General features: G+C 38.0%; 3 protein-coding genes and 2 long non-coding RNA genes across 12 annotated transcripts; 2 read left to right on the top strand and 3 right to left on the bottom strand.

The window, feature by feature from the left end:
* Nucleotides 1–2,079: 2,079 nt before the first annotated feature.
* Nucleotides 2,080–2,439, bottom strand: LOC5563686 (40S ribosomal protein S21). Its single transcript, XM_001647899.2, has one exon. The coding sequence runs from the start codon at nucleotides 2,349–2,351 to the stop codon at nucleotides 2,100–2,102; it is 252 nt and encodes an 83-aa protein (XP_001647949.1). The 5' UTR covers nucleotides 2,352–2,439; the 3' UTR covers nucleotides 2,080–2,099.
* Nucleotides 2,440–64,825: 62,386 nt separating this feature from the next.
* LOC5563667 (ATPase WRNIP1) lies at nucleotides 64,826–74,333 on the top strand. The gene is made up of 3 exons (XM_001647900.2): nucleotides 64,826–65,953; nucleotides 73,516–73,687; nucleotides 73,744–74,333. Exons 1-3 carry the CDS (start codon nucleotides 64,968–64,970, stop codon nucleotides 74,266–74,268), a joined length of 1,683 nt encoding a protein of 560 aa, XP_001647950.1. The 5' UTR covers nucleotides 64,826–64,967; the 3' UTR covers nucleotides 74,269–74,333.
* On the bottom strand, nucleotides 74,330–75,711 carry LOC110679410. Its single transcript, XR_002502465.1, has 5 exons — nucleotides 75,442–75,711; nucleotides 75,189–75,248; nucleotides 74,837–74,892; nucleotides 74,589–74,649; nucleotides 74,330–74,407 (listed from the first exon to the last, which is right to left on the bottom strand). It is a non-coding gene; the product is annotated as an uncharacterized LOC110679410 (long non-coding RNA).
* Nucleotides 75,712–83,016: 7,305 nt separating this feature from the next.
* Nucleotides 83,017–84,024, bottom strand: LOC110679409. The gene is made up of 3 exons (XR_002502464.1): nucleotides 83,820–84,024; nucleotides 83,582–83,752; nucleotides 83,017–83,515 (listed from the first exon to the last, which is right to left on the bottom strand). It is a non-coding gene; the product is annotated as an uncharacterized LOC110679409 (long non-coding RNA).
* Nucleotides 84,025–88,537: 4,513 nt separating this feature from the next.
* LOC5563687 (sarcolemmal membrane-associated protein) lies at nucleotides 88,538–143,848 on the top strand. 8 transcript variants are annotated; one of them, XM_021853918.1, is made up of 11 exons: nucleotides 88,538–88,647; nucleotides 89,304–89,774; nucleotides 134,534–134,875; nucleotides 134,941–135,096; nucleotides 135,170–135,519; nucleotides 136,278–136,590; nucleotides 136,667–136,813; nucleotides 136,881–137,021; nucleotides 137,076–137,205; nucleotides 140,895–141,361; nucleotides 141,414–143,848. In XM_021853918.1, exons 3-11 carry the CDS (start codon nucleotides 134,537–134,539, stop codon nucleotides 142,377–142,379), a joined length of 3,009 nt encoding a protein of 1,002 aa, XP_021709610.1. In that variant the 5' UTR covers nucleotides 88,538–88,647; nucleotides 89,304–89,774; nucleotides 134,534–134,536; the 3' UTR covers nucleotides 142,380–143,848. The 8 variants fall into 8 exon arrangements, with proteins under 8 accessions (XP_021709610.1, XP_021709608.1, XP_021709607.1 ...); XM_021853916.1 differs by having other exon boundaries at nucleotides 88,593–88,826; XM_021853915.1 differs by having other exon boundaries at nucleotides 88,593–88,847; nucleotides 89,307–89,774.
* Nucleotides 143,849–144,179: the final 331 nt, after the last annotated feature.

The following is a 144,179-nucleotide window of genomic DNA, read 5'->3' as shown; positions in this document are numbered from 1 at the left end:
CCACACTGAATTACAACAAACCACATTGGAATCTAAATATCCAAATTAGAAGCCTATGGTCCATAGTCAATTAAAACAATCCACACTAGAAATCTGTAATCCACACTTAAATCCCAGGATCCACCCTGGAATCCCATAACCGACACTGCGATCTACATTTCAATCCCAAGATCCACACTGGAATTAGAGGATCCATTATCCACACTGAAATGCTACGATCCACACTTTAATCCTAGGATCCACACTGGAATCAAAGAATCTACATTAAAATACCAATATCCACACCGGAGACTCAAGATCCTAGGATCCACACTGGATTCCCAACATCTACACTGGAATCCCAGGATCGGCACTGAAATTCTGCTATCCATACTACATTTCCAGGGAAACCCTACAATGCATTGAAATCAAAGGATGCACACTGAAATACCAGCATTCGAATTGGAATTCCAGGATCCTTTCGGAAATCTAAGAAATCACTCTGGACTGGAGTCCCAGAATTTTTCTATACTTGAATGATTTCTATATTTGAAACAAGTACTAGCGCCCAAGGCTCATGGCTATAAATTGTATTTTGTTCTCTAGAAGTTTTCAGCATGTGGGAAAAATGTTAGACATATTTATTTATTTCATTTACTTGACGGAAACATTGATCAACCATATAACGAATGTTCCATAATTTTCAAAATATTGTTACTTAATAATTTCATTATCTCTGAAGACGAACAGAAAGGCAAAATTCGTATAACTTATTTCTTTTTAAAACAATTTTAAAATTAGAAACTGCTTAACCTTCCTTAGCCGGGGCCTTCCTTAGCCGAGTGGTTAGAATCCGCGGCTACAAAGCAAAGCCAGGTGTCTGGGTTCGATTCCCAGTCGGTCCAGGATCTTTTCGTAATGGAAATTTCCTTGATCTCCCTGGGTATAGAGTATCATCGTACTTATCACACGATATACTGATGCAAAAATGGCAACTTTGGCAAAGAAAGCTCTCAGTTAAAGAACTGTGGAAGTGATCTTAGAACACTACGCTGAGCAGCCAGCTCTGTACCAGTGGGGACGTTAATGCCAAGAAGAAGAAGAAACTGCGCAACCCATTGAGGAGTAGACAATTTTTCGATGAAATTCTCTATTCTCGACAACGAATTCGTTTTTGGATAATCTTTTTAGTGAGTATAGCATTCTCTTGTAGAAATCAATTACAGACCTCATGACCTCATAGAAGGTCGAAAGACAAAAGATCGAAGGGACCAATTAGAGTTTCCAATCCCGGGAACATTTCCCGGGAAATGAGATTATATTCTGTTAATGGTAAATAGCCAGTACGTCAAATGACTGTTGTGCCAAAATGCCCATTATACCAAATGACCTTATGCCAAACACGTATCTTCCTTTCTTTGGATTAATTTCATAAAGTCAATTAGCCAAGACTTTCGGAAAAGTCTTATAGTTCAACGATACTATTATCTCACGGGATTTGAACTGAGTATACCCCATTAGGCATAAAGACGTTAGGCATAATATGTTAGGCATGATGGATGCTAAGCATGAAGATGTTAAACATAACAGATGTTGGGCATAATGGACATTTGGCATAAAATGCCATTTGACATGTTTTTGATTGGATAATATTTCGAGCCCTTTGATATAACGCTGAAGGAGGTGAGTATTTAAGTGTCCTTGAGATGTTACAGGTCATAAAAAACCTGCAATATGCATACACAAACCATTCCAGAGAGGTGGCTAGGCCTCAAAAATGATAATTTTCAGTGATAATAAAGTAAAGAATGAAGATGTCGCCAGATATACAAGTAGACAATGACAACAATTATCATTACAAAATGCAGTTCAACTTATTTTCGTAAATTATCAGTTTCATATTAGCTTTACAAACAAAATGTAACTTGTTTTTGTAAGTAAAGTACATTTATATGTTTAATATTTCTCTGGAAATTTCGTGTATAACTATAATCACACAATCAACATGATTGGTAATATCATCTTCAAACGCAATTTTCTGATGATACTATTGGCGTACATTTTCTCTCAAAGCTAGTTCATCAATTTAATGTTGTAAGAACACTAAGGATACATTGAAATTAATAGTTCTTAGTCAAAAGCCCATCCTTCTTGGCAAGGCGAACGATGCAATCGTCCGACTCTCCCATACGACGGATCTCACCGCAGATGGCGTACACCTTGGAGGTTTCCAGCATACGTCCAGTCGCCGGGTTCACATCGACGATGTTGATCTGGATGGAGGCATGATCCTTGGCGTGGATGATTCGGTTGCTGGACGAGCACTTCCTTGGGCAGTACAAGTCAACGAATTCTCCGGCGTCGTTCTCCATTTTTGGTGATTTTTAGGTCAGAGCAAATCGTCGGACAACAAACTTGACACAATGGCGGATCAGAAAGAGAGAACGGGTCGGGTCGTTTCCTTCTCAACCAATATTTTTTTTTGTTGATTTTCTTTTTATTACAAGCAAGCAAAAAGTTTGATATAAACTCGAATTTTTGTAAATGAATCAGTCAGATATTTTCAAGCTTTCATTTCAGGTAAAATTTGCTGGTGTCAAATTAGTTTTGCAAACGTACCAACTTCTTATCGAAGAAGAACCAAAAAAGTTGGACAGATCTGCCTTCGAACTTTTCGTTATCCCACTATAAAATCTACATAATCATTCAAAAAGCTTTTTAAAAGGAAAATTGCTGATGGAAATATTTACAGTTACAATGCCATTAACAGTTATAACATCAGCAGTATATGAAAAAAGGAAAAACTTAAGATCATTTTAGCTGCTTATACTGCCAATGATAAATTGATCGTAAAACTGAAGAACAGCCAAAGATTTACAGAATGAAGAATATCTGATGAAAAAAATCAGCTGTAACTACATTATTTAGTGAAATGGTAAGACTCAAAGAACAGTATATTTATCATATAAAGAAGATACTTATGCTCTAGAACATCTGCAGCTCTAACGCCAACAATACACTAACTATAAAGAACATCCATCAATATAAAGAAAAGGAAATCTCTGATGAAGGCAGTAGTACCAATTTATATGTGTACAATCACAAAAAAAAGTAGGCAGCAGGTTATGTACAGTACATTTTTTCTATTTTATCTTCTTGGTATTACATCCCATTTCGGACAGATCAAATTTCCCAACTCAATGGTTGGTAAATGGCTGGGCATGGCGTACCATTGGTACCTCGCGTACCTGAAGGAATAAAATAGACCCCTTTGTGCGGTCCTTAGCCTCTTGCCCAGCAACTCCTATCCCTACCTCCTCGCGGTACTGGCCGGGGTACGAGTAACCTTAGGGAAGATCGGGTAACCAACCCCCGGTGGGAACTTTGGTCGTATGCTGACAGGGAAGGGGGGGTTTGCTTTTGCTTTTGCTTCTGCAAACCTTGAGCGTCTGTACTCCATGTTAGGAGCGGCTCACAACAGCGTCTGTTCCCCATGTCAGGGGCGGCTGATCATCGTCCGAGTGCCAGAGAAGGACTCTAAGCTAAACTGCGCACTATGGTCCTCCGAACATTTAGGGGGAATGGTCCTCCGGAAATCTAGGGGGTTGGTGTCAGGCCCTGCAAGCCAGCCGTAAAAAAATCAAGCAACGAATAATCAACGAGAGAATACGAACCGGGACAATCGGCGAAGACCACAGCGACGTAAAGGGACTAGCGATTGGAAGCTCGGTACGTGGAACTGTAAATCTCTCAACTTCATCGGGAGCACACGCATACTCGCCGACGTGCTGAAGGACCGTGGATTCGGCATCGTAGCGTTGCAGGAAGTGTGTTGGAAGGGATCAATGGTGCGAACGTTTAGAGGTAACCATACCATCTACCAGAGCTGCAGCAATACACATGAGCTGGGAACAGCTTTTATAGTGATGGGTGATATGCACAGGCGCGTGATCGGGTGGTGGCCGATCAATGAGAGAATGTGCAAGTTGAGGATCAAAGGCCGGTTCTTCAACTTCAGCATAATAAACGTGCACAGCCCTCACTCCGGAAGCACTGATGATGATAAAGACGCTTTTTACGCGCAGCTTGAACGCGAGTACGACAGTTGCCCAAGCCACGACGTCAAAATCATCATAGGAGATCTAAACGCTCAGGTTGGCCAAGAGGAGGAATACAGATCGACGATTGGAAAGTTCAGCGCCCACCGGCTGACGAACGAAAACGGCCTACGACTAATTGATTTTGCCGCCTCCAAGAATATGGCCATTCGTAGCACCTATTTCCAGCACAGCCTTCCGTACCGATACACCTGGAGATCACCACAGCAGACAGAATCACAAATCGACCACGTTCTGATTGATGGTCGGCACTTCTCCGACATAATCGACGTCAGGACCTATCGTGGCGCTAACATCGACTCTGACCACTATCTGGTGATGGTCAAACTGCGCCCAAAACTCTCCGTCGTTAACAACGTACGGTACCGACGGCCGCCCCGGTATGACCTAGAGCGGCTCAAGCAACCGGATGTCGCAGCGGCATACGCGCAGCAACTCGAGGCTGCATTACCGGAAGAGGGTGAGCTGGACGAAGCCCCTCTTGAGGACTGCTGGAGAATAGTAAAAGCAGCCATCAACGATGCAGCTGAGAGCAACGTCGGGTACGTGGGACGGAGTCGACGGAACGATTGGTTCGACGAGGAGTGCCAGGAGGTTTTGAAGGAGAAGAATGCAGCGCGGGCGGTCATGCTGCAGCAAGGGACCCGGCAGAACGTGGAACGCTATAAACAGAAACGGCAACAGCAGACCCGCCTCTTTCGGGAGAAAAAAACGCCGCCTGGAGGAGACGGAGTGCGAGGAGATGGAACAGCTGTGCCGGTCTCAGGAAACGCGTAGGTTCTATCAGAAGCTCAACGCATCCCGCAACGGCTTCGTGCCGCGAGCCGAGATGTGCAGGGATAAGGATGGGAGCATTCTGACGGACGAGCGTGAGGTGATCGAAAGGTGGAAGCAGCACTTCGACGAGCACCTGAATGGTGCTGAGAGTACAGGCAATGAAGGACGGGACAACGGAGGAAATGCCTTCGTCAGTACTGTGGAAGATGGAAACCAACCTGCCCCCACTTTGAGGGAGGTTAAGGATGCCATTCACCAGCTCAAGAACAATAAAGCTGCTGGTAAGGATGGTATCGGAGCTGAACTCATAAAGATGGGTCCGGAAAGGCTGGCCATTTGTCTGCACCGGCTGATAGGCACAATCTGGGAAACAGAACAGCTACCGGAGGAGTGGAAGGAAGGGGTAATCTGCCCCATCTACAAGAAAGGCGACAAGTTAGACTCCCAGCCAACAAATTTGTTCGCACAGCAGAGTTTCAACTCAATAATGTGAACGCATATTCGGAAATAATAGATTGTTAAAAATGCATAGATTCCTTCTATGTGAACAAATGTGGAGGCCATATACGTACATTCCTGAAAATTCAGTGCGGTATATACAACTTCAGACGAGTGCGTTTGATGCTTTGTATAACTTCGCATATAATAGTGTTTTGCATGTTATGTAACTTTGTTTTTACAAACAAACAAAACACAAAAAAGGTAAACCATGTAGGTGTAAGCCTCCATGCAATGATCTTCAGATCACTAATCATTCAAGCTACCACTGTGCCGTTGAGTCATTATTGAATGACACAGAAATTTGGCAAATATAAATCCAACAATATAGTTCATCTGCACTGCCACTTATGTGCAAGGGAATTTGCCATAGGTATATTTCATAATTACATCAGTTATCTCCAAGTATTACACAGTTGAAACATGTTATGGAGCAATCGATTTGTTCTTCATTTGACGGTGACTCAATAAAACGATCATTTATTCGGTAAAAATAAATGGTTGAAAATACATGAATACCCATGATTCGCATAAATATGGAGGCCATGTACAGAGCCGTAGCGTTGCCTCATGGCGCCCTTGGCGAACCATCATTTGAGCGCCCCCTATTCAAATTCAAAGTCAAAACTTATCTCTATTTTTTCATGAAACAAGTTTACGATAAAATTATTTAGCAGCATCAATATTAACTCAAGAAAGAGCTTATGAAGGCTCAGTAATGGTTCTAGATATTCTTAAAGGGTTCCGGGTCATTTCTCCGAACGCCATTTGGCCGAATGCCGTTTGGGCCGAAATTAACTCAAGAGCGGTCGCGCATTCAGCCGTCGCCAGCACCACCACGCTCGAGCTGTGTATGGAAAGCGAGCTTTTTTCAGAACACGCATGCGACCGGTCTTGAGTTAAATACAATAGTGAACTACAGTCAGCATGCATTTATAATGAATTTCAAAGAACTGATGCAGCTTATTTTCGAAAGAAGGATAAATCATCGTTGTTATTCAAATAATTAGCTCTTTAGTGAAACGCATACTGCTGAAAGAAGAACATTCTACATGTAAGCAATTATTCACTTCTCTGCTAGCAGTAATAGCTGCCAGCAGAGGTTTTTACATCGCGTTTGTAGTTAGCTTTTGACAGTAATTAAAACGGTTTATGACTTTTGCGCACTTCTGCTGGATCGGGTTGTTTAGTTCTTTCGAATCATACTAAATGAAATATTTCATAGTTCTAGCGACCACAAGTTTTGGCTTCTTCTTTTCACAACGGAGAAAGAGTGAGCTTCTTTTACGTAAGTGTTCTTTGAGTCACTATACGCAAGCAATAGTGCAGAGTTCAGTTCACACGTTGCTATCTTAAACTTAGAGGAGAATGACATCTCACCTAATTTAACACCCATGCTGAAAAACACCATTCCTAAAAATACAATCTATGAGCAAAAGAAGGAAAAATCTTTTATGAAAATTTAAGCTAGTGTAATGCAAATAATAGTTTTTATTAGTTTAACTACAAAGAACTGCCAATGATTTAAAGAAGGTAAACTTCCCAATAGAAATGTAAGCTAAAATATTGCCGATAGTGATGAAACCAGTATAACTCTAAAGAATAGCCTATGTTTGAAAGAAGGAAAAAAATCTGATGAAATCATTAAAGACGCTTGAAACCCTAGCACACCGTTGGTAACCCAGATGCAAATTGACCATCGGATTAGAGTCTTTTTCTGAATTAACGGGTCAATTTTATCGCTCTCTTGGGGCACTTCCCAAGTAACATTTTTAGTTTTTTCACATACTACAAGCTGTTGTTACCACCTTATCTTAAAACTCATTTTAGAACTTATTAGTTTTAATAACCTTAATAAAACTTTAATAAAACTCCGTTAAACCCCAAGAGGCCCACACTACAGGAGGTTGTTAAAACTATAACTTAAAACCGTTTCTAAACTTCTTAGTTTTGTATAGTATGAATACATCTACCCTTGTAGTGTACGTTAAAACATACATAAGAGCTATTGTATAGTCTTGTTGAGCTCAACTAGCGGTATTAAATCTTTTGCGCTATCCTAAAACACGGAATAAAACCGATGTTAAGAGCTGACGATCGAACAAATATCGGCCAACTAGTTGTTTATCAATTAAAACTTTTTTTTATAATATTGAGACCATCATGATGTCTGCCAACTCATAATATCAAATTAAAATAATCATTTTTGCGTGGCAGAAATTATTTTGCAATCGCGTGAAACTCACGCCAAAGAAAATTTACTGGTGGAATGACAAAAAAAAATGATTTACGGCAACGCGCCATAATTACAACATCATAATTGCCTGTCTAATATTATATTACATTACATTTTTAGAATCATTTCATGCTCTTCTCAATCTTGAATTGAAATTTCCCACGCATATTGAAATTATGAACCTGAAACGGCGTCAATAAAAATGGATTCCATCCAGTTAAATCTTACTAGTCTTGTTTGAGATGGTTTAAGATCAATTGGTGATTATTCCGTACAATCATTCATAAGAGGTTTTGATCTTAAGAACCCTTGCACAAAATCCTCCTCTAGCTATTATATTCTTAAATCAGATTATTTTTTCTGCAGTAAAACAAATAGGTTTTTTGGGAGCCTTGGCATAAACATAATGCACTCAGGAAAGCTAGTGCTGTCAAAAAGGTAAACATTGTGGAAGATTTGATTTTGTGATGTAGTTTAATTTAGTTCATTCGTTCCGTTGTGCATCTAATTACGTTTTTACTGGCATGAATTGGTCCGATAAAGCCCGTGGTTGATCTTTTGTGACGCAGAAAACGGTAAGTGATAAAAGGCTGAAAATGAAAGCTTTTTTCGAGTAGCTCAGCTGTTGTGTGCTGCATAAATTTCCCACGAGAACGGGAAGTTCAGGCAAGCATGAGAAAAATATACTACACACGGTAGTCAAATAATTCTACGAGCAGAATGTTTATTATTATGCCGTTTTATTTTCGTATTTTATGATTCTTTACATTTGTGTTTCATAATTCTCAACATGATTATTATTATCGACATAATGATAATAATGACCATACGCAGACCATAACATGCATCAGACATTTTAGTTTTAAGAAGACTTTAACATGAATTAGTGCAGTCTTAGGAGTTTTATCGATGTCTTTCTAAGATAAACAAGCTGAGGTTTTAAGTATAGGTTTTAATGGACACTATACAGCTTCTTCTACATACAATTTATTATCATCAAATTTAGCTAGCAAAAAAGTTTTAACAGAAGCACTTATAGATATCTACAAAGCAATTTAAAGTGTTTTTTACTGTAAAGATCGTTTAGCACTTTCCATCCATTATTAAATCTGTTGGGATTTAATGCATCACTAATAAAACCTCAATAAATAACATCTAAGATCAAAGAGCATTGAAATTGTTACTTGGGTTATATAGTGACAAACATGACATCCCGTCACATCATGCAAATCAATAAATTAATTAGTTATTGGGCCACATTCAGCGTTGAGGCAATTTGATTTTTTTATTCGTAATTCGGCCAAACGGCATTCAGCCAAACGACCCCTTCGGCCAGATGGCATTCGGCCAAATGGCGTTCGGCCAAACGGCAGTCGGCCAAACGGCAGTCGGCCAAACGGCATTCGGCCAAATGGCGGACACCTTCTTAAAGAATGAAATTCTCAGCAAAAGATATTTTGGATCTCGTAATAGTTCAATTTAGGATTTCGTTAGAAATTTTTTTGAAATATCAATCAGAATTCCATAAGAAATAGTTTGGCCAGTATTCTGTCAGAATGACACCAAGTATTATGTTGAAATCCATAAATATATCGAAGATTTTGTGTGCTAACTAGGGTGACTAGAATATGGTATTTCAGCAGCTTTATTCTTTGCATCATGGAAAGTTCTTAAAAGCGACTGCATGCAAAAACCATTCACTGCAAAAATAAACTAGTTTCCCTATGTCACGGAATGTGTAAAACTCCTATTTATAATTCTGTGAAGCATCTATTAAGCATTCTGAAGCAGTCCTTTCAAATAGTTTGTAATAATATTGCTAAAGATAATATAAGAACTGTGTCAAGATTTTACAACAACAGTACCTATGTACAAACATTTCCCGAGTAACACACATGTTATAATTGTGTATTATCAACTTATATATGATTAGTTTTGGTCATATATCAGTTGATAATACACAATTATAACATGTGTGTTGCTGGGGTTTTTTCCCAGAATTCCCTTCTAAGATTTGAATAGAATCGGATTCAAGATTCTTTGAGTATATGTTTTAGAAATTTTATTAGAATCCAGTTTATGCTGCAGTAAAATGTGATCGCGAACTTCTCTGAAGAGCTACAGCTTTCCTTCAAATTTATTACAATTGTAATTTTACTTAGTAAATAGTTCAATAGGGTCCTAAAGCCCTGTCCCAATTTTAGTGCCAAACGCTTAAGTTTAGGCCAAAAACACATGTTTACTCAATTTTCTAATGTTTTCCGTTGGTTTAAGCCCAAAAAACATTTTTTTAGATTTTGTCACATCCTTTGGCTTAAACTCAAATTTTGGGTGTATTTTGTTTTCCGTGTCCCTTACGAAATGTCAGATAGGAACAACCCCAGTGGTCGAACTAAAACCCCTGTGGTGTTTTTGTCGACTAAGCGAACGTCAAACATGATCAAAAGTGTCAAGGTTCATTTATGGACCAAATTTTTAAATTAAAGTTTAAACATGATCTAGCCATTATTTGAGCGGGAAAAATTACAAAACTAGTTACAGTAACATGCTTTTTCGTGTTATTAAATAAAAACAAGATTTTATTAAAAATTTTAGGACCCAATAGACATGGGAGAGGAGGCATATTTTTAACGCTTATAACATTGTAAAATAATTTAAAAAAACCTGAAATGCTATTAGCATATATTGTTAAAACAACAATAATATCTTCAATTTTCCATCGTAAAGTCAACGAAAACCCTTTGAAAATGGAACATTTATTAGATATGTTTCTTCCAAAATTTTGACAAGTGCATCACGCATTTCGGCGCCCCCTGGAGACTGGCGCCCTTGGCGGGTGCCAACCTGGCCAACCGCACGCTACGGCACTGGCCATGTACATACATTGACCATAATACAATTCCAGACAAGTTTATTTGACATTTACTATAATTTTGTGTTGCAGTTTATATAACTTAATTTTTACAAACATAGAAAATGGACACGAGTAGAAGATCGCGAGACAAGCTGCAGATTTCTGACCGTCGGTTATCTAATAAAAGCAATAAACGTTGTTACAATTTGCCAGTGAAACGGTTGGGTGATAGTTTCTCTTCCTATGTGATTTAAAATTTTCATCGAACAAATGTAAGTATGCAGCTGTGACAGCTCTGTAAGACTGGGGAACAAATTGGGTCCGATTTGTGACCTCAGTCGCCCCTCCTCAAAGAGAAGTGAAGTGTTGAAAAATGCTTATATAAAGTGATGTTATTGTGTTTCTATAAAACTTTGATTTCTTGTTGTTGATCTACTTTGTTGGTTTTATTCATTTTTTTGATTTCTGCCTGGTTTTGTGATGCACCCGGCGATGTGTAAACTTCCCTGTATGATATAATATTTACAACTGATGAACTCATATCCAATCTCACATTGAAGATTATAATAGAAGCAAATCAAGTAAAATACAAATCGTAAAAAATGACAATTTGAAGTTGCATATTTTGTCAAATGAAATTTGTATTTGATAAGATGCAAATTCAAATCAGATCATATCACTTACTGCATAAACAACTTCAATCAATTCAATTTTGCATCGTATCCGATTCCAACGTATACTGTACATTTATACAATTTGAAATTAACATTCTTGTATGATCTCTGGTTTGCTGGGCTGTGAGAACTTTCGAGCGATCACCATTCTAAATGCGGCCTACAAAGTATTATCCCAGATCATCTTCCGTCGTTTGTCACCCGTAGTAAACGAGTTCGTGGGAAGTTATCAAGCCGGCTTCGTTGACGGCCGATCGACAACGGACCAGATCTTTACTGTACGGCAAATCCTCCAAAAATGTCGTGAATACCAGGTCCCAACGCATCACCTTTTCATCGATTTCAAGGCGGCATACGACAGTATCGACCGCGTAGAGCTATGGAAAATCATGGACGAGAACAGCTTTCCCGGGAAGCTCACGAGACTGATAAGAGCGACGATGGAAGGTGTGCAAAATTGTGTGAAGGTTTCAGGCGAACACTCCAGTTCGTTTGGATCCCACCGGGGACTTCGACAAGGTGATGGACTTTCGTGCCTGTTGTTCAATATTGCGCTTGAAGGTGTTATGCGGAGAGCCGGGCTTAACAGCCGGGGTACGATTTTTACGAGATCCAGTCAATTTGTTTGCTTCGCGGATGATATGGACATCGTCGGCCGAACATTTGAAAAGGTGGCAGACCTGTACACCCGCCTGAAACGCGAGGCAGCAAAAGTTGGACTGGTGGTGAATGCGGCCAAGACAAAGTACATGCTAGCTGGTGGGGCCGAGCGCGACAGGGCTCGCCTAGGTAGTAGTGTTACGATAGACGGGGATACGTTCGAGGTGGTCGACGAGTTCGTCTACCTTGGATCCTTGCTGACGGCTGACAATAACGTTAGCCGTGAAATACGGAGGCGCATCATCAGTGGAAGTCGGGCCTACTATGGCCTCCAGAAGAAGCTGCGGTCAAAAAAGATTCACGCCCGCACTAAATGTACCATGTACAAAACGCTTATAAGGCCGGTAGTCCTCTACGGGCATGAAACGTGGACGATGCTCGAGGAGGACCTGCAAGCACTTGGAGTCTTCGAACGTCGGGTGCTTAAGACGATCTTTGGCGGTGTGCAGGAGAACGGTGTGTGGCGGCGAAGGATGAACCACGAGCTCGCCCAACTCTACGGCGAACCCAGTATCCAGAAGGTGGCCAAAGCTGGAAGGATACGATGGGCAGGGCATGTTGCAAGAATGCCGGACAGCAACCCTGCAAAGATGGTGTTCGCTTCGGATCCGGTTGGTACAAGAAGGCGTGGAGCGCAGCGAGCTAGGTGGGCGGATCAAGTGCGTATCGATTTGGCGAGCGTGGGGCAGAACCGAGGATGGAGAGATGCGGCCACGAACCGAGTATTGTGGCGTGAAATTGTTGATTCAGTGTTATCTGTGTAGATGTTAACTAAATAAATGAAATGTTGCAGAAGCGTTTTCACAGTTGACTGAGAGTTTTCTTTGCCAAAGTAGCCATTTTGAATTTGTTGGGGGAGATTCCCCAGTACCGGACACTTAAGTCACTAAATTTATAATTAAAAAAATATTGGTTTTATGTGAGCATGTTATTCATTTATAACAAATATTATTATTTTTGTAGCGTACAAAAACAAATTAGGTCCTGAGCAAAACGAGAGTTGAGCCCATTCATACACCTTGCTTTCTAGTCAATGACGTTTTACGAGGCTAAGGAAGACTCTATCTGCATGAATTTAATCGTGTTTGCTCTTTGAATGTGATCTTGAGTGGATTCACAACTATGACCGTCTGTAAGGCAACCTCTTTTGTCTTATTACAAGAATCAAATAAGTCAGCCAAACGCTAAAACGATTTTTCATTTTGAAAATTATGCACATCGTCCATTATACTTATGCCCAACGTTAATTATGCCAATCGTATAGATGCCTATTGTACTTATGACTAACGTCGTATACCAATTTGAACTCACCTCCTTTGAATACTAATTTAATGCCTTGACTTCTTCTTGGCAATATAGCCTGCTTCTTTGCTTAGTCTTCTAAGAACATTTCCTAAGACATCACGTAGGAGCTTATCATATCCAAAACTGCCATCAGAAATCAAATCCAGTCACCTTCAGCATGGCTTTGTTTAATAGCAATGACATTACCGCAAGTCAAATAAAGGTTGCAAGGATTGGTTCTTTCATTGAATTTAACGACCCCCCTCTAAATGAGTAGATAATCATACTTTTCCATGTTTCTGTTCTGGCCTCTGATTGAATCCAAGTCGCAAAGCAATTTTGATAGGAATTGGTGCGAAAACATGTTTGTTCCACTGTATGTAAAAGTTTGTGCAAGAGCTGTGACACCAACTAGAGTAAACATTCGAAGACAATATGTAAAACTTTATTAGCTGACAACTCTGTCTACATTGCATTGCACTTTCCGTAGGATGGTATGATAATGGAGTTGCCAACATGGATGCAATGGGAGCAGGATGCGTGCATTCGGTGGGGGTAACGAAAGACGATGAAAATTTTCTTCCTGGAGAAGCGAAGAGAAGTCGTACACCAAATATCATAAACGAAATTTCAATGGTAAAATAAGTTTTGTATAGAAAACTTCTCTTAAAGATCATGCAACAGCAAATCACACCTCTGGGTATTAGCAATTTTCCATCTTCTTCTTCTTCTTTCTGGCGTTACGTCCCAACTGGGACAAAGCCTGCGTCTCAGATTAGTGTTCTTATGAGCTCTTCCACAGTTATTAACTGAGAGCTTTCTTTGCCGATTGACCATTTTTGCATGTGTGGCAGGTACGAAGATACTCTATGCCCTGGGAATCGAGAAAATTTCCTTTACGAAAAGATCCTCGACCAGCGGGATTCAAACCCACGACCCTCAGCATGGTCATGCTGAATAGCTGCGCGTTTACCGCTACGGGTATCTGGGCCCCCTAACAATTTTCCATATCTGTTTCATTTGCTGCTTATATTCCTATATGATTAATTGTAAATTATTTTTGCATATTTCGTTAAAATTTTTAAGGATTCTTAGAATAAATCAAATCCAATCCTAGAATCTATATTTAATTTCAATAAAATAAACCAACACACTATACTAAAAGTTGCACGACCTTCTCATACGGCAATGATGTGTTAATTTATATGTGTTTCCACACGCCCCTAATTAAGTGAGTGTCTTTTCCGGAAAATGATCGTCTTTAACACTCAGACTCATTTCACCTACCGAAAAAAAAAACTCAATGCTGAGCAAGCACAACAGATGAGTGTTCGCCACCATAGGATTACCAATCCCTGTTACCATTCTGTGCACGTTTTTGTTTATAATGCTACTAACGAGAAAAGTTTTGTTCATCAGCAAATTAATAAACGATGTTTTCTTAAGCAGTTTTGTGGGATGTGTCAGCCGGGCGATATGTCTTGCTTGGGTGAATATCTCAGCCTGCTTGTGGTGTTTTTCATTTATTTTGAAAGATTTTGTTGCCATCAATTAAGGCGAACCCAATGCTCACTTCATTTCGCGGGTACCAAACATAAAATTAAGTTTATCGAAAATCACTTTCCAAAGTCGATCGTTGAAAAAATATTTACTCCTGGAAAGAAAAGTTTGGCCAACAAAGTGACTTGTTGAAATGGGAAAATCCACTGCTAACAGCAAAATAACATCTCTTGTTTATTCGCCATACAGTGGAATCTGACGAAACAATAAATTATCCACAATCACCGGTTTGTTTTCGCAAAAGATTTTTCTTCACAGCTCGTTGAGCGCATTTCATGCTTCAACAAAGCGGTGGCAGTCAATCGTGTTAGGTTCATCATGGGAAAGCCGCCCAGTAAAACAAAGAAGGGATGCAGGGGGGAAAGTGCCTCGCAAATGTTTGAGCAGAGGAATTTAACTTCGGAATAATATAGGGATTTATCCACTTTATATGCGCGCAACTGTTAGTTATTTCGAACCTCTCCACCGATCATTACGCCTTTTCCATTGGAACTTCAATGCACGAACTAGATCGGGAGTTCGTAAATTGAATCAGTTTGTAAAAAAGAACTTACCTATCGCGTTAAATCATATTATGATTTTAAAGTCGGATTCGCTATAATTTTAATACAACAATAATTTCGATACACTCCATATACAGGTGTTTCCTACCTATGATTGTTTTTATTACGGCCAGACTCTTAACATTTCATACAAGTAGACGGAATCATGTGAAGATGTCTAAGGATGATATAGGTGCACAAAAAAAAACGATGGACCTACTAGCGTAATAAGTTGTTTGGTGATAGTTTTTAGACCCTTAATTGAAGGGTAAATAAGATATTGAAGTAGACTGTCCGACAATTCCCCGAAAACCATTCCCTCGAATGATTTCTTCCTGAAGGATTTTCGCCCGAAAACTATATCCCCGAATTAACTGTTTCCTCGAATGTAATATTTTCCCGAAGGCTTTTTCCAAAGACGTTTTCATTTATTTTATTTTTTTCAATTATCAATGTAATAGACTATATTCAGCAAGTTTGATGATCGCTTCAAACGAATGAATTATTTGAATCGAAAAACGAAAGATGAGATATTTGGATTTGAAATCGAAGACAATTTTCATCGGCAGGTCTGCTTTAAAAAATATGGTCAAAAGTTAAGTTCAGTATAAAGATTTTACTTTGCTCAGAATCGTTATAAAAATGCATAAAATGTAGAAGGTAGGTTTTGAAAGAATATTCAAGAGATTAACAAATCTGATACTTAAGTGGTCTGATGCTTAGTTTGCCTGAATATAATTCATCTTAATAACATCTGGCTGAACGGGCAACGGCATAACTTTGAAATAAAGTTTGAAAGACGTGACCCAAATGAGATCTTCCCTGCATGAGAACTTAGAAAGAATAAATGGGTTACTAAGTTTATTTGGAATGTATCTGACAGTTCAGCACACCGTGTCCAGGCTATAATTCGATCATTAGTACCGCGTTAGTGTTTCTTAAAACATAAGCAGTTGTTTTTTTTTTAACTACAATTGATAACGTAAAACGGCTTGTTTTCAATTTTCCAAATATCCCTTCTTTAGAACATAGGTTCTAACAGGCAGATCTATGAAGCTCTTCTGTGTTAATATTGTTTTACTTGCAACTGCTACTGATTTCATCAGAAATTTGCCCTTGTTTTATTAGAAGTCTGTTCTTTATAGGCAAATATATAAAAAAAATTAACAGAGCTACTAAAACTATAATAAGATTTTTTCAGGTAATAATATGCTATTACTTCAAATGTCATTGTAAGATCGAATAGGGTCGATGTACCAATAACCGCATAGCTAAGAACAAAAATTCGTATAAAATCGAAAAATAACGCTAGCGTCATTATTTTTACATCATCTGAAAGCTTTTTATCTTGGTTTTGTGGGAAAAATATGAAAACTACGAAGACTCAAATGTTTGTATTTATTATCACGTGTGCCACTATAGGAATTCATGTGCCTATAGTAGCATTATTTCTAATTTCTGTTCCTATAGTAGCACTAGCATTACGGCGTTGGCAAAATACTTATCAAAACCGTATTTTTACAAAACTTTTATATTTTTCCTACAAAGTGTGGATCAAAAGCTTTCGTTTGATGTAAAAAAAGTTCTTAATTCATCAATTATTTTGTATAATAAAAAATAGTTTCTCTCAGTAGTGCTACTATAGGAACAATAGGTTTACTATAGGCGCAAGAGAGGTCAAATTTTAAGCAAAACTAATTATTTTGATCATTTTTTGAACAAAATCAAGCTACATACACATCAATACAACGGATTGGGATTTTAGGAGGAAAGATGGAACTCACGCCTTCAATTGCGATTTTACGTAAAAATGATGTTCTACAAAGTTGTTCCTATTATAGAAACAATTTTTTTTTGGTCGGAACGAAAATTAGGGTGGCCCTTTGTAAAAAAGATAACCATCAACACTTTTTTATTTCAAGGAATATTGATATAGTTTGTTCTACAAAGTTGAAGATCGCAAAATTTTAAGCTGGTTTGACAAAAAAAGTTTTTCCTAGCTCAAAAATGGACCGTTTTAAAGCATTTTTCGCTATTGATGTAGAGTGGCCCATCAAAAATAGGTTTTTGTGTTTAATTTTTTTTATTTCAGATTTCTCAGCCAAGTTGTCTCTCCTTCATCTTTAGAGCCGATTAAAACGCATATTTTGAGACCTGTACAATTTTGACGGTGAAAAGTTTAAACATTGTTTATGAAAAACAACGTTTTTTACATGTAGATGTAGCTGGGGCAAATAAAAAGATTTTTTTGCATGTCAATAATTATCTTTCGGCTTTAAATATGAATTCAAAACTATTTTGTTTCATATTCTTATAATACGTAGAAGTAGTCAAAGGAGTTCAGCAATAAATCTAAGGAGATAAGTCTTTTGAAAGTATCTTCTAAATTCACCGCCCGGCTAGCTCCTCCTAAATTTCCGAACATATCTGTTTGGGGATTTGCCAGGCTATTTGAGAAACATTCTGATTGGAAGTAACGAATGCTTAATTACAGCAAATCTGTTTACAAGTGATTTGTTCACCGAAACGGTATATTATTAGAGTACGATTTCTGATTATGACGCTGACTTTCCAGCCTAGATTAAGGAGAATAACTATGTGCATTATTTGATCATGTATAGATGTTTTGATTAATTAAGGCTATAGATTGGAGATAGCCATGCCAGAAAATTGAACCTTGTAGTATATTTGGGAGATGCTTTTAAAAATCTGTTATTTACGATTAATAACATATGAACCAGTCATATCATTAACAAACAGATCCGCAGAATAATGATACGATTTTATTCTTATTTTAGGCTGACAAACATTATCGTCATGCCAACAAAATTATTTTTGTTTCCTCAACTATACAAACATATAAAAAATGTATTTTTTTTGTTACCAACTCAAATCTTGTCAACTTTTCATCAGTTAAAAATTGTATCATTTTTTTTTGTTTTGCGTCCCTACTGGAACATATCATATTTCTCAGGTTATTGTTGTTAATAGCACTTTAACAATTTTAAACTGAGAGCTTTTTTGCCATATTTGTCATTTTGCATTCGTATATCGTATGAATTAGTATAAATGATATTTTATGTCCATGGATGTAAATGAAATTTTCATTAAGAAAAGACTCTTGTATCTATTTGTTTCCATTAGCTATATCTTTTATGTTTTCGTTCCAATTAGCTCTAAAAGTGATGAGAAGACAGTCTTACTAACAAACTTGAAAATTTCAATTTAATAATAATGCTCTAAAACGGTTAATTTTTGAGCTAGGAAAAAACTTTTTTTAGTCAAAGCTCAAAATTTTCCAATCTTCAACTTTGTAGAACAAACTATATCAATATTCCTTGAAATGAAAAACTTTTGATAATTATCTTTTTTTGCAAAGGGCCACCGTAATTTTCGTTCAGACCGAAAAAAATGTATCTATAATAGGAACAACTTTGTAGAGCATCATTTTTACGTAAAATCGCAATTGAAGGCGTGAGTTCCATCTTTCCTCCTAAAACCTCAATCCGTCCCACTGTGAAATGTACATAAGACAAATATACATATTCTCCAAAGATACCGCTTCCAATTAAACTGCCTATCATGTGCTCGTTTTTTTCATTGGGCTATTACAAAAAAAAAACAAAGTTGTTTTGAGTCAAATGCATTATTTTGAACATCTGTTACTTTAAACATATGGATTTTATAACAAATTAATCAATTGTCGTCTAATCTTACATCAGCTAGCATGTTAAATACTTTTTGGCAGCAGGATCATGAATAGCTTTCAGTATGTCAATTTCATTACGATTTTTCGGGGAAATGGTACATTCGGGAAAATTGTTTTCGGGAAAATAGTTCATTCGGGAAAACTTCATTCGAGGAAATTGCATTCGGGTAAATGGTTTTCGGGGAAATGTCGGACAATCATTTAAGTAAGCTGTACGGATGTTTTGTGGAATATGCACCTCTGCATCTACAAGCATAACCAATTGCCTTTTGATCTATTGATAACTTTATATGAAGATTTGGTCTTCACAATGGTTTCAATTCTATATATGTAGATTCTAAGTAGTTTAATTGTTTGAATCTTAAATACTATAATACTATATACCTATAGTAACGGTAAATGCGCTAATATGTCTGATTGTTTCACTTAATACCTTAAGACTATGTACAATTGTTTTTAGTAACTTTTTTTTACATTTTTCATACTTTCCTGAATTCTGAAGCTACCGCATTTGTGAAGCCTCGATTAAGTTGAACTACAATTCCAAACAATCGAATTTATTCAGCTCAAAAAACCATCCCCGCACAACTTCCTGGGTAAAGTTAATGCTCCATTAACACCATTTCCGTGCATCAGTTAATGCCAATGTGTCCATTTGGGCGAAAATTGTAATCATACCAATTAAGTTTTCTGTTTACCTTGAAATAAAAGAGATGTGATAATTTTTTTAATTAACCCATTAAATGTGATTAAAAACGAACCAAATGACACCGCTCGGATAATAAAGGTTGCATGAATTGAAGCTACAATATCCTCCATACACACGCACTCCTACGCACAGAAGCAATTGTAGGCGATACGAAGCTGAATCCGATCGATCCCTGAAGTCGAAAGTTGATCCTGCACATGGTTGATTTAATTATGGCGGTAAAAATTTAAATATCTGATCAGAGCGATGAGTTCGAGAATAAAATACTGTTGATTGAACAATAATTGTTCAATCAACAGTATTTTATTCTCAAACTCAAATTATTTGTTTAAAATGAAAAACGAAATAAAATATTTGGAAAATGTTCAACAGTCTTTATTACATATTTTATTGTTCGTACCTATGCCAGTATATATCACACAATCAACTTAAGATTCAGAAGTTCTAGCAATCAACAAATACTCAGCTTGGATTTATGGAGCTGTGAGCTCTTGCTTACATTTGGCCAATGTGTAGTCACGGACAAAAGAGTTTTTGTTCAAACGCCGGACAGTTCCTGTCCAACGCATATGGATGAGGGTGTCCCAAAAATGGACTTTGTCAGAAAAGGTGGGGGCTCAATCTCAAAATGATGGCCATAGATGTTAAAGATCGTACTTTTGTATGAGGGGAACTCTGAGAAATTGATTGATTGATTTGACTTTATTAACGAGATTTTTAGCCCTGGGCTAGTTCATCTCGGGACCAACGGCTTTACTTCCCTTCCGAAGGAAGTCGTCACTATAACTTTTTACGTCATAAGTGACTATGTTGGGGATGGGATTCGATCCCAGGTCCTCGGCGTGAGAGGCGAGTGTTCTAACCACTACACCAGGTCCGTCCCAAACTCTGAGAAATGACATTTGAGTGTTTTAAAAAGTCCAATTTTTATTTCAAAAATATTTATAGTTCTGCAAAATTTAGTGATACTCATAATATCTATATTACAATGGACCCCTCGGATTCCAAACAATCTGGTTCAATTTATTCAATATAGTATTTTACGACATTTTTGCTTATTTATTTGTTGTATATTTGAAAACTATGACTTGTTATAGGGTAACCAATGTATTTTCGACCCCTATATAATTTGGACCCCCTGGGCCGTTCTCCTACAAAATTCCAGGTTTAAATCAAAAGATCAACTCAATTCGCAAGTCATTTGGAAATATAGGACTTTTTGGCACTTGCATGGACCGTTATTACATAGAAAATATATTTATTTTACCTTAAATTAATAAAATTCAATCGGTTTCTCTATGAAACCGTTACAACACGTTACACACAGAAATTGAAGTCGTCAGGAATTTTTCGAATGTAAACAAAAACTTTTTTCCTAATTTCTGAACTAAAAGCGAAGATTTTCTTCGGTTCTCCATTTTCAATCGATGGGCTAGCATTTTATACAATCACTATCGTGGAATTTGTCGCCAATCGATAATAAATACCGGAGGTCCAAAATATGTCCTCTGAGGGTCTAAAATGTATTGGTTTGTCTAAAATAATAAAAAACAGTGCTTCACAAATAAATTATTTTCGACGTACATGACTGTGTGAGCATTTTTTCTCTTAGAGGAAGTTTTTCTTAACATTTCAAGGTTCATTGACTTGGTTACGCTATGCAATTAATTGATTGGGAAGAAAAGCCAAAACCACTTCCTTAGGGAATCTAAAATACGACCGTTACCCTACATCATTATTCTAAATCATCAAAAGTGGGTATCAAGTTTAACTCTAGTAAAATTCTATAGGAAATGGGACATTTTGTGAAGAAAAACTTTTCCGAAGACGTCATTATTTTATGCGTTTTAGGCTGACCATAATCTAAAACGGTAAATAAATAAATGGGTCAAACAAAAAAAACTTTTGGAATCAAAGTCAATACATGTGCACAGCTTGCTACAAACACAGATAACAGATATTCATGCTTGAACAAATATCTTCTGAAAAACTGTGTAAAGATTCAAAATAATATACGTTGAAATCACTAGCGCCACCATGCAACGTGTTACGTCAACCAGTGGTGAATATGTATATTAAGCCGAATTAGGCCGAATGCCGTTAGGCTGAAAGGATCGTTAACGTCATTAGGTCAGGATACCATAAATTACCGCAAAACGGGATAACTTTGATAGCTTTTTCGAAGAAAACTTCAATAATTATGATTTCTGTTTCAAAGAATTACAATTTATATTCTTAGAACATGTATTGACATCCTAGCTATCGATTACACTTGATAGATTGCCAAAAGATTTATTCTGAATAGATTTATTATTTTACATTTAATCAAAAGTAGGTTCGATTGCTGAACTTATCTAAAAAATTGGTTTTCTCAAATTTTTAAAGATTAGTTTTGAGTTCAGGCTAGATTTCATAATAAGGAGTGTATCGAAAAGTAATCGCAAATATTCAAAACAATATTCTCAAAAATATTGCGTTGAACCCACAAACAGTTTTTTGATCAGAAATATTTTACAATGTATTTAAAAATCATGATGTGGTGATATTGTTTCAAAAAAGTGGCATTTTGCATGATATTTTTTTCAAATTACTAACAGATGACGATGAAAATCTTGCACACCTCTGGAAAAAATGATATGTTAACAGTTTTGTTAATTTAAAAAAATGGTTTTTGTTCATACTAATGTATTCTGTGTCACAACACTCAAGACATAGTGTAAAAAAAATATTTAAAAATGCATTAACAAGCATTTGAGAGCAAATGTTCTTCTTCGTCTTCTTCTTCTTGGCAGCAAAACTTCCACAGTTATTAACTGAGAGCTTGCTTTGACAAAGTTACCATTTTCGCATTCGTATATCGTATGGCAGGAACGATGATACTGTATGCGCAGGGAAGTCAAGGAAGTTTCCATTATGAAAAGATCCTGGACCGACCGGGAATCGAACCCAGATACCTTCAGTATGGCTTTGCTTTGAAGCCGCGAACTTTAACCACTCGGCTCAGGAAGGCTCCATTTTTTAAGGACATTGTTTTTTGATTTTTTTTTTATTTTCTTTCTACACGTTAATATTACCATTGGATTAGAACGATTGGAACGAAATTTTATTTTTGAAAAGTTTCTTTGCATATTTATGAAATAACGTAAGCAATTTTGTGCAATATTTTTTTTCTATACTTTATAAACATTGTTGTATTTATATTAAGACTTTGTATTATTCAATATGTATAAGTTGTTTCAATACTTAATGACATGATGAAAATTTGCGTGAAACAATATATTTAAAATACAAACTATGCTCTGAGTTATACCGCTTTGAATGATTGCGACTACTTTTCGATACACTCCTTAAATACAATTATTCTGATGAACCTTGTTTTTTTAGGTATGAAAACTAATCAAATAAGATGTTTTGAAATATCGGCCAAAAATCGAAATTAATGTAAGTATGTATTATTTTTTTGTAGTTTTTTTTTATGCGAATTTAAACACAGTAGGCAAGTTTTTCACTTGCGCTTGAAAAAGTAAAACATTAATCGAAAGTAGGGAGACTTACGGCTTCGGCACCATTCGACTATTATCGGCAACCAATTTTCAAACGCCAAATACACAGTATTTTTGTATCAAAACACACCAATGAAAATATTCAAATGATTCTTTGCTCTATCAGCTTCCCGCTGACGAGATTTCCGAGACAGAACAAACAATTTTGCCAGAGATGTCATCAATTCAAATGAACACGCCTCAAAATGCGACTGATTTGGAGCTGCCGAACAGATTCGCCTGCAGCGCTTATGGGAAAGTTGCCGAAGAGAATGAGGCTGCCGACAATAGTCACACTGACAATAGATGTTCGCAGCGTTGTAAAAACGTTGCCAGAAAGATTTTAACAAGTCTGTCGGTGTGAATCGATAGAGGATTGAGCAGTGCACGATTGTAAACAAACAAACACGTAATTTGGCTGCTGATGTCCGAGAAAATTACAAAAGAAGCGTGGCATCGGCTTAGGCTGCCGAGAATACATAAGTTCCCCTATTTGTTCGACTTTGAATGAGAAACTATAACCTAACGGAAAAATAGATGCATAAGACAAAGATTCTCAAATGTAATTTAATACTGTTTACTTTTTCTGCTGTTTTGTAAGTTGGTGCAGTTTGAATTGAATTTTATGCCCACTTGTAATGATAGAAAACAAGAATGTGATAAATAATTTTTAAATATTTTGAAGATCGGTAGGTATGTGAACCTTATCTGATAATCATACAGTAATTTTCTTTTTAAAATGTAGTTTAAGCCCATAGTAATCCACAAAAATGAGCATACATGACCGTACAATCCGTGATTGGGTTTAGCTTACCATTTTCAATGAGCACAAATCGACACTCAAAATTTAAAAAAGTTCATAACGGCGCCGGCCACATCTTTACAGTCATCGGGGAAGGGAAAGAATGTTTTGTTAGACCACCATGTTTGTTAGACCTACGATCCAATCCGTGCTAGAGCACCTAGCAAGCTGTTTAGCTTCTGTCCCGACCTTTGTTCAAAGGTGCGCGGGTTTCCGAAACATCAAAAAAGGGCTTTGGCTTCTCCAGAGGTTTTGCAAGGTACAACAAACCGCAATTTTCATTGCGATTCCCCAATCTGCGTTTCTAAATGCAACGAAACGAATATTTAAAGAGTTGTTTTCCCTTCCCTAGTGAAACTCCTTTGCAACTGTGGCCAACGAGTTTTAATTGTACCTAAATTAGAAAAGTGTGTGATTATCGGTAAAACCGATGTAAGCACTAAGCAGTGATCATGTAGTTAATTGCTAATCATGTAGGGTCGGTGTTTTCTTAGTGGGCAGTCCCCTATAGTCGCACTAGTGGCTTTTTACGGTCGTTTTGCTATACATCTTTTCAAAAAAAAAAATTGACATGAGGGTCAGTAGCTATTTATCTAAATACCATTGATACACAACTTGATTTTGTTCAAAAAATGATCAAAATAATTAGTTTTGCTTAAAATTTGAGCTCCCTTGCGCCTATAGTAAACCTATTGTTCCTATAGTAGCACTACTGAGAGAAACTATTTTTTATTATACGAAATAATTGATGAATTAAGAACTTTTTTGACATCAAACGAAAGCTGTTGATCCACATTTTGTACGAAAAATATAAATGTTAAAAATAGTGCTACTATAGGCACATGTATTCCTATAGTGACACAAGCGATAATAAACACAAACATTTGAGTCTTCGTTGTTTTCATATTTTTCCCACAAAACCAAGATAAAAAGCTTTAAGGTGATGTAAAAATCATGACGCTAGCGTTATTTTTCGATTTTATACGATTTTTTGTTCTTAGCTATGTGGCTATTGGTACATCGACCCTAAGTGATCAAGTGCACATCCTCTCAACAGCGCCATCCACGGTGGTTGGTTTTTGGAGGCGCACCATAGTCGCCTTCAGTTGAGGTTCTTAGCTGTGATCCACCAGCATGATCCAGACCTCTTCGGGGGATCTCTGTGGCCACTATGGCCACTGGCGGCAAAAATATGTTTGCCATCTAATGTCATATTTAAGAGTTTTGTGATACAAATTTGATGTTATGTTTTCAATAAATAAGTTTTCGAGACTAACTTTTGAAAAGGGCTTGTAACGAAAAAAGGTGTTTTTTACAAATGTCGCAAATAGGCCATTTATGCAATTAATATTGTCAAAACCATCATAAATATTAGAATTAAATAAGCCTTGATGATATGAATCATAAAGTGATGTGCAATTATCCCCTGACATAATCTTCAGCTGATATTTAATGAAAATTGACAAAAATGTTGACAATAATCAATAAGCCCTAAATGAACAAAGTGCAAATATGTGCAGCTAAATTCATCACGATCCACAGTGCGTTGCTCCATAGACAAAAATCAAATTTCAAGTTATTTTATTCGCCGATAATAAGTATCCACAAGTGTTTATAGATAACATTGGCTATTGAAACGTGTATTTATAAAATTTATAAAGCACTAAAACGACTGCAACAAGCGTCGAAAGTGACAGATGTCGGAGTAGCAGAAAAACTTAATTTTGTCGCATGTTTTCAACATTACTTCCATTTAGTACGGAAGGTGTTGGAACCAATCCATTTAATCAAAATTTGAAAGAGAACATGTTTGAAGGTTGGTAAAGTATATTTGATGGGATAAGCACACCAAATTTAACTTTGAATATGAGAAATCAGCTCGATGAGTTGGCTATGAAATCAAACTTATGAAATACTAATATGTAACTTTGATTATCGATTCAAAAAAAGTTCCACCGAGTTCCACCCTAAATCACTCACAGACATGTTTCTCAGAGTGTTCTCTAAGAGGGCTGAAAGATACAGCTGCAACTCCCTGCAACTCTTCGAGATTTTCGACTTTTTTTCGGTATACTCCTTAACCAGCACAAGTATGAAAATGAGTTGTTTGTGATAAAAAATCCGAAAATCTCGCAACGCTATGTGGTCAAAGCAGAACCAGACATTACGCCAAAGCAAGTTTATGTTTAAAATAATATATTTTAAATGAAATTTCCAAGATTTTATTCAAATTGTAAGTTAAAAACTTGAAAAATTTTAAAATATGCGCATTTTTTTGCATAAAAGCGTATAAGTCACTTTTGCAGTTACGAATATGAAGAGACATATTTGCAAATAACTTCTTACATCATTATAGGCAATAATAGTACAAATTACAAGGTTGTTCTTGGAAAATAATGGAAATGGCGCTTAGGACAGTTTTGCGATTATGCGTATACTATATGTCATTTATGCAAATTGCAGCTCTTTTGACCAGAAAATTTTTTTCTTTCATACCAAGGTACTTAAATGGCTTGATCTTCCAGTTTTGATTTTTGTCCCGCATCTCCATACATTCAACGCACTGTGCGATCCTACATCCTACATTCTACATCCTAAAACACCCTTGGACAACTTGGGACAAAAAAGTATGGGATGTGCAAAGTTTAGATAAAAAATCGATTATGTTTTTTTCAGTGTAGCCCTCTCATTTACCTGAACAAAAGTACGAATTTTTATTTCATTTTATTTTTCTCAGATAGCTTTTTGATTAAGCTTTCGTACGCTGTATGTATATGTAAAAAATATTACGATTATGCGGTATATGTTATACAACGTAGACCATGTATTTGCACTTATTTCTTTATTTTTCTCAAAAACTTAAACTTTAGCGTACTGTATCAATGAAATTACAGAAGATTTTGCTCTACTATTCCAGGAATGTTAGTATGTAAGCAGAAAACTAGCGTAAGTCAAAAAAAAAATCTCTAGTACGGCCGTTATGAAGAAGTATAAAAGTAAAATTTTCAAATTGATTTGATTCAAATTGTGAAGTGTAGTGTTTTTTAATATTGAATTTTGATTGATTTTCCTATTAAAATTCTGTGCGCTCCCACGACTTTTGACACTTTTGGAAAAATGGAGTTTTGCATCAGGTCACGGCCTGATTGGCGCTTAAGCAAAACTTTGAGCAACGGAATCAATCAGCATTCGCGTCGAAATTAGGTTATATTAATATTTGAGTTTTGTTTGATCCACCAAGCGAAAAACGTTACAGTATGAAGTGTAGGGATTTTGAGCATTTACGGATTTTGGTCCCACACTGTACTTGCCCATAGTAATCCGAGAAAATATGTAAAAATAATCACGAAATTTTACAAAAATAGATTTTTTTTATTAAATCAACAATCGAACATTTTTCGACAAATCTCAGCGGGACGACCTCTACACGTCATTTCTTTTGAGAGTTCCCATTTTACAAAAGCTTGTTTGTAATATTCTTAGATACCTTTTGCAACATTTTCTAATTTCATACAAATTATGTGGGCGCCAATTAATCAAGCCTAATTTCTACGAATTACATATTTGGGGTTGAACAGAAAAACCACCAAAAATACCGTTGGAAAGCTCGAGAACATCACATTGGTTCTCTCATTTGGAGGTTTTTCCCAAGTTTTCTTACAAAGTGTAGAACTTCACACCCTAATTTGGATCTAATATAAGCGGATTTACGCATTTTCATCTCAGAAGCTACGGGCCTCCCATTGGCGAGGATTGGTGGCATTTCATTTTCCTGTGGTGGACATCAGCTGCATTGCCGGAGTTGGGTGCTTTTGGCGTCTCAACTCATTTGTAGGCACGATTGAATACTATTTTCTCAGTGAACGCTGAGCTAAGCTTCCCTGGTAGGAGAGGAAAGACTGTGCTGCGCACTATTTAGCACCTCTTTTTTCCCGCTGCTCAAATACACAATGGTTTTCAACAGCGCGCAATGGATCTTTTGGCGCTTACCGCAACAAAAAGCCTAGTCGTGCAGAGCTTTCACATGTTTTTTGTGCTTCAGGATTCATGGCCATAGCAGGGAGTGTGCGTTACCCATAAGGGCAGATGGGCAAATTTTTGTAATCAACTGATTTCTAAAAGAAAATAATAGAATGTTTGAATTTGTCAAACAATGGCATTCATATTCATAAAATAATTTCATCACGTTAAACCTCTTACACAGTTTTCACAGTCAACCAAAAAATCTGGCTTCAACCAAAAATTACCGACAGTCTTTGAAAGATCATGTAAGGAATTTTCCACTTTGCTACTTGAAGATTCACTCTCGTCGTCGTCGTCGTCGTCGTCGTCGTCGAGTCTAGTACACGACACTGAAGACGGCCTTACAGTTGAGGTCGAAATACGCGTATCTGTCAAAGGATACAAACTCTAGTGGAATTAAATGCTATAGTACTAAATTCGGTTTTTTCATCTACTTATAGGTATTCTACTAAACAGCTCGAAGATTTATTATCATCAAGGAAACTTTAGACTTTAACCAACCTGTTAACTGGCATTGTCACTCAGCCAATGAATTGAGGGTGCGGATAATGTAACGAAAACCTGGCTACGCCCATGACAGGATCTACGAACAGCAGACCTACACGACGGAATGCGGCTCAAGAACGGATGACGAACGGCCAGTTCCAACACATCGAGAACAAGGAAAGCCCTGCTGAGAGACCTCAAATACCATAAAGTAAAATGCTTTCACCGTATACCACTTTCCTAGCTAGTGAAGTGTTTTGTTTCTCCTTCTACGAGACTCACACCACCGGATGTATCAGGGATGGATGGAATGTGCGGTTGAGCCATGTGGGGCACTCGGTTCCGAAGAGTAAAAAAATGCTGTGACAAATTCCACATGCTCAAGCAGTGGAAATCGAGCCGAGGAAAGTGCCTGGTTTCAACTGGTCTCCATCGAGTATTGTTCTTTGCCTAGGGCACAAGCAACGATTTGATAGACGTTTGCGATTTATTGGTTAGCTACCTTCTAAGGTGATGCTAGTGAACGACAAATGGGAGATTGATTGATATGCTGAATGATAAATGTGGGAATTTTACAGAATCATTTCCATCGCAAAATTCATTTTCGTGAAATGCTCTAAACAATTAAATTGATCATCACTTCAGACCAACAGTTACTTTACTATTAGGGAAATACTAGTCCAGATGGCCGTATCACGTGTATGTGCCAATAAGGATTGTTCATTTTATAAAGTGGACTCTTCGTTTATGATATATCCTTTATAATTTAAAAAAAATTCATGCGCATATTTGAAGCATCAATATAAACGTAAATATCAGCAATGAATCTATTATTTTACAATTAGATTTCACTTTGAATTTACACGATAATGTAACACTCATGTATTCTTAGTTAAACATTTATTGTATGTTCATAATGTTTTACATTATGCTGTACCAATACATGTATTTGGTTTAATTTTACAATACTCTTCAGATTACACTACATTGGCTTTTAAATATGTTTATCTGTGAGAAATTCTCGCTGAAACCAGGCCAAACTTAGTGGCATAGTATAGAGAAAAGATATAGCTTTCATTTGAAGCTAAAAACTATTAGGCGGCCATTTTAAATTCGGACGCCATCTTGAATTTTGTAAAAAAAAAACTTTTTTTCGCCAGTAGCGCAGAACTCGTTTTGAATTCTGAAATAACCATCAGAAAGCTGAGAAAAAACTGACTAAGATAGGCTACAATAACTAGATGAACAATGGTATTTACCCTATGAAATGAAAGATTTTCTAAATCATGTTATAAGATTTTGGTATTCATACTTTCGTCTTCCGACATGTTGTCCCTAAATCGGGCTAACAAACTTGAATTTTTAGGGGGCTCCATACTGGTAATGCCATTTGAAAGCAAGTTTTATTTTTATTTTGATTGCCTAAGTTATTTAACTAATCTCAAAAGCTCATTTATTTTGAAAACCTTTAAAAATCTATCGTTTAAAAAAAAAATACTTATTCCTGTAACATCCACAACAATGTTCAATATTAATCGAACCATGTACAGTAAACTGACCAACCATGTACAAGGTGTCCACTTTATAAAATGAACAGTCCTTAGCTAATTGAGTACACCGTCTTCCATCTGGAAAGTAAACCAGCTGACAAATGAATGGGGAATTTCCTACAAGCATCTGCTCTAGCTATTACACAAAACTACTCCACTTCCCGTCACATTAGTTCAGGAAGTGCATTCCCGCCTGTTTACGTTTGCAAGCTACTTTTGGACGCCAATTTAATACATTTTAATAATCATAAAATTTAACGACATTGTTGGGATCGGGTGCACGGTTCAGCTTACCAACCCCAACAAGCGTCAGAGAGGTGTTCTACGTATGCTGTGAATCCTCACCCCTACAACCATGCATGTTGGAGTTAACCCTAGTAAAGTGGGAATGGTTTTGGAGTTGCATTCATTCCAAACGAAAGTGAGCATCCGCAAATCCGTCGAGGGTGGATAAGAGAGATCGAAACCTCGATTGTGACCTGTGGTTCTGTTCAGCGACTAAAGATTACCATCGGTTAAGTGATCAAAATTTGCATGCATGCTCTATAGTTTTTCATATTTCTGTAGGTATCACCGGATCATTGCAGCTTTCGAATCATCCATTTCCACTTGATATGATATTCGCGACTTTGCAGTTTTGCTTCTTCGGTTATGTGCATAGCATAACATAGCAAAAACTGACTGTACTGTACATGTCAATGGTTGCTACTCCGTGATTGATCGAAACTGTTAGGAATTGAACTTTGATTCAAATAAATAAGGGTTGGGACCTCCCGCTTACTCTCGAAGTGCACATTTTAGCAGATCTAATATTATTGATCTATAACAGCGCCGACCAAGTCCTTACAGTCAGTTGGGATGGGAAATGCATGTTATGGGGTAATGATTGTTGCTTCTAGAGACCGAGAATACCTCTGCATATCCACAATCACCACGGGAAGAGTGTTTATTAGTGAGGAAGGAAAAAGATCTGAAAGTCACCTTTGATTGGTGATGCGATCCATGGGAAAGGATGAAACATACTAAGATTACTTAAAACTATTTTTGAAATTTGTCTCGCGATGAAAAGGTATTGATAGAAATATAAAAATTGGCTAAAACATTTTTCAAATTTCTTAATGTAGTGCAGTTCAATGCAATTGTTATGAGTATCTTTAAGAAAACGTAATGCTGTAGAAAGTCGACACTCATAACGTCGAATTATTTAAAGGTTATAAGGGTTTAAGCCGACACTTGTAGTACCGAACCATTCATAGTTTGTTAAAAAAATACAAAAACGTAACGTAGCCTTGTTAAAAATGTTTTATCATAAGCATGAAACGAGCTCACCAGTTGGTAATCCATCCTCGACTGAAAATGAAAATCTTTTCGTACTCGCACAACGTGAACCGAATACGATTGATCAAGATCATCCATCGCTTGCTTCACAGGAACGAGCAATAGAATCAAAGGATCACACACACTACCCCACTGCCCAGCAAAACGCTCGCATACGGAAAAGACAACACCAAAAAACCACGATTTCTTGGGCTTCCCCGAGCACTGCCCAGCAAAACGAGGACTTAAGCACGGTGTCAAAATTTAAAACGTATTTCAGTGTCTAAAACCTAAAAATTGTTGCATTTTGCGAAATGTTGAAACGATCTTTCATTTGGATTATAGTGGAGTAAAAATGTAAATTTTGAAATCAAACATACAATTTTAACATAAATCTGAATTTAAATTGACGCTTATATTGAGCTGTTCGTTAATCCAATCCGCATGGTTATTAAATTAATTAACTCATTACGCATGGTAAAGATGGACAAATTATGGGTGAAATTATGAAAAAACTTACAAAAATTTTTACAATTACAAAAACAAATATGATTCTATGATGGTGTTGAGTAAAACTACAGCCCTGATAGTGATTATCGATGCTTTGCGATGGAAGCCCTGATGAGTCCACGTTGAAATTGCCACACTATGAAATTGATCTAACTTTTTAACCGTTGGGTAGGATTTAATGAAAATTTGGGTGGATTTAGTTCATAGTGCATTATTTACATCCTGCAAGTTTTAAAGTCCTGTGATCAAAACTCGCGGAAATGGAGTCGAAAGAACAGCTCGTGCGTGATAAAATCTTGCGCATTCATCACGAGAACAAGGATCTCTCGCATCGCTCTATCGTTAAAACGTTGGGAATCGCGAATTCTACGGTGTCGCGAGTGATTAAGCGGTTCGAGGAACGATTGACCACCGATCGGTAGCCCGGAAGTGAAGGAAAAAGTATTCCGTACAACACCAAAAATCACAACCACGTAATTGGGGCCTTCAACCGAAACCCGCATTTTGGTTAAATAATGATAGGTAATATTATGATTTATTAGTTCGTTAACCAAACCAACATGATAAATATATTGTGAGTTAAAGTTGTTTTGAAGAATTATCGGTTTTCTTAGAGAACACAAAGATTAGCATAAAATTATCTTTGCTACTTGCGCCGTCCTATTATTTTCGAGCATTGATATTATGCTCCTTCCGCGTGGATGACACTGCACTGTACTGTCGGTTTGTGGGACATTGGACATATCTGTAAAGATAACTAATTTGATTACTTTATGTCACGACTCGAAAACGAATCAACAGATCGGAATGATTTTTTACCAGTTTCATCTCCTCTTCCATCGTAGTCAATGTAAATAGACTAGTGTTATCCATCTGAGACCACCAGTCACTAAATAATAAGAGACTTTGATACCGTACAATTTCGACACCTTTAAAATAGATTTTGCACTAACTTCCACTAATCCGATGTAATTTCAATAATTTACCACTGCGATCATTTTATTTCTTATTTTTTTAAAGCATTTTTGGCATGTGTACCGATTTTCATTAGGTTTTCGTGATTTTTCGTTGGAACATTTTGTTTTTTATTATATTTGTAAAAACAGAGTAAAGATAAACTGAAATCTTTTCACTACACTTTTATTTACGGAAGGAATTATAAGAGTATGCTAAAGAGAGTAGTGTTTGATCTTTCGACCATGACGCTTGCTCCAGCCGGGGCGGGCGATGAGGGCAGGATCGCACATGTCGAACGTCGGTCGAGTAAAGTGAAAAAGTACCGCGTTCGATTAGTTATTTTTGATCCTTCGACCTTAACGCTTGCTCCTGGCAGTGCGTCAAGGGGCTGTCCATTAATTATGTAAGGGTTTATGGGGGGAGGGGGGGTTTGGGATTTCTTACGCGCCATACAATTTATTTTCAATTTTCATACAAAAAATCTTACCATGGGGGGAGGGGGGGTTGAAAAACCCTGAAAATTGTCTTACGTAATTAATGGATCGCCCCCAAGAAAACCCGAGCAGTCGTCAGTTGTTTTCCCTCTCGGGTCGCGCGCCTACTTTCTCTGAGTGCTTTTATATTGCCGAGCAAACGAGTGAAGCTGAAAGTGGATTGTTGCTGCTCAGTCAAAGATTACGAATCAATTGGTGAGCTCGTTTCATGGTACTATTTCTAATCTATAAAATATGTATGACTGCAAATTTAATCGTTACAAAGGTGGGACATTAATATGATTTTTCAACAGTGTTTTTGAGTGTCGACATAAACTCTGATTCATGAATTATTTGTGTTTAACAATTTTGTTTCAAAACACCCCTTTATTTTTGCCTTTATTTTTGTAATTAAAAAAAACTTCGAATGGTTCGACACTACAAGTGTAGACTTGCGAAAGGTTTACTTTATTTAACAAACTTTAGATGGTTCGCCACTGTCGCCAGTGTCGGCATAAGAATAAGAGTGTTCTATGATATTCCAGCCAATAGGGTCCTAAAATGTTTAATGAAATCTTGTTTTCATTTAATAATACGGAAGAGCATGTTACTGTAACTATTTTAGCATTTTTTCCCGCTCAAGTAACGGATATATCATATTAAAACTTTAATTTAAAAATTGGATCCATAAATGAACCTTGACACTTGAGATCATGTTTGACGTTCGCTTAGTCGACAAAAATACCACAAGGGTTCAACTTTTTAACACCGGGGTTGTTCCTTTCTGACATTTCGGAAGGGACACGGAAAACAAAATACACCCAAAATTTGAGTTTAAACCAAGGGGTGTGACAAAATAAAAAAATAAAATAAAAAATGGTTTTTGGACTTAAACCATCGGAAAACATTAAAAAATTGAGTAAGCATATGTTTTTGACCTAAACTTAAGCGTTTGGCACTAAAATTGAAGTAGGGCTTTAGGTCCCTATTGAGTTTTTTGTTTCTTTACAAATAAGTAAAATATAATAACACGTGCTTTCGTCATGACAACTGTAGAAATGTTACATTTTGGTATTTGTTCAACAAACTTTGAATGGTTCGTCACCTCAAGTAATTGCCTCTACATAGAAATTTTCCATATCATATTAAAATATGATATTCACATATAAGCATGTTTATATCTCACAAACACTTATTTATCATGGTCTAATCGCTCATCAAAGTGAATCCTGTGACTCAACGATCCTCCCCATTACCAAACATCCCTCCCAGTAAGCTTTGTGGAGATGCAGAGGCAAACACAGTCTCCAAATAGCAAAGGTTACACACTAACATTCCTTCCCCCAATCCCACCTGACTGCAAGGATGTGGCCGGCGTCGTTATTGACCCTGTATAAATAGAGGCCCTGAATTATGCATGTTTGCATGCAAATAATATGTGGTCGGCCGATATTGCACTCATTGAGCGATGCAACATCCCAAGTAGAACTCAGATGTATCACCACCCCACGTGTCTACCTGTCGCCATCCAACACCTCTTTCGTAAGACCGGCAATGTGTGCAAGATCGACGATGTAACGACGGAGCAACGTTGGCGCTACTACAAGGAGCAGATCAACTAAGAGCGGGAGAGCTGGAGCTGAACGATCCCTTCACGAACGAGAACTCACTTTATGAGTGGAAATCGAGGTCTACGAGCTGTCGGGAAACCCATCAAACGGCAGTGCGCCTTCTACACTTCGCCGGGATCGGACGTCTAACTTTTCTGTGCAGTGCAATTTAACTATTGAAGTGAATTAAATCTAATAAAGTAGTTTTAAGTATTTCGTGATAATAAAACGATTTTGATCAAGTGTTTGCCAATAAACTATACATATAGTGTTGTAAAACGCGTTGAAGTGTCTTAGAACTACGAATTATAAAACCACTCCGAAAGCTAACAGTGATAGCAACGCTCGCGCTAAGTGTCGTCGATGGAACGAGAGATTTCGTTTTCGATGTAAGTCTACTCCTCATCCTGACCGCTACATCTGGTCCTTCGAGCCGGATGGTCGTCGACGCGATTCCGACCACCCGGTGAAGCTACGGCAAATGGTTCCGACGCCATTCCTGCGAACCTAAGGCTATTCAACAAAGATATCGCCATCAAAGTTTCCCGCTCGTCGCCATCTTTCGACGCTTAGCTGATTGAGAATTATTGTTCAAGGCATTGAAAATTATTCTAGAAGGTGAGTGATATTCCAACCGCTCTACAAGTTTATCGCTCGTCTACCGGGTCTTCCTTTGCTTGCATGTAACCATTGTCCGACGGGACATTTCTGACCGTTTCCTGCACTGCGGTCTCCGACTGAGACATTCCGGTCGACTTTCCCGGAGTTTTGCAAATTTAAATCCGATCCTGCGCACAATTGAGGCAAGCCAGCGCCATTGCTGAACGTACACCAAAACGTACTTCTTCGAAGCAGCCCAATTAGCAGCCATTACTGATTGTGGTTCACCATCAACCCCACCCCATCCATCGCAAGGAATCAACTATTTCGAGCCGCCACAGCCACATCCACAGCCAAAGGACGTATCGCAGTTCGAGAAACGGAAATTTTATAAATACAAGGCACTTTATTGCCTTTGAGAAGGTAATTATCGCTCCATTTCGTTAGTTTCGCCTTTTCCGGGCTACCTGGTCTCAATTTGTAGATCCTGATTCGCCGCCATGTCCGGGCTCGAACGTAAGCTGCGCTACTTGAAGACGCGACGCCGCAGCATCCTGACGTCATGGGCCTCCATCGAGAAGTTCGTTGCATCATACCAAGAGGAGGCAGACGAACCCGAAGTGCCGATACGACTAGAAGCAATCATTACGCTGTGGACGGAGTTACAAGGTACAAGCCGATTTAGAAACCCAAGATGAAGCCCCTGATGCCCTTGAAATATACCTCAAAGAGAGGGTTGAGTTCGAAAATTCCTACTACAAGGTTAAGGGTTTTCTTTCTCAACGTTGCCCTGCCCCTACAAGCACGCCCACTTCTAACCCCCCTGCTCAAAGCCATTCGAATCACGTAAAGCTGCCCGATGTTAAGCTACCAGTATTCACTGGCAACTATGAAACGTGGCTTAACTTCCACGACCTGTTCGTGTCGCTCGTACACTCATCATCAGAGTTGTCGAGCATTCAAAAATTTTATTATCTTCGGTCGTCAATGGCCGGAGAAGCACTAAAGCTAATCCAAACGATACCGATTAGCGCGACTAATTACTCTGTCGCATGGAATCTCCTAGTCGAGCATTTCCAGAACCCCAAGGTTCTAAAGCGCAATTATGTTCAGGCATTGTTCGATTTTCCTGTGATTCGCAAGGAGTCACCAGATGAGCTTCACTCGTTAGTCAAGAAGTTCGAAGCGAATGTGAAGGTGCTTAAACAATTAGGAGAAAGCACTGAATATTGGGACATACTTTTGATCCACTTTCTCTCAAGCCGTCTCGACCCCATCACTCGGCGTGACTGGGAAGAATTTTCCGCCACTCGTGACAATGTTGTATTCAAGGACCTCACGGATTTCATTCAGCGTCGAGTCAGTGTCCTGCAGCAAATGTCTTCCAAACAAGCCTATCAGCCTCGTAAACCATCAAACCCTCGCATCGGTAGCCATGGAGCCTTCCAGGAGAATCGACGAAAGTGCCTCTTCTGCCCGGAAGAACATCCAATCTACATGTGCAGCATCTTCAGTCGCATGCCAATTGAAGAGAAGGAAAAACTCATCAAGCGACATCAACTGTGTCGCAACTGTTTTCGTAAGGGTCACATGGCTCGTGACTGCCCATCGGAAAATTGTTGCAGGAGGTGCAATTCTCGCCACCACACGCAACTGTGCACCACTAACACATCCACCCAAGGGAGATCAACAAATGCTGCTGTAACGACGAGCGACGTCCGAAATGCCACCCCTTCCACCACTGGCGCCACCCCATCTGATCCACCATCATCTTCTTCGGCATCGAGAGCGTCAACATCCACGATGAACGCTGCCCACTCGGGAGTTACTAGTTGTAATTCACAACAACCAGGACGATCAAAGGTGCTTCTCGCCACTGCGGTGGTAATCGTCGTCGACGACGCTGGAAGGGAGCATTTTGCACGCGCTCTACTGGATTCTGGGAGCGAATGTTGTTTTGCTACCTCTCAACTATCGCAAATGATGAACGTTAGACGAACAAGAGTAGATGTGCCGGTCGCTGGGATCGGGAAGTCTGCATTGAAGGTGAAACATCAATTCCGAGCTGTTATCAAATCTCGGAACTCAGATTATACGACTAGCGTCGACATGCTCATTTTGCCGAAGGTCACCATGGACCTCCCCTCCACGGATATTGATGTATCTCGCTGGGACATTCCGTCTAACATCACTCTCGCTGACCCTGCATTCTTTCAATCTAGCACTGTCGACATTGTACTGGGAGCAGAGATTTTCTTTGACCTGTTTGCCTTGTCAGGACGCATTTTTCTTGGAGAATCTCTTCCATCTCTGACCAACTCGGTCTTTGGATGGGTACCCAAGTAACCAACAAGCACTTAAACTAGCATCCATTCAGCACTATAGGTGTCCTCACAGCAACGCATTAAATGCTTATTAAACATATAGCTGCCATTAGTGCTTTGTCAATGCAGGGTTTGGCGAAATAACGTGCTGTTTTAATGCTACACCTTCAGGAACGTTGCACTCGATTGTCAAAAAAGTGTAACGCCTCCGAGAAGGAAGAACCAAAACAAAAATATTTTTCATCTCCTCACACTTCTTACCGTTGCTGACGCCGATACTTCTGAACTGTATTTTTTTGGCTACTCTGTCTTTAATTGCGATTCGAAACCATGACCCGTTGAGATATCGACATCCGATGGCAATGTATCACGCTGCAGGAGCTGCTGTATAAGATTTTATGCTGCGCAATGATATTATGGGCTACTTAAGGTACGTTTTATTTACATGAAATAATTTTGGTTGTGTACCTATTCGCAAACTATCTATGTCTCAATTTCCTTATACACCCTTGAGTCGAAATTGAAACTAAATAGTAATTTATCCTATCGGGTGTTGAATAATTTTGTTTCCCCGTAGCTGTAACATCGGCTTATTGCATATTTTTATCTTTGTGATATCTGTTATCCTATACATCTTCCTATTGCAATTAAAGAATGGTTAATTGTGCTGGCGTATTTCGTCATGACGATCATCTTTCTCCTTCACTCGATAGCATCGGTTCAATAAATTGTCAAAGCAGCCCACTCAAACGAAGAAGGCTAAGTAATGCCGTAAGAGAGGGGGAGAGACAAAGGATGTCTTTTCAATAACATATCATCTGTACTCCTCTTTCATGACATTAACACAGCAGTAGAGAAGCATTTCGATTGCTCTGTTTCGAAAACATCCCGTGCATTTTGAGTGCTTATTAATAGCCGAGAGGTTTTAAAAAGCACTGCTTCTGCCCATTAAAGGCAGCTAAGCAATCCAACTTCTTGATTAGGGCAAGGAGCAGTAAAAATGCTAAAAGCAATCTACTGCGCGGCTTATTTTAATGCTTATTGGTTACCTGGGTAGTGTCGGGAAGAACTGCCCAAAATTCGTCCCATACTTCTGTTCGTTGCAATGTCGCTACTGTTGCCGACCTCCATGACTTCATGGAACATTTTGGAAAGTTGAGGAAGATCCAACTGCCACTAGCTATTCCCCGGACGAAACAGCCTGCGAGGATTTCTTCCAGCGTACGGTTTCTCGTGATTCGTCGGGTCGATACATGGTACGTCTTCCGTTCAAGGAGGCAATGATTCAGCGACTAGGAGACAACCATAAATCAGCACTGCACCGTTTTCGTCTTCTAGAGAATCGTCTTTCTCGGGACGCTTCAATTGCTCAGCAATATCGGGACTTCATGACCGAATATCTCCGATTGGGCCACATGGCGCCGCTCAGTAGTGTTGAAGAAGAGATTGAACCAAAATACTACCTCCCACATCACCCAGTAATTCGAGACAGCAGCACGACCACAAAACTGCGCGTCGTATTCGATGCGTCCAGCAAAACAAGCAGTGGAATCTCTCTAAACGACGCTCTTCTCGTCGGTCCCATCGTGCAGGACGATTTGCGGTCGATCGTTATGCGTTCTCGCACCCACGAGATAGTTCTCATTGCGGACGCAGAGAAAATGTACCGCCAAGTGCGACACTCTTCCGAAGATTATGCATACTTGTGCATTTTTTGGCGAATGTCTCCAGAGCAACCTATACAGACATTTGTTCTGCAAACGGTCACGTACGGAACGGCATCAGCTCCCTATTTAGCCACTCGCGTACTCAAGCAGCTGGCAAGCGATGAGGCTGCGACCTATCCGATCGCAGCGAAAGTAGTAGAAAATGATTTCTACGTTGATGATCTTTTCACCGGAGCAGCGACAGTAGCAGAAACAATCGAGCTCAGAGAGCAACTCGATGGCATGCTTTCCAAAGGAGGATTTTCCATGCGAAAGTGGGCATCAAATTGTGAAGCCGTTCTGGAGGGCATTCCGCCCGAGAACCGGGCTCTACAACACTCGATCGACTTCGATAGAGATCAAACCATCAAAACACTCGGCTTGCACTGGGAGCCGGGCACAGATCTCCTCAAATATAAAAACGATCTTCATTTTCCACTCAACACCGTTCTCACGAAGCGCCTTACGTTGTCCTACATTGCTCAACTCTTTGACCCGTTGGGACTGGTTGGACCAGTCGTTGTAACAGCCAAGGCATACATGCAAACGCTCTGGACTCTCAGAGACGAAAATGGAAAGATATGGGAATGGGATCGGGAACTACCAGCTAGTTTGAGAGATCGATGGACCACTTACCACTCCGATCTTCCCACTCTCAACAACTTGAGAATAAACCGCTTTGTTCTTCTTTCCAAACCGCTAGAAATAGAGCTCCATATGTTTTCGGATGCATCTGACATCGGATACGGCACCTGCGCCTACCTGAGATCCACCGACAATCTCGGTCGAATCAAAGTTGCTCTGCTGACCTCAAAATCAAGAATTGCTCCTCTGAAACGCCAAAGTACTCCAAGGCTTGAGCTGTGTGGAGCGCTGCTCTCCGCCGAGTTATACCAGCGAATTTCAACATCTCTTAAACTCCCCTTTATTGTGGTTTTCTGGACTGATTCCATGACCGTAATTAATTGGCTAAATGCATCACCCTCTACGTGGAACACCTTTGTTGCCAACAGGGTATCCAAGATTCAGCATGCGACGCAGAAATGCACTTGGAACCATATCGCTGGACTCCAGAATCCGGCTGATGTCATATCCCGTGGCTGTCTGGCATCCGAGCTCATCAGCAACAAGCTTTGGTGGGGTGGCCCAGATTGGTTGGAGAAAGAGAAGGATTACTGGCCTGTTCCCGGACAGCAGTGTAGATCGACTGATCATAGCGACAGTGAGCGACGAAAAACAGCAGCAGTGTTTGCTTCTACAACTACCACACCTTCGTTCATCGATGAATACATTGCCAAATTCTCCAGCTACACGAAAATGGTCCGTACTACAGCGTACTGGCGCCGCTTTTTTGCGATATTGCGATCACCGAAAGAAGATCGAACTTTTACCTTCCTGACAATCGACGAACTCAAAACTGCCGAACATGCGCTCATCCGACTGCTGCAGCAACAGTGCTTTCCAGATGAGTGGAAGCGACTACAAAGTGGACAACACGTTGCCAAAAGCTCACGACTGAAATGGTTCCATCCTACGCTCTCCTCTAAGGAAAACATCATTCGAATCGGCGGTCGGCTGGGCCAATCCAAACAGCACGACGACTTCAAGCACCCTATCTTGCTACCTGGCACTCACCAACTATCCACGTTGCTTCTCTCGTCGTATCATCAAAAACTACTACACGCAGCCCCTCAGCTGATGGTCAACACAGTTCGATTAAAATATTGGCTCTTGGGGGGGCGGAGTGCGGCTAGGCAGGTAGTGCACAAATGCGTCACTTGTGTACGTGCTCGACCAAAGCTCATCGAACAATTTATGTCCGAGCTCCCAGCAGCTCGCGTGACGGCAGCTAGGCCATTCTCTCGTGTGGGCATAGATTTCTGGGGACCCATACAGCTACAACCAAGGCATAGGCGCGACGCACCCATTAAAGCATACGTAGCCGTCTTCGTGTGTTTTGCGACCAAAGCAGTTCATCTCGAACTGGTCGCTAATTTGACCACAGCCAAGTTCTTACAAGCCTTTCGGCGGTTCGTGGCTCGCCGAGGCCTCTGTGCCGATGTATATACGGACAACGGCAAGAATTTTGTGGGAGCAGCGAACGAACTCAAGAGGCTTTTACGAAGCAGGGAGCACAAAGACCAAGTTGCTCAAGAGTGTGCTGAAAACAGCATACGTTGGCATTTTAACCCTCCCAAAGGATCTCATTTCGGCGGGCTTTGGGAGGCGGCTATAAGATCAGCTCAAAAACATTTCGTGCGAGTATTGGGGTCAAGACTGATTGCGCATGATGATATGGAGACTCTTTTGGCTCAAATTGAGTGTTGCCTCAACTCCCGTCCTCTCACTCCGTTGAGTGAGGACCCTTCTGACCTAAATCCGTTGACTCCGGGTCATTTTCTTGTGGGCTCAGCTTTAAAGGCGGTACCGGATGCCAATGTCCTTTCGGTTCCGTATAACCGATTGACCCAATGGCAACAAACTCAAAAGGCCTTCCAGGACATTTGGAGCAGATGGCACCTGGAATATTTGGCAACTTTGCAACCGAGAGCCAAATGGTGCAACCCCCCAGTAGGAATCCAACGTAATCGATTGGTCATCGTCAAAGACTAGAATCTGCCGCCATTGCAGTGGCCAACAGGCAGAATACACGAACTTCACCCCGGAAAGGACGGCGTAGTCCGGGTAGTCACTCTACAAACTGCCCGTGGATTCGTCACCCGACCGGTGGTAAAACTTTGCCTTCTACCGGTTTCGATGTCACCCGGTGTCGATTCACCATCCAATGACGGCGAAGCATCAACCAATGCGGAGCAGACACAGCAATAATGTTATACAAGGCCCAAATTCCTTGGGTCCAAGGTAAGGACCTGTCCAATAATTTACGTTTCCCCTCCGGATCTACCGGGTCTTAAATTTTCCATGTACCACCTGACGTCCAAGGGCCGATCGTCCGATCGTGATTGTGATCTGCGAAGCGATGACGACGATATGATGATTTGTTCAGAAATGGTTATTTCTGAGGGAGGCAGGATGTTTGCATGCAAATAACACAGCGTAACAAAAATGAAATTATTGCGTGCTACATCTGGTGCCATTCTCAGAAATGTTCCAGCACGTCACAATTTTTAGCTACAGGTCGCCAAAGTTGTATAAAACACTGGGTTTATTGATGTTTACATGAAATTTAAAGTACAATTTATCAAACTATTTTGTAATCTAATCCACCAAACATGCAAAACAGAACTTGAACTTCTATTTTGGACATAATTTGATTGAAATTGCGCGATTAAATTTCGATTAAACCGATTTTTTCAACATGTTTGCAGTCTCCATATAAAATTCTTTGTTTCTTCTATATGGCAAAATACAACAATTGTCTAAACCATCAAAAAATAACTTTTCCGCATCGTAAGTATTACAAACTTTGATGATAAGTATTGTTATATACATAAAGTTTGAATTCTGTGGCAAAATAAGCCAATATATTACCTTACAAGCTGGCAAACTTGCATGCAAGTTGGCTGAAATAGTCATTTTTTGCATTTTCAACAGCCAATATCTCAAAAACTAGACGTGCTATGATATTTTTGAAAAAGGCAATGGATTCAGCAACCCTTAATTAAGTGAATAGCGGTATTTTGGTGCTGGAGACAAAAACGTGTTCCGCAGTGTAATATGTGGTCGGCCGATATTGCACTCATTGAGCGATGCAACATCCCAAGTAGAACTCAGATGTATCACCACCCCACGTGTCTACCTGTCGCCATCCAACACCTCTTTCGTAAGACCGGCAATGTGTGCAAGATCGACGATGTAACGACGGAGCAACGTTGGCGCTACTACAAGGAGCAGATCAACTAAAAGCGGGAGAGCTGGAGCTGAACGATCCCTTCACGAACGAGAACTCACTTTATGAGTGGAAATCGAGGTCTACGAGCTGTCGGGAAACCCATCAAACGGCAGTGCGCCTTCTACACTTCGCCGGGACCGGACGTCTAACTTTTCTGTGCAGTGCAATTTAACTATTGAAGTGAATTAAATCTAATAAAGTAGTTTTAAGTATTTCGTGATAATAAAACGATTTTGATCAAGTGTTTGCGTGTCGTTGAAGTGTCTTAGAACTACGAATTATAAAACCACTCCGAAAGCTAACAGTGATAGCAACGCTCGCGCTAAGTGTCGTCGATGGAACGAGAGATTTCGTTTTCGATGTAAGTCTACTCGTCATCCTGACCGCTACAATGCACACTAAAGAAGATTATGGCCAATCCCAGCCGAACTTCTAGTTGATTCTTTGTGCATTTTCACTGACTTTGGCTAATCACGGAATAGCAACCATTGAAGTGTCTAGTCAGTCTAAGCTAAGGAATAATTAGAGTATGCTTAAGAAAAAAAAACTACTAATTGAACCTTAACAATTTACTTTACTTTTGCAAAAGAAAAATAAAATACTAAAAAGCTCAAATATTTGCGGCAAAAATCTATTTGTTTAATGCGGTATATGCTTTTTCTCAAAAGTAAAGATATTTTTTTTTTCAAAATTCAAAATCTATCAGGTAACTACATCAATCATGAACTGATATACCACCTGCATGCAATTGTATTGGTTCCTAATTTAAAAACCCACGCTTTTAAAATTCGTTCCGTAGAAAGAGGGACTGGCTGTTTTTAATGCATCATTTGAAACTGTTTTTCCAACGATAAAAATCGTTTAATATTGAAAATATCATTTTAGTTCAGCTTGGAAATATTATAAACTTGCATTGTCAACAATAACATCCATAAAAATATAGTGTTTTCAATGAATAATGAGAATTTAACTCTTATACCACAATTAAAGGGAATACCGCAATAATGAGCAAATTACCCTACTCATAAAATACCCAAGCATCACACTTTGGTACAAGTAAGTCACAGCAACGACTGATGTTAAGCAATAGTTACAATAGGATACATTGCAACATGTAAAAACACTGCTGTGTAACCGTAAAAGCGCAAGTACATCTTAAATTAACATGCAATTTAGGATTTGTCATTTTACTTGATCGAAACTAACGCGCTCGTGAACTATCGAATAATTATGACTTAAATTCGCACATTATATATGGATTATCTGGTTAATATTCTATTATAACCATAAAAAATGGAAACTGACTTTGTTATTAAACAGTATTCTCTATATGCATTTTATTATTTGTAAAGATTGTGATTCAGAAATCGCGTGTTATAACTTATATGTCACGCAATTGATTTTTCAGGATAATTTCATCTTGCTGCAGATACACTTCCGAATGACTGTTTAAAGACTGCTAATCTAAAATGATGACAACTATTGAAAAGTTGTTAGAGAGGCTGTAAGATGTATATTCAACAATTTTAACAAGTCTACACAACACTAAAGACGACCTTACAGTTGAGATCGGAATACGTGTATATGTCAATGGATACAAACTTTATTGGAATTAAAGGATATAGGGTAGGTGTACCAGTTATGGACATAGTGGTTCCCTATTTCGCACTACGTGATAACTTTAATGTCTTCAAATTTTGAAAAGTTTTGTGTGTTGTAGAAGTTAGATTTAAGATATATCTTAAGGTGAAGATGAATCGAAGCCAAACTTCAAATTATCAAGAGCATAAATCTGGAGAACTGAACACCCGTTTAAGCTAAAAACTTGGTCACTTGGTGAAATCGATTGGTCACCACCAGCTAGTCAAAGGGATATTTGGTTCTCTAGATTTGTGCTCTTGAAAATTTGGGGTTTGGCTTCGATTCATCTTCACCTTAAGGTTAAAACATTTAAAAGATTTAAGATGTGAAAGTTGTCAAAATTTCTCATATGGCCAAATAGGGAATCACTATGGCCATAACTGGTACACTTTCCCTAGTACTAAAATCGGGTTTCCATTAATTTAATTTTAATTCATCACTGGAAAAACACCTAAATTTGGAATCCCGAATCCATCAATCAAGCGAAAGCGTCTACAGCTACAGCTCCCTTATTTCCAGATTCTGGCATCCACAATCCGAAGCAGTAGCGCGGGAAGTGGGTAGGACAGGTAGGACATGTACTACGCACAAAAACACCTGGGTAGGACAATCAAAGGGTTGTCCTACCCACGATTCAACAAAAAAAAAATACTATCAGCAAAAAGCTTCAAAAAAAAATTATTTGTTTATCTTCTGTTGATCATTTGATTGAATCATCTTTAAGAGTTCTCATAGAGATTTTATTTAGAATACTTTCAGGGATCTCTTCAGAAATTCTTCCAGATACTTCTTTACCAATTATCCCAGAATTTTTTTCAGAGATTTTTCAAAATATGCTAAGAAAAATTTCTCCAGAATTTGCTCCAAGAAATCCTTGAAAATTCCAAAGCTGCTACTTCCAGTTATTTTCTAAGTTATTACTTCCAAAACTGTCCTAGAATCTCATCCAGATAATTTTCCACTGATCCTTCAGAATTCTCCAGTTGTTAATCTAGGAGATCTTTCAAAGACTTCTACATGTGGATTCCTTCAAGTTTCACGTTTCTTTGCGGGAATCCAAAATTCCTTGTGGTTTTTTTTCGAACAAACCATCCAAGTATAACTCTTGAAGTTTTACCAAACATGTCTTTAAAAGTTTATCAAAAAATTCCCATCCAATCTTTAAAAATGTATCAAAGTTTTCCCACCAGTTTATACTGCAGTAGTTTTTTTTTATCCAATAATTTATCCGATCATCCGTATACAAATGTCTATAGAGATTCTGTCGAATGTTTTTCGAGTTTTCTTTGAAAAGTCCTGCGGAATACTATACCGAGATTCGATAATTTATCTCGATTATGTTAGCAAATTATCTAGCAAATCATCTAAAACTTCCTCAAGAGTCCATGTGTTATTTCAGAGATCCTAGTTTATTAAAGGAGACTTTAGAAATTTGCCGAGTTTTATCAAAGGATTTTCTTTAGAAATACCTCACGGGATTCCCGAAAAAAAAAACTTCCAAGACTTACTCGAAAAAAATTCAAAAATGCTTCATTTTAATTCCTTTTTGGTCTCGCTACCAGCCTACTAAAGACGAAAAGCTGTCTTAGTCTTGTGGTAACGATTGGCATGAAATGAAAGGTTAGAAGCAAAAACGTGTTAGTGACAAAAAACAAGTTTTAAGAAAATCTATTTTGAAGTCTTTTTAGCATTTTTTCAATCTATACAAATTGTATGGGAGTCAGTAAAATAAGCCAGTCTTCAAAGAATTATTGTATTTTTTTTTTTCTTTTGAGTGGTACTTGCAAGTATAGTTAGAACGTTTGGAAACAGTAGAATTTGCTAAACTCAACTCGATTCAAAACTGACCGAAATTTCACTTATGTCACTTGCGTTTTAGCCCCTTAAATATAGTAATATTCGAATTCCAGTCCAGGGTTAAAAGTTTTCTCAACTTCATTGTGCTAAAATTATTTTCCAACGTTTGTCCTACTCAGGATTTCGAACGTGGACGCGCCTCTGATCCGAAGAGAATTCATTTCATCGCGCATGTCTTTGTTGCCTGAGGATGTACTTCCTGATTCGCTCGATGAATTCGAAGATTGTTTATTTAGTTTGATTAACTTGAAGTGTTTGTTTGTTTCTTTGATGACTTTCAATTGGAATGTGAATTAAATTCGTATTAGGCTATTGAGCTCATTTCAATTCATTGAAACTAATGTTTTTAGCGTTTTTGACCGTTTACTTCATAGAATTTAAAGCAAATGTAAATTTTCATTTATTTTTAATGAAAATTTTACCTCGATTACTCATAGAGAAACAAAATTACACATATTAATGCCAACGTAGAATATTTTGTATTAAAATCGGCCTTTACTCCTATTACTCTGAACAAAACTGTATGTGTCTTTTCTTCCCAGAATTTGTTCAGAAATTTACAAAAATTAACTTATAATATAAAGCAGTTTTTACGAAAAATAGCTTATTCGGTAGCTTATTCGGTTATACAGGCTCGAATAGATGGTGGTTCTCCTTCCATGACTGGTCGAAGCTCTTCATTGATTGGCAAAATATGACGGAGCTGTTTCAGCAGGTAGGCAGGTTCGTAGGTTGGTGTGAGCGGATGAATTTTGAAATTTGATTGAAACGAAATGCGCAAAATGACACATAATCCCGATGGCCACAGCATTATCGTTTCGAGCTTCCCAAAAATGGCTTATGATATTAATGCTAGTAATCTCAACCAGCTTTAGAAGAGATTTCTTCACCAACCATGATCCCGTGCTTCCGGTGCCAAGGCAAACTTTCTCCGACCGAGCAGTGATGGTTTAACTCGCTTTTAATCAATAAAACCACAACAACCAGTTTATCTTGCCACTTTCCAGTTAACACCATCACCCAACATCATTGTTCGCTCTGGGGTTGAGTGGGAGGCAACTTTTCGCCCTAGCTGAACCATTTAAACGCTTCGGTCATAATGCTGCAAATTTCACCACCGGGACCGATAAAGATGATCGTGATGGAAAACTTTTACTTGGAAGGAGTCAGTCTTTTTGGCTTTTGCCCACACTTTGCCGCACTCTCACCGATTTTAGTTGGTTCTAGTTACTGGCTGCTTCCGGGAGTCTTATAGGTCCCCCTCTTCGCACTTCTCGGTGCAATGTGCAAATACTCTTGCTTTCGGTGGGAATAGTTTCCGTGACTTGAATTTCGGTGGTTAAGCTGGCGTGAGGGGAGGGGGGGGGTAATAAGAGTAGGATGAATTCATTTCAAGCATCAACATGGAATGATGTATTCGAGGAACCAAGAATGGCGTGCTTTTAAGTATGGAAGTGTGTTCGAATAATCTCAAAAGTTATTTCATAAAATTCATCCAAAAACGATTAAGTTCGACACCATCCGCACTGAAATTTTGAATTGTTGCATTCAACGCAACATTATGATGGAAACACACCTAGACATTTTCTTACGATTCCTTCAATTATACCACTAGTGTAGGAGTTAGAACACACGCCTCTCACGCCAAGTATCTGGGATCGAATCTCATCCCCGAAATAGTCACTTATGACGGAGGAGTTATAGCTAGAAGGGAAGTGAAGCCATTGGTCCTGAGATAAACTAGCCTAAGACTAAAAATCTCGATAATAAAAAAAAAACTGGATGAGTACATCCAGGCATTCCTCGAGGTATTTCTCTAGGAGTTTCACTAGAATTCGTCCTTGAGGCTGTTCTTTGAATTTTTTGATCATTTTACCTTGGATTTTTGCACAGACACTTTCATTCATCAATCCAAGGTTTTCTCAGGAGAGACGTTTCGAAACATTCCTTCAGGTGGGAGAACGTATGTATATTCGGTATTTTTGATCTTTCCTTCAAAGGAAGTTTTCGTCCAGCAAACCGTCTGAAATTGGGCAAAAAGATACGCTTTTCGGATCAAAACTTTGATGCAAACTTTAAGCCCAATAGGTTTTATAAAACCTCACATGGTGAAGAGATCAAATCTGCTGGAAATATTACAAATTACCGTAGAAGCCTCAAATAGAACTTTAAAGAGGACGAATCTTGAGAACCAACTGAAAATATGATCCACAAGCGAGTTATCAATCGATCAAATTTTCACTGTGAAGAAATCTGCACTTTAATGATCTAGGTTTTTGTTTTGAAGCAAAAGCATTTCCACTTAGGGGGGTCCCGTAGCTTCGAGGTTACGCTTTCGCTTCGCAAGCGGAAGATCATGAGTTCGATTCCCAATCCCCCCCCCACCCCAAAAACTCCGTCCAGCCACCTGAAGACGCCGCACGAAGGACCGTGTATTGGGGAAGAACACATCCATCACGGAGAAAAAAATATGGTAAAGACAAACAAACTTTAGTTAATTTCAACCAAAACTTCACTTTGAATTTTGCACATACAAAAAGTTAGTTTGCTTTTACTCAGCGCGTTGGTTGAAATAAACTAAAATTTAAAGTAAATGCTGTAAAGACCTTCCAGTTAAATTCAACCAAAATTTGTTTGCAATAACCATTCAATTTGTTGTTTCATTTTGACAGTTCCTAAAACAAACCAAAATTATGGTTGTTTCAAACAAATCGAATAGTTTGGATTGACCAATATTTGGATTGAATCAACTAACTTTGTTGTTTGAATCAAACAATGATCATGTTTATTAAAAAGCGTTCCCTCCATCTTTTGTTTGTTTTTTTTTTTTTGTAAATGATTATGCAAAATCGATACTTCGTCATCATTTTATTTTTAAATCGGCATAAAAACTCATAATGAGAGCGTAAAAACATTATTTTGATTTCAACATGAGTTTACATGAGAAATTTAATGTGTGATGCCACGGCGGCCTTTATGGGAAATGTTGTTCTCATCTGAAATGCAATCGAAAAACATAAACATTATTTTCATATCAAATAAAACAAAATATGCAACCAACCTTGTTCAAGGTTCAGGGTAAAATTAATTGGCCGGCACTTTCACGTGTTTTACCTCGAATTGGTATCACAAGCCTGCTGCATCTTCATTCGGTTCCCGAACTTGTAACCTACGATAAATCATTTAAATTTACTATTATCGAATACAATTTTGGCTAGCGAGCTAAAAACTACTTACATGAAAGCAATTTGTTTTTGCTTTTTCCTCAAACTTCAATTATTATTCTAATTTTGGATCAGAGCACACTATTCTTCAACACGAATTAAACATAACAAGTCGAATAAACCATGATGAGACAATGGAAATTGAAGCCTGCTCTGTACAAACTACAAATTGGGGTTGATTTAACCTTTGTTCTGGTTTGTGTTTTCTTCAAACAAATTATCGATTTATATTAACACAGTGTTTTTGTTGAGATAAACTAGAATTATAATTTGAATCTCACAGCTCTGAACAAATTGAAATATGGTAAAAACAAACTAGATTTTAGATTGAAACAACTAAATACTTACTTTGAAGCAAGCTTATTTTTTTGTTGAAATGACAAAAAATTTGAGTAAAAATCACCCAAACATTTAGGTTGTTTCAAACTAATGGCATAGTTTTGAAACAACAAAACAATAGTTAGAAACAACTAAAATACGAGTTTGAAAGTCAACCAAAATTTTGGTTGTTTCAAACTATGCTCATTTTTCTCCGTGATATCCTTCGTCAGTATCGGATGATGACTGAGACACACTGACCCTCTTTGTAGGCTGTTGCCTCACACAACACATAAACATAGGCCAGGAGAAGTGGGTGAACTTGTCATTCATTTTTCTGTCAAATCTCATACAAAATCTACTTTTTCTCTGACAGAAATTTACTCTAGGTGAACCACTTCCCCTGGCCAATGGCAAAATGAAAACCGCTCACCAATGGACTTCGATATGGATATGGATTGGACCAACGACAGCACTCTCCTCTACCTGCTCGGTATGAGAGAAATATCAATAAGAACTATAAATAGATTCTGTACATATGATACTCGGCATAGTAGTGGCCAAGTGCATGGAGTGCCTAACAAATACAAGTAAGTAAAAAAAGCTTTTCCACGATTTTTCCATAGAGTCAAGGATTTTTAATGTCATATTTTCGGCGATGCTTCCAAATATTCATCCAAAGATGTCTTTCAGAATATCTTCAAGAATTTTACTTGGGATTCCTACAGACATTTTTTGCTAGAAATCGTTCTAGAATTCTTCCAGAATGTACAAAATCAAATACCTCAAGAATTTTCACAGCAAAATCGGAAAACTTCTCTAGTATTTTTTGACAATCCTTTCAAGATGTTTTTCCAGGAATGTTAAGAAATGAGCTGATGGCAAGAACCGCTGCAATTAAGCTCAAGTACTCCTCCAAGATATCATTTGAGCACAAACCGCGAATTCATTGTGGCTTTCTCAGCTCTCCGGTAAAATTTTCAGCTTTCTAGGTGGCTTAAAGGTGGCCGAAGTGTTTTTTTTTTCGTTAGCACTTCATTCGCGCGCCATCGGAGTTATTTTATATTCCTGCTTATACGTGTTGACGCTGCGATCGTAACTGTTCAGTCGAGGATGGATTACCAATTGGAGAGCTCGTTTCATGCTTGTAATAACACATTTGTATCATAACATGTATTTTTTATGAATTTATTGAACAAACTATGAATACTCGCGAAACATTACTAAAGGACCTATGTACAAATGAGAGGCTCTATTTGTTTACTTTCTCTTTTATATATTATAGATAGTCACTTTAAGTGTTGACATAAGCGCTCATTCATGTTTTATAAAATTTCGATACTCAAATCTTTGAATAGTTCGATGTTTAAGATGTCGACGCATTGATAGATAACTTTTTAAACAGAGGTTACGTGAATCGCATCATGTAGCTTTGAAGCCCTTCCCGTGGCAACCATGAAGATGCAGAGTTATACTCGGTCTTTAGTAACAATGGATGTCACACTAACATTCATTCCCTTCCCCGATGACCGTAAGGACGTGGCCGGCGCCGTTATTGACATTACTAATTTCAGAGTCCTCGAAAATGTACATTGAAGATGGTATGCTACTCCCAAGCTACATCTGTTGATTCTTGTCAATCACGGAGTAGCAACTACGAATTGTACGGTCATCAAAGCTCATGTTCAAATTACTATGGACAAATTTTGAGATATGTTCCAAACACGCTAGTGCTGTAATGTAAGTACAAACTTATTATCCCATAGTAAAAACACATTCTCCAAACCATAACAAAGAAATTTGTTGAAGGGAGAAATTCAATCCGACGGATAGCAGAAGATATATTCATGAGTTTGTTCGCTTTTATTTAGCTTAATATTAATTATTATAGGATTATAGCCTTGCAAACATATACAAAAATCCTAAACAAAATAAGCTCAAAGGGGATTTGTTTCTTCAGCAACATCCTTCATAGTGGTTATCACGCCCAATGGTATGGGTGCCCTAGTGTAGATGTAGTTGTGAACCTTAGAGGAAAACAATATGCACTCTGTCTCGAAAAACACCTAGAATCCGGGTATAAATTTTCCAAATTGGGTAATTTTTCCATATGCATTTTGATGAGTCTGGAAAGCGTGTGCAAGTTTCTTTGAGGAAAACAAAAACAAACTGTGTATGACGAGCGTATGCTAGTCTTCGTGTGTTCAAATGTCACTAAGCTCTATTAAGGCTTGAAGAATGAGTTTTCAATATGAGATGATAAGTTTGTACTTACATTACAGTACCAGCGTGTTTGGAACATTTCTCAAAATTTCTCCATAGTAATTTCCATATAAACATACATTGTCTTTGGGCCACCTTTAAATCACCACCTATAAAGCTGAAAATTTCACAGAACACTATATTTATGTTAGGATAGCAAAGAGCGTATTCAGGGCCGCATTTACGGGGGGGGGGGGGAGTCGAGGGGCCCCCACAAATCTTGACTAACATGTTTGTATTTAAACTTTTACGAATAATTAGAATCAATGCAATAGTACATACTTTTTTGAATCACATCATACGATGTGAACGATTCAATTTTATTTTTTTAAATCCGAAATTTATGTAAAATTTATAAGTTTAGATGAAATTATCAAAACAAAATACCAGAACATTCAGAATGGAATTTTGTTGACTTCATGAAAAAAAGAAGATTCGCTATTGACCTAATTAGAGATTGCTGAATCAATTGCCATTCTCAGAAATATCATAGCACGTCTAGGTTTTGAGACATTAGCTGTTAAAAATGCTAAATTTGACTATTTCAGCCAACTTACATGCAAGTTTGCTAGCTTGTATGGCAATATATTTGCTTAATTTGCCTCAGAACTCAAACTTCATGTGTATAACAATACTTATAAATGAAGCTTATAATACTTCCGATGCACAAAAGTTAGTTTTTGTCGGTTTAGAAAAGTATTGTATTTTTCCATATAAGAGCAACGAAAAATTTTGTATGGAGACTGTAAGCATGTTGAAAAAATCGATTTAATCTAAATTTAACCTTGCAATTTCAACCAAATTATATCTGAAATGAAAGTTAAAGTCCTATTTTGCATGCTTGATTGCTTGGTGGATTAGATCACAAAAAAATTTGATAAATCATTGTTTAATTTTTATGTAAACATCAATAAAACCAGTGTTTTATGCAACTTTGGCGACCTGTAGTTATTGTGGCGTGCTGGAACATTTCTGAGAACGGCATAAGATTCAGCAGCCCCAAATCTACTAGAGACACATAATTTGATCCTTGAGACACGCAAAAATGTCATTTTTGTTACGCTGTGTAATTAGAGTGCAATCCTTTTGCTTAAATTCCTAACGATTTTCTAACGTGATTTTTCCTACTGTAACGAAAGCTTTCTCAATAAAGTTTCAGACTTGGTTGTAATGAGATTTATAGATCTGCAGATTAATTAATACAACTTAATAATAAAAAATATTATTTTGGAAAATGACTCTATCGATTACACTGCATGGCTGGTAGTGTTTGTGCGCCTTGAATATAGAAACATTAGGAGATGTCTATAGAAAAAGAAAAAGACCAAGAAGAGACTAGACAGGAACCAAAACGAGACCGAGAATGGATTAAACAGGAAACAGAAAATTAAAACGTAACCTAATAGGAACCAAAAGATAATAGTTTGATTCTTCATCATAGCATACGGTCAGACATTTCTCTTATTTTGTAATTACGCGTGACATTACTACAGTATTACTGCTCTTATTACCGATTTTTTATGTTTTTCTCTCAAGAAACTTCTTGAGAATTCAGGTATTTTGCTAAAGATTCAGAGATTTCAACAGAAACATTTCTCCAGAAAATCATGAAGTGAATTTTTCCCGAGGAATTCCTCCAAGAATTTTCCTAAGGAATTTTTCCATGCGTTTTGTTTCGGATATCCCAAGAATATACCCTGGATTTTTCCATAATTTTTCCATTAACAATAAAAAATTATATTAGAGGTACCATATGGAATTTCTCCAAAGATTATCAAATATTTTTCAAGGAAGTCCTAATTTTCCAAGAATTTTCCTGTGATCGATTTCCTTAGTATATCCTATGAGATTTACGTTTGAAAGATCTCCTAGCGTAACAACTGGAGAATTCGTTTGGAGGATCAGTGAAAAAATATCTAGAAGAACTTCTATTATAGTCTTCTTGAGAAAATTACTGGAGGTTATATCGTTGGAAAGCTCAAGGATTTCCTGGAGAAAATCCCTTAAGCTTCCTTTGAAAAACCACTGGAAGAATTTCTGGGAGAATTAGTGAAGGAATCTCTAAAAGTATTTCTAGAGAGTTCGCGGTTGGAGTCCCTGAAAGTATTCTAGATGAAATCTGCGGATCAATCGCTAAAAGTTTTTCTTCGAGACATGTGAGACGAATCTTACAGAACCTGCTGATACCATTTTGAGACCTTAGAGATCTTATATTAAAAATAGATACCTTTTAGACACTTGCATTGAAATAGAAACCGAGTTTCTTGGAAAAGACTGGCTACCAGCCCTAAACCAATTTCTTCAGCTCAAAACTGTTAAGCATAATTTGAATTAAGGTACCAATAAGAAAGGAATCATCAAATATATTTTATTGTTGACGAATAAGCCCCAAAACATTGAATTTGACTTGTTAACATATAAGCATGATTCCTGATAATGAAAACCTTACTAAAACATTAAAAATGTCTAATCTATTTTAATGATCAAATAGTTTTCTTAGAAAAAGGGCCCCTACAAGACAATGGCCCCAGGGCCCCCACATTTGTAAATCCGGCACTGAGCGTATTGGAGATTGGATTTTCAAATATTTTTAAAATTTGAATCACCTCAATGCTACATCATACTGCAAGCAATCGGTCGGGACATAACACGAGTACCATTTGGGAATTGATTCATTCTACCAGTAAATTGTAGAGCGTTATCCCCTAATTTACATTGATTGCTTTGAAGCGGACCTATTTCTTACGAAGGTCGTCACATGAAAAGGCCTATTCCCCTCTCGCAAATCATTCAAGATAATGCTACGGACGGAAATGACAAGAAACTGGGAAGCACAAAAATATGTGTCACTTCGTTTAGAACAACAAAAGGCATAATCGCCATATTCGCTTTGCGGTTTACTCCAGCGAAGTAAATATTCAAGGCAATTAATTCAGTCAAGTTCCAGACTTAAGTAGGGAACGGCCACAGACAAGAAGAATTGACAATTTAAGGTGATGATAAAACGAAGCCAAACTTTGAATTTTCAAGTGCACAAGTTTCGAGAATCGGATAACCGTTCGCGTTGAGAAAGATTTTTGATAATCAAGACTTGTGCTCTTGAAAATTCAAGGTTTGGCTGCGTACTATAATCACCTTACAATAGTCATACAAACATTATCGTCCAATACTTAACATCCAGTAAAAGCTCAAATCCCACTGGTTAAGGAAGTACTAAGCTGAGACGCAGGCTCCGTTCTGGTAGGAAGGTAACACCAGAAAGAAGAAAAGAAAGAAAAACTAAAAGCATTAGGTGAAGATAGTATACAAAAGATGATCTCAAACAAAAGCGATCACCTCGTCAACCTACACGAAGATTTTAAGTTTATCAAAGATTTTAAAATGACTAAGCTGATAAGGGATAACATTGATCACTCAAATCATGCCTTGTGAAGCCAAACATGTAGGCCAAACTCTTACAAGTCATTAATTTTTCTGAGCTTACTTTAAAATATAAAACACCTTGATCCGAGGAATACGCCTAAATGTAGACATTTTCCTTTGCATTTACAGATCTCACGTAATAAATTAATCTTTTGTAATGTCATCTATAATCAGAAACAGTAATAAAAGTAGAAAGTAGAAAAATTTACGCATAAACAAAACTAAAAAACATAATTTTGATAAAATGTTGATTTGTACCGCTCTGATAAATGTGACCCCATTTTGCGGTACCCCTAAAGATAGATTTTTACGTCTTTTTGTCTGTGGTACTGATATATTTCCCAAGCAAATTAACCGAGTAAGGTTAGCATCGTACTCTCCCTTTACTAATAACAGTGTTATTTATATTATATTATAACACCCATACTCCAAGAGCGTTATCCTTCCGCAAAACATAGCGCATCCAATATGTACTGAAATGCACCAGATGTAGGGGTTATCTCCCGTTTATTCTGTGAAACCGTTTGCAAAATGGGAAAGATTTCCATTGAGGCATTCCAAGGGTAAACCCAATGACCCTGTAAAGGTTGAATTTTAAGATGAAGGATTTAATTTTGTATTTCTCGACTCCGTGTTCTGCTGACTTTAGCCGCCACAACAATAATCCCAAATAAAATTGGTGAAACAAAGTGACACAAAATCCCGGTTAATGAAACATTAAAGCCAATCTTTCCAGCACCTGGCACGAATCTGGATACGTTTTCCCCGGTCAGCCAGGCGTCTCTTGATTTAATAAAGTTTAATCAAAACAAACCATTAATAATATCGCACGCGCTCTCTCCTCATGATGCCAGAGACGTTTTCTAGGCGAGCAATCCCGACAACTGTCCCCCTACAAAAGAACAAGGAACTGACCTGGTCTTATCCTGACAGCAGCATTATAGATACGAAGACGACCAACCTCAACTGCGTGGTGGGCCCTCGGGGGAAAATTCAATCATTCTGTCAGAGCTTTTGAAGCTCTCCTCAACCGACTGAGTGAACTTTGTATCGGTGGGAAGGAAGCGGAAGCTGGAAGTAACCGTCGTTGCATTATTATGCTCGCCAGACAAAGGCGCCTTGAGGAGCTCCAATTGCATCGTGTGGTGAGCCTCTACACGTGTTGGTCAGACTAGCCGAACCAGTCAGCTTTGCCATCATCAATCATATGGATAGTGATTATGAATCACGTACCTATCTTTGCGAGAGTCCAACATGCTTTGGTCGATGCATCGAAAGGATTTCGAATATGCGTTTAGTTGTTTACGCGTAAATTTTTCAACTTTTTAAAACAATTTATTTCATTATCGTTATCCGGGGGGCGAATTTGATCAGGTCGGTGCCGAACAGTACTTCCTACCAAGGATGCTCAATATTTCGTTGGCATCACAGTAATATTTTCTAATTTTTAGATGTCCACAGTCCATAATGATGAATTTGAAACATTTAATTTTGTTGAGGTCAGATTTGCATAAAATTATTCACAGTTTTTGAAGGCACTTATTCTATTTTTATATTTCTAAATTATTCGTAAGCGATTCCTTAACCACTGCTTAAGCCTTAAACCTAGTTTAACTATATATGGGTAAGCGCGGTTTACGGCTTGAGCGAAGGTAAAGAAATCGAACCTCAGAAATATCACTTATGAAACTCATGGTCCTTTTTTCGAAATGCTTAAGTTAAGCTTAAGGTGAAATAGTTTGGAATCAACTTCTAAGATTGTACTAAAACTTCAAAGGCATAAATCTCGCGTAGAAAGCATCCAACAACAGTGTACTTTTTATTTTGGCTTTGTACACTTTGTGGCACTGTGCACAGAAAGCTTGAAATAAGAAGATCACAAGCGTGTGCCTACTATTTCTCCAGTTTAGTGCCTTTAAAAACACGAGTAGGGCACAAGTAGGCCATTGTGGCAGCAATCTTTAGATTCCGAGATGTTAAGCTTTCAATGAATCCCTAATTTTTACTAGTTCATAACTAATGACTTATGGAAAACCTAAATCAAGTTCAACATAAGCTTGACAAGTAGAGTGTTTTGCCGTTGTACCGTGCTGCCGTTCACATTTTGTTTGAGGCTTTAGTGTTTCAATCATAAAACCGTTTATTCTCGAAGAACTATTGACATATTTGATAAATATGCATTTAAAAGCTTACAATTATACTTTGTCGCCGTTTATTTTATACTTCACTATGCATTTTCTAATAAAAATAATTTACATGCATTTTGTGCTGCTATCAGCATTATTACCTGCATTGTTAGCTGATATTACCATTAACATATGTTTATCTTGGGACTTCATCTTTATTTTATCCAACATAAGCTACAAGTAATGGCTCTCCTGTGAAAAAATATTGTATTTGTAAAGATGAAGGTTTAGTTGACAAATTGTTTTTCGTCGACGACAAGCGTTTATAAGGAACATGTTCATCTTACTTTGTGGTGCCACGGAAGCCAGAAATGATGTGGTCAACCAAATTCATCAGAACTCGATGCTCAGCCATTAGGTCGTTCAAAATTTGGCTATCTCTTGGATTGGCCACAACAGTAGCTGAAAAACAAGTAGGACTTCGCTCTACTTCGTCGTAAGCGCTATTATTCGTCGTATCAAACTTGAAATGTTCTACTACGGCGGATATTCCAACTTACCTGCAACATAGATTAATTTTCCAAGTGTATTTTTGTGAAAGCTGTCATGGTTGGTACACTTGTACACCAAAAACGCAATAAAACTACTGTATTTCGTTAAATAACCTCAGTTCAATTATCCATTTTGCACTTTTTCACCGATATCTCATGGACGAACACGATTTGAGAGAAATGCTTAACGATCGACGCCAGTCACATCATCTTATGCAAATTTTAACTAATAGTTAAACGAATTAGTGAAACGGTTCACAGCCTTATAGGGTGTGAACCGTTTCACCGATTCATTTAACTTTTAGTTAAAATTTGACAGCTCGACAGTTATTTCCCCTCCGGTTAAAAATAACCCTGCTCGTGAGCATGGTTAAACTTGACAGTTTGAAAATTATTTTTTGCTCCCGTGAATTTGAGAATAACTAACCATCTGTCAACTCTGTTCTGCAATAACTACTCGACTGTAAAAAGCTGAAATGGGTCGACCGCGAAGTTCAGTTTAACCATTTGAGGGGAAAATAACTATCTAAATGTCAAATTTTAACTAATAGTTAAACGAATCGGTGAAACGGTTCACAGCCTTAATATGACAAAAAAGTTATTTATATTTTTTATGTTTATCTGTGTACATAAGGGCGTATTATTCAGTTTTACGAAGTTTAACTTTGCAACGAAATGACAAAACATGTATTGTAGAAATTTTGACATCATTTTCAGATTCAGAAGACCCAAATTTATTCTCCATGTGTTTACTCATTTTCGGGTAATTTGAATCGAGAGTGCAATCAGAATGTGAAGTTTTGTTTAATGTTTATGATCCATAATCGAGCAAGTGTCACAATCAAATCACTGATTGCTTGCTTGGAGGCTTGCAGGATGCCTTTTAATCACAGACAAACAGACGTAACACTTAGAACAAATCGCAATCAAAATCATAGTCGCGAGAACATGTACGCCCAATACTGAAATTACTGTGTTTGGCCGATGGACCAACAGGTGGCGGTAGTGTGTAAACGTCAAACATGAACAAAAACGATGCGATCGCTGCGGATGGTGGATTGACCACCTACCATATATTTGAATCGACCGTTAAAACACTTCGCTATAGTGCGCACAGTGCCGTAGCGTGCGGTTGGCCAGGTTGGCACCCGCCAAGGTTCCAGGCTTCAGGGAGTGCCAAATGGGACATTTTTGAAAATGCTTATAAAGTAATGGGAAATTTTTGGAGATATATATTTAGTAAGGGCGTTTTTGATGTTATAGTATCTAGAAAATCAAAGAGATAAACAATGAGCGATGCAATACTATATATGTCGTATGTTGCGTTTTTCTTCCTATATAATTTATTTGCTCTGTTCAAAAAATGTTGAGCTTAAGCTATTTATGGAATGATTTTAACAAAACATTTTTAAAGAATTCCCAAGCAACCAAAAGTTCGGACAAAATAGCATGTTTAGGCTTCTTCAGCTCATCGAAGGATCATGGAAAGCGTTCTATACAGCGCACTTTTTAAGTAATTATCCGAACTTAAGTTCACAAAACGTTTCTTTAAGCTGCTGTAAAGAATGTAATTCAGCTCAAATAGAAACTCCAATTGGGATAACAAAAATGTGAAAGTAAAACACTTTTTCTCTCTAAACACTCTTTTCTGTGCTGTGTCACATTTTTTATCAGAGTTTTTTTATGACTAGTCATTGGGAGAATGTTTAGCTACAATGATTGTTTGTTTTTTTAATGTCTGCTACAAGACTCGAACTCAAGTCGTCATCGTTGAATCTGTAGTACGTACCGCTGCTCCACATACTTGTTGTGCTGTTGCTAGAGAAATAACGCAATGTCTTGATTTCTTATGTATGTGCTTCAATGTTTCCATTTCATAACTTGTTGTGAACTTCAACTTCTCTTCGAAGTTCACATAGAACTTAAAAGGCACTTTAAAGTTCAAACAAGTGCACTAGGAACTTCTTTTGAACTTGCGTGATTTGACATTTCTCAGATTGTTTTGTTTTAGCAGGTGTCCTATTTTCATTGAAATAAGTGTCTAAAATATGGAAAATTCAAGCTCATATGAAAGTGAGACAAATTGCTGAGCTCTTCAGAGATTATCACCTTTGAGGCCGAAATCAACAGTGCCAATTAGGACGAGAACATTCGAGTCAATAGAATATATGACGCATATAAAGTTGTTGCACTCGACTCTGCTAGGAGCAGTGCTGTAATTCTCCCGCACAAAATGAATTTATTGAAAGGAATGGACATTTATAAAAGCAAGGTAAATGATAAAGTGAAAACCTAGTTAATCGATGAATATGTTCGATAGCTCGTGAAACAAAGTACAGTGACATTATGGTATTCGTGCTAGGAAGTGTATTCGTCCAAGGAAGTCACCGTGCTAGGAAGTGCATTCGTTCAATCAATACTTACTGCTTCCAAAAGGTAACGAGATTTTTTAGTCGTGATTTTGTGAAACAGTGGAAATGTTGAGTGGTGAATCACGTTAACTTTAAGTCTGACTGATTCATTTATTTTTCCGGATCATAAATAATTCCCAAGTTTAAAAGAAGTTTACAACAGGTACGGTTTGCAAGTTAAGTGAACCAGTTGCTTGAAGTTCACAGCAAGTTCAGTTCGATCCGTATCGTCCGTATCAAGTTGCTGTGAAATCTTATTTCGAAATTTATTTCTATTTTCAAGTCGGAGAGAAGTTCAACTTGAGTACGGTTAGTACCTTCAATGAACTCTGTATTCAAGTTTTAAACGGGTTCCTCGTAAACCTGATTTGAACTTTGAAGTTGTTTTGGAAGAAAGTATGCGACTTTATATGCACTTTAAAGTATTTAACAAATATATACGGATCTTTTTTGAGAATTAAGTTCTGTTTGTAATAGTATCTTCTTTCAATCAGCAGTAAAGTTCCATGGAACAAAATTCGAACCTGATGTGAACTTCTGAGTTCAATTCTCAAGTAAAATCCGAATTTTTGGTTGCTTGGGTTTAAGAAAGTATTGAATGATTTGACAACAGAATTTTTTTGAAGAACGGACTTATGCACGTTGCCTATGTAAAAGCATCAACAAAAAGAGTTTGTAGATTCTATTAACTGAGGCCTAGTTGAAATAGCAGGATACCACAGAATTGTTGAATGGATTCTTACACAACTCGGAACACAATTTAAAAAAAAAAATTGGCGGGCTAATAACACTGCGGAACACGGTTTTGTCTCAAGCACCAAAATACCGCTATTAACTTAATTAAGGATTGTTGAATCCATTGCCATTTTCAGAAATATCATAGCACGTCTAGTTTTTTAGATATTAGCTGTTGAAAATTCTAAATTTGACTATTTCAGCCAACTTGCATGCAAGTTTGCCTGCTTGTATGGTAATTTATTTGCTTAATTTGCCTTAGAACTCAAACTTCATGTGTATAACAATATTTATAAACAAAGTTCATAATACTTCCGATGCTCAAAAGTTATTTTTTGTTGATTTAGAAAAGTTTTGTATTTTGCCATACAAGAGAAACAAAAAATTTTGTATGGAGACTGTAAGCATGTTGAAAAAACCGATTTAATCTAAATTTAACCGTGCAATTTCAACCAAATAATATCTGAAATGAAAGCTTAAGTCCTATTTTGCATGTTTGGTGGATTAGATCCCAAAAAATTTAGATAAATCATTGTTCAATGTTTATGTAAACATCAATAAAACCAGTGTTTTATGCAACTTTGGCGACCTGTAGCTGAAAATTGTGACGTGCTGGAACATTTCTGAGTGCGGCATCAGATTCAGCAGCCCCAAATCCACTAGAGACACATAATTTGATCCTTGAGACACGCAAAAATGTCATTTTTGTTACGCTGTGTAACCTATATCAAAGAAGAATGCCTAGGTTCCGGACAGAATTTTAAGCAGGATTCTTTGGTACCAGTTAAAATTGATTCCACAGAATGTGCGCAATAGGGCGATATTCAAAACTGAAAAGCCAATAGATGGCTCTTTTTCAGTGGTAGTAAAAACGAAATCCTGAAGCAAAGAGAGCACCATGGAAGAATAACTAAACACAAAAAGTTATGTACTCACTTTACGCTTGATTTCTTATCACTACTTTTTTCATCCAGGTTCCTAATTGCAAGTAATTTACGTTTTTCATTATTTTCCATACGTTTTGACAGTTCTCCGACTACCATTCTTCCATGCGCTTGTGTTGAAAGTTTGAAAAATTTGAGAATCTAGCGTAGCGCGATTAGTGGGAGGAATACAAACAACAGTGTCGTCGCTCGGCGGCCAGTGAAAGAAACTGAATGTTCGAAAGGTTGTTGTCTGTACTTTTTGCCACTGGCGCCAACTGTTAGCGGTTATGAACGAAATAAACAGTCATTACCCTATTATCACAGAATCCCGTAAAGGATTATCCGAGAATTATATAACATTGAGATTAAAGCAAGAGTGGAAACAATGGAATAGTATATTTTTTGTAGAAACTGATTTGTTCTCCAAAACAGTTCTTTGAGCTGACTGATAAACGTTTCAATCCATACAGAACTTTTCCCTACAGAATTGATTGATTAATAACTTTTATTATTTTATTCTTTTTTTTATAATGTTTTTATAATTTCTGCGCCCTGATTATTCCTGAGAGTCACTGAGTCAGGTCGGGTGAAAACGTTGCTGTGCTTTTGTGCTCATATTGGTAGACATAAGTCACGCTTAGTTTCCGGAATTGCCACTGTATCAATGAGTTCTAAGAAAAACGCATCGGTGTTAACGTTTTTATGAACGATCAAATTGGTTAACAGTGCTTCTTGCATGTATTTTAACCTACAAAACATAATTTTCGTGTTCCTCGAGACGCCAAAAATTTACTATAAAATGGCCAATTTGTATCTGGAAATCTGTTCATTAGAGTGGGACAACATTTAGATTCTCGCTCCAGTCCACTCTTTGGATTGCATTTAGGTCCCATAAAAACTGTGCAAAATTTCAGCACGATCGGTGAAACTATATTTAAGCGCCAGTCGTTCAAAGTTTGTATAGGATTTACTATGGGAAAACTTACATTATGGGACCCAAATACAATCCAAAAAGTGGACTGGAGCGAGAATCTAAATTTTCCATATACCATTGTCCATTGAATATTCTCTGAGCGGTGAGTTTTTTATTATTATTTTTTCTTTCACTCAGGCCTATTTCTTTTAAGATGCATAGTGTCCATTTATAGAGAAATGAATGTATCAGCAATGTCTACAATAATCTTTCCAGGAGTATGAATTTCACTGAATTTTTAACAAAAGCGCATTCTGAGTACAGCCGGGATTCGCTGGTTGGAACACGACTGCCTTCCATCTAACGAATCCGACCCGTTAGTTGGAACGACTGACAGCTGGTGAAAATGCTCCAGAATAACGCATTTGGAGCGCAAATCGTCACGAAACGCACATATACATGCACATTTGTTCTATATATGGAGACTTCAATGCGCCGGTAGTCAGACGTCAAAGTCAGTTTGACATTTTCTCTTGACATTCGAGTGCTTTTTAGTTGGAATTTTTTCCAACCAGCGAACATCCAACCATCGAGTCATTCCATGTAGCGGACCCCCAACGAGCGAATCCCCACTGTAGTATATCAAGTAGTCCTTCACATTTGTCTCTACCCATATAAACAGTAATTTTATTTGCATTTTTGGGATGGTACACAAATTATGTCACACTAAATTTCAACTTTTTCGACACCCTCACCCCCCCCCCCCTTGTTACACTTTTTGTATGAGTCCTCCGAAAATTTTGTAAGGCTTGTCACGCTTGGCTCGACCCCCCCCTTGGAGCGAGACGTAATTTGTGCATGACCCCTTTTTAATATCTACAAGAACCTCGGGCTATTCAGATAGTTCACCTTCAAAAGAGATTTGAAACATTTGACACGCCAAGATAAAAAAGCTTTTTTCAGCCGAAAACACAGATGAGACTCGGAAAAAAATGTGGTAACACTGCTGAACAGACCTTTAGAAAAGTCCTTTTTAATTTTCAACCTTCTGAACATCCCTTGTTTATGACAGCGCGCAATCTTTGCTTTTGAAAATAAACAAACAAACAAAACAAGACGCAATATTTTCCAGAGAAAACATGTTGTAAAAGTGTACCTAACTGAGATTTTTTAAATAGTTTTCCTAGTATTGTTTTAAACGTAAAAGTGAAAAATCATTCCCACGGAATGGCCGACGAGCCGCAGCCATCGTCATCATGCACCCGGTCGGTTTGTCCGGTGTGCGACAAGCTGTTCCCCATGGCCGACATCGAAGCTCACGTTGATCGGTGTTTGTTCCTGAACTCGAACGATCCAACGGCTCCAGAATCGACCACAAACGGGAAACAAGAATTGACCGCCGCGAGGGAAGCGAAAAGAAGTTTCAGTATTTTCAACAAAAGTCCTAGCGTGGGTGGGAATAAACGACCCCGGAGGACAACAACGGACCAAAACGGGAACGGTGGCCATATGAGTGCGGAGGACATAGAGAGGACGGTGATTGACTTGTCGGACGAAGAGAAGGAAAAGGAACGGGACAAAGTTAAGCCGGATAAGAATAAGGCGAAGGTCGGGGATGAAGAAGGAAGCAATATTCCGCTGGCGGAAAAGATGAGACCGGACGAACTGAGTGACTACATCGGACAGGAACAGATTATTGGGAAGAACACGGTTCTGAGGACGCTGTTCGAGAAAAATACCATTCCAAGTATGATCCTGTGGGGTCCTCCGGGTTGTGGTAAGACGACATTGGCACACATTATTGCTGCACATTGCAAGAAGCACGGAAGTATGAAATTCGTCAAACTATCGGCCACTATGAGTGGAGTAAATGACGTCAAGGAAGCAGTGAAACTGGCCAAAAATGACCTCGCCTTCAAGCGGAAGACGATAATGTTCATGGATGAGATTCACCGGTTTAACAAGCTCCAGCAGGACATCTTTCTCCCACACGTTGAAAGCGGAACCATCACGTTGATCGGAGCCACTACGGAGAATCCTTCGTTCAGCTTGAACTCGGCCCTGTTGAGTCGCTGCCGGGTGATTGTGCTGGAGAAGCTGGGCGTGGAAGCGGTCATGAAGATTCTGAAACGGGCACTTCCGCAGTACAAGACGGTGATGTTCGAGAACAACAATCGGGTGCCGGACATCCGAGGTCTGCCGTTTGTGCCACGGTAAGTAAGGGGATTCGGTTTGATGCACATTGCTTCCTAAAGCCTTAATTAGTTGTTTTAGTTGGTTTTAGGGGTTTTGGGATGGAGGATTGGCAAAAATGAAGATAATTTTACTACATGACAATTTATAGAACATGCTTTTGCTCTAAATAATGAGCTCCTCTGATGTTCGACAAACACGAGACAAGCCTAGTAAAATGAATATACTATGTAATCAGAGACGAATTTCGTCTTTGATGTAATAGTTATTAGAACATATTTTGCAATCAAATTACTATTGATATAGAACTTAAAACTTAACTAAATTTCGAAAAATTTAGCGCGTGCTACAATGTTTCCTAAAGCACTAATCTTCTTCTTGGCATTATGTCCCCACATGAACATATCCTGCTTCTCAGCTTGAATCAAATGATAACGAATTATGCAATGCCCAGGGCTGGTAGCAAGTCACTTTTTAGTGACTTGGTCAGTTTTTTCGACCTGGTCACTAAAAAGTCACTAGTCGCTTTTTTCACGAAAATGGTCACTAAAGTCACTTTTTTTGTGATCTGATGATTATAAAATTAAAGGCAGGATAGCTTTCCAAACATCATCAAAACTCCTCCGGAGAATAAGCCAGGGATGGTTAGAAATAACAACCAAAAAATTCAAAGAGTTTGTCAGAAACTCGTACAGAACTTCTAAAGCGAGTACTATTAATAATTTAAGAATTAATCAACTCTTGACACTGTTTTCGAATAGCTCACATGTTGTGTGCAGCAAAGTTGTCTCATGAGAACGGGAAGTTCAGGCAAGAATGGGAAAATATGCAACTCACGGTAGTCAGATAATTCTACGAGTGGAATGTTTGCCATTTTATTTTCGAGTTTTATGTTTCTTTATTCATGTTTCATAATTCTTTACATGATTATCATTATCGACATAATGAGATTTGGTAACAACACGCAGACCATAACATGCATCAGACATTTGAGTTTTAAGAAGACTTTAACATGACTTAGTGCAGTCTTAGGAGTTTTATCGATGTCTTTGTAAGACAAACAAGCTGAGGTTTTAAGTATAGGTTTTAATAGACACTATACAGCTCCTTCAACATACAATTTATTATCAACAAATTTATCTAGCAAACAAGTTTTAACAGAAGCAGTTATAGGTATCTACAAAGCAATTTAAACTGGTTTTTACTGAAAAGATCGCTTAGCACTTTTAAGGTGAAAATAAATCGTCACTAGCTGGTGGAGACCAATCGATTAGGTTTTTAGCTCAAATGGATGTTTGGTTCTCCAGATCCGTGCTCTTGAAAATTTGAGCTTTGGCTTCGATTCATCTTCACCTTAAATCCATTATTAAATCTGTTGGGATTTAATGCATCTCTAATAAAACCTCAATAAATAACATCTAAGATCAAAGAGCATTGAAATTGTTACTTGGGACTCTACGCCCAGGGAAGTCAAGGAAATTTCCATTACGAAAAGATCCTGGACCAACCGGGAATCGAGCCCAGACATCTTCAGCATGGCTTTGCTTTATAGCCGCTGAATCTAACCACTCGGCTATAGAAGGCCCCAGTTATCGATTACTTTTACAAATCGACGCAAGTAACTTTCATACGGTTTTAAGCAAATTAATAATGAAGAATCACAATCTGTCTTCTAAAATTTCTTTCAAAATTAATCGCCTTTTAAATTTTTTTTCGTCATGTACATTGCCTAAATTTTGCATACAATCAGCTCGCGCTCAAAAACGGGGCAATTTATATAATTTCCCACATACGCCGTTTTGTAAATCAGGAAATTAAACGTTCTAATAGTGAAAATCGAGTTGGTTTAAAGCAAACCGTATAGAATTTCGTCTGCGAAACACGTACACTGAGAGGCAAAATAAAGTGCCCACCTTACCAGTTTTCAAATTTCTGCCACATCCAAGGTACGGTGAAGCATGGAGGAGGAAATGTGATGGTCTGGGGGTGTTTTTCATGGAGTGGAGTAGGAAGCTTCGTGAAAATCGACGGAATAATGACGGCAGATTGCTACATCCACATCTTGCGGGAAAATCTGGAGATTTCGCTGATCCAGATGGGCCTTGAAGAGAAATTCATATTTCTCTAGAACAACGACCCGAAGCATACTGCCAAGAAAACCAAGTCTTTCTTCCGATCTTGTCGGATTAAACCGCTGGAATGGCCTCCACAAAGCCCAGACCTCAACCCCATTGAGAATTTGTGGGCGATTCTCGATGCGAGGGTTGACATAACTGGTGTTACCAACAAAAATATTTATTTTGAAGCCTTGGAGCGCGCCTGGGAAGAACTAAAACCACAACACCTACAAAACCTGGTGAAAAGCATGCCGTAACGCCTCCAGCAAGTCCTTAAGGCCAAAGGAGGACACATTAACTATTAAATTGCTTTTTATTTTTCTTAAATCATCTTTTCTGGGGCCAAGAAGGAAGTGGGCACTTTATTTTGTCACTAGTATTTTTTCAATACAAATTGATTTTCTTTTTCTTTGAGTAAAATTCTTTTTTTTTATCAAAATTTCGTAAGTGCAACTTTAAAAGAATATCAAAAATAAAATATCAAAAAAGATTTAAGTGTGTTAACTTTAATGTGAACCAAATCAATGAGAGAAATTCGAAAACTGGTGAGGTGGGCACTTTATTTTGCCTCTCAGTGAAGGGTCGATAAAGTAAGTTTGTAAGTAAGATTACAGATGTTTATACTAGAACACAAATTTTCTGAAAACCTGTGTAAATATTTAAATTGAAACTTCTTGCAACCATTAGCGCCGCCACAAAGCGAATTGCGTCAATCAGTGGTGAGTATCAGTATCTTGAAATATTTCATATTCACCACTGACATGGTCATGGCAACTTAGCGATGACAGCGCCACCACGATGTTGCCATTCAAAATGACCAATAATAGTCTTACACAGTTTTACAATCGGGCTTCAACGTCTGTTATCTGTGCTATGACTAAACAGTTTAATTTTGTTAAGAATTGACGACAATTAGCATTTTAGACTTACGTAAAAAATGGAAGTATTCACAATAACTTTACTAAAAATGACACTTAATTGACAAATTATTTAAAATCATTTCGACTAGAAAGTATAGGAATGACACTACATTTCAATCAAGTTCTAATGAAGTTGCTGATTTTCACCATGCTTTCTTTTCTCAGAAGCAAGGGAATATGGGTATTGAGCATGAGCATAATTGACTGCCCGCAGTTGCTACTCAGGGAACCAACAGACGCTACTCAGGATAAGTAACAAAGGAATATGGGTATTTTTCAATAAATGTAGGATTGGATTTTTTCGTTCATCATGAACTCAATTGTTCTAAATCTGCAACATTAGGTGATTTTTATTATCACTGCAACAGTACATTCAGTCAGATCAGATATCAAGTGACTGATCAATTATCGCATAGATTCCAGTGGACCGTCCATAAATGACGTAGCATTTTAGGGGGAGGAGAGGTGCGCTTCTAAAAATTGGTCAAGCATCTCAATGATGCTTTCTAAGATCTCCTTTCAGGGTGGCCACCGAACCGGGAAAAACAGGAAAAGCGGGAAAAAGACGGGAATTTGAATCCATCGGGAAAAAGACGGGAAAAACCGGGAATTTGAGATGGTCACCGGGAAAATTATTTTGAAAGAACATCTTCAAGCTATAAATCTATAAATCATCAAAAATAAGTTGTAGAAAGTTGATATGGTTGATCATAATGCCATTAAGCATCTGTTATCTTGGACAAGTTTGCTACACTCAAGTTGTTTGGTAATGTTTTGGAATATTTTATTTTTTATCTCCTACTATCAGGGTTATTTTTTTCTGTATCTTATTTGACTCAAAGTTTTGAATCAGATATTAAAACTTCTTGCATAAAGTAACATATTGGATTCATTATTTTCTTTAGTTACTTTAGTTTAGTGTGGCTTTGTTTCATCCTCATCTTAAACTTATTAGCTTTAGTGAACTCCTAATTTTCGGAAACCGAGATCCGCACAGGCGAGCGCTCGGCAGTCATCTTTTAGCTGATTAACTCGGTCTGTGAAAGAATTTAGCTACCGTGTTAAACTGAGAATCTCGGCATCTCACAAACTGAAATCTCAGTAAAAATGAACAACAATCTTCATTGAGGCACTTTTGGCAGCAGAATTTATTCTTAATTTATTTAATTTACATTTGTGTTTTTAAGCAATGCTAACTTCGGGCTGCCCATAAATCATAATTGAAAATAATTATTGACGTGTCCTTAAAATTCTACTAATTATTCCATAATTACTTCCCGGCAGAAAACGAACGACATTGTATACTAAATTACATAAAAAACAACAATTTTGAGCATACTTACAGAAGAGTCCGTACAATCTAACTTCCTCCAGACTTATAATTTCAGGCACTTGGTTAATTGTAGAAACTTTTCCACGATATTTTTACTACTTTTCTACGTATACACAAATGGCAGATGGTAAAACAAAATACTGAGAATCTCGGTAAACTTAGATGGAAACCGATATATCAGCATTCGAGCCAACTGAGTTTGGTGAAAACGTTATTAACGTTGGTGCTCGGATTACAATATTGCTGATATACGGGTAAAATGTAGAACTAACCGAGATTTCAGATTCAGAAGTTGCCGAATCTCGGTTAAAATTATTTTTTAGATGGGTTTTCAGCAAAATGGGCTGAAGACGAGTTGACGCAGCATTTAAAAATGCCGCGAACAAAATTTAAGTGTGTATGAAGAAAAAAAGTAAGGTTGAAAATTGAAATACTTTAAATAGGGTAATAGGGAACAAAAAGGGCATATCTAGACATGTAAATGGAAATGGAATGCTGTTTGTATGTCACGAGTTGGCTTGAGAACGGGACGACTGATTTAAATTATTCTTTCACTTTTGTTGTCTTTAGGGTCTCCGACGTGTTTGAGTGGAAAAATATTTTTGGGAAATCCTTCAAGAAAGCAAATTTGACATTACCTTTTTTTAAGCTTTTTCAACAATTTGTTATTCCATACCAATTGTACGAGAGCCAAAAAATACAAGGCAGTCTTCTACGAATATTATTTTTTTTCTTATTGGATGGAAAAATACCGTTGAAAAGTTTGAAACAAAATTTTTGGTGTATTCAATTGAAAAACCGATCGAAGGGTCACGTTCAGGCTCCTCAATTAAAAACCGGGAAAATTCTGACAATTATACCGGGAAAACCGGGAAAAAAGCGGGAATTTCAAAATGAACATTTGGTGGCCACCCTGTCCTTTTAATTTGCTCAATATTTCGCCGCCAGAAAACTACAAAGCGACTCACAATTGTAATTGTAATTGTAATTGCTCAATCCACACCCTGGCAGACAATTATCCGCCCATCTAGACACGGGCTGGGTGAGGACCTACCAAGCCTCCCCCGTTAACATGTCCTATACCGTTTAGCACACCGGGATCTTCCACAAGCAGGCGCCGGAATTAAAGCGGTCCCACAAGCTTCAGATACATTAAATAGATATAGTCCCTCTGGCACTAAACCGAATAGCGGCCTTCATATCATCACTAGCACTGCCTATCCCGCACGCCAAACAAAATGCCGGAAGTAGCGTGCCGTGTAGAACATCCGATGTTCTACACAGCACATCACCTCCGACACCATGCTCAACGTACAGCAAAGACATCGCTAATAAAAAGTGGAATGCGTCATTCGATTCAGTGCCAGAGGGACTATAAATGTAACGAAGAGGAAATGAAAAGATAGTAGAGATGGTTTGGTTGTTGGATTGCTGAAACGAGAAGAAATAAAGTCATTACGTTAAAACGTGGTTTTTATAGTTGAATAAATGTATCGATAGTTTCTCATCTGTTTCTTTTCCGTGTCGTAGTTGAGTCGATTCTATCCACCTCGAGTTTTGTCGTCTCCGCTCGAGCAATGAGGACCGCGATGAAATGAAAATATAAAAATATGACCATTAGTGTTTATCTATTATTTAATGTGGTTCTCATTTGCTTTTAAATACCTAAGTAACATGTGAACTCTGCCTCTATCAGAAAATTCTAATGAATTATATTTTATTCTCCTGCACTTTCCCTAACACAAAGTATTCCTATTTAGTAAGACATTTACAAGTGCAAAAGCGCAAATAAAAGTGTGGGACCTCATCGAATCATGTTGATGCCCTCAGAGCACTCATTCTTCGATTTGCGAAAAATGAGTCCGCTGAAAACACCGACCCGACTCGACGCAATCGCGCACCTCTACCAACGCCTCCGCACATGTAAAAACTTCTGCGATAAACCTGTGGTGTGAAAGAAATGCGCAATATTATTTTAATTTCAATCCTAACTGCATGACCCGTAGGCTCTATGCGTATGATTGTTCATTATTTTAGCTAAATATACCAGTTAACCTGTACATCAGAAGAAAAGAAAAACGATTAAGAATATCTTGCAGCGTAAAGTTTAAGTGATCAAATATTAATCCTTTCTTCGAACCTAATTTCATTATACATTGGGTTATGCTATGCTTCGCGTGTGATACGAACAATTAGATTTATTAATATAATGCATTAGCATCCAAACAAATACCCTAGAAAATTTTCTTATTGTCCGACAAACATTTCAAAACAATTACGAACTGCAAAAATTCAACGGTAACTTTACTCAACAAAGCTTTCATTCGATCACCCTTAAAATACACAGTCATCAGTAGACCATGCACTATAATATCCTCCTAATATAACGCAGAGCTAAAAATCCTCTCTTGCGTTACCCAATCTGAACAAGAAAACATTTTCAAATACTTCCCATAATTTGTGCACGGCAAAACAGATTCCACTTTCTACGTAATGTAACCTAGTATGAACAGCTGCCCAACTCTCCAGACCTGCGCCCTCCAAGATCCAAGGTGCTGCTGCCTTACGTTCAAAACTTCTTTCCTCAAAGTCTGTCTATCAATTCCGAACTCTATTGCATACTACCATACCAATCAGACCCTATTCCTGACAAGACACAGAGTCATAACCCCAATGTGATGGATTTACCCAGTAAATCCACAACCTTGTCCTAACCCCTCTTACGTTTCGCTATCCTCGAAAGTCACCCATATTGATGCTTGGCAAAAAATATCAGTATTCAATCCACAAATCCCAAATTACACCACATTACGTTGGTCCGTTTGGCGTCGCCGGTGGATACCTGTTCTGACATTCGTTTCTTTTAAACTCCATTTCAACCATGTCCCTCCACTTTATCAATACGAATGTTGACGAATCACGATAATCTGAAGATCGTGACCAGAACGGAGGTAGGATAAATCACTAGGGACCAACTACCACCAACTACAAAGCGACTCACAATTGTAAGAAAAATTCATCAAGGTTCTGTCCAGTAACAAACGATTTTTTTTTTCTAATAAAACAATAGCCTTAATAAACAGTTAGCTATCTTTTTAGCATCTCACCGAAAGATAGCCATAAAGCGAAGTTCAAGCTGTTGTGCACAAAATCCAGCCGCGATATTGTCTAGTTTCTAGATTTTTATCAAAATCTTGTTCTATTATTTCCAGAATGATGATCAGCGCAGAAACCATTCGTTGGTTGGCAGAAATTTGCGACGGAGACGCTCGGATTGCACTGAACAGTCTACAGTTGGCTTTGAACACCGTTGCAGCTCGTCAAGACGAAGAAGAGTCAGCCCTGAAGCGAATATCGCTTGATGAAATCAAAGAAGGGATCAAGGCAAGTTCTGGCTATTCATTCAGTTTTCAATTAATTCAATGTTGTGTCCTTTCTAGAAATCCCACCTGATGTACGATCGTAAAGGAGACCAGCACTACGAATTGATCTCAGCTCTGCATAAATCGATCCGCGCCTCAGACGATAATGCAGCCCTCTATTGGTGCTCCCGGATGCTGGTTTCCGGGGAAGACCCTCGCTATCTGGTGCGACGAATGATCCGTATGGCCAGCGAAGACATTGGCCTTGCGGACACTAACGCCCTGACGGTGGCCACTTCTACCTTGGCAGCGGTTCAAGCCGTCGGGATGCCAGAAGCGGACTGTATCATAGCGCATTGTGCCGTCTACCTGGCCCGAGCTCCCAAAAGCCGCGAAGTGTACAATGCATTCAATCGGTGCAAGGCATCGATCGGACAGAACAAAGGCCCCATGCCAAGTGTTCCTCTTCATCTGAGAAACGCCACGACCAAACTGATGAAGAGCCTGAAGTACGGAGCGGGATACAATTTGCAACACAAGGACGAATCCGGCCTGCAGTACATGCCAGAAGGGTTGGAGAATGAGAATTACTTTTCCGAATGAGGGATTTCTTTTGTGATCATTATTCTTAATATGTTGAACTGGAATTAAAAACTTGATTTTCGTTACTTTTGAGTGTTTTCTTTATTCATTTTTGTTTTTGTAATTGTACAACGCTACAGAACAGCTTCAAGGGAAGAGTCTAAAAGAGAACAGAAAAGCCAATATTAGTGATTGTTCTAAAATCGTTTGAATCAGAAGACTATTTTTCACTGTCAGATAGTGGTGCATATCGTTGTTGAATCATAGTGTTCATAGAATTGTAAGGATTTTTATCATCATTAAGTAGCTAGGAAGCGTTGTAACTTCAATAGTAAATTTACCTGGTCGATCATCATTGCTGTTAATCCTATTGTTGCGATTTCGCATGATAGAATGAGTCTTCTGGAAAGAGAAGAAGCACGAATTAGACACTTCCAAGTGAATATTCATATGTTTGCTTGCAAGTTCGCATCAGATAGTGGTGCATATCTTTGTTGAATCATCGAATTCATAGAATTTGAAAGGATTTTTATCATCATTGAAATATCAAAAAAAAAGGTATCAATCTTGCGTTCGATAATTGACTTACCTTTTCGACCCGATGCACAAGGGCACGCCAATCTTCCTGTCCATTGAAATTGACACCTATAAAACGATACAAATGTGATTAGTTTTTATAGTACCACTTGCAGTTGCAATTACGATAACGATAAGATCTTTCAGATAGTGGTGCATATGTTGGAATCATAAGCGCTCATAAAAGGTAGGGGTTTAATCATCATGTGAAACAGTCTTTCAAGAAATAGCACCTAAGGGATCATGCACAAATTACGTCACGCTCCAAGGGGGGGGGGGGGGTCGAGCCAAGCGTGACAAGCCTTACAAAATTTTCGAAGCACTCATACAAAAAACGTTGATTTTTTCTGGGACACCCTACTCACCTTTAAAGTTATTTCTTCCTCGGTGAATCCATTTCTATCCCGACTGTGGACGATTGCCTCCTGCAACGAATAAGACGAAGCCAAATTAGACTCTAACCTCAATCATTGACCCGCATGTATATCAGCCGAAAAGAGCATCAGAATGGTGCATGAGTGTCAAATCATGGAATTTTCATACAAATTTAGGGTTTTTTGAATCATCAGTCGATTTTACGAACGAAATATATTTCGGCACGACGAGTTTGAAACTTACCACATGGATCAGAAGTTCACGTTGTTATCCCACGAATGTCATTCGTTCATCATTTCGTTGGAGATTATCACGTTTCGTATTAGCCATTTTCTGCGTAATTCGGCGATTCGCTCATTTCGAATGGACAGTTGGCCACTTTGAACATTGTAAAACCGTTTTAAATTTGACTGACACAGTCTATAAGCACAAAATTTAAATTCAATTTCATCCCATGAACGCCAACACGAGTTGTGACGATGAAGAACAAAAACGAAATGGACGACTTCAAAGCGGTGGATTGACCAGTTTACCCGCTTTGCCCCGTTAGTTCTCAAAATTGTTTTGAGAACTGTCATGTCATATGTCTTCCACCCCAGTGAGTTGCAACACGTGTGTTTCACACGATTTAACTTATAGGCCTTTTCATGTGACAGGTCCGTCTATGCATTTGTTTACATCGGTGGAGGACCGGTGCATATATACGGTGTATACACGAGGCTGTCATTTACATAGAAGAACTGTCTAAGAGCTTCCCGATCAGCTGTTTTGGAACGTCATGTGAATAGGCCTATGGATCAATGCACGGGTTCACTAATTTGACGTTTGAGCGGTGCCGAATTCACTTGTTGCCATGGTCACGTAAATAACACGGCACCGCTCAAAAGTCAAATGATGAACTCGTGCATCGGTCCATTGCAGCCCCGATAGGCCTACCCGGATAAAAAATACAATACAAAAACAATGTAACGTATTGTAACAGTACCATTCAATACATTGGAAATACGATACAGTATATTGTAAAATGACAATAAAATTACAGTACAATATATTGTTTTAAACAGTTCACTGTATGGTATATGAGATTTTTTCAATATAATGTATGGGTCACAGACAAACAGACGTCACACTCTCATCGCTGTCCATCGACCAACTTTTAAACGATCGATTCAAATATTGGGTAGGTGGTCAATCGACCACCCGCAGCGCTCGCGTCGTTTTTGTTCGTGTTTGACGTTTACACACTACCGCCACCTGTTGGTCCATCGGCCAACTACAGTGTTTTTAGCATTGGGCGTACATGTTTTCGCGACTATGATTTTGATCGAGATTTGTTCTAAGTGTTACGTCTGTTTCTCTGTGGTATGGGTGGTTAAAGGGGTTATTCACAAATTTCATAACACTGAAAATTACCATTTTTGACACCCACCCACCCCCTCGTAACGCTTTTTGTATGAATATTCTATAAATTTTGTAGGAGTTGTAATATTTCAAGACACCCACCCACCCCATCCAGCGTTATGAAATTTGTGAATGGGCCCACACGCAGCGAACTGGGCTATCGAATTTCATACATTTTGCCTTATGAACGGTGGAACGAATATTGCAATACGAACGCTTTATGTATCGTTTTAGCATCACTCCTTATCAAGGCGTCGATAGGCGCGTGGTGTACGCTCGGGCCTATCGATCGCAAGGTTCTTGGTTCGATTCCAGGTTGCCGCGAAAACGTTTTTTGTTTTCAAATTCTGGTTTCATAAGGCAAATTTATGAATGTCAATCCGATTTCTTGTGGTGAATTTTCATAAGGGGTTCAATATAGATATTTTCTCATACATACATTTTGAAAATACAATACGATTATTCTTGTATTGTCTTGATTAGCAATTCATGTACTGTTGTACAATTTAAAAACAATTCAACGAACTGTATTTCAATTAGTGGTGAAAAGTATAGAATTCAGAGGCGCGTCCACGGTCACAACCATGGGTAGGACAAACCTTGGCAAATATTGTTGCACAGTGAAGCAAGGAGAAATTTTAACCCTGGACTGGAAATTGAAAGTTACTATACTTGAGAGGCTCAAACACAAAGAGTGTAAGTGACGTTTTTGTAGGTTTATTAGTTGGGTTGAAGAAATTATACTGTTTCCAAGCGTTCTAACGATGTTTCCATCATAATTCTTAGAATACTTACTATGTTTTTTACAAAGAAACCCTAATAAAAGCAAGGAGATATGAGTTTGATTCTTCTTAGTATCAGAGCAGGCATATGTCTACGATCAAATACTTTTTTTAGAATTCCTAGTAACATTACGACAGTATTACTGTATGTGTTTTCGCATGATTTTCTCTAGGAATTTCATCAGAAATTTAGGTATATGCTCAAATTTTAAGATATTACTCCGGAAATTTCTTTAGGAATTTATTTAATGAATATTTTGCAATGAATGTCTCCACGAGTTTTCCTGGGGAATTTCTCAAAAAAAAAATACCTCAAGAATTCAACATGGGTTTTCCCAAGGAGAACCCAGAAGTGGAAATTCTCCAAAGATTATTTCAGAAATCTTCTGAATTCCACCAAAATTTCTTTGATAAATTTTCAAAGAGAGTCCTCCCGCATAATTATGAACCATTTCAGTACAGTTTCCCGAACGGTCCAAAACCATTTGCAACAATATCTGAATGATTTAGGTTACTTTGAGAAAAAACAATATACCCACCATTCGGGAAACGTTTTTAACTATTTGAAAAACGGTAAATAGAAAAATCACAATGTGGGGAATAGGCGGTTAAGTTATGTAACCATTTAAAAATGTCGATTTTCTCGAACACATTTTTTTGTTCACAGTTTGTCAAACAGTCGATATACTATCCATTCTTCATCCAGTTTACTGTAAAGCAAACTGTTTTGAAATAGTAGACCTATATAAATTTAAACCGAAATAAATACTGTATGTGTAATAAACTTTTTATGGTTTGGTGTGGTATTTTTTCCGTATGATATACTGTTCTGTTTGTTTCTTTTTTGAAATAAATCAACGAAAACAATTTTGAAAATGTAAAATTTTGGTGTACTAATGATACCACCTGTTTTAATATATATAATACATGAATCAGTCGAATTGATAAAAAAAACACGAGGGTTTATTCACAAATTTCATAACGCTAAAAATGGTCATTTTTGACACCCATTTTTCACATTCCAAATTTTGTATGAGCTGTAACAACCAACCAACCCCACTTCAGCGTTATGAAATTTGTGAATGAGCCCCGTCATTTGCACACTAGTTTTTGAACTTCGGTCCATATTATTCCCCGGAAGAATGTGTTAGACGACACTTTTGCGAAGATTTTGGTTAATCTGAATTGGTGCTGGAATGCTTCCAAATACTTGTTGTCTTCTATCTACGTTACCAAACAGGTCCTACAGGAGAATGGATAATAATTAATAAAAGTCAATATCCAGTTACAAAAACTTACCAACTAAACAACATTTTGTGCACGGTAAACGATATTAACGGTTCCAATCCTGTAGGACGTTTTTAATCAGCGACGGGACGGATCCTGCGTGAAGTTTTCAGTGTGATGAACAGAATTTCCGGCTAAAACTGCTGCTTTTTTAGAAAACTCCAAGGATTTTGTATTGCGTATACGAAGATGCTTTGATTTTTTAACTTATTTTTGAGATACACACCTCAATTCTTGAGTAAAACCTTTTATTTTGAACTTTTGCAATCGATTCAGATTTTTTACTTTTTTTTATTACAAAAGCAAAACCAACATGACACGCTTAAAAAACACACACTGTGGATATAAAACTTTTACTTCACTTTAAAGATTTTTAATAATTTAAATGCACAAAACCTACAACATATTTTAAATGTTGGATTTTTTTTAATTTTTCAGTACAAAAAGGTGGTGCAAAAAATGCCATGATGCATGTTTGTTTTTTTAAACCTGGAAACAGCGTAAATTAATTCAAACAGCCACTCTGTAATTTTTTAAGCGTGCGCTGCAATCTTCACCGTTTGCCAAACTGAGATGTTTAGTATCATATTGTGAAATGTGCATGTGTTCTAAAAACCGTTTTCGAGATGGTGATGACACGTTTCCACCATATCGCACAAGCCTTCATTGTTTAACAATATCACCACTCCGTAAGAAATTATCACAATTTAGTATAGATTACTCAAACATTATTTTATAGTCTGAGACTTTTGATTGCGTATAGTTGAACACAAAAACAACTGTTTGTGATACATTAACTTTTTCAGAAACAAGAGGTTTACTGTTTCTAATGTAAGACAAGTTGTTTTTTCCTATGCGGGGCTGACTTCTTCAAGATTTTATCCGTCGATTTTCCCGGGAAATTCTCGAATATTCCCGGTCATAACATCTTCTAAAATTCAATCAAAAACGTTACCAGAAATTTTTAGGGATTTCGTTTAATAATGTTTTTCAAGATTTCTATAGGATTTCAACTAGGGATTTCTCTAGAGATACCTTAAGCACTTGCTCCAGAGATTCCATCTAAGATTTCAACAGAAATTCCTCCAGTAATTTCAGGCGAAATTAACAAGTAGAGGCTGGTTTGCTGATGACAAGAAAAGTAATCGCTTATTTCGATGCGTGGAAAATTTGCTTTTAAATATGTTCATGAAAATCACATTTCTTTGATCGCTGAACGCAGTTTCATTTTCATTTCAAATAGGGTTCTCTAAAGAAAATTTCTGGACCCTTTCAGTCCAAGAATCTCTCGGTTACATTTCTTTAGTGAAACAGCATACTAAGCTTCAGTCTTTAAGTTTTTTTTTCTCCAGGAATTCTACCAGGAATATCTCCAGGGGAATGCCTAGGATTTTTTTAAGTTAATCCTAGAGTAAACTCTGGTAAAACTGGGGTAAGTTTTAAAGTCATTCTTAATGAACAAGGTTCATATATTAAATTATATATTGGGAAAATTGCTGTAGTATAAACTGGTGGAAAAGCTACCACAAATTTTTGAAGATTGCATGGATTTTTTTGAGAAACTTCTTAATAAATGCTTGGTAAAACTGGTAATTTGAAGAACCTGTCAAGGAATTTTCGATTTGTGAAAGAAAACGTGGATGAATTTTTGAAGGAATCTACATGAAATTTAAAATATGCTATAAATATAAAGCTATTGTTTCCAAACACTCAGGACAATACCTTTATGAATTTCCTCGAAAACAATTGGGTCCTAAAGCCCTGTCCCAATTTTAGTGCCAAACCCTTAAGTTTAGGCCAAAAACACATGTTTACTCAATTTTCTAATGTTTTCCGTTAATTTAAGCCCAAAAACATTTTTATTAGATTTTGTCACATCCTTTGGCTTAAACTCAAATTTTGGGTGTATTTTGTTTTCCGTGTCCCTTACGAAATGTCAGATAGGAACAACCCCAGTGGTCGAACTAAAACCCCTGTGGTGTTTTTGTCGACTAAGCGAACGTCAAACATGATCAAAAGTGTCAAGGTTCATTTATGGACCAAATTTTTAAATTAAAGTTTAAACATGATAAAGCCATTATTTGAGCGGGAAAAATTGCTAAAGTAATTACAGTAACATGCTTTTTCGTGTTATTAAATAAAAACAAGATTTCATTAAAAATTTTAGGACCCAATTCTGTACAATCTTTGTAAGATCTGCTAGAGTAACAACTAACGAATTCGGTTGAAAGATTTGTGAAAAAATGTATGGAGGAAATTCAAAAATAGTTTTGGAAAAAAATCCAAGTGATACCTGTTGAAACACGATATACACATGCAAAAATGGTCAATTGGCAAAGAAAGCTCACAGTTAATAACTGTGGAAGTGCTCAGAAGAACACTAATCTGAGAAGCAGGCTTTGTCCCAGTTGGGACGTAACGCCAGAAAGAAGAAGACCTGAGGAAATTACTAGAGATGGTAGCTTTGGAATTCTAATAGATTTCCTTGATCAAATTTTAGAGAAATTCTTTTTAGCATCCTTTGAAAAATCGCTGAAAATTTTTTTGGGAGAAAGAGAGAAATTTTAAAAGTATTTCTGAAGAGATCCATGTAGGAAACCTGAAAGTATACCAAATAAAATCACTATGATAATTCTGAAGCTCTTCTTCGAGGAATATAAGACGCAATTCTTGAAGAGCATGTCGAATCCGTTATACTGCCACTCTACGCATGTTTTTCTCGTGCTCCATAAGGTTTACATAGAACATGGGACAAGTAGGAGTAGAAGGGCAGTATAGTCTCCGAAGGTTTTTTGGAGCCTGTACAATTTTGCATCAGGCTTTAATCAAAATAAAGGAAAAAAAGACTTTAGAGAACACTTTGGATAAAATGGATACATTCGAAACCCTACATTAAAAATACAGACTTTTTAGAGACTTTTATGAGAATCCTTTAAATTCATATCTTTTATAAATCAACTTTGTTTAATAAAACGAAATATGCCAAACAACTTGCCTCTACAACCAGTGAGGATTCCAATTTGCTCATCTAATTCATCTAATCTAACAGCGAAAATCATGAGAATTTGTGAATATTTTGTTTTTTTTGCACTGAAAGTGACCTAGCTAAACGAAAAACTTTTCAGGATATGTTTCAAACATGTTTCATCGCTCAGAAACTCCATCAAATACTTTATTTTATTATACGTCTTTGATCGAGTTTTATGTATATTGAACATATGATGAATAGTTCATGTTATTTTTCAATCGATCTTGTTTTATTTTTTTGTTGAATCGTGGGTAGGACAATCCTTTGACTGTCCTACTCAGGTATTTTTGTGCGTAGTACATGTCCTACCTGTCCTACCCACTTCCCGCGCCACTGATAGAATTTATATTTTGTATGGATTGTCCCCCAACTTACCGGATATCCATGCCAACAGTAGCAAAATAATTTTAAAACCTATAGAAGTAAAGATATTTATCATGGTTGCATTCGTCGTCACAGCTTATGTCAAGTGACTTTTATAAAACTACTCATTATTACTCTTTGAATATTTTTCACCCAACTTTTCTTGCTTTCTGAACTTGTTTCGTTTAGTTCTTTCAGCCAAGCTACACAGAAAAAAGCAACAGTTGTTTTACGCGAAAATAGGAATTTGACCAAAATTGTAAGGTATAAAACCAATGAAAAACAATACAGTGTTCTGTTACAATATATTGTAATGTTTTTGAATTGTATACCCGCATAAACTGGAACCATATCAGTACATTTACCCGAACTATCCAAACCACTCACAACAATATCTAAACAGTACCGTATAACACCCAAAGCAACAATAAACGAACAATACCGCGAACTGTTTTTACAATCTGGGAAACAGTAAATGGACAAATAACAATGTGGGGAATAGGCGGTTAAGTTATGTAACCATATAAAAATGGCGATTTTCTCGAACAAATTTTTTCGGAGACTGTTTGTCAAACTGTGCCTATATTGTACATTTTTTGCCAAATCAATTGTAAGGCAAACAGTTTACAAACTATTTAACCATAACATTCTATTGAAAAGGAGTAATGTATGTATAATTATTCGTTTATGGTGATTTGTGGTATTTAAACCAAATACTGGACTGTTATGATACATTTATACCATTAGAGGAATTGCGATAAAATATTGTAGAGGATATAATGAAACAAGTAAATGTGTAGAAACAAACTCACTTCAAATTTAACAAATCTGTACATTTTATTCAACAAATATTCATGATGTTCGAGGATGTATAAAATGTAACTGATTTAAGTTTGAAGAAAATTAAGACTACACATAGTACCTGTTTCCTTGCGTGTTAAAAAAAAATGGCGAACACACTTTTATTTAGATTGTTTATTATTGATTGATTTTAAAGTTCACTCCACTCTCTTTTGTCTATATGGAATAAATTTTTACATCATATTGTCTGTGTGCCGAGTTAGTATGACTAGTATTTTCGGCAGTTTTGTTCTTTCCGTCACAGGAGGTTTTTTGTAAGCTATTGGGCTAAAAACTTGCATCGATACTATTAGCATCTTACTGATGAATTTCGGAAGATTTTGTCGACAAAACCCCCTGTGACGAAGAGCACAAAACGACCATGAAAATCGATTCTAACTGGTTCCCCGAACCAGTAGTTTCTCTGTGCGGTAGCTTCATGCCGTTCTGGCACAATATAAAACACTTCCTGTAAGGATCCATCCTGCTGCTGAAGATCTAATGATACGCTCTGGTTGCGGAGACCGGAACGTGTCGCGTATCGGCTTGAAGGAGGTTGCCACGGAGGTGTTGTCGGTTCACATCTGCCTTTTCCTCAGCGCCAGCATTGCGAATCCTTTGGGGGGGGTGGTGAGAGAAGAAATTTAGTCCCGTTGTAGGCCGATTTGAAACGGTTACTTACCAGCTGCAGTTCTGGATCCGGTACCGGATAATAATATAGATTTTGTAGCACAAAACAAGCAGAAATCAGAGTCTATATACATATAAACGCTAGCAGAAACCGGAGATGAAAATTTTGTGGCACCGCAAGGATATTTTGTTTTTGTTTTTGGCACACAGGCATAGGAACACGCTAAAAAAAACACCACGCAGGTGTAGTTTGAAATTTCGAAAAAAAAAGTTTTTTTTCTTCTACTCACCTTTACTGGAAAAGTTGAACAACACAATTTTGTTGTTTATTACACATGTATTTCTTTGGGATGTGCAAAAAAAAATTGTTCATGTTTTGTGCACTTGCGTGGTAGAGTCACGTAAAGTTATTTGGATAAATTAAATATTTCATTACTGTCCGACTTTAACACTACTAATTGGTTTTTTGTGAGCGTGTATAATAAAGGCTGCTCGCACAAACCAACCGTTTGCTGTAATGTATTAACACAGACAAACAGACGTCACACTCTCATCGCTGTCCATCGACCAACTTTTAAACGATCGATTCAAATATTGGGTAGGTGGTCAATCGACCACCCGCAGCGCTCGCGTCGTTTTTGTTCGTGTTTGACGTTTACACACTACCGCCACCTGTTGGTCCATCGGCCAACTACAGTGTTTTTAGCATTGGGCGTACATGTTTTCGCGACTATGATTTTGATCGAGATTTGTTCTAAGTGTTACGTCTGTTTCTCTGTGGTATTAATTTGGTAATATATGGTAGAAACGCAAATCATTCGGCAAATGGTGGCCTTATAGCTCCACTGTTTCTTACGAGTCTCAACCCCTATATAATTTTACCGTTTCCAGCCATTTTGAAATGATGTTACTATTTGATATGGTTTACTCAAACCATTTTTAATAATCTAATGCTTTAAATTTAATATTGTCCAACATGAAAGCTACTGTTTGTGAAACATTAACCTTTACAGCTATAAGAAAATTATTGTTTGCAATGTATGGCAAACTGTGTTTTTCTATGCGGGTATTCAAATAAGAATAATGTTGCTTCGATATACAATTACAATACGCTGTATTGTATCCAATACGTTATATTATACTTAAATTATTATTGTTTTATGGCTATATCGGTCATGCGACTCAAAGGTAAAGGGAGTCTATAGAAGCAAATGATGGAAACGAATAGGTGCATAGGCGTCGCAAGGGAGCGACAAGATTGAAATTTAATTAGGTGGTGAAAATTGAGCAAGCCATTTTAAAGTCAGTAAGCATCGAAGCGTCCTGTATTTTGCCTAGCTTCTCTACTGGAAAAGGGTTGGCTCAAAGCTTTGGGTTTATTCACAAATTTCATAACGCCAAAAATAGACATTTTCTACTCCTACCTACCCTCTCGTAACGCATTTTCTATGAGTATTCTTTCGAATTTTGTATGAACTGTAACATCTTAGGCACACCCACCCATTCTCTTCAGCGTTATGGAATTTGAGCTTTGCTACCAACACCAATTTTAATTATTTAAGCGTGTAGTATTTCCAAAGTTCTCCGTGTACCCTGAGTATGGTGCATAAACTAAAATTCTAGCGTAACATTTGAAAAGGGCCTAACTGCAAAATGTAAACAAACTTGATTATTCATTATTCGTATCATTTTTTACGTAAATTACTCCTACATACTCTTACGGTCATGCAAAATGCATTATTAATGGTAATTTCATTCAAATTTAAAAGGGCCTATCTGAAAATGATAAAACTAAGAGGGCCTAACTGGTCATAAAAGGGCCTAACTGAAAATTTCCATCAAAATCAAATTGGCCCTTCCGTGCATTTTTAATTTTCCTCCATATTTTTCAATATTTAGCCATTGTATAGTGTTTTTCTCACATAATGGAACCTGGTGAAATATTTGAAAAGGGTCTATCAGCATAACGTAAAAATTGAGAAATGCTCGATTGAAGATTCTGTAACATATTGATTGTTACTATTTTAAACAAATTGCTATCTAATAGTTTTAAACTTTTGTTCGACACTCATAGTCTATTACTGGGCCACGTAACGTTTTAAATCTAACATAACATAACAACTAGTAAAAAATGTTGAATTCAAACATCATCGGCAGATAGGCCCTTTTACGAGTCTTCAAACCAGTTAGGCCCTTTCAATTAGGCCCTTTAATTGAACATGGTTTCAGTTAGGCCCCTCCAGTTAGGCCCTTTTATTTAACATAGTTCCAGTTAGGCCCTTTTGGAATTTGTTAATTTTATTGATTTAGTTTTAGAACAAAATCAATCGATTATGTGAGAAAATCAACATTGAATATTGAAAATTCTTTATTGAAGATTCAGTACTATATTGATTATTCATATTTCAAACCCTTCCTCCTATTTACTAGTTTTATACTTGTGTTCAACACTCATAATAGTCTACTAGGTGGCCCATAACGTTTTAAATCTTAAATAACAAAACAACTCGTGAAAATGGTTGAATTCAAACATCATCGGCAGATAGGCCCTTTTACGAGTCTGCAAACCAGTTAGGCCCTTTCAGTTAGGCCCTTTGATTGAACATGGTTTCAGTTAGGCCCCTCCAGTTAGGCCCTTTTATTAAACTTAGTTCCAGTTAGGCCCTTTTGGAATTTGTTAATTTTATTGATTATTGAAGTGATTTTCAAAGTTTTAGATCAAAATCAATCGATTAGGTATGTGAGAAAATCAACTTTGAATATTAAAAATTCTTTATTGAAGATTTAGTATTATATTGATTCCTATTTCGAGCCCATTCTCTTTTTTACTAGTTTTATCATAATCTTAATGCGAAGTTAGTTGAAAAACTGATTTTTTATCCTGAAAAAAAAAATCAATTACATCAAAAATTTTGAATAATTTTTATTTGTTAATTTTTATTTGTTGCCTCTAGTTGTGGATCGAGTTCGAAAAGTCGCGATTTTCACAAAAACAAATTCGTTTGTTTTTGTAACAGCCCTGCAAGAATTCTTCTTATACTTCTTCTTGACATTACGTCCTCACTGGGACAGAGCCTGCTTCTAAGCTTTGTGTTCAATGAGTACTTCCTCAGTTATAAACTGAGAGCTTTTTTTTGACAAGTTGCCATTTTCGCATTCGTATATCGTGTGACAAGTACGAAGGTACTCTATATTCAGGAAAGTAAAGTAAATTTCCATTACGAAAAAACCTGGACCGACCGGGAATGGAACTCAGATACCTTCAGAATGGCTTTGCATTGTAGCCGCGGGCTTAAACTGCTCGGCTAAGGAAGGCCCTCAAGTATAAAACAAGTAAAAAAGTGAATGGGTTTGAAATAGATATAATCAATAAGGTACTGAACCTTCAATCGAGAATATCCAACATTTAGCTATTACATTGTTTTTCTCTCGCTTTATTTTATTTAAAAACTATGAAAATCTCTTCAATAAGCAATAAAATCAACAAATTTCAAAAGGGCCTAACTGGAACTATGTTTAATAAAAGGGCCTAACTGGAGGGGCCCAACTGAAACCATGCCCAATCGAAGGGCCTAACTGAAAGGGCCTAACTGGTTTGAAGATTCATTGAAGGGCCTAACTGCTGATGATATTTGAATGCAACCATTTTCACGAGTCGTTATGCTATTTGAGATTACTAACGTTCTGGGCCACGTAATAAACTATAATGAGTGTCTAACACAAGTATAAAACTAGTAAAAAAAAGTAAATGGGTTTGAAATATCAATAATCAATATGTTGCTGATTTTGTATAGAATAGTTTCCAATATGTAGCTTGTATGATATTGTGTTGTTTTCTCACATAATCATTAAATGTTGTCGAAGAATTATGCAAATCACTTCAATAATCAATAAAATTAGCAAATTCAAAAAGGGCCCAACTGGTTTGAAAATTCGTAAAAGGGCCTATCTGCGGATGATGTTTGAATTGAACTATTTTTACAAGTTGTTGTGCTATTTCAAATTCAAATCGTTGTGAGCCACGTAATAGACCATTATAAGTGTCGAACACAAGGGGTTATCCGAATATGACGTCCATCAATTGGGGCCTCCTGCAATGGGGGGATGTACGAAAATGTGACAGTGTATGGATTGGGTATTAGAAAAAGCGTGACAGAGGGGGTAGAAGGGTTCTAGAAATCCCGAAAAACGATGGACGTGATTTTTGGATCTTCCCCAAGTATGAAACTAGTAAAAAGCGAATGGGTTTGAAATAGGAATAATCAATATGGTACTGAATCTTCAACCGAAAATTTCCAATATTTAGCTATTATATAGTGTTTTTTCACATAATCGCTAAATTTTGTTCAAGATTTATGCAAACCAATTCAAAAATCAATAAAATTAGCAAATTATAAAAGGGCCTAACTGAAACCATGTTCAATCAAAGGGCCTAACTGAAAGGGCCTAACTGGTTTGAAGATTCATAAAAGGGCCTATCTGCCGATGATGTTTGAATTCAACAATTTTTATGAGTTGTTGTGTTATTTGAGATTAGAAACATAATGGGCCACGCAACAGACTTTAATGGGTGTCGAACACAGGTATGAAACTAGTAAAATTGCGAATGGGTTTAAAATAGGAATTATAAATATGGTACGGAATCTTCAATTGAGAATTTCTCAATGTTTACGTTTTGTAGATAGGCCCTTTTCAAATGTTACGCTAGAATTAAATTAAAATTTAAACCCACTGGGACAACAATGTCTGACAGTTCCCAGCTGAAAGAACTGCTGTCAAATAAAAATCGAAAGCAAAAAATTTCCACCACCACCATCAGAGAAGAAAAAATCCGTCTTTCTTGGGGTTCATTCAAATATTACGTAACGCAAAATTTGCCATTTTCAGACCCCCTCCCTCCCCCACGTAACAGCTTGTGTATGGAAAGTTTCAAATTTTTGTATGGACCGTAACACTATGTAAGACCCCCTCCCTCCCCCTGTTGCGTTACGTAATATTTGAACAATCCCTTGCGTGTAAAATTTGTAAAACAAACCGCGTACGTGAACGTGAGTGAATATTCGATCCAAGTAGATCGCTTTGGATGCAGTTGTGTGGCGACCAGCAAAGTGCATAAAAGTATATTAGTGGAATCAGCTTTTCCGAGTGCCGTTCATAATCTGTTCCTCTTCTGCGTGATAGAAGAAGTTATTGTCTTTTTGTTTTCGATCCGACTCCGACTTTATTCCGAGTTCAAGCCCCCATCCCGAAGCTGAGGGCACCATTATCGTAGTAGGCAGTGGCAAGCGGAAGAAAAAGTGAAAATTCTGTGCTCTTGGGTTTGTAACAAGTGGATTTTTGCTTGGTAGTTCACAAAAGAAGTTTGAAGGACGAGGGAGTCTGAAGTGGATTAGTTTTTTGATGGCTGAATTCAGGAGCGGAATATATTTTCTGCTGTCGTAATCGATCGAGTTCAACTTTAGTGAAATTCGTTCCTTTCGCGGTGGGAAGAAGAAACTGTGCGTAATATTTTCTGTACTAATTTTGGTTCTCGACGATTGCGAAACCAAAAAAAGCATCTGGGAGCTGTCTGTCAAAGCAGGAGAAAGGGGAAAACGCTGCAGCCAAATGGTGGAAACGTCTCAGGTGGAAACAATTGCGAATTTGACAGAAAAGGAAAAATTCTACGCCCTGGGGCATTGAACGCAAAGAAGGGAAAATTTTCATTCCCATTCCGGGATGGGGAAAATGGATGGGAAGTGTTGATTGCATATTTTCTTATTTTTCGATCCTAGTAGGTGACGACCACGAGCGGTTTCCAAGGTGTGAATGAAGTGAAATTTGTGCATATCGAAGAAAGAAGAGAAGTCTGTCAGACGAGTGAAAAGTGTTTTATTCTGTGCGAAAATTGGTGGTAGGAAGAAAATCATTCTAGCGACGGAGGAATCCGATTGATAAGTGCATCTTTCCGAAGTGCTGTACTATGATGAATTACGAAATTGCTCGTTTGTGAATTTGAGCTGCTTGAGGCGCTTGGATGAGTAGGAAAAAAATATTGCCTTGACGACGACGACGAATCCGTCGCCTACTGTTTTGGATGTCCGCCTTTTGCTTCTGTCATCATTGGATGTAAACACCGGGAGAAGAGAGTTTGGCACCGTGAAGGAAACGGATTACCAGTGTGTGGAAGGAAGTGTCGGAAGCCAAGTCGGACCAGAAGCAATCCCCACAGCCCCCACCACCGATCACAGCACTGATCAGTTCAGGTTAGTGTCAGGAAATTTACTTTTTTGAGGGGACAAAATCGTTCTTCATGTAGTTTAAGAACTAGGTATAGGTAATTTACAAAGATACTCTGGATCTAAGAAACATAAAGGTAAGAAGAAATCGAGTGTAAATGGCATTTTTTCGGTGAATCAGATAAACAGCGAAATCAGAAGAAAGTTCGCGAACGTTAACATCTTTGGCGTCAAGATCAAGCTTCAGTTTGATACAGCATCTGACATCACCCTCATTTCAAGATAAACCTGGGAGCAGGGATGGGAAAAGTACTGTAGCAAACATTTACCGCCTCTACATTTACATGTTTCTACACGACCATCAAAATCCAAAGCAAACCATGACCGTTCAAAACAAAAAATGTCACGGCTCTTTAAAACTGTAATCTTCTTTTACCCAACGTTTTTCAAACCCGAATGCGAAATGACTCGAGCACAGTGGTGACACGATTTTTGCGGTTTTCGGGGTTTTGCATTTTGCCTCGATAAAGGCAGCATGAAATTGAACTTGTTAATATGTATCGCAACGGAATGATTGTTCGCTTGCTGTTAGAGCTAATAGATTTCAATTAGTTGAAAACACAAGCGAAATATTAGCGATTGAATTGTTTAACTTTTTTTTTCAACCATTCACCTCGAAATAGCAGCTCAAAAACGGTCATAGTTGAGAAACAAAAACAGTCAAGCAGTGTGTAAACCGTTGGCAGCGCAACACCTGATGGTATTGATGCTGCTGCTGCTTTGTGTTTTGGTTGACTGGCAGAATCGATGAATTGTGGCAAATTGTGATCACAGCACAGTTCCCAAGCCTGCCTGGGAGAAACTTGGATCACCGTATTTGAAACCAACAACAAGCGAAGCAGCCTTCCTTAGCCGAGTGGTTAGAGTCCGCGGCTACAAAGCAAAGCCATGCTGAAGGTGTCTGGGTTCAATTCCCGGTCGTGTCAGGATCTTTCCGTAATGGAAATTTCCTTGACTTCCCTGGGGATAGAGTTTCATCGTGCCTGCCACACGATATACAAATGCAAAAAATGGCAACTTTGACAAAGAAAGCTTCAGTTAATAACTGTGGAAGTGCTCATAAGAACACTAAGCTGAGAAGCAGGCTCTGTCCCAGTGAGGACGTTAATGCCAAGAAGTAGAAGAAGAAGACGAACAAGCGAAGCAAAAATAGCGTCGAGGAAGCTTTTGAATCTAGCAAGAGAGCTTACCTGTTCCATCAAGTTTAGAGACATCATCAAAGACGGCACCTGCTTCGTGACAAACCATCCTAATCTCAATTTGTTCGGCCTAGACAGGATTGAACTTTTGAACTATAGTCTCTCTTTCTCAGCAATCTGTAGATAAGTACAAGTTACGCAGTCACCGATACAGTACTACAAAGAAGCCTTTCCGAATGTGTTCAAGGATACCCTCGGATTGTAAGGAAACGAGAGTGAAGCTGTGCCACAAACAAGATGCACGTCTCGTGTACAAGCCAAAACGTCCAGTTTCGTTCACATCCATTGCCGAATTGCATCGTCTGGAGCAAACGGAAATCATCACACCCGTAGAAAGGCACGCATCTGTGCCGACTATTCCACCGGTTTCCATCCTCGAGAAGAGAAATTCAGCGTTCTCCAAAGAGAAATCAATTATCTGGGCCACATTTTTTTATGGAAATGGACTACTATCGAATCCATCGAAGATTGAACCCAACCGACATTACCAGTTTGCGGTCATTCCTGGGTGATGGTAATTATTTTTCAAAATTTGTGATAAAAATACACCAACTATGACGTCCTCTCGATGCGTTACTGAAGAAGGATTTTCAATTTGTTTGGTCCTCAGCGTGCCTACATTTGTTCAAGGAAATCAAGGAAATCGCTCATGCTTTTCGAACGCTGAAGCAAGCTGAAGCCGGTTACAGCCAATTTGAAAAGGAAGGCCTAGCGTCTGCATACCACAAACCGTTTGCAACGATGAGCGCTGATTCTGATGCTAAGATTTCGAAATTGAATATGGTTCAACTACACAGTTTGGCTATGAAGATGTGCTGTCGACGTTGATCAACAATCACACGAAACCTGACGAGGATTTTTTTTTTCTTCCAGTTGAACAGAAAGAAGACATTGAAGTTCCGTTAGACGAGGCTGCTGGAATACTGCCAATAACTTTCAACATGATTCGTAAAGAAACAATCAAGTGTTCGGTTCTACAATAAGTGGATCGCTAAAATCAGCAAGGATGGCCATCAAAAGCAAACAGTGTCGAAAATGAGCAAGTTCGTCAATTCTTTCCGTAACGTGAAACCTCGACTGCTGTGAAAGGATGTGTCATGATGGCCGATTGTTTGGTAGTACCTACCGTACAATTTCGTACCCGTATATTAAAACAGTTGCTTCGTGGTCATTTCTGAATTGAGAGAATGAAAACCATCGCACGAAGTCATGACAACTATTGAAACCCTCGTTAGAGAATGCAAGAATTGTGCCTCCCATTCGAAAACGCCAAGGAAGGTTGCGCTGCAATCATGGCCTCAAACCGCTAATCCATGGGAGCGCATTCATATTGATTTTACAGGACCTTTCTTCAATCAATATTTTCTGGTTGTCGTCGATGCACATTCCAAATGGCTAGAGGTTCAGATCGTCCAATCGCCAACTATAACAAGTGTTACTAAGTTTCCGGACGAATTGTTTTCCCGTTTTGGAGTTCCTCAACAACATCATCGTGTCATCCACAATCCAACGGCCAGGCGGAGAGGTTTGTCGAAATGCGTACAACTCCCAGTCTACTTCAACCAAACCAACGCATATCCACCGTCGTGAACCAGCAGCAGAACGATCAATTCAACAAAAAGCGTGGAGTTGTACCCTGTTCGTTTAAACTCGGAGATAAAATCTATGCCAAGGTTTATTCTTCCAACAAATGGACTTGATTAGCAGGGGTTGTGATTGAGGCGTTTGGATACCTGAACTACAACGTGTTGCTAGAAAACCAGCATGGTAGACAAAAGCTCATACTACCCCATGCAAACCAGTTGAAGCAGCGTGAAATAAGTAGCAGCCTTTCGGATTTCAACCGATCACTATTAAGTATCCTGGTTAACATGTTTGGCCTACAATCAAAACCTATTCCCGTTCAAGATGTTTCTCCGATTGAAACAGTTGAAAATCAGGAAATATCAGACACTTCTGATGTACGTTTGCAAGCTACCAACGAAGATACGTCAACTGATCATGGACCTGAAGCTAATTAACATGAATCATAAACATAATTCCAGAGGTACGAATCCGTCCAAAGCGAACAATTAGAATGCTGTCAAGATTCGAACCATACTGGGTGTTCCGGAAATAAGAAGGGTGAGATGTTATCACAAGCAATCCAGTGGTAGCCAGAGTTGCTCGCTGTCGCTATCAATGCTTAAAATTTGCTGATTTGTACAGGCCAACCGCGATACAAATCGAATCATTCCATATCACATCAACATCATGCTGTCTACTCCATCACCAATGTATTGATGGCGATAGACTATCACTGATAGGTTAAGTTTACCTTCAAATTAAGTAATTAAAATAGCAATTTATCAGTACGATATTTTTGATAGTACTGTCAATGGACTGAAACTGTATGTTGGTTGATCACTGAAAAATATTAATAGCTTGGATAATTACCACGTGATCTAGAGTGCGATGTCGCATCACTGCTGTTGGTTGCTAAATTAAAGTGATATTGATAGCTCGGAACCAGGGCTGTTGAATGTCATGAATTTCACGTGACTTTGACATTTGAATATTGCCAATATCATCGCTCTTAGTGGAAAAAGTAATCGGAAAATGTTTTTCCCGGTGACCTTTTCCGAATTACTATCGGTTGCCAATATTTGCTGATGCGATATTTTGCATTCGAGGGTGCTATAAGCATTTTAATTTTTCAAAAATTTTGACATTTAACAGCACTGCTCGCAACTGATATTGATAGTTTTAAAATATCAGCAATCAGCTGATATGACTGACTTTAAGCGACTCTGGTGGTAGCATTGTTGTCCATGGTAGCCAACTCTGAGTTGGTGTTCTGACATGCATCACTGAAAAGAGTGATTCCATTAACAGCTCTTGTACACAACAGTCGAATTAGTCCAATAAAGATTAGTTAAGAATATAATAATTTCATCCAGGAGTTTCTCCTGTAGTCAAGATTATGATTTATATAGTATACAAATTCTACGTAGATTATTCAAAAGTATGCTTCGTAGCTTTACGGTTAGTGTCACCGTGACATTCCGTGGGGAATGTACAATAAACAGTTGAAGAAATTATTACAGCAATCTCTGAAAGAATTTATGAATCTCCGGTTTAGTTCCTGAAGGAATCCTCAAACAAAAAAAAATCCTCGAGAATTGAAATCTTGAATCTGTCATAAACGAGAATTCGTAAAAAAGTTCATAAACGAACCATGAATCACAAGAAAGATTCCTGGAAAATTGAACAAAGAATATTACTCGATAAATTTCTGAAAGACATGTTCTCTGAAGAAATCCTTGAAGTAGTTTCTAAGAATCCTTAGAGAAATTAGTAATAGGAGCGATCTTCATTAATCGAGAAATAAATTGAAGTATTTCTAAGAATCCTTAGAAAAAATAGTAATTGAAGCAGTCCCAAACCTAAAAAACTTCGGTTAAGAATCTCTGAATGAATTCCGGGGAAACTCTTACAATTCAAAAATTTCACAATAAATTTTTCTGACGACTTCGTTACAAATTCACCTATGAAATTCGGAAGATTCAAAAATGGAAATAAAATAGAAATTTGTGAACAACCAGACTAGATGTTATTTTGATGTTTTCCGATGTGATTCTGATAGAGATGTATGATCAAATAGTTAACTTTCATTACCACAGCAAATAATTGATTTTTGATTGAAATTTTGATATTTCAAATGCTTCTGGTGCGTCTTCTGAAGCCCTTTCAAACATTTGGTTTAGGCTGTTTGAACACCGACCTAATATAGTTGGAATTTACTAAAATCGTGCACCCCCGCTGATTTGAACGATACCTCATGCAAACCATCGTGGTCCTTTTTAAATTTGAACTTTTAGTCACCCTACCGCCGTGTTTCTGGTCACCTCTTTGTCTGATTCTGCGTTTCGTTTCGCGGTGTTCCAGTTCGCTTTATTCTATGGGTTAAATGACGTTCGAAGCATTTTTAATTTGAACTATGTGCAATTTGAAAAGTATTCAGATTAAAAGTAATCAAATCAACGGGGGTACCTGGTTGTATGTTAAGATGAAACAGCTTGGAATCAAATTTCAATAATGTACCAAAACTTTGAAGGCACAAATCTCGCGAAAGAAGCATCAAACTACAGTGTAATTTCTATTTTAGCTTTGTGCACTAACAGAAAGCTTAAAATAATAAGATTGACTTTGTACGTTCATTATTTCAGCAGATTAGTGCATTTGAAATCGTGAGTAGGGGCACAAGCCGGCCACTGTGCCTGCCATGATTCCATTCCGAGATGTGTCACCTTAAGAACGTTGTATTTTGCGAGAAATCGAAGGAAACTAATCGTGAAGCGATTCCTAAAAAACTCAAAGAGAAATAAGCCAGATGTAATTTCTGAACCAGCTCACAAGGAAAGAATCTGACCCTGAAATTCTAGATCAATACTTTGAGAAAACCTTGCAGTAATTTATGGAGGAATCTATGCAATAATTCGTAGTAAAACCTTGTACTGCACTCATCGTAAGTTCTGTGACACATTTTCCAGTGCAATTCGCAATCTGCTGTTTGAATGATTTTCAATACAAAATCGAATCGTGCTCTCTTTATGTCATGCAAAAGTGTTACAGTTTCGATAATGACCGTCGTGAAATTATGTAAAAAATTACCAACTGCTGGCATTTTTTGGGGGCGGATTATGCACGAACTGCACTTTATCCCAATTAAGAGCAGAATTTCATAACTCTCGGTACTCATCTTCGCAACAGTAAGTTTGGTCTCATCAGACACGAGCCGAGAGCGGATCAATTCGATCAGTCGATTGGCGATGATGGAATGGATTTCTGCGCGGAACCAAACCAAACCGAGCCCCGAACGGCGTGGCGAAATAATTGATCGGAAAAGATTGCTTCCATCCCACGAATGATGATGTTGTTGTTACTGAAGACGTTACCCCAGAAGTGTGCGCGGCACCGATTGGGATCATCGCATAAGTGATGATAATTTCAGCGATCGATTGAAAACGTTTCGGGGAAATAACGTTTGCAAAAAAAAAAAAAAAACTGTGCCATAGGGTTATTGTTGCAGTGGTGTAAACATTGGAATTGGAGTGAACTGGAACTGATTCATGGATCAAAAATACGATTTTTTACAGTCTTGATTCTAGGAGAATCTTCTTTAAAATTCAAGGAGAATCTCCTTCAAAATTCTAGGAGAATGTACTTCGAGATTCTAGAAGAATCTTTTTCGAGATTCTAGGAGAATCTCCTTATAGATTCTAGGAGAATCTCCTTCGAGACTCTATGAGAATCTCCTTCGAGATTCTAGGAGAATCTGCTTCGAGATTCTAGGAGAATCTGCTTCGAGATTCTAGGAGAATCTCCTTTGAGATTCTAGGAGAATCTCCTTCGTGATTCTAGGAGAATCTCCTTCGAGATTCTAGGGCAATCTCCATTGAATTCAAGGAGAATTTCCTTCAATATTCTAGGAGAATCCCCTTCGAGATTATAGGAGAATCTCCTTCGAGATTATAGGAGAATCTCCTTCGAGATTCTAAGAGAATCTCCTTTGAGATTCAAGGAGAATTTGCTTCGAGATTCTGGGAGAATGTCCTTAGAAATTCTAAGAGGGTTTCCTTCGAGATTCTAGTAGAATCTCTTTTGAGATTCTAGGAGAATTTGTTTCGATATTCTAGGAAAATATCTTCCAAGATTCTACGAAAATCTCTTTCGAGATTCTAGGAGAACCCCCTTCAAGATTCTTGGAGAATCCCCTTCGATATTCTAGTAGAATCTCCTTTGAGATTCTAGAAAAACCTCATTCGAAATTCTGGGGAAATTTCAATAGTAATTCTTGGAGAATCACCTTCGATATTCTAGGAGAATCTCCTACGATATTGTAGCAGAATCTGTTCGGGAATCATGAGAATCTCGTACAAGATTCTGACAGATTCTTCTTGGAGAATCATAAAGAATCAACTTCGCAATTCTAGCCAAGATTCTAGCAGAATATTCTTCAAGCAGATTTTTCTCTGTTAAAAATCTCTTGCCTTTATCACAATACATGACTTTTCGGTCCCATTCATTCAACATAATGAAGACTTCCAGCAGACATACAATCACCTAACAGCACCTCCTTCAAATTTACCTAATTTTGCGAATTATTGTGCTTTGAGCATCATGCTAATAGAAAGAACGTTTTACTATATGTGAATATCAAAGTCCGACACGTAGGACAATTGTAAGGAGAAACCTCCAATGCAGTGCACACTGTACTCGAAACATGCTCGAAAAAGACGTAATTGGTTTTACGGCACTGCCTATCAGCGCATCGTCAGAATGCTGAAAACTTTCTCTTCTTGGAAGGCCTCTTTTTGTCGGCCAAAGCAAATGGTCGAAGATTGCGTTCTTCCATCCCATCCCACTCCAGGAGGTGCGTCATCGAATGACAAATTCCTTTCACTTTTATTCAATTTGTGCGCGGGTTAATAGGTCATTTGAGTGTGCCCAGTACTCTCACATAAACGCCACTCTCAGTGCCAAAGATATATCAACATCAGTGTTTAGGAATATTGTTTGTGCGTAAATAGGTTTGCTTTTGTTGGAAATATAGTATTGGACATTACTACTAGGGTAGGTGTACCAGTTATGGACATAATAGTTTCCTATTTCGCCATACGTGATAATTTGATTATTTTCAAATTTTTAATCATTTTTTGTGTTTTAGTAGTTTGATATCAAATTAATCTTGATGTTAAAACATTCAAAAATATTTAAAATGTAAAAGTTTTCGAGAAAACACATATGGCCTAATAGGGAACCACTATAGCCATAACTGGTACACTTTCCCTACTATTTTTTCAATTTTCTATTCAAAATTGGTTAGATCTGAGTTATTAATGAAGTTATCATAACTCATAACCTATTTTTTTGAGTGATTCTTTCTAAACATGAATTTGAAAGCAGTAAAGGTTTTACTGAAATTAATTGTTTGACAACTTTCCGTTTTCTTTGATTTGAAAATCCGAAGGAATGGCATAATGGCATCTTCATCAAAGTTGTAGATATAGACAAGTTGTACAAATTTTCGTAAGATAACTTTTGAGTAAAGATTTCATATGATAAGATAATTGTTTTCTATTTTGCTTCCAAAATTTTACTTGAGCAATTTTTTTTAAATTTTGTAGTACTAATTGAAAAAAATACTCAAACAAAAGTTAAAATTTAAGTTATGTATGACGTGCTATGAAAATTTTATTCAACTTATTAATAATTGAGATCTAGCCCACCAAAGTGATAATTTTGTCTGAAAAGTAAGCCTGGCCATTTTAATATTATCACCGATATGCTGCAAACATGTATGCTGACAAGAAAATACTAGGAGAAATTCCAGTATTTCCAGGATGCTCTTCAATATTGGCTGTGCAAGCGCTTAGATTAGATTAGATTAGATTAGAAAAATGGAAAAATTTGCAAATGTATTGTTCAAATTTCAAACAAGATTCAAATAATTATCGTTATTCTAAACAGCAACAATATCATTCCTTCATCATTTGAACGCGTGAGTTGTCATTTTAGCACAGTGCTAATGACACAGCAAACGTTTCAACATTTTATTCATTAACTGGCAAAGAGACTACATATAATTATTAGCATTAAAATTCAAAACGTCTTTATATGACTGTGAGCAAATCTTAGAATTCTTACATCAGAAGTCTTAACAACTTTTTAATTTTAATAATAACCACTTAAAGTCAACCCACTTGTCAATTAGATTGTACATAAAACTGAAACTCAACAAAACTGCAAACCATCAGCAAAATTTTACACACGCGTCAGCGAACAACTTTATACCCCGCTGAACGACGAGTATTTTATTACCTACTTGATAGTGCGGTGCAACGAACAGCAAAAGTAACATTTTTGGAACCGTTTTGTGGCGATATAAAGCGCGAAAAAAAAAACGCAAACAGTCTCGCGGCGATGTAAAGCACGAGGCGAGCATGCTGCTTGCTGTTGATGGAAATCAAAACGCTTGAGTCAATATTTTGAACCAGATGATGCGTCGTCGTTCCGCTTGGGCACTTGAATTAGATCTCTCGAAGGAGAGGAAAAAATAAGCACCGGCGTTCAAGATGTTGGGTTTGGAAAATGAGAACGTTTGATTGCGATTTTGGTGTGGCAGACACGCTGAGAGTTGGGTATAAATTAACTTGTTTGCGATTCAAGGTACCCTCGAGTTAGCCATGAAAACAAACTTCTCTAACTTGATATCGAGATACGGAATATCGAGCAAGGGAGAGTTGACTGTATGTGTGCTTCAAAAACTTCTAGAAATCTTTAATGCTTGTCATTCAAAGTTTGTACGGCAATCTGCTTGCAAACATTTTAATAAACCTATTACATATAATTATAGTTGTATTATTTTTGTATAGAATTATTTCATATCAAAAGGGAGACATGAAATCATCGGAAAATATTTGAGGTAATGCATGGTTTTGTGTCATGAGGAATACCAAATAAAAAGTTCTTTGAAGTGTTTTCAAAGAAAGTCTGGTCGGGTTATTGAGGGAATTACCCGTAACGCGGGTAGATCACCTTTTCGTGGTGCGTTACTGGGTAAGATCTACCAATTTGAACTTTGAACCCTAGTCTCATCTTGTTTGTCGGGCTAGGGTAATATGTTCTGGTAATTCAAGGATTCGCGGTACAAAGTCCTTGTTACTGGCAACAGTTTTTGAAAATTAATCTATTTTACCTAGCAGATGGTTAAAGACTCGGAGTTGGTCAGACCCGAGACTACACTTGAAGCCAGGATAACAATCATGAGTGTTAACTCAACAAGCACTGTAAGTACTGGTAATTCAAGGACTCGCGTGAATTCTGATTACTAAACAAATTTTCTAGCTTGATTCGGTTTTGCTGCTAGCATAAAGACCCTTTTTTCTAGTATTTTTCTGGGACTAAACTAAAAGCAAAACAAGGATGTGACTAGAGTTCCGTTGCATGGTCAAATATCAGTAGTACCGATTTGGTTCCTCAGAAATTTAATCGATTATGTTTGCTAAGGGGCGCGCCTTTGCTGAGATGTAAATTTCTATGAAGGGTGTAAATAGCGGGACCTTTTCATCATAGTCGATTTTTATCAATACCTGAGGAATCAAAACAAGAACTGTACAGAAATCGATGCTTCATTACCTATCAATGGAAATGGAGTAATGTGACATGCACTATACACTAAGGATACGGATAATGCCACAATAGATCTAAATACTGGTCGCAGTGGCGCATCCGAACAGAGAAAAAAAAATATTGAGGGAATTATTTCTCCGTGGAGTATTTTTTGTTTTTTTTTTCTTTGTAGAATATTTTACGTTAAACGTCTCTTTTTGTTCCTAATCATGAAAATTTGGAATCAACAAGACCACTAGCTGTCCAATTTGACAGGTGTTGGTTCTCTTATTTTCCAATTTCTTGCATGACCATGAGCGAAAGAGAATGATTTCTTCATGACGTCGTCGTGTGAATGAAGGAAATGTCAAACTTCAATTTTTGATTTTCTCCTTTTATGACTTTTGTTGCTTCAGTGTTTTTACATGTTTGGTTTGAGCAAGTGTGAATCCCATATAAGTTTTCAAATTCCATGGTTATTTCTCTGGAAAGTACTAAAAAACCCACAACACAGAGATATGCCAAAGTTTTGTACACTTATGACAAACACAACTATACTGTATACTATGCTTTCCGTATCCGCGTGTCTACAGTAGACACGTTGATAGCAGCCACAGAAAAACATAAAATTGCTTCACTTGCCTCTCGTTGTTATTTGATTCAAACCCGGTTCATTGGCCCTCTACAAAAGTATATCTCACTTCTTTCAGATCACATGGCTGCCACTAAGAGACAGACGGTATAGATTTCTATAGGTATCAGTTGGTCTTTCCTACGAGCGAGCAGGGCCCACAATAGTCGTCTCTTACACACAACTGATGCAACTCTGCCTTTTACCTTTGCTTTTCTGGGCACATTTTTATATTCCTACACAATTCCACCCACCATCCACCGCACCTCTTCTGTACATTTTGCTAAGCTATGTTGAGCTAGTTGATTCGTATAAACGCCAAAATTTGTTCAACATGAAACATAGAGTAAAATGTGATCTTTTTGGATGTTCATACTTGTTTGTTTCAACCCAATCCTAGATATAAAAACGAAACAAAATGATGCCACTGCCCAATTAAAAAGAGCCCAATCCGTGTGCACTTTTTTGTTAGCGTGTCCTAATTCCATTTAATCGACTAGGTACGTCAAGCAAATCGCAAGCGCACGTTTTGAAGCCTACCAGCAGCTGTTGGCTGACGGAACCACTGGTTGGCTGGCTGATCTCGAATCAGGTTCTTTCCGACGAGTTTTTGCTCTGTTCCGATTCCGTCATACCTTTGTAGAATTGTAGATATGGCAGGGCTGGTAGCAGGCCTCTTTTTGAAGCCTTATTCACTATTTTTATGTACCTATGATTTTAAATCGCTTCAGTCTCTTGTTTTTAGCAAAATGGTCTCTGGAGTCAGCTATTTTAATTTCTTGATGGTAGTGCCTCCATAATTCAAAACATAAAGTCCAAAAAGGTTCAATTTCTCGACTGAATAACGGGAAAAGTAAATGCAGGCAACCCGAGATAAACCAGAGTCAGGTGTAGTATGTGATCGTTGCAATAATCGGGAGATTCTTACATTTTTTGCATGGTAGGGTGCCGGTATCAATGGTTGTAATGTACCTGTAGATTGGACTATGGAATAAAACGTACATTTTTCGATAAAAACGACATGTGCTATTTTTGGTGGATAGATCGCCTCTAGTTTAGTTGATTAGTCAAATTTCAGCTTTTATCTTATCAAAAAGTCATATAAATAATTAAGTTTACGTAAAAAATTGGCTCCCTTGCATCAATAGTAGCCGTCGTGTTCCAGTAGTGGATCAACGGTTGGAAGCAGTTTTTAAAATGGATGTATAAAAATGAAGAAAAGCCCTAGAGATGATCTTTATGCTTCATTCGAAAGATATTAATTGCTGTTCCGAGGGAAAAATGTTAAACCTATATAAAAATTTACCATTTTGTTTAAAATTCCTTGTTTCATTCCCGAACGTCTACTACTGGAGCACTAGCGCAACTACTGGAACACGTGTACCAATAGTGGCTCAAGCGATTTTATGTTAAAAAATTAGTTTTATCAAAACACAAGTTTTATCAAATATAAAAATTTTTCCATATATAGTAGGTTGAAATCTTTCTGTTGACGCCAAAAGATCTCTGTTAGGGCTTTTCGTTATTTTGTTATGATTTTTTATAGCTTAGGTAGTCCACTAATGGCACCGGCACCCTAGTAGAATTCATAAAGCAACATCTGAATTAATGGAATGTAATAATCGTTTGGACCAATAACTGGTGTTATCATTAACCCCTTTACCCGGCAGCTTCATTTTTTACCGCTAAAAATATGCAATTCGCCGTCACTTTTTTGTTTCTTGATATTTTTGCACCATTTTTTCACAAGCTCTCGAAAAGCTCTTCTAGTTTTAGAATATGGTGTGATATTGATAAATGGTCATCTCGATCCGGAGATATTCTAAAACTCCTTGGGGGACCGACGCGTAGCCATAACCCACGTAAATATCTCAGGCAACAGATTTTTTTATCGTATTAGGATATTCACTTCTCGGAATGATACATCAATGCAAGTATGTTATGAAAAAATAAAGCAATTTGGTGCATCGGTCTTTGAGTAATGAGCATTTATGTTTCTGGTACCACGCTGGACAAATAAAGATCTTAAAAACTCTAAAAACCTCATATCGTAATTTTCAGATTTCTCCAAGACTACTGAATCGATTTGTATGATTTTTCAGAGCAGCTCCTTATTACTTGGCATTGTATAGTACACATTTTATATTTTTTGATAATTTGACCAAAAACAAAATGGTCACCAAAGACATTTTATATGGAGTTTATAAACTCCATTTATTTACATTTTATATTATAATGTCGGTCCCCTAAGGAACATCGGAATATCTTCAAAACTACATCAACAATGACTGATATCGACACAGATTCTCAAACTTTGAGACCTGCTGAAAAAATGGTGCAAACATAGGTAGAGGAGTCCTTAGAGTAATCTTTCCAGAGATTCCCTCAGAAATACATTCTGCAGTTTCTCCAGAAATCCCTGCAGAAGGTACTCAGTAGATTGTTGCAGCAATGTTCCTAGAAACTTCTCCATTGTTTTCTCGAATGATATTTTTAAAGAAGACTTCTTAAGACTTCCTCCATCTAATTTTCCAATAATTCTTTCAAAGATTTCTCTGGTAGTTTTCCAAAGATTCCTACGGAGTTCTTCTAGTGAAACCCACAAAAAGTTTATTCCAATGTTTGTTGAAAAAAAAATCATTTACGGAGTTCCTACGATTTTTCTACTACTTATTTATGCCGTTTCTACATGGATTTCTATATAAATTACTTGACAAACTGCTACACTAGTTCTCCCAATGACTTTTATAGAAATTGTTTCAGAGTTTCAGAAATTCTTCTATTAATCTTTTTAAAGATTCCCTCAGGAACATATTCAGGAACTTCTCCAGTTATCCTTGCAGAAACTACTCAATGTTGCAGCGATTCTTCTAGAATTTTCTCCAGGATTTTTCTAGGATACATTCCTAGTATTTTCCGGTAATTCCGGTGTTCAGTTGTTACTCTAAAAGATTTTCCAAAAAATGCTATAGAATATTTCTAGGAACACGTTCAATTCCAATGTGTTTGGAGACAATCGTTTAAATATGTTTCTATAACAATAAACATGAATTCTTTCAATATTTCTAGTAGGTATTTAAGCCCTTTTCACAGCAATTACTTCAAAATTTACCCACGAATTGCCCTGCCAACTATTTCAGAAACTCTTGAGGATGAGTTTCAAGAATTCTTCTAGTAATCTTTTCAGAGATTCTCTCAGGTATACATTCCAGAGATTCTCTCAGGTATACATTCTAGAGATTCCTACAGGAATACATTAAGTATTTTTCCTTATAGATTTTTTCTTGGTACTTCCTCAGAATTGTTTAGGGAGTTGGTTTGCGGGCAGACTTTTATTTCGATTCCTCAGAAAGATTATTTGTGAGGTTCCCACCAGGAAATGCTACAGCAACAATTCCAGTGATCCTTCCGGTTATTACTAATTTTTCCAATCTGAGCATTTTAGGATTTTCTCGAAAAATCTTGCAAAATATAATGATCTAAGACTTTTTTTCGTAACTTTTCAAATATGGCCATATGGTCATTAACACCGGGTCACAAACAGAAGCTTTGATCAGAGGGAAATAAAAGAAGAACTTTTCTAATATTTATGCTGTCAATTTATCTATAATTTTTTTTAAGACTTCTGGGTTCAGAAATCCTTGCAGGAGTTCATCAGAAATTTCTTTAGGATGTTCTTCAGAAATAATTGTAATGATTTCTGTAAGAAGTGAGCAGCTGCACGAACTCCTTCACCGTATCATTTCGAGGATATGGGAGGAAGAAAAAATGCCTACTAGTTGGTTGGAAGGTCTCATTTGTTCTTTGTACAAGAAAGGGCATCGTCTGAAGTGCGCCAATTACTGAGCGATAACACTTCTTAATTCGGCGTACAAAATCATGTCTGGAATTCTGTTAAACAGATTGAGACCGTATGAGGAGTCCTTTGTCGGCGAATACCAAGCTGGTTTTCGAGAGGGCCGATTAACGACGGATCTGTTTGTAGATTTCAAAGCAGCGTACGCAGTGAAAAGAAACGAGTTGTGGCAAATTATGTCCGAACATGGCTTTCCGGCGGAGCTGATTAGACTGATTCGTGCAACGCTTGATGGATCGAAATCAAGTGTGCGGGTGGTGGACGAGATTTCGTCATCGTTCGTAACCTTAGATGGATTGAAACATGGTGACGCTCTTTTTAACGGGTACAGGTCGTTAGGCCGAATGTCGTTAGTCCGAAAGGATCGTTAGGCCGAAATAAATTTGATAATTTATATATTGCTGTGTGCGTTTGAAATGCAAATATCAAATGCAGAAACACCAAACACGGTAAGATTTTTCAACAAGGAAGCCGAAGTGAACGATTGGTTTTCTTTGCTAGGTTGGTGGTGAAATGGATCATGGTTGCTAAGTACCCCTTGGTTACTTTGTGTTACCGCGTTTGAAGCTCAGGTAGACTGAATTTGCCCCTCAAATGCAAACTGCAATACTACTGTATCACATGGCTAATACATTCATCAGTGTTTTTTCCTTCTTTCAATCAAAGGCTTTTTTCTCTAGTTATATTTCACAGCGGATATTGTGGGCTTCTAGGTAATGCAAATTATCCTGACTTATCCTTGTTAGTTACCCATTCGACCTTACGGTTCATTAGAACTATCGACCATTTTCGGCCTAATGACCCTTTCGGTCTAACGGCATTCGGCCTAACGACATTTGGCCTAACGGGATAGAACCGAATTTGTGTATCATGGAACATTTGTGACATGTGAAAATGATGTTACCTACGGAGTGAAAAGACGTAGTGCAGCTGCGAGTCGGGATTTCTACGGACTCCGTAACCATCTGAAGTCCCGAAGTCTGCAAACGAAAACATAACTCGCGTTATACAAGACACTGCTCCTTCCGGATGTCCTTTATGGCCATGAATCATGGACATTGAAGGAAGTCGACAGGAGAGCTTTCGGGGTGTTTGAACGTAAAGTGCTGCGAACAATACTCGGCGGTAAACTAGAAAACGGCATCTGGCGCCGTCGCATGAATCACGAGTTGTACCAAGTGCATAAGGATGTGGATATTGTCAAGCGCATAAAACACGGCAGGCTGCGTTGGGCTGGTCACGTTGCTCGTATGCCGGAAGAACGACAAGCAAAGATAATATTCAGAAATAATAACAGAGAACCTGGACGAGGTCGCCGACTTCGTGGTAGACCGCGCACACGATGGCTTTTTGCAGTTGAGGAGGACTTAAGTCCTCCTTAAGGGACTTAACGTTCAGAGCGATTGGAAGCGATTGGCCCAGGACCGAGCCCAGTGGAGAAGACTCATCCATTCGGCGCAGATTCGTCGTAACGAATTGTAGCCAATCAAGTATCAAGTAAGTATGATTTCTGTAAGAATCCTGGCAGGATTCTTAAAAAAATGCCCGAAAGAATTCAAGGATAATTTCTGAAACAATCTTAGAAAGCATTCCCAAGGTGGCCATCAATCCGGGAAAAACGGGAAAAGCGAGAATAAGGTGGGAATTTAAATCCATCGGAAAAAGATGGGAAAAAACGAGAAGATCACCGGGAAAATTGTTTTGAACGGATATCTGCAAGCTATAAGTCATAAAAGAGCACCAAAATAAGTTGTTATGTTTGATGATATTTTCATTAGGCATTCCTCATTTTGAACAAATAATTTACAAACATTAAGACCATTTTTCCTAAAAATCTGTCACCCTTATCTTAGCAAAGTTTATTTTTCTCTCATTGTAAGAGTTAACATTTTTTGAACTTTTCTCTACTCTAACGTAGAGTAACGAGAGTAATGAAATGACAAGATGGATAGAATCGCAAGCGAGCGACGAGAGAAATGAATAGAAGTTGAAAATTTGTTTTAACAGAGGGCCATATGTGTGAACAACACAATCGAAATTGTCGTTTCGATTGTGTTGTTCACACATATGGCCCTCTGTTAAAACAAAGTCTAAAAATGAAGAATATAGGTGCGCTTGGATACCCTCCAATGCTACATTCTTCTTCTTCTTTTTTCTGGCGTTACGTCCCCACTGGGACAGAGCTTGCTTCTCAGCTTAGTGTTCTTATGAGCACTTCCACAGTTATTAACTGAGAGCTTACTATACCAATGACCCTTTTTGCATGCGTATATCGTGTGGCAGGTACGAAGATACTCTATGCCCTGGGAAGTCGAGAGAATTTCCAACCCGAAAAGATCCTCGACCGGTGGGATTCGAACCCACGACCCTCAGCTTGGTCTTGCTGAATAGCTGCCCGTTTACCGCTACGGCAATCTGGGCCAAAGCGACATAAAAAGGTGTTATTCACAAAAGCAGTTACGCCCTTTTGAAATATTGTTGCAGAAATATCTTTTGGAATATTACCTGGTTTCTTTTGTTCTTTTTCAGGTCTTTTTTCAGACATGTGGCCTCTAAAGCTCGTATTTAGACACTCAGTCGATACCAGCCCTGGTATGACTTCATGGCGACCAGAGCGCCAAGTTTTGCTTTCTGTTTTGATACAACGAGACGCGGTGTAAAATTTTCGTATCTTTAACCTAACCCCAGCTAAGATGCCCACCGCCCAGAATGAAGCGAAAAGTAAACTATTTCGCGCACAGATCGCAAATTATGTAAGATTGTAAATTGCCATGATTTTGAGATTTCACAGCACGTGTCTACCGAGTTGCTTTTCCTCTAGCCTTTCGGAACAGATGCTGGAGAATTAATGTGTGGGTGTTCGTATGAAAAGAAAGGTTCTGTGCAGTAAAAGTTCACACCAAAGTGGGGCACTCATTCCAGGGCAAACGTCAGTAACCTAGTTTCGGGTCAGGGAAGAGGAAACGATGTTTGTTTTAGTAGTGGGTCGTTCTCTTTATCTCTCAATTTCTTGTGACATAAGGCTCCAGGTCTATTGCGTCAAATGACGTACCTGACTGAGCTTGAGAGAGTGTAGGAAAAAACATGGATCACAACGTCATTAGCAGAGATAGCTTTTGTCCCAGTCGTGTGTGGGTCTGGTTCGAATTCTGCGTGTTTGCACGGTGTCTATTTTCGACGGTAGCCTTGAAGCGTTTGAATGGGTCGCCCATGTATTGATCTTATGACTCACCAGTCTATGACAAAAGAACAAAACTAGAAAACCGCCCCTGCTGGAGTTTGCGTTGTTTACATTCTTCTATGGCAGTGTTTCCCAACCGGTGATCAGCGGACTCCTAGGGGGCGTGACGACCACACAACTGATCTTGTTCGCGTTGTCGACGTAAGCGCTATTATGATCAAAATGCATAGTTTCATTACATTCTTTAGATCTCTGCGTTTTCACAGTTGTCATGGAAATTACATTGGGTCAATAAGGTTAGGATATGGGAGTCACTTTTGGTTCCAGATGCGATCGATTTTTCTTATCGCATTCTAGAAACAAAAAGCTTATTTCAGAAGGTAGGAGGTCTGATGTTCCACTGTTAGTGAATCGTTTTCATTGAAAGATAAACACATGAACTCGGAATGAGCTTGTCTCATGAATTGAAATCTGTCCCAGATGCTGCTTGACCCATTTTTCACACTTTGACTTCCTCATCATCTAGATTCTTTAACAAAAAGGTACACGGATAAAAATATGATTCCCAAATCATGATTTACAAGTCATCTTCTTCTTCTTCGCATTACGTCACCACTGAGACAGAGCCTGCTTCTCAGCTTAGTGTTCTTATGAGCACATCCACAGTTATTAACTGAGAGCTTTCTTTGCCAAGGTTGCCATTTTCGCATTCGTATATCATGCGGCAGGTATGATTATACTCTATACACAGGGAAATCAAGGAAATTTCCATTACGAAAAGATCCTGGACCGACCGGGATTCGAACCCAGACACCTTCAGCATGGCTTTGCTTTGTAGCCGCGGACTCTAACCACTCGGCTAAGGAAGGCCCCATAATCTTGTTTTTGGATTCTGATTTCTACCGTGTAGGTCTTAGTGGCGTGTTACTCTTTTATACTCTTCCGACCGTAACTCATAAGTATTAACAAGGACAGCTACTACAAGAGTACAATATGGTAGATCATACTCCAAAACGCATCTTGAAAAGGTGATATACTCGCGTTACCGGTACACCAAACAATTAGACTTCAAAATAAATGAAAATCGAATTTCGTTCAATACCATTTAATTGCACTAAAGTTTGTATCCTTTGACAGATACGCATATTTCGACCTAAACTGTAGGCCGTATTCACTGTCGTGTACTAGATTTCCACATGCGAACACAATGTTACAGCATGTCAAAGATGAGATCTTTGTATGAAAATCAGCTTTCACTACAATTATTCTGAGCGCTACTCTAAGAAGGTTGGAGACCACTGTTGTCTCGTATCTAGCTTTGAGCAAAAACGTCGTAGAAATAATTTTTCTATTCCATTCCGATCGTTCTACGCTGGTGTGCTATACCCAGCCGGGCTCGACAGCTGACTAAATACAGAGGCAAATCCAGCCAATTACTTTATCTGATCATCATTTGCCATGAGTTGCGGAGCGTACTTCCTCGAGCGACAGTCTGCCTTTACTTGACTGAGACTTCACTCAAGTGAATGCATGGTGTATGTCGTCAGAATGCAATGGAGATGATTCAATCGAACACAAAGAGCTTCATTTACCACCAGAGGGCTTGTGTGTAGATTTATCTGTTGCTAAACACTTGAGAGCAATCTAAGCAATTTGCATGAATTTATCTTCAATCTAGCTGGCAAGTGTGTATGTGCTAGAGTGCGAGATATGTTTGCTAATTAGCATCTTCTAGTTCATAACTGCGTGCAAGGAAGGGCAGCACAAACGATTGCTGCAATCGATGAGGGTTGTTTTGTAGAGCCTACACTCGAAAACCCACTGAAAAAATAAGAGTTTCTACTGATGGTTTTATACTATATAACTATGTAATACGATGGATTATGTGGGATGCATGCTTGATGATTAATAACGTTCAGATAGTTGGAGGGGCTAGAAAATTTAAAAACAAACATAATAAGTTATAGAGAAGGTGTGTTATAACCAAATACTGTTTTGCCATACAATATGCACAAGTTTAGGAATCGAATTTACCCTCAATCGCGCACAAAACCTTCTCATCTTTGATATCAACAGATACAACATTATAAATGATACAGGTTTTTAGGCTGATGCTAAACTTTGTAATCAAAAGACATCTAATCATTGTATACGCACATTCCGCCTCGATATGATAGTCGTTTTCCTCAAACTACGGTCTCCGTGATGTAAACAAGCCCTCAAGTACATATAGCAATGATCTCGAAAGCTCATGTTTCTTCACAATTGCCATCTACTAATGCGCCGCGGTAAAGCAAATGTAATCTTTTAATTTAATTTATAATTAACATAGGTTGAATTTTTGCAGTGAGAAGCAAGAGTAACGCAAGCGAAGAGAAAGGAAAACGGCGACAAAAACGCGCACCCACCACAAAAAAAAAACCGGCGGAAATATTTCCAACACCGGCTTAGATGGGTATCACGTTGTTTTCCTTGCAGGCGATTGCTCCTCGCATGGACGAACATTCATTCGGGTAGACCAATAATTGGGGGATTGGGAAACAACAAAACCCATCGAAGTCACTGAGCTCAGTACGTTCTAATAGAACTTTTTGCGAAGAACTTCTGTCTGTTTGTGCTCGCTTTTTACGCATCAATGACAACGGCTAAGTACCGCGCGGTCGAACACCTCTATCGCAATCGATCCGATCGAAAATAAATGCAAATGTTTGACATTTCAAAATCCGTGCCCGGGTAACTTGTTGGTATGGAAGTCATTCTCATTTAGTGGAAAATCCACTTGGAAAACCTTGGCGTGGAAATTTCACTTTAAGGTTTAGATTCAGCTACACTGCCCATAAAAGCATAACTGTCCCATATAGATTTTCGAATCAACACCTTTTTTCATTGCAACATGTTTGGTTTAATATATACTTTACTAGGAATATCAAAATTTACACACTTTGTTTGAAAAGGTTGCGGAAAAATATGAGCTTGGTGCAGTCCCATATTGAAAAATAAAGGTATAACAGTCTCTATATGAACTTTCAACCCAAATGGTAAATGCAAAACGTGAATTGTGATCAAGTTTATATTTTTTGCTGATCAATAGAAGCAAAATGAATAATCTGTGCGGTGGCGCAAAATGAATTTGGCTTGCAGAAATGTACTAGAAAATAATACAAAATTTTATGAGGAAACAAACTTCAAACTTTGAGTGCTATTTTCTCCCCTACTTTTTCCATATGGGACAGTTATGCTTTTATGGGCAGTACACTACTGTGCAAAAGTTTGAGGTCATACCTTGAAAACATTCCAAAAGTGACAATATCTCTGTGAATACGCATCTAATTGAAAATCTCTTTGGTTGATTCAAAAGGCAATAAAAAATTGGTAAACAAAATTCAAAAAATGTTTTTGCAAAAATACCTAACAACTAAGATTAAATTATTTCCTCTCGGATGAACCATTGAGAGATAACGTTAAACGAGTGAGATATATTGACAAACAAATATTGTATGTTATTTAGGGGGTGACCCCAAACTTTCGCACGGGAGTGTATATTGCTAGTTGTAATGATCCGTCTGGAATAGCACCAGGCATTTGGCCTGTAGTTTGCTGCGGCGGGGTAAATTGTGAGCGAACAGATTGCATTTCGTTTTGAGTTTGAAATTCGATAACAATTTTAATTTGTGGTGTTTTGGGTTATTTCAAAGCGAGCTTCAATTAGTATAGCTGTGGATGGCAGGTCAGGCGAGAGGGTGATAAATAGCGAATTTGTTTGATGGGTGGTATCACGCAGCAACGATTGGTAACGGATAGGGTATTTGGAAAATTGCGCCGAAATTCCTGTTTGTATGAGTTAATGATAACTATCAATATAGTCCCGGAACTTGGCCCTGGGATTGACGATACGGGAGTGAAGGTGCTTTATAATATTTTACGCGAATTTACACACCAAATTTTTATTTTTCCTTTCAGCAAAATGATTTGCCGAAATGGCTTCAGCAAATAATATTTTACTGGATACTCAGTAACATCAATATTGTTTACTGGATCGTCCAGCAAGTTTTGCGAATACTGAAACAAACAGTAAAGCAAGTGTCAAACACTTATACATGGTGTCTACTACCTGGAAAAACCTGGAAAACCTGGAATTATCAGGGAATTTTGTTGAACCTGAAAAAACCTGGAATTCTCAGGGAATTTCGATAACAATCAGGGAAATTTCAGTGAGGTTGTAGTTCATGATAGAATATGTTCATGACAAAGGATTTTCGCGTTAATACCCCCCAAAACATTTCGGCTGCGCCGCTATCAAAACGCTTCTTTAGCTGAGCTGATCATTAATAAATTCACACATTTTCAAGCACGATTTTTAAATTAGTAGAAATTTGAAAAACTGGAAAATAATTGGGTTTTGAGAATGTAATCTGGAATTTTACCAGCTGTCAATTTAAAGTGTTGAAACAATCAATTTATCAATTTCGGGGTTGGTAGCAGGTATCTTTTTAGAAATTCGGTTTTTATTTTGATAGGATAGGATCTTTCTTTTTACTAAATCACAAATCTCATTTTTCTTTATCTTGTTTGCAGTGAATTCTGATGCAAAATTCAGTAAGTTCGAGAGTAACCTTTTGAGACTATTACGAGCCTATTCAACTGATTCTTTAAAAATAATCATCTTAAATTTCTCGAGGAAAAGCCTCAGTAATTATCCTTGTGGCTTTCTAGAGATTTAATCTAGAATACGTTCAGATACTTCTACAGGGATCTCCCAAAAAATTCTTCCAGAGATACCTCTATCAGTTCCTCCAGATATTCTTCCAGCGATTTTCAAAGAATATCTTGAAAAATTTCTCCAAAAGTTGCCCTTTGAAATTCCCGAGCATTTCAACATGGCTATCTTCAGTAATTTTCTCAGGTATTAATTTGATTTTATTTTTTTCAAACGCTATCCCAGGACTTCCTCCAGATATTTTTCCACGAATTCTTCAACTGAATTTTCCAGTAGTTACTCTAGGAGATCTTCCAAAGATTTTTACAAAATTTCTTCCAATGAAACACGCAATGATTCATTTCCGAGTTTTTTTTTTAAATAAAAATACATGTCCAGGCTTTTTGTTTCAAGAAATCGACAAGAATGTCTACGTCATTTCATGCACGTTAACTCCAAAAATTCCTCAAAAGGTTATTCAAGAAAATCTTATAAGAAATTTTCAAAGAGTTCCGCTAACTTAACTTGTGTTTCATTACTGAGTTCCTCTAGATGTTTCTAAGAATTTCTCCAGAATTTCACCCAAGAATTACTACTGTTGTTCTTTCAAACATTTCTGAAAAATCCCATAGAATCCTCTAAAGTGGATTTAGAATTCCATACAAGTTAATTCTGCAACATTTTTTTGTGATTTTGTGATCCTCCGATTACTCCTACGCATTTTATAAGAGATTCCGATGTTATTCAAGGAGTTCCTTCAGAAATTCCTGCAGAATATTATCCAGAGTTTCGATTGAACTAGAAAATAAAGTTTCCTCAAGGGTCTATGAGTTCTTATAGTAATCACTTATTCATCAAGGTACAAATGCCTGCAAAAATTCTTGAAAGAATACTGTAGGAACTCTTTAAAAAATGTCCGAGTATTCCCTGAATACATTCTTAGAGATATTCCTAGTTAAAATCTTAAAGAAGTTATAGACGACATTTTTTTTTAAAATCAAAGGACGAAATTTTTTTTTAATCTTTGGAGATATTTCTGGTTAAATTTTTGAAGAAGTTCTAAAAGGTAGTCTTGGAGAATATCCTATAGAAATCGATAGAAGAACCACCGGATAAAATGCTGGAGGACATTTGGCTTTCTTGAATTATATCTGATGATCTCTTAAATAATTTATGTAGCTATATTTAGCAAAAACCAGGTTGTATTGTTTAGGTTTCTAAAACAAATGTCATTGATAAATTCCTTGAAATAATTTTCGAAATAATCACGTTTTATTCCTGTTTTGCCTATTTTGTCTCGTTTTCAGGCAAAAAATCAGCAAACAATTCATTATATATCAGAAATACAATATTTAAATGTTATACATGTCGGACTGGAATATACAAGTGTTTGATTAACTATGGTCTGAATTATCCGTGATGCTATTTTCCGGATAGAAATTAATAAATCATCCGAGGATTCAAAAGTTTTATGGTTTGTTTGTGGTTCAGATGGGAATAATATATAAAACAAATTATGTTTGTATCATTAACACGATGCAATGAAGTGATTATGTTTTAAATATTTTTTATAGGTTATATGATTATAATGTTATGAATATATTTTAGAAAACAGCGTAAAGTTTATTGTAAAATATTGTCACAAACATTAGCCTTTTTTCCGCCCGGGCGGGCAGAAATTAATCAAATTTTGTTTTGTCTTTTTTTTTATCCATCTGAAATTTGAGTATTTTTTGAACCTGGAATTATTTTGTAAAACCTGAAAATATCAGGGAATTTGCTCGGAAATATTATTTATAGCCAGGAAAGTTGTTAGGACTAAAAATTACGTCATAATTGTGAGGAAACAAATATTTCTGACCGGAGCACGTAGGAGCTTCTGCGTTGTTATGTACAATGACAACACATTTTTTGACCAGCCGGCAAATGTATTATTTTTATCAATAAGTTAAATACAATATGAAGTGTCCGAAATGCACGTCGGAAAAGTTTAACTGGTTTTTAAATTCAATGTTTTGAGAAAAACTTTATGTAAAAAACAAAAATATATCGAATTTTAATCTGCTTAATGATCAGTAAAAGCAGAATTTCCCGGAACGAAAATATTACTGATAACCAGCAATCCAACTATCAAAACGGGTTGCTGTAAGTTCAGCAATAAATTATTTGCTGGAAGGATTGCTAAATTTACAGCACAAAAAAAATCAGCAAAATTTTGCTCGCTTCCAGCAATAAAATTTAGGTGTTTCTTCTTATGAGTAGGCCTCTATCTAGGCTTTAATATCGATCAAAACAGAATATACATAAGAGGACTATTCTTTTGTGTTATAGGGAAATTATTTTCGCACTTTTCAAGTATTTTACACTTCCAAAAATCAGAAATCAATCGAAAACCAGAAAGAATATTTCTCTGAATCTGAAAAGATATACTCACAGAATTCATAGAGAGTTCCCTATAAACATACTGAGATGATGCATTTAAAAACTCAGCAGATTTTTATTTTAGCGGAAACTCTTACGATATACAACATATAGTGTTGAACTCATTATCAATCATGAATCTAGATTTCATCAATGTTCCTATATTAACGAGAACCATGAAGCAATTCCGATTTAGACCAAATCCCACCTTTATTTACGAATAAAATCCTATAATTTCTAACCTCTGATACCTTCTAATACCTGCTTTCCTCTGTTTTACAGGTATGTGTGGAACATACGCTCCAAATACTATTGTTATCCTCAATAGCCAGTAATATCATGTGTAAAATTTTTCTAATTATATGAGTATTGAATTTTTCTAATTTTATGAGTATTGATTGAGTATTGTGCGATCCGAACACATGATTTCGAATCATCTGGCGTAGAATGTATGGGGCCCAGATAGCCGTAGCGGTAAACGCGCAGCTATTCAGCAAGACCAAGCTGAGGGTCGTGGGTTCAAATCCCACCAGTCGAGGATCTTTTCGGGTTGGAAATTTTCTCGACTTCCCAGGGCATAGAGTATCTTCGTACCTGCCACACGATATACGCATGCAAATATGGTCATTGGTATAGTAAGCTCTCAGTTAATAACTGTGGAAGTGCTCATAAGAACACTAAGCTGAGAAGCAGGCTTTATCCCAGTGGGGACGTAACGCCAGAAAGAAGAAGAAGAATATATCAGCCTAATTAGTTTCGCCGGAAAACCATGGTCAGACATTATCTGCCACAGCTCATTTCTTTTCACTGAGTCGTACGCCGCCTTGAAATCAATAAACAGATCTTGCAGAACAGTTCAAGGATCATTCACAAGGTAGACATCTGAACGGTTATCGAACGGCCTTCACGAAAACCAGATTGGTATTCGCCAACGCAGGACTCCTCGAGCGTCAGTCTGTTAAACAGGATGCGCGACAGTATTTTGTATGCCGAATTCAGCAGGGTAATTACTCTGTAATTGACACACTCCAGTCTGTGCCCTTTCTTGTAGATTGGGCTTATGAGGCCATCCAACCAGCCGGTGGGCATTTCTTCGTCCTCCCATACCTTCAGAAGTACTCGGTGGATCGACTGATGAAGCTGCACATTTCCGTGCTTGAGAAGCTCTACCGGGATCTTGTCCTTCCTAGCAGCCTTTCAGTTCTTCAGCTCGCTGATAGCCTTTTTAACCTCTTCTATGGTCGGTGGGTCCACAGCTTGATCGTCATCATCAATGTTCATCATGTTCCTCGCTACATTTTCATTTTCACCGTTCAACAATTGCTGAAAGTGCTCCTTCCACCTGACAGCCACCGCCGTTTTATCGGTCAGCAAATTCCCTTCTCGATCATTCCACATGGCGGTCACTGGTACGGTATTGTGCCGCGCATCATTGACCGTTGCATAGAATCTCCGCATATCATTCCGGTTCATGCTTTCTTGAGCTTCAGCTACCACACTTTCTTCGTGCTGCCGATTCTTTCTGCAGTGGATTCGCTTTTCTTCGGCTCTCGCTGCCCTGTACCTCTCTCTGTTCTATCGGGTACCGGCCACGAGCTTACGGCTTCTGGCGACATTCTTCATGTCTGTCACTCTCTGGCACTCTTCATCGAACCCGTTGTTTCATCTTCTTCGTTGACCAGTTCCAATCACTTCCTGCGCCGTTGTTGTCACAGCTTCGTGGATAGGGTACCACAGGCTGTCGACATCTCCAGCAACGTTGATTCTTCCCAACTTCTCGTCGAGCTGCTGGTGGTACTGTGCAGCTACCCCATCAGTCGACAAGCGTTGTATATTGAAGCACAGCGTTCTATTTGTTCTGAATCTCGTGACGCTGGATAATGATTCGAGTCAATATTAGGGCCTCGGAAGGTCCTGACATCCAGGACATCTGAGAAATGTCGCCCAACAACCAGCACGTGGTCTATTTGAGAGCAGGCATTGCCACTCGGGTGTCGCCATGTGTGTTTGCGGATATTCTTTCGTGCGAAGTAGGAACTGCTAATTGCCATCCCTCTAGTAGCAGTGAAGGTTACTAACCGCAGGCCATTATCAATGTAGGCTTTTCGTTCCAATGACGGGTCGAAAGAAATCTTCTTTCCCGATCTGCGCATTTGCGTTGCCGATGACTATCTTGACGTCTTGTTTTGGCCACACTACGTAGGCGTTATCCAGGCTCTCATAGAACTCATCCTTCAGGTCATCGGGCTTATCGTTTGTTGGCGCATATATGCTGATCAGGCTGTAGTTGAAGAACTTGTCCTTCATTCTCAACACACAGATTCGGTCGTTTACCGGTTTGCACCGAATAATTCGCTTCATCTGCTAACCAATCACTATGAAGCCAACTCCACGTTCTGCTCTGTCGCCACCGCTGTAGCAGATGTGGGTCCACTGTTCGGAATTCACGTTCTCCGGTTCTCGGCCAGCGTATTTACTGGATAAATAGCAGCCACGTTCACGCCGACATTCCGCAGTTCACGAGCCAGGAGCCCAACACGCGCGGGTTCATTCAAAGTTCTCACGTTCCAAGATCCAACTTTCCAATTGTTCCTTTATTCGTTGCCTAGTCTGTTGCCGTAAAATCAATCCGTTTGCTCTACTTTTGCCTTTCTTGGTTGGTGAAAAGTCTTCGATAGGCCACCTAACCAGGGTTGCGCTATCTACATCGTGCTAGAGGGACTGCCTCCTCGGTTCTGACACGATACAGCATTGTCCGTTTGTTTTTTACATGATGACCACGGCCATTGCCATCACAACCCTCTAGCTTTATCAGGGCATTGGACCAGTAGCTCTGGTTCTCAATAGTTTCAAGTTCTTTCGGGTATGCTACTATGGTGAGCCGTTATGCGCTAGCGAAGTTTGGGCAGTCGTTACTACTGCATTTTTCACGACCAAGAAAAAGTTTTGTTAGTGATTGCAATACTCGTTTTGAATATAGCGATATCCTCCAAGAAGTTTTTAATCACTAGTAAGCATAAACTGCTGTTGTAGTAACCGCTTCACTTACACAAAGGTTCTACAGCTCTGGGCTTCATTTTCTGAATGGCGAAGAACGTCAGCGACATCTAGTGCTTCAAGTTGTTATAGTCGTTCCCTAGTAAGGTCGATTTTGAAGTAGGTATCTATGGCTCTGCTGTTTGCGTTAGCGTTAGCGTAGTTACGGTATACTTCGTAGATTGAATACTGGCAATGATCATAAAGCCTGTCCACGATAAATTTCGGACACGGATGGCGGGTGAACCACAGAAAGTTCGAGAATTTTACAGAAAGAAGGATTAACATCCTTGTCAACTGTTTATTTTGTAGATATAACTCTTTTATTCTGAAATAAACAATTGTTTTTGTTGAATTATGAGTAACTTTTTTTTGCTGCCATTATTTGGGTGTCCGAAATTTAACGTGGACAGGCTTTAGTCATTTTGATGATCCCGCTTTCTAGAACAAGGCTAGGGAGTGATCCTTGCCACAATCTTAAACAAAAATACCAAAATAATGAACATCGCTATTCCCGGCCACGCCCATCTTGACCGTTACTTGAGAGGAAGGAAATTATGATTATGCACGGCAACATTTGTTTGAATAAAATTTTATTCCCATCATTTCAAGAATCACTAGTTTATTTCGGATTAAACAGTAGGATCGAGACCCCTAGGAAAATTGTAGTTAAGAAATAAAATTGAACTTTTATCTAAAAAAAACAAAAACGAGTGAAACGTCAACTATTCACTCAAGCAATAACAATTTATCATCAACGACTAACTATGTTATGTGCATGTCCAATGTGAAATTCGAACATCATTTAAGCCAATAAATTAAATAACAAGAATGTGTATCGTAAACAAATCGAACATACACCGATCACATAGAAGATCCGTTAATTTATCTTTTTATTTGACCCACAACGATGCTCCCGTCTGAACATATGGGAGCTCCTCTAGTGGGGAAGTATTTTCCTGTTTTGCTTCCTCAAAATTAGCTGGCCCCGCTGAATCGCCGAAAATATGTGTTATCCAACTAGATTTTGAGGATGAACGTCCCCGGGGCCAGCCGCATGCAAAAAGATAGTGTACGAAAACGAGAACAAGATAGACTTGCGTACATACCAAACAAACCGATGAATGTAAAGTTTATAAATAGGTCCCTCGAAAAAAAAAGACAGAAACCTAAGGAAGCACAGAGGCATCGACGGCAAAGTCGTTCACTCGGCTATATGCGGCCGTTCGGCGCAGTTCTGCTCGGTATAGATACTAGCTATAGCTAGTATCCCATCTGCTCCGACGGGATACACAGCAAAAAATAAAATGTAATATAACGAGAGCGTTGCGAACTGGAAATTGAAAACTGGAAACAGAACCTGCTTCTCAGCTTAGTGTTCTTATGGGCACTTATACAATTAGTAACTCAGAGATCGCTTGCTATTCCGGCTCCATTGTTTCATCTATATTCATTGAATGTATATTTACGCCATACTCACGACGTGAGTTGTTTGCAACGAAATTACGCAATATTGAAGTTTTTTGCTGTGTACATAGACTTAGCGTGCGATAATAGAAGCTTTGGCTTGTGTTGTCTATGTCATACTTTTATGTAGCATTGGGCATTCTGCCTTTCTAACAGATACTGATGTTGCACTGATAGGCCTTATGATCATTCTGAAAACGATTTTTCTATACTTTGTAAGTCAAGTGGAACCTACATGTTAATAAGTTTGACCAAATATGTTTCAATGGCTGATTCCATAGAAAGTATTTTTCAAAATTTCCTTCCAAATCGCTCAATACTGTTCAATTTTCAAACCAATGATGTGGCGTCGTCATCAGCCGGTTGAAATTGGTGTTGAATTTTAGCAAACCCACAAAAAAACGAACAAGGTTCACACTAAAATACCGGCGTTCTGTCACGAACAGCACCGTGGAGAGAGGAACATGTGCCTCACGGAACGGAAGATTGGCAGTGCCGGGTCGAGGAAACGGGTCAAATGTCGAATGTTGATGCAAGTGCGGAAGGAGCGAAAGACCAAATAGTTTTCCTGGTCCTGGATGTCGAACGTGATCAACAGTAGTGGAATTTTTCGTGGGTTCTGGGGAAAACAGCTGATGATGTGCGTGACCCGGTTTATGGTCGAAAGGAGTGTAATTTGCACTAGCCTTGATGGTTTTTATTTTGCAATTTTTGACCCGTTTCTGATGGAACATAAAAATAGCACACTGAAAAGGCACTGAGATGGGCATGCCCATGAAAGCAGTAGCTAAACCTGTTGATTGTACATTACTAGTAAGTGCACTGAGTGGCCACAGTGTGGCAGTATGACGAGTTTTGTTTATTGATCTGATTAAAACGATGGCTGAGCGAATTTTGTAAATACTGCTTATATGTGCGAATATGAATACAAATTTGCTGCTGGTAAAGTTTTAGAACATAACAAAAACCGTAACATTGAATAAGCATACTCAGGTTTAATTTTAACATCGAACCTAAACAAAAAATCGCGAATTTACCAATTCCAGTTAATTCCTTTAATTTTGTTCTTGGACATTCTTTTCTCCTTTTTCATTGTACCTGTTAGTCGTTTCTGGGTGATGATTTTTAGCGATAGTTTTACAGTTATTATTGAAAAAAATATATGTTTTGTTTATTAGATACATTTTATTATAGAGTAAACTAAATACCAATAAGAGATTTCTTTTATCAAATCAAGACCATAAGACCCCGTGCTGATTGGTCTAAACCTCTTTTCTTCTTCATACGACGTACGTCCTCCTTCTGGGATAAACTTCACAGTAATGTCACTCCAGGATCACCACTAAAATTCAGGTTTTCCGATAAAATCCGAAATGGCGGCCAACTTCAATATAGCCGCCAATTATTTTTATTTTTGCAAATGAAGTTCATGTTTTTTCTTTCCAAAATCATATTATTATAACTACCGAGGGGTCCTACAATTAGACCAACCGAATGCAGTTTCTTTACTTACTCGACAGGAGCTTTTGAAGGGCATAAATTTGAACAGTTTGATAGACCAAGTGTAAATAGTGGACCGGTCTCAGCGAGAATTACTCAATAAAACATTCACACTCAATCACGATTTGCTTGTTCGGTAATTTTTTTATACTGGGTACGAATTGTAAATCATAAAAAATACCGAACTTTCAGCTTTTTAATTAAAAACTTCTGACGTTCAGTAATAATTTTTACTTTTTACTGAACTACGGTAGCTATCAGACCCCATTTTGCAACATTACCGAACAGGCCGAAAAGTCAGTAAAAACAATTACCGACTATTCAGTAGTTGATGTTTGTTACTGACTTGTCGTCAAAATCAAATCGAAACAAACTGATGCGCAAGCGGGAAAGTGTCAAATGAGAATCTCCTGCTGTAAAATCGTCCGGCGCCGGGAGACACGGCTTTGGCAATCAAACTTTTCCTGCACCTATTTTGCGCTTTCTCGTGGTAAGTAGTCGAAATTTAGTGAGAAACTCAACCATTTTAAGCAACTAAAAAGGCTCAGCACGTTTTAATTGCTTACTTTGGTAAAATCGGTTGATTTCCATACAAGAGTTACCTCTCATCTGCATCATTGAGTTTGCCTCTTGTATGTAAACCAACCAAATAATGATTTTGTCACACATTTTTCGATTACTTCCACTGAGATATGAGCATACCGTAGATGTTTATTCTCACGAAGAATGCATGTCGATGTCCATGTCGATTGGGGTTTAATTTGTATTGATTTCTGAAAAAAACAGTATCCGGAGAAGCAAAGCATGAAGCATGGGAAACTGGAAAGCCAGTAAAAACGCTCTACAATTTTACTGACTAAGTCAGTAATTTCCATCAATCAAAATATATTTTGGTTTACTGGGTTTTTCGCTAATCGCAAAAATTACCGAAAAAACCGTAGTTCCAAAACCCAGTAAAATTTTCACTGGGGTCGGTAATCTAAATTGGCTGTGTTCCTAAGTTGCAAAAAAACATTAAATTCAATAACTTTTTGAGGTTGTTTTTAAAAACTACCCTGAAATGCGTGTTGTGGTGCTTTGGTAGTATTAGTTACATGAAAAATTTCTAAGAAAAACTCTATCTATAAAGACCCTGCTCGTTAAGCAGCTCCAAACTTCATGACGTCTACAACATTTTTCCTAATGGATCGGACTCTCCCTCACACACGACAGGCCAATATTGAAATAGCTCAATAAATCTACATACCCAGTTTCCAACTCGCTGCTTCCCGACATTACCACGTGTGTAGAGCTACATGTACGTCTAGTGAATTGTGTGCCACAATATGGGAAACCTATGCCTATCGGGATGGCAGCCAAGCATCCGGAACTGCCACGGGCCGTAGCCCTACAAAACTCCATGTAGTTGCAATCGGGGAGGTGAATGCACCCGACGGTCGTTGTTGCGCCATTTATTGCTTGTCTGCTGTCGTAAGAAGAAAAAAAGTTCTGCTGACACAGAACCGGCGGTGGTGCTCCCCTACCAATACTGGCACACTTCCAAAGACAGCCAAAGTGCGCCAAAAAGCAACGGAGATTAAATATTGTCGCATTCACATTGACTGTTCCATTTCATAAATAATGATGATTGCTGTTTGTCGCTGCGGTGTAACGTTTATAGATTAAGCAGGGTCTTAGGAATTGAAGCTTTGTTTTTTCTTAAGTAGAAGTTAATGTAGTGGCTACTTTAATCAGTCAGTTTTGGAATAGATATTCATGAATTTCAGCGACAAATTTACATTTGAAAAGATAAGGCTAGAAATGACGATCCCAATGAGTTATTGTTACACAAAGTAATTATGCCTAAATTTTAATTTTCATGGTGGTTGACAGTAATTTGTCCCATTCTCATATGAAAAATCCAACTCTAAAAAACGTGTTTTTTTTATTTTACTGGCATGATAAAGAATCCCAGAACATCCTATAGCAATTGTGCCCCAGGTTTGGAGAGATGGGTTGTTTTCATGCTCTGATATCCCCCCGATCAAACCAGAGCTGTAGCAGATCATGATAAACAGACTTTCATGATGTGTTGCGGATCATGATTGTTACAGAGAGCAATAAGTGATAGATACTCTCAACATTCTGAGGATTCATTCTCTGTTCATAATCCTTTTGAACAGAAATAAATAAGCGAGGATACGAACTGCCGTCCAACGCATATTTGTACCACGATCTATAAGGTTTACATGGAACGTGGGACAATTGGGCGTAGAAGAGCTACGAACGCCACTGTTCAATTTCTAATTCAATTCAAATTCTTTCCCGCATTGGCTAAAGCCATAATCAAAAAAGGCCACACCTTCCGATTCGAAAAGGATACACATCTTCTCCACCTGGATCGGTTTGTTGGATTTTACTGCGTGGGAGCGCCAAAAGGAGTTTGCAAAGCAACTTTGTAAAAAGCGAAAAAGCCTCCTTCTGTCCCTATACACCCCCCATTAAACCAAAAACAGGCCAATGAAATGAAATGAAAAAAAAAACTTTTGATTGATAATTCCGCAACGAATGCCGCCACAATGTCGTTTGTTGTGTTTTACCGCTGTCCTGCGGTTATGCTACTATACTGCTACACCTTTTAACCGTTGCTCGGCTCTGTGGCTAATGTTTAGTTCATTGAGGTCAGTTTCAGCTTCACACCACCTCTATCTCTTTGTGTGGCGTTCGTGTCATTCAGGCTGTGGTAATGTGTACCTTCATACAGTGTTGGACAATAGCTTTGCAACTTTATCGATTTTCCATACAAAATGATCAACTTTTTGTAGTCTAGACTAGTTATTGGTGGATCTATTTCAATGACATTTTCACAGCATAGCTCGAATTTCAACTTATATTTTAGAGAAATTTTTCCAATCAGGAGTTCAAATGCTATGACAATTTGAATAAAATGAACTTTTTCATAAAAAGTAATTTTTGATATATCTGAAAATAGGAAAGCCATACTTCGAAACTGTCTTTAGCAAATTTGTTTATCTCGACTATATCTATAACTTTGCTTTAATTTTCTGAGTTATATCAATTATTTAAATTTTAATAAATGAAACCCGAATTTAGTACTATACCATTTAATCCCACCAGAGTTTGTATCCTTTGACAGATACGCGTATTTTGACATCAACTGTAAGGCTGTCTTCAGTGTCGTGCACTAGTACTAGATCTTAATACGCGTATCTGTCAAAGGTTCCAAACCTGGTGGAATTAAATGGCATAGTACTAGATTCGGTTTTTATTTATTTATAGGTATTCAACTAAACAGTTCGAAGATTTATTATTGAAATATGTTAAACAATCACTTTGTCACCGTTATTATGTTATTACCGTTATATGTTAAAATTTAAGTTATGTCTGAAAAACTGTGAAAATTTTATTCACATCAATTAATAAATAACTCAGATGTAACCCTTTAAAGTTGACCATTTTGCAAATAAAAACGAAAAATTTGCAAATATGTTGTCCTATACTGTATGTGTGATGGTACCACCTATGACGACGGTGCAAACGAATTTGTTCGCGTGATTGCTTCCATCCTCTATCACGACGAGTGAAGGACCATTGAATGCAATGTTGTAGTTATAGAAGTTTGCCTCTCTATTTTAATTTAGAAAAATGTAAACTATGTCTATGATACGACGAGTTTCGTTCTTATCAAATGTAAATATTAAATCTTCGCTTCAATATTATTTTTTTAATGAAGTGAATTTGATTTGAATTACTTTTTCGTTAGCGATTTTTTTTTCCGTAAGCGATTCATTCCCAACGACAAATAGGGTCCTAAAGGCCTGTCCCAATTATAACGCCAAACGCTTAAGTTTAGGCCAAACACACATGTTTACTCAAATTTGTAATGTTTTTCTTTTGTTTAAGTCCAAAAAACATTTTTTTAGATTTTGTCACACTCCTTGGGTTAAACTCAAATTTTCGGTGTATTTTGCTTTCCGTGTCCCTTCCGAAATGTCAGATAGGAACAACCCCAGTGTTAAAACTATAAGCCCTGTGGTGTTTTTGTCGATTAAGCGAACGTCAAACATGATCAAAAGTGTCAAGGTTCATTTATGGACCCAATTTTTAAATTGAAGTTTAAATATGATGTAGCCGTTATTTGAGCGGGAAAAATTGTTAAAATAGTTGCAGTAACATGCTCTTTCGTGTAATTAAATAAAAACAATATTTCATTAAACATTTTAGGACCCAATTATGACATCGTTAATGAATTACTATAGGATATCCAGAATAAATATATGAGATAATACATTTCTCGAGTAGTTTTTGGTGTATCTATAGCGGTGAATTATCCTACACTTTCTGGTTTTTTTTTGCAGCTAGTAGCATTTATTAGACAAATTCCTGAAAAAAAATGCGTGGAAAAATACTAGGACGAATTCGTAATAATATGCATTGCACAAAGCTAGGAATAGCTTTGCAGCAAAGTTTTGAAAGCTCATAAAGTAACCCACTTTTTTTCTTTTTTAACAAACTACTTGAGTAGCATTTTTAAAAATATTTGAAAGAGTTCTGAAGGAACAACAGGAGGATGGTTCAGAAAAACTTCTTGAAAAACGTATCGAATGTTTCCTGCAGAAATTCACCAAAGTATTAATCTTGGAAATTCACTTACAATTTATCCGGGAGATTCTGTAAAACATGATCGTCTGTCGCCAATTCTACCCGCAATTCCTATATAACTTCTCTAAGGCTTCATGCATACATTTTGGTTGATCCTCAGGTTCCTCTGTACACATTTTTGGAAGAATCCTTAACACTTCAGTCGTCGCGCTATTGAATTTTGTTCAAAACTGGTGGAAAAACCTCGCTCTTCGTTCACAACAGCAGCGTGGTGGTTCTGACGGCGGCAAACCACGCGACGACTGGAAGGTTAAGTAATTCCTAGAAGAAATTTTGGCTTACTTTTCTATATAAATTTTTCTATATATGATTTACCATACTGCAAACTGCAAAAACTGGAGCTGAAGGTTGTATTAACAGATAAATTCTTCTAAGTTGTGGCTCCCTTATTAATAGATTCATAAGAGTATCATTAAAACAAAATTTTCTCATTTTTTTCTGACAAATATACTGCAGGCTTTTGACGAGATGTTTTTCAGACATACAAGTAGATATATTTGGATTCCTAACAGTTGTTTGATGTAATCAACTCAACCAATCTTTTAGTTGGTGCAGCATTTAGCTGAATTTTACGACTTTTAGAGCACGTGAATTGTTGAAGAATCATTTCTTTTATTTTCAATGATTTCCAAGAAAAGCTCAAAGCAGATGGCAGTTCCGTTCCTAAGCTGATCAATCACATATCGACACTGCTTTTTAATAAGGGTTCATGCATAAATTATGTCAAGCCTTACAAAATTTTTGGAGATCTCATACAAAAAGCGTGACAAGGAGGGCGAAAAAGTTGAAATTTAGTGTCACATAATTTGTATACCATCTCTAAAAGCTTAACGGGCATAAGCGATTTCTCTTCACCAATTCTTCAACAAAACCTCTAATATTTATGGTTCATGAAGCGAAATTTAGTGATTCTATATCCTACACAGCACAAAAACATGTTACGAAAAGTGAATCAGTTGTTTGCAATAATGCAACGATGAAGAGAAATCAATGTATGCAGATAAAAAAATCGTAAAAATTCACTCACGTCAAAATTCAAAAATTTCCGACAATTACTTAAAAATTAAAAGAATTCACTGGAGGATTTTACGGATATATCACAAAAGAAAATTTCGTTTCATCTGTTGAAGTTGTTTTTTGAGGAACCCTCAAGAATAATTTCTGAAAGAATAGCACTTCCAGAAGTTTCTCTAGAAATGTTCTAGTGGAAAGCAAAAGTTTTATTTTTCCTGCGTCTCCAGAGTGTTTTTTTTTCTCAGTTAGCCTGTATGCGTTAAGTGAAGTTGAAAGTGGTTTGTGATGTCTTGTCAAGGATGAAGGATCAATTGATGACCTCGTTTCATGCTTCAATTTCATATCTGTTAAATATGTATGATATAACGATGAGAATGTTACCTAAATATGATATTCAACAAACTATGAATGGTTCGTCACAGTGAGTGTCGGATTAAACTCTTAATTATTTATGCTTTACATTATTTCATAAAAACACACCCCTATCCTTTCTCTTTTGCTTTTATTTTATGCAATGAAAAAAACTTTGAATGGTTCGACACTAAAAGTGTAGACTTGCTAAAGGTATTCAACAAACTATGAATGGTTCGTCATAGTGAGTGTCGCCATAAGAGTGTTCTTCTTTCTTTTTTTCTGGAGTTACGTTCCAACTGGGACAAAGCCTGCTGCTCAGATTAGTGTTCTTATGAGCACTTCCACATTTATTAACTGAGAGCTTTCTTTGCCGATTGACCATTTTTGCATGTGTATATCGTGTGGCAGGTACGAAGGTACTCTATGCCCTGGGAATCGAGAAAATTTCCTTTACGAAAAGATCCTCGACCAGCGGGATTCGAACCCACGACCCTCAGCATGGTCATGCTGAATAGCTGCGCGTTTACCGCTACGGCTATCTGGGTCCCAAGAGTGTTCTGCGATGGTTCAATCAATCGAGTTCGTTTTTTTTCTTTAAAATTGAGTACAATATGAAAACAAACGCCTTCATTCTGACAGCAGTAGGAATGTTGTGTTTATGTATACTTAGAATGGTTCGTCACTTCAAGTGTCCTCAATATTCTTTTCCACCTTATTACCAAAAAATAATATATCTATAACCATGTTTATATCTCACAAATAATTGTTTATGATGGTCTAATCACTTATCAAAGTAAATCCTGTGACCCAACGATCCTCCCCATTAACAAAGATCCCTTCCAGAAAACTATGTGGAGATGCAGAGGTAAACACGGTCTGCAAAGGTTACATACTAATTTTCATTCTCCCAATCCCACTGCAACGACGTGGCCGGCGCCGTTATTACCCCTGTATCAATGAAGATACTTATTTATGCACACTGAAGAAGATTATGGCCAATCTAAGTCGAACTTCTAGTTGATTCCATTTGCATTGGAAAAAGCAACCATATATAGACATGTTTATTCAGTCTAAGCTAAATGTTTCCAGCAATTTTTTCGGAGATTTCTCTCGGAATTTCTTAATGACGTGGAATATAACTTTCTTAAAAAATCTTTTTGGCATTACTCGTGGTTTTCCTTCTGTCTGTCTCAAAAATACCTTCAGGAACTTCTCTAGCTTTTCTTTCAGGAATTATCCCAATGGAGATTTGCCTTCGATATCGTGCAGAAATTCTTTTATGAAAATCTGATTCGTACAGAAATCTAACACGTATTGTTCGTGGAATTTTCTCAGTATGTACTTCAAAAATATATGCAGTGTTTGATAGAATTCATGAAGAAGTTACATGGAGATGCCGAGACTGGAGGATGTCACAGATACCTCATGTTTGAATTCTTACATGGGTAACTCAAGTTCTTCTTCTTCTTTCTGGCATTATGTCCCCACTGGAAACCTGTTTCTTAGCTTAGAATTCTTATGAGCACTTCCACAGTTATTAACTAAAAGCTTTCTTCGCCAATTAACCATTTTTGCATGTGTAGATCTTGTGGCAGGCACGATGATACTTTATACTCTAGGATTTCGAGAAAATTTCCAACCCGAAAAGATCCTCAACCGGTGGAATTCAAATCCACGACCCTCAGCTTCGTCTTACTGAATAGCTGCACGTTACTCCCGAAAATGCTTGAACAATTATACAGGACAACTTTAAAACTCGCAGTTTAGTGAAAGTGATGGAATACTTATATGTTTAGCAGAAGTTAAAGTTACAACAACGCTACAGTAGTTTTGTCCTGAGATGTTTAATGTATTTAAAAAGTTTTTGGAATCGTGAAAAAGCTATTGTTACAAATGGACCCCCTCAATTCGAAGGCACATGCCACGAGGCCGCCGCCCCGTTCCGATCAATATCTGCACGTAAATCTTTTCACGTTTAGTGTCTACTACCGGGAACTATCAAAGTGCATCGAAGCGCTCGCAGGCGAACCTTAGCTTAGATAAACTGAAGTCGCGCGAAGTGGCAAACCTAGTCATCCGTGCCAGTAGTGCTCATTGTTTTATATTTTGTCTTCGTCTTCGATGCGCATCTGGCGAGGTGTGTAGATTTACGGCAAACTTCTGGCCCATCATTTTCGTCCCATCCAATTGCCATCGCCTCTTTTTCTTAGCGTAACGTCTCTACTGGCACATAGCCTGTTTTTGAAATTAGTGTTCTCATGAGAACTTCTACAATTATTAATTGCGATTTTTTTATCAATGGATCATTAACATAACCAAAACGGCCGCTATGGAAAGCATAGATAGCGCCACCGTAGCCTTGTGTGTTTGACAGAACAACAATGCTGTCACAATGTTAAATCCCATATACAGTGGCGCCTTTGTTTTGATGCGGTGAGCACTTGCAAAAACTATCTTCAATGATCCATTGACCATTTTTGCATTGGCATATCATGTGCAAAGTATGAAGATCTTCTGTGCCCTGGAATGTCAAGAAAAGATACTCGAACCCACGACCCTAAGCTTGGTCTTGATGAATAGCCCTGTTTACCGGTACGACTATCCGGGCCCCAATTGCCATCAGCAGTCAATCTAAGCGCGCACGTTCCCGGTATAATTTCTCTACATGTATGCACAAACGCGTCTAGGTCTCCCGCCGCCGCCGCCGCCGACGAAGACGACGATCTATCAGTACACGTAAATCCGCTGGCGAGTTGCATTACAGTTACCGCGATCGGGGGAATGCACTCGCGAGCAGCGCGATGTTAAACGGTTTTCTGCGTCGATTTAGTTTATTGCATACATGCGAAGGGAAGCGAGAGAGATTTGGGCCATGAAGATCAGGCCTGCCCAACTTTTTGGAACCGGATACATTCAAAAATATTGTTTCAGACTTTGTGAGAATGATGTTTAGCGTATTATTACAATCATTTTAAGAATACTGTGAGGAATTCATTTAAGATTCTGTTGAAACTCCAAACTTGGTCCACTCTCCCTTATTCGATATTCGGTATTTTGATATCGAGTTAGAGAACCGAATTCAAGGTTAGTGATCATGGCTACCTCCATACTTCGCATTTGCACTGGTTTTGTGTTTTATAACGCTATACCTCCCTAACTCGATGGTCCCTTCAATATCAAATTATGGAGAGTTGACTGTAATATTATCTGGAAATCCTGTCCTGAATCATTTAAAATCATGTCCACAATTTTCGTTGATTCATTCACTAGGATTCATCTAAATCTCGCCTAAGAATTATTTAAAAAAAAAAGACTTCTAGACGCACAAAATGAAACCGCGGGCCCTGCGTTGGGAAGCCCTGATGTAGATTAACCAGATGAAGGTGGAAGAGGGCTGTCGTTGGCTAAAGTGCACATTTGAATACAATCGCGACGGTTGTACGGCAAGGGCTCATCATCGGATGACGAAAACGGGTAGATATTCAACCAGAAGTCTGCTCAGCTGAGTGAAGAAAGCTTCGGGTTTCAGGAAGGATGATTTAGATGTCTTATTTTGTTAGATCTACAGAACAAAAAAGACATCTTTATCGAATTTGATCACATCCGCTTTCTCGCTGAACATGGATTGTGATTTCCTTTCGAGAGATTTACACGCTGATTTGGGATTTAAATTATCCAGGTGTTGTCATTTTATGAGATATTATTTTGTCTAAACTTTTATCGTAAAACCGTCGAATGACACGAGCCATCCAGATATCATACAAGTGAGTGGGAAGGGATTTTACAGAGTGCATTTGGCTTAGGTGCCGGCCAGGGTAGACGCGTCACGCGAAGCGACGCGAAAATCCTTTGGAGTTTGACATTCCATTATTAATAATTGTTATTCCTTCCCGTGCAATTTTCGCTTCGCTTCGCAATTCGCGTCTACCCTGGCCGACACCTTAGGCGGCATCATGGCCTGGGCCAACTGAACAGCTGTGTTTGTCATAAAATCATGTCATTCAGAATTCTCATTTCATCCGTGGCTATTATCGCGCTGTGTCATCATGTCGTCAGTTAGATAAAATTCGGTTTTACGTGCCACGAAATTGAAAACAAACGTTAGAAGCATTAGAAGAGTCATAGTCATTATGTTGTAGGCAACGGCAATGATTGTCTATGGTACTAAAGACTGGACTCGGAAAAAATGAGACACACCAAAATGATTACCAAAAATTCATTTTAAATCGGATATTTCTCAATATTTCAGGAATTAAATAACTATATATTAGCTATGTTTTGCCATGATTATTTATTGAATTTCCTCCCCCAAGCAGAGTGCTCGTACATTTCTCTTAACACTGCTTATGAGATCTTGGGTGAGGCTCTGCCCATCTTTCTTACACAATTTCTCTCGGTTTTCTTCAAACCGATGAATTTGAATTTTTTTTTTCCACTTTTTTTTCAACTTCTTCATTATCGCCCAAAACAAAAAAAAAACAAAAAACAGACAAAAAATTTCGAGGCCGGGGATTTTTTGGTGTCCGCCTTGATGTATGTCGCGTCGTCTTTGACGAGAATGCCAGCCACTCAAGGTACTGTATCCGCGCATGCAATTTGGCCACCATGTTTTGCTTGTCAGTCCGGTTTGGCGCCTTCCTGACCTTAAAACCACGTAGCCCAGCCCGCTTCATGGTCTGCTGGACGAACCACTTCGACGAATTGACTTTTTTGGCCACGTCTCGGGTGGAAAGGTTCGGGTTATTCTTAAAGTACTACCTTATCTTCCGCGCCTCCTCTGGGTATTCCGTTTTCGGCTGCTTCCACCGCGCCACTCGCCTCCTGGAACATCTTCACAACGCGGGACACGGTGGAATGGTTGATTCCAAGCCTTTGGCTGATCCATCTGTGCGACTGATCTGGATTATCGATCACCGCGCCCAAGACTTGCTGGCGTAGCTCTTCTTGTTTCGAATGCATCTTGAAAACTACTTGACAGATCGCGATACAATTTTGCACACATAATCATAACACTCTAAACTAGTGTTACCTAAAATGTCATTAATTTTAACCCACGCGAAACAAAGTGTCGCATTTTTTCCGAGTCCAATCTTTAATTGATTCAAATCGGACAACGACATGGAGGTTCCGTGTAATCTGGAGCAGAACAGGGTTACTGATCAGATTAACTGGACTTTAGTGAAGTGAGCCGAACGTTAGGCTTAAAATAATTCTGGGAGGTGGGAAAGCTGACAAAATCTGTACAGTTTAGTACTAGAAGGTGAAATGGTGAACTCAATTGGTATAGGTTAGCACGATCGTTGTTCGATACCTGCTACTACCATACAACGAATGTGCAGATCTTGGTTGTGTCGGCTTATGTCGACGACTTTCTGATATTCTTCAACAAAGGGGGAGGGGGGGGGGGGGGTGTTTCACTTACAGCAAGACGATCTCATGTTGACGAACAAAGCCCCTAGAATGCGAGTAATGCAGCAGGAGAATAAAGTTTGCTTGCAGCAATCAGTAGAACATTTCCACTGCGTTTCGGTAGCTATCTCATTTGATCTCATTAAAAAAAATACTAAGTAGATGGGTCCTAACACCACAGAAAAGCTAAGGCATGTATAGAATTTTTCATTTTGTAAGTCCTCAGGTTCTTACGCAAGAACACGAATAAAAATGAAGCTGAAAAATGAACATTTGGTTGGATCCAGAGATGTGGACTGGAAAAACTACTTTGGAACGCTCTGTTATATTTGAGTCTATATGAAATCAGGTGGACCGATTTCGTAGATTTGCCGAAAAAAGTCTACAGTAGTCCCGTCTACGACGGCAGTCGAATATGTACAAGGCACTGTCGTCGGCCGCAGCACAAGAGTCAATCTTGTTGCGAGGATTACGACAGTGGTTATCTGGAGTGTCATTCTGTAGCAAAAAACGCAATGTACCTTGCTGAGAGAAAAGCCAATTACTTACGACTCACAACGCAGGTACATTACCTTTCCATGATGCGTTATGAAGTAAGATCTACCCAATGATTCATGCAAGATTGGCATGGAACTAACCTAATCTTATTCAAACCATTATTAATTAAAAAAGATTTAAAAACATCCATTGTCATATTAACGTTTAACGATTCGTCATCGTAAGCATCGCCATTATCAAAAGTTCAAGAGCGGTTTTTCTGTTCAAAACTGAAAATAATTCTATGAAAATATGTTCACTTCGTTGTGGTTGGTGAATAGAATACAGTAAAAAAAACTTTTTTGTATGAATTTCCTTGATCCTTAAGGCGAAATAGGCCGTCATTGAAATTTGTACGCGTCGTTGATGATTGTTGCTAATTCAACTCACGATTTCGAATCAAAGAAAATCAGTTGGTTTTGCACTGACACAGCTGAAAAAGAATCTGAAAAAGCATACTTTATGCATGTTAGTGCGTACAGTGATACTTTTTCAAGTCATTATAAACTTTCACAATTGAGTTTTATCACTTTGAAATACAAGATGAAAAGTCATCATTGTTGCCAAAACGAATGACGGGCTACTTAGCCTTAAGCAGAGCAGACGTGTTCGCTCATTAGTTACAATACTTTCCTATACCGGAAGCTTGTTGTCTCTACCGCACAACCTTCGTTGACCTGTCGCACTTGCATTCCTTCCACATGGAATCGCCAGACGCCAGGCTGTCTTTCTCTGTCGAAATTTCATACGGTTAGCCATGATTGCATGACGACGATGACGATAGCGACACCGAACAGCAACAGTGCACTATCACGCATCAGCTGATGGTGGCGATTGGATCCATTATCGCTTCTCTCTGCATTGCAATGGTCGAATACCTTAACTACCGCGAGATGTGATGGAATGTTTATATTTTGCTTTCTGTTTTCCATGTCCCAGCTCTCAAGCTTGGTTAGCGATTCCATGCTTTTGGCGGGTGGATACATACTCCAGTAACAAAAAGTTAGTTATCGGGTTTGTCGCTGTAAAGCAGTAGGGTCTTAGATACCTGTAGCGATAAATGTACACCTATGCAGTAAGTCCATGTCAAGAGACGTGGGTTCGAATCACAGCGATCGAGGACCTTTGCAGGCTGGTAAGAGAGAGTATCTTTGTTCTTGCCACACGATATTGTGCTCTGCAAGATAATTCCACGTAATGCGATTATCATAAAATGTCGATATACCGTCGCAGTGAAAATGAAAATCACCAAATGTTTCAGATTTAGCAAATTTGAAACATTTGCGTCCTTGAAAAACGAAAAAATCCAAGCCTACTCGAATTTTGACGTTGCGTTTGAATTGCGCGCATATCTTCTGCGCGTTACCGCCGCCGCTGGATGTGGATTTAAAATGAGCGCCGCAATATACAAATGTAAAATGATTAATATTGGCGAAGAACCTCTCAATTAATAACTCTGGAAGTGTTCATAAGAGCAATTGACGTCAGACACTGTCGCAGAACGTCAGAAAGAAGAATATCAGTTGACTATGACTTCAAACTTGTTAAAACTTCTGATGGTTTAGGCCTAATAAATAATAATATTTCCTATTTTTCTTCTATCTCCACAGGTCATGGTGATTATAAATAATAGATATGAGTATTTATCCATCCTGAAAGCGCCAGGAGTAAGAATGCAAACTCCTGTAGTGAGCAACAACAACTCTTCGACGACGACATTGACCCGTGATTCGCTGGTACAGTCTCAACAACAGCAGCAGCAAAATCAACAGTTGAACAACAATAACAACAACAACTCACTGCTGAACAACAACAGCATCAATCTCAACAACAACAACAATAACGGCAACGGAGTTAGCTTGAGTAACAACAATAATAACAACAACAACAACGGCTTGCCGGGGCTGGCAAAGGCGGTGCTCATCTGCCGGCAGAATTCACACCCCTTCAACGTAAGTATCTTCTATCTACCAAACCTTCCTTATCATTGTATCTTACGCTGCTCTTTTATTTTCAGAATCGAACACTCTTTCTTGAGCCCCATCAAGAGGTTAAAGTCGGGCGATCCGTTGCGAGGAACCGCGTCTCCGAGAACAATGCAATTTTCGACTGTAAGGTCCTATCTCGAAACCATGCCGTGCTATGGTACAGCGATGGCAAATTCTACATCAAGGTTAATAGTTCGCCCCTTACCGAAATAGTTCATAGAACCTCATCCCCAACACATGTTGTCTCTTCTCTTGCAGGATACCGGCAGTAGCAATGGCACCTTCATCAACAATGTCCGACTCAGTCAGACGAGCACCGAGTCGGAACCGTACGAGGTCAGTTCGGGGGATATCGTGCAGTTCGGAGTTGACGTCATGGAGAATTCGCGCCGCGAGACGCATGGTTGCATAGTGGCCACACTAAAGCTGTTCCTGCCCGATGGCCGCGAGACGAAAGCCAGCCAGTCGATCGGAGTCGGTGGGGCCAGCACCAAGCTACCACCGGTGGACCTTTACCGGCTCAATCAGTATATACAGGAGGCTAATCAGCGGGAGCAGATTCTGGAAACGAAATTGACGAGTCTGCAGAAGATGGTCGAAGCGACGAAGTTCGTTGGACACTTTTATGGTGCTCCCAGGCCGTTATTATCAGAAATCTTCATTAAATCTGGACTTTTCTATACCAAAAGTTGTTTAATGACATAACAATCGTGAGACCCTTCTCGAAGTTACGCTCATGTGGCATGTGCACTTTACCATTTATAACATTTGAACACGATTAACGATATATTTAAAATTATTGCTTTTAATAGTACGCCTCATAAAAAGGCGAATCAACTCTAAGGCGGTAACTCTAAATTTTGTCGATCTCTCGATTCCAAACTTTGCTCAAAAATTACAAAAAACTGGACAAACCAACTTCGAATCAAGTTTTGATGGTGTATTTCTTCTGATAATCACTGCAAACGAAAAATCGTTTGAATATACAGTGAAACCTCCATGAGTCGATATTGAAGGGACCATCGACTCATAGAAATATCGAGTCATGGAACAGCAATCCTTTGGAAAGTGGCTTCTAGGGACCATCATAGTAACCATGAAATTCTGTTTTTAGTATGGTTCCATGAGTCGATATCGACTCATGGAAGTATCACTGTAATCGAATTCCTATGAATTTGTATACCTTCAAAAGAGCGTAACTTTGAAACGGGCCCTACGTTTTTTTTATTTCATTTTTCCCGGGCATGCCAATAAGGCATAGAAAACGATTGGTGATTTGGCAGATTTGATGAAGATTCAATACCGGGCTGGGAGCACCGTCATTTTGTATGCTTTCGCTACAATTGTTGAACCAACGTTATTTCAGACACAATTCCGCGTTGGGATGGCAGGCGATGATCGACGAAGATCGGTTGCTCAGTCGAATCGACATGTTGGAGAAGAAACTACAGTACTTCCAGAAGGGCATGACCGACGACAAACTGCGGGAAGAGGTCCTAAAACTTCAGGATGAGAAATATCAGTATCAAAACTCGGCCAAGGATGCCTTGCGAAAGGTGCACCAGGAACGGTTGGACGCAACCCACAAGGTAGCCACGATTGAGAAAGCTCTTTGCAGTAGCGAGGACGAGTGTTCGCTGCTACGGGAGCAGCTGAACAAAACGCAGCTGCAGTTGCAGGTTGGTTTGGCAATAGTATTTTGGGGAGTTTTAGAAAAGTGTGTTAACGCGTTTGTTTGCTTATTTGAATTGGCAGGAAGTAACTGGCAGACTCGATGCACTACAAAATCAGTACGATGAGCGAGTGGCGTCCAGCGAAGAACAGCTGAAGGTGAAAGAATCTGAAATAACGAACCTAGGTCACGAGATCAATATGCTGCAGGAGAAGCTGAGTTTCTACGCGGTAATCCTGGGGATAATGAAACAAAAGTTTTTGGAATGTTTGATTGTTCTATTTTGTATCTTTCCAGTTTTATGCATCTGATGAAGATGAGAATCAACAGCAGCAGCAAGAATACAACAACTCCGCTATCTCTGATTGGTTACTAAAATCTGATATTAAGAAAATGGAAGGATCTGAAGATATTATTAAGGCCATTTGTAATGATGCAGTAAGTTTCGTTGGTTGCATTCCAAGTGTTCATCAAATAATGAAATATTTGCAGGAAACCGACATCAATGCAGACGAGAAGGAAGTGAACCTAGAGGATAATGCGATGCAGTTACAAAAACGGATTCTCACTCTGGAACGGAACATTTCACTTATGGTGGACGGCGAAAGCAAACCTGAGAATGGTAAGAGTCTTTGCTCTCCATTAGCCATAAGTAATTATGGTCGGTGAATGTTCATAACCATGTTTTATTGATAATAAATCTTCGAGCTGTTTAGTTGAATATGTACCTATTAGTAGATGAAAAAACCGAATTCAGTACTATACCATTTAATTCCACTAGAGTTTGTATCCCTTGACAGATACGCGTATTTCGACCTCAACTGTAAGGCCGTCTTCAGTGTCGTGTACTAGACTCGACATAAAGGGTGTATTCGAAATAAATAGCCCACCGAAAATTTTCTGTATCTTTTGAACCGTATGAGTAAAAAATCTGAAAATTGGAGTAAAAATTTTTCATAGTGTATTTTTTACATCTGTCAACTGTCAAAGTTATTCATACAGTAGTTCTTGCCATGTCGTCGAATCAAGAAATTGTCCGTGAAAAAATTTTGTGCACTTATAATCAAAATCCAGATGCGTTCCACCGATGGATCACTAAAAAGCTAGGATTTCCGAATTCAACTGTGTCTCGTGTCATAAGAACCTTCAAGGAGCGTCTGAGTGCTCGAAGGAAGGAAGGTAGTGGTCGTAAAAGTGGTCCAATGGACAAGAAAATGGCCAGGAAAGTGGTGCAACAGTTCAAGAACCACCCAAACATGTCCATCCGAGATGTCGCTAAGAAGTGTAACGTGTCAGTCGGTTTTGTGCAGAAAACCATGAAACGTGCTGGGTTACATGTAAACATGGTGCAAAAAGCCCCAAACCGGAATGAGAAACAAAACATGACTGCGAAAACCCGCGCCCGAAAACTTTACACCAAGTTGCTCATCAAATCGTGTTGCCTCGTGATGAATGACGAAACTTATGTAAAGGCCGACTTCCGTCAACTTCCTGGACAAGAATATTTCGTTGCCAAGTCTAAGTTCGATGTTCCGGAGGATGTTCGAAAGAAAAAAGGTTCGAAATTTGCAAAGAAGTTTCTAATCTGGCAGGCGATTTGCGGCTGTGGTGAAACAAGCGCTCCTTTCATCACTTCCGGAACAATGAACGGTGCGATTTACACGGAAGAGTGCCTTAAGAAGAGGCTTTTGCCATTCATAAGGAAGCACAAAGGATCAACTCTGTTTTGGGCAGATCTAGCATCCTGTCACTACTCTCGAAACGTGCTGGAGTGTTACCGAGCCAACGGAGTCAATTTTGTGCCAAAAGATATGAACCCACCGAAATCACCGGAACTTCGCCCAATTGAGAAATTCTGGGCAATTATGAAGACGAAACTTCGCAAACACCCTAAAATCGTTAAAACAGAGCTGGAATAGAAGAAAATTAGTCGAGCAAAGGAGCAAGTCGAGTCTAGTACACGACACTGAAAACGGCCTTACAGTTGAGGTCGCGTATCTGTCAAAGGATACAAACTCTTTTGGAATTAAATGGTATAGTACTAAATTCGGTTTTTCATCTACTCATGGGGCCTTTCTTAGCCGGGTGGTTAGAGTCCGCGGCTACAAAGCAAAGCCATGATGAAGGTGTCTGGGTTCGAATCCAGGTTGGTCCAGGATCTTTTCGTAATGGAAATTTTCTTGACTTCCCTGGGCATAGAGTATCATCGTAGGGGAATGTGGGGCAAGATGAGCACCCGGGGCAAGATGGGCACCCCTAGTTTGTGTCGTTCCTACCGATTTTTTTTCAATACATTATTTGGGGTTCTGATGAATATCATTAAATTGATATGATGGCCATAAATTTCAGCTAAAAAATCAACAGCACAACGTAAATATTGTCCAAAATACATAGAAGTCCAAAAATTTACCTTTTCATATAAGATTTGTTCATTTAAAAGTGATATTTTTGTTGCGTAAACAAATTAATTCATACGTTTTTGGCCGTATAGTTATAGAATAATCTTCTGTAGATAATCAGGAGCAAAACTTTTCAAATTTAAAAAAATATTTCAATTGTTTTGATTATATTAATAAATTTACACCCTTGGGGCAAGATGAGCACCATGTTCAAAATTAAGTAAAAGTGTGAAATTATAGAACCACATTTAGCTGTGAGCTTGACTTACGGTATCTTCTTTGCACAAAACAATTTTTTTTTAAATATACAAACAAACAACAAATTTAATCGTTTTTTAAGTAAAATCTTAGCAATTTATATAAAGTTATTTATTTTTTGATAAAAGTTTTAAAAACTAAGCTAGTTGAAGATAAATATTATCAGATATTAAAGATAATATCTTGGGATGTTGCAAGCATTGAAAAATAATAGTTTTCTTTAGTAAATTGCATCTTTTTATGGGGGTGCCCATCTTGCCCCGCAGTTTTTTTGACCGAAGATAAAAAAGCTATTTTTTAAAGTGTTATTTGGAAAACCATTTATCACTTTTTAAAACTTTTAATGGTTGGAGGTCAAAGTAATAATGTAAAAGATAAGGATGGTTACCAATTTTACCAAAATAATAACGTTTAAGTAGGCTTAAATCGCGCTTATCCTTAGGGTGCTCATCTTGCCCCGCCTGACCCTACTTGCCACACGATATACGAATGCGAAAATGGCAAAGAAAGCTCTCAGTTAAGGCGAAGTAGGCCGTCATTGAAATTTACGCGTCGTTGATGATTGTTGCTAATTCATCTCACGATTTCGAATCAAATAAAATCTGTTGGTTTTGCACTGACACAGCTGATAAAGTACCGTAATCCGGGGTAACATTGATCAGTTTTTTGGATATTTCTTAAAACGATCATTTGAAAATGAAAATGTTGCATGTTTTATTCTTAAAAACCAGTATTGGTACCCATCGCTCGTTACTACATACTGCATTTTGTTTTCTGAAGAATTTAAGTATGTTTAAAAGAGTGTTTTAAGTGATTTAACATTGATCACCCATGAAAACAACGATCGGTAATATTGAAAATTTAATTACTTACTAAAATCATGGTCCCTGAAGCCGAATATGAAAGCCAAACTCTTACAAGTCATTTACTTTTTAAGTTATTTCAAAATTAAAAATACTTTGAATTGTTGAATACGCCTAAAGGTAGGCAATTTCCTAAGGAAATTCTGCATTCTTTATTGTAATTTGTGAACTATGCTTAACTGAACATATTTATGAAAGTTTTGACAACGAAATCATTTTCAGCGAAGTTATTTTAAGTAACAATCGCATTTCTTTTGCTCATATCGTTTTCAGAACCCATGTGAGACATGATTCTTTGATCGTTTCATCCATAAGCATGAATATCATTGTTTCGAAAAAATGAAAAATTTACGCATAAACACAACTCAATTTTCGCAAAAACTTTATTGTTTATTAGCTCATGAATAGGAGTAAAAGAATCATCATTCATGCATTGAAAATATTTCATCAATAAATGTATATTTGAACTTTTTACGAGGAGGGTCATTGCGATCAATGTTACTCCGCTGATCAATGTTGCCCCGGATCACGGTATCAGCATACTTTATGCATGTTAGCGCGTACAATGATACTTTTTCAAGTCAATATCAACTATCAAGACATTGTTGCCAAAACGAATGACGGGCTACTTAGCCTTAATAACTATAGAAGTGCTCATAAGAACACTACGCTGAGAAGCAGGCTCTGTCCCAATGAGGACGTAAATGCCAAGAAGAAGAAGATCTACTCACGTTTTATTGTCTTTTTATCCTTTGAAAAATTATTTACTATAACAATCCCTTTATTTCCAGAAAATAACGAGCCCCTCGACAACGCCAGTGTAACGTCTTCTTCAACTATAAGCACAACGATAGCCAACGACAACAGTGCTATCGGTGAAATGGCGGCTTCCGGTGGAGCAACCAGCAACGGCGAAGAGTGTGACGGCAACCAGAATGTGAGCAGTATAGGAGCCAGCATTGGCGATGCCCAACAATCCATACCGTCCGAGAGTGAAACGACGACAACGACCACTGCAACCTCGAACGCCGATCATCAGCAACAGCACCAGCAACTACAAAAACTATCTGATGAGGAACTCAAATCGCCCTCGAAAATGAACTGCGAGTTGAGCAAGAAAGTGCTGAGGCGCAACCTGAAACACGTGAAAAGTGAATGCGCACTGCTTTTGCGGCAGATTAGCAAAGCGAAGGAAGATAATCGGAAGTCTGAGGAAAGCATGGTAGCCAAAGCTAAATACGACGAATTGGAGGCGGAGGTAAGCCTTATGTGTAGTTGTTCTTTTATATTCTATTGCCTATGTATTTTAGCTGAGAGTGCTCAAGCTGGAACTGGATACTCGGCCCAAATCCGAAGAGTTTGAAAAGAAGCAACAACTGTGCGAAAATCTCACCGAAAGTCTCGCGTCGTTAAGAATTGAGACAGAAGAGTTGCGATCATTGAACGAACGCTGTCAGGATGAAATAGACCGCATGGAAAAGGAGCTCCTGAAGCAGAAGAACATTGAAAATGATAAACTCAGTGCGATGGCTGCTGCACATCAGCAAGTTGATTCGATTCCATCGGAAATAACTCTGAGTGCAGATGCAGAAACGTTGACAAAAGATGACCACCATGATACTGCACAAGAATCTACCAGGAAAATCATCGTAGATGCCGAAACACAGACCGATGTCGAGGAAAAGGCTATGGTAATAGACGAAGTGATCGATAACGACATTTCAATTTGTTCAAATTTGGATGAATTGGATGAAGACGAAGAGGATGACGATGAGAAAACAGAAACCATTGATACGACGGAAATTTTCGTTAGTCAAAACGTGTTATTGGACGACAGTAGAGTATTTAACGACAGTAGCAGTCTTGGTTGGACTGGATCAGTGACCAGCAATAGCCATAGTAGCAGTAATCCTAGCAGTAATAATTTGAGTCTGACTGGTAATGAGTTGGAAACTTCTAAGTTCTTGGAGAGCATCGGTGAGCCAAATGAATCTGCTTCAGCACGGATGGGTGACAGTTCGGTTCTGGACAAGAGTGGCGTTGAGCATGAATTGGAACTCATAAACCATCCGGATGTGCAACGCGAAGAGGAACTGATTGCATTTAAGGAGAAGTATACTCATCTTACTCAGGAGAATATCCGGCTCAACCAGCAGCTGCAAAAGCTTAGTGACGATTTTAGCCATTTCAAGAGCAAATCGTTCATCAATCTTTTAATGTACATAGCACCCGTCATTGTTATCGTTGGTTATATAATGTTTAATCGCGTATCGTAAATTGGTCCTCCCACTAGAAGTTTCAGTTTAATTCAGTTGCAGAGGTTAGGAAATTTTATCAATATTTATTCGGATCCCAGCTAAAAGCAACAGTAAAATTATAAATAAATGATTTTGCCTTCTCTATCGTACTTTCAGTTCTTTTAGGAAAAAATAATGTTTTCGTTGTTCGATCATCCCTATTTTGGCAGATAGCTTTAATATATATTTTGTCTTTTGTTTTGTTCGTTTTGTGATTCTGTCTGTAATTATAATGCATATATTTATTATCGAAAGAAAGAAAACATTGTAACAATTATTATATAGGGCAAGAAACACATATATAGGAGAGTTATACAGGAAAGAACGAGGAATATTTTCTTTTCCTTTTCTGTGTGCATGAAGTAATTTATTAATCAACCAATATCAACAAACTATTTGAAGCAACCACTGTCTTTATATAGGTAAACTACACTCAGAAACAATTTCCCACATACACCAATTCAATCCCATTGCTAGCAGTAAACTTTTGGCAACATAAATTTTCTCCACGACAAAATGATCAGGATAGCTTTTATACACAGAAGATGGATTAACATTGAAAGACGGTCTCTCCCTATCTAGTGTGTATTCATTTGTAGCGGAATACAGTGCTTCTATTGTGCAACGGAAAGAACTAAAATATCAAGTCTTCAACAGAGCGAAAATTATTATAATCTCCCTCTTGAACTGTTGTGGCAAAGTCGAGCGAAGTTTTTCCATGCTAATAATACTATACCTTTGCTTTGACGCGTTAGACAAATACGAACGGACAAATTGAATCTTATTCTAAAACAAATTAATTTTATCTTCAAAAACAGCTCATTCAAGCTACTACTCGGACATTCACACGTAATAATCTCGACTCGAATAATGTAACTAAAAAGCTATGCCACGAAATGACGAAACACGGTTCTAAAGTTGGCACCTAAACCGCGTAATAACAAGAGAGTACAAATATTTGAAGGTGTATATATCAAGAACCTTCTCAAAACTCGAAAATCATAATGCGGAGACTAATGGAATACATGACAGATAAAGGACAAATAAAACCTAAGAACGATGTACGACATGAAAGATTTCTACGCGAATTATTTGTTGATGCATTAAACCCATTGGAAAACTCTGTTTTGTCACTCACAATATGCCAATGAAGGAAAATAAAATTGTTCGAAAATCAGGTTGCCGAATGAGTATAAGGGATAAAAGTAATAAGTTGATGCTTGATGTGCTGCAAGATAGCAAGAGAGTTAGGATTATATCAAAATGATTCGACAAAAGATAGGAAAGCTGAGGCGGTTTTCATGAGAGCTGGAGCGCGCGCTTTTGGGTTAATGAACGCAAAACTGTGTACATTTATAACATTGTAAGAAAACATATGATTAAAGAGCAGTGATGCTTTGTGCGGGCGTCATATCTAAATGCAAATAAACAGAAAATATTAAAATCTTGCGAACGGTGAATTTTATTCAGTTTAAGAGACATCCACCATGAAACAACGACTCCTCCGTAACTAACGATCGAATTTTGGACCCTTTCAGAAATTTCCTTTGAAATAATTAATTGCACATTGTAGGGGAACTGGGGGTACGTTACCTATAGGGGACAAAACACGCCACCCTCAATTTGGACGAACGATGTGCTTTAGAATGTTTTTTTTTCCACCCTATTTCATAAAAAATTGATATTATCAATTTATTTTTATTTATTAAATAATGCTTCCTTTTATAAATCTTTATGTGTTTTTCTTCTCAAGAAAATCGTAAAAAACGTATAAAAACG

Source organism: Aedes aegypti, chromosome 3, assembly GCF_002204515.2.
Source record: "Aedes aegypti strain LVP_AGWG chromosome 3, AaegL5.0 Primary Assembly, whole genome shotgun sequence".
In the NCBI taxonomy this organism is placed as follows: domain Eukaryota; kingdom Metazoa; phylum Arthropoda; class Insecta; order Diptera; family Culicidae; genus Aedes; species Aedes aegypti.
This window is presented reverse-complemented; position numbering and strand designations above follow the sequence as displayed.

Bases quoted from the DNA above. Each gene is read 5' to 3' on its own strand.
- LOC5563687 (XM_021853918.1), top strand. From the start codon at position 134,537: ATGGTGATTATAAATAATAGATATGAGTATTTATCCATCCTGAAAGCG. The intron at 134,876-134,940 runs GTAAGTATCTTC...TTTTATTTTCAG, and splicing joins AGAATTCACACCCCTTCAAC to AATCGAACACTCTTTCTTGA. The intron at 137,022-137,075 runs GTAAGTTTCGTT...AAATATTTGCAG, and splicing joins AGGCCATTTGTAATGATGCA to GAAACCGACATCAATGCAGA.
- LOC5563667 (XM_001647900.2), top strand. From the start codon at position 64,968: ATGGCCGACGAGCCGCAGCCATCGTCATCATGCACCCGGTCGGTTTGT. The intron at 65,954-73,515 runs GTAAGTAAGGGG...TATTATTTCCAG, and splicing joins GGTCTGCCGTTTGTGCCACG to AATGATGATCAGCGCAGAAA. The intron at 73,688-73,743 runs GCAAGTTCTGGC...TGTCCTTTCTAG, and splicing joins AAATCAAAGAAGGGATCAAG to AAATCCCACCTGATGTACGA.
- LOC5563686 (XM_001647899.2), bottom strand. From the start codon at position 2,351: ATGGAGAACGACGCCGGAGAATTCGTTGACTTGTACTGCCCAAGGAAG.